This window comes from Physella acuta, unplaced genomic scaffold (assembly GCF_028476545.2).
Source record: "Physella acuta isolate Inbredline_101_S28 unplaced genomic scaffold, ASM2847654v3 ptg000658l, whole genome shotgun sequence".
Classification (NCBI taxonomy): Eukaryota; Metazoa; Mollusca; class Gastropoda; family Physidae; genus Physella; species Physella acuta.
Window position 1 is genome coordinate 1,015,080 of NW_026732177.1, and position 144,179 is coordinate 1,159,258.

Here is a 144,179-nt window from a genome sequence, read left to right on the forward strand (position 1 = left end):
TATGTTCTTTAAAAAATATATAATAATACACTCATAATAATACACTATAAAGAAAAGGGCGATTCACTTCCTAAATAATAGTAAAGGTATCTAATCTATAAAGTAGTGACCCACGCTTTTCTTTATAGTTAATTAAATAGTAGAGTATTATTATATATTTAAAGAAAAACATTTATTTTCTCTTTCTTTGTATATCTATCTATCTATATACTACTAAAACTCAAGTTTGTTTACATATTTGAATATTTATTTGTTTTTCTTTGTTTGTTTTTTGTTTGTCTGATTGACTACTGTAGAAGATCAGCGCTATGTGGAGAGCTGTAAAATAGTATGTAGGTAGAGAACAATTTTTGTTTTCAGACAGACTGTTAATCACAAATTTATTTAAAGACGTTAATTAATTTATTGATTTATTCATAGGTAGATTAACCACATTAATTTTAAAAGTTTAAAACATTGACTTCTCTTTGTGGGAATAGTGACGTCACATGCTTTGTTTACTTTTTAGTACAATAAATGGCGACTTCAATCCAAGATTTATTTGCCGATTCAGATGTTTAACGCGTTCTTAAACTAATTTTCTGTCTGCTATAACTTTAACAATGCGTCCTTTTGCTATTTTTTATTACGTTTCAACACTCTTATCAATGTTTTAACACTTCTTTTTATTTTATTATAAAATACGTTTAATTTGAAATAATTCTAGATCTAATTCTAGGGCTGATTCGCGTAGATTGTTACGCCGCTTAGAAGTAAAATATATAAGTTATTAACTTCTCGTGAGTACGAGCCTAGATAGCTAAGAGGTTAGCACATTAGGTAACCATGCTGGTGGCATGGGTTCTAGACATATCAGTGTTGTTGTTTTATTTTAAATTTTAATGTTTTTTTAGTTGTGAATGATGTTGCCTTTGCCTATTGGAACTTAGCGGGATACAGGGCAGTTGAAGTAGAGTTCATCTGTTTCTTTGTTCTCAGTATATAACGTGGATAGTGTCGTCAGAGCCATGCTCGACCGGAATAATTTTTTTAAAGATAAAACATGTTGTCTGAGGCTTGGCGGATCACTGGGCAGGTGAAGTAGTGTTGGGTAGGTGTAAAATTCACCTGTGACGACAGCATATGAAGAAATAGTGTGGTCAGACCCACGCTCAGCCAAAATCTGTGTTTTCACAGACAAAAACATGTCCAAGTTGAGAGGACACTGGGCAGGTGAAGTAGAGTTGACCTGTTTTTGTGACCTCAGTATATGAAAAGATTATGTTGTCAGACCCATGCTCAGACGAAGTCAGTGTTTTTAAAAGACAAAAAACGTCTGAGGTGTGACGCCTTTTTGAACGTAGGGTCGGGTTATTTTGTGATGATTAGTGACAGACGGAATGTCATTTATGGATGACCCCCGAAACCCACAGTTATCTAACTAGATAACGGGTAGTCTAGTATGCTACTAAAAGCGAAAAGTTTGTATAATTATTTTTTTTTTTTTAATTTCTTATTTTTATGTTTGTTCCCCTAGATTAGAGCATCTGTACTATGTGTAAAACTGTAAAATATACGTAATTATGTAGAGAATAATGTTCTTTTCCCCCAAAATGTTATACGCAGATTTATAGATTAAAATACACAATTTAAAAATCTAATGCCGAAAACAATACACAATAATAATGACGTCATCGATACTTGGTAATAAAGACTCTAACAATACCGGATGATTTATTTGTCTAATCTTAAAAGTGGTCTGCATGCAGAGTCTATTTCCAAATACTTTTTTACTTATTTTCCAAACGAATAAGGGTCCCATTCAAATGCTAAACGCATTATAAAGATAAATTTTCTGTCTTCTGTAGATGAGGTTTGACTACTTTTTAGATTTGAATGAAAAAAATTGCCTTTTGGAGCATTTGAAGGGATTTTGTGGTCAGACCCATGCTCAACCGGGTGTTTTAAAAGATATGGACATTTTGTCTGAGGTGTGACGTCTTTTTAAATGTATGATCTGGCATTTTTTGACGATGTGAGACAGTGGGGAGGGGGAGGGGAAAGAAAATGGTTAAACAAACGTGACGTCATTTATGGATAACACCCGTAACCGACAGTTATTCAAGGATAACGGGTAGTCTAGTTAGTACATCAAAGCTTGTTAAAACGTTTTTTATGTTGTTTTTATTTTAAATAAATTATGATTGGGGACAAAAGCGACGACTTATAAAACCTAACTTTATTAAAACATCGAAAGTTTCAAATTTAAATTTATCAACTTTTCAAATGTAATTCTTCTCTCGTTCCTTCAATCTCCGCCAATGTTTTTAAAAATAAAACCATTCACGGGAGGCACCAGATAGTCAATCGTCAGAGTACCTATCACGTGTTGACCTTCACCTTGGCCTTGATCCATGAAAAAGTCATGGTCTACACGAGAGTGTGTAGATCGCTGGTATCTTTGTACGGGAGCTTCTTCACGACACGGCGTTATGGCGTCCAGCCATGCAACACCCAAACCTCGAGTCGAGACAACAGTCCGGGGGACTCGAACGCTAAGGTTGGCCGACCGTTCCAGTAAATTCTGAGCCTCATGTTCAAGGTGCCTTGCTTGTGGTGATACATTTTCAAGTTCTAGGCATGAAGTTGAATGCTCTGGTTCTAGGCCTTCAGTAGAATGTTCTGGCTCTAGGCCTTCAGTAGAATTTTCTGGTTCTAGGACTCTAGCGGTATATTCTAGGCCTGTTACACGTTCCAATTCTAGGTCTTCTTGTTCTGCATTGAGCGACACAATATTTAGGCGCTCTGTGCCATCTTGATCTTGTGAGTAATGTCCAGCAAAAGTTGAGCCATGTACGACAATAGTTGAGCCATGTCCAACATCAGTTGAGCCATGTCCAACATCAGTTGAGCCATGTCCAGCATCAGTTGAGCCATGTCCAACATCAGTTGAGCCATGTCCAGCAAAAGTTGAGCCATGTCCAACATCAGTTGAGCCATGTCCAGCAAAAGTTGAGCCATGTACGACATCAGTTGAGCCATGTCCAACATCAGTTGAGCCATGTCCAGCATCAGTTGAGCCATGTCCAACATCAGTTGAGCCATGTCCAGCAAAAGTTGAGCCATGTCCAACATCAGTTGAGCCATGTCCAGCACTAGTTGAGCCATGTACGACAACAGTTGAGCCATGTCCGACATCAGTTGAGCCATGTCCGACAACAGTTGAGCCGTGTCCAGTAAAAGTTGAGCCATGTCCCGCATCAGTTGAGCCATGTCCAACAACAGTTGAGCCATGTCCAACATCAGTTGAGCCATGTCCGACAACAGTTGAGCCGTGTCCAGCAAAAGTTGAGCCATGTCCGACAACAGTTGAGCCGTGTCCAGCAAAAGTTGTGCCATGTCCCGCATCAGTTGAGCCATGTCCGACAACAGTTGAGCCGTGTCCAGCAAAAGTTGAGCCATGTCCCGCATCAGTTGAGCCATGTCCGACAACAGTTGAGCCATGTCCGACAACAGTTGAGCCGTGTCCAGCAAAAGTTGAGCCATGTCCGACAACAGTTGAGCCATGTCCAACATCAGTTGAGCCATGTCCAACATCAGTTGAGCCATGTCCAACATCAGTTGAGCCATGTCTACCATCACTTGAGCCATGTCCGACATCACTTGAGCCACTGAGGACGTGGGTGTACACAGTGTGATCGTCGTCCCTGAGGCATCTCATCAAGGTAGATTGAGGCTGGCATGTGACGTCAGTGAACACGTCGATGTCGTAGGTTGTGTCCTGTAACTGGATTGGAAATCTGCCTCGCCTGCTGGATGTGTGGGTCAGCTGTGTGGGGCTGGATGTGTGGGTTAGCTGTGTGGGGCATGTGGGGACGTCGTCCTCTGACGAGGCTAGGAGCGCCCTCTGGAACTCCTCCACCGAGTCGACCAGCGAGCCCTGCGAGAAGCCGCTACTCGGCCCAGACGAGGAGCTGACCTGCGAGCACATGTCGGGGATGGGGGCGGGCCGGTTCCAGAGAGTGGCCAGCTTGAGCTTGAGCCAGCTGCCCAGCTGGCCGGGTCTCGAGGCGGACCTGATGACCCATCGCTTCTTTTTCCGTCTCCGCTTGTAGGAGACGCTGAACGTTCGCTGTAGCAGCTTGCTCAGGATGGACGGCTTGGGCTGGGTCTTCAGGTTGATTTTACTGTCGTACCTCAACACCTCGTTGGAACGGTAGCCGGAGGGTAAAATAGTGACGGGGAACATCTGGGCTGGCGCGGATACGTGCAAGTCAGGAGATCCGTGTCTGTCGCTTGATTGCAGGGGCATATCGTAGTCTGTACTGTAGATGGTGCTCAGGAAATGCAGCTGGTCTTTTTCAGCGTGTTCTTCCAGTTTTGTGGCGAGGAAATGGAGAAACGACGAGTACTGGAAGCTTGGGCGGCTCGCTGCTGGCTTCAGCAGGGCCAACCTTCGCCTGCCATCGTGTGGCTCATTGAGCCGTGCTCCAGGCCAGGCGGAGCAGCGCCTGTCGGCCGGGGCGAGGCTGGCAGCCTGAGATGGGCCACCAGCACGGGCCAGGTTTGGTGGGCGTTTACTCTCGTGTCTGGCTCTCTGGTCAGATGGACGGTCGCTGTACGTGATGACGTTGGAATGGTCGCCAGAACCAACAGACGGACGCCCCGACCCCCATAAAGGAGACTGTGAGAAATATGGTGGCTCAACATGTACCCCCGGAGGACACACGCCTCTGTTGACAGCAGTCCTAGAGAAGTTCTCATTGGTTAACACAGACGGAGGCGTGGCCAACCCAAAAGAAGGGGTGGCTAGACTACGTGTTAGGACTTGATGTGTCCTGAGAGCTACACCTGTAGCTCCTGCACCCCCGGCTAGTCTCGTCACACCTGTACTCGGGTTTGTACAACATGTGGGACTCGCCTCGCCTTCCAGGATGATGGAGTCACTTTTCGAGCTCTCGGCATCTGGGTTATCGCCCCTGCTGGTCTGGGTGGTGTTCTCGTGTCCCTGGCTCGCGTGGTCGTCCACCCAGGTCGTGTGGCTGTTGTTACAGTCCACGTGCACGGTATCGTCTGCTGTCTGCTCGTATCCCTCACTCGCATCCGGCTGACCATCCGGCTGACCATCGGACTGCGAGTCACGTGACTTCACTGCGTTCATGTTTGCGTTCGGCAGGTGCCCAGACAAGCCAATGGGCATCTGGTTTGTGTTGTGCTGATGGGCATACAGGACGATGGGCAGCTCCAGCGTCAGGTCGCTCAGCTCGCCCATCTCTTGCTGAAGCTCATCTCTGAAGACCTGGGAGCGGCTCAGGTAGGTGTTGACCGGCAACACGGGCGTCTCCAGGGCCTCCTTCAGCCGCCGCAAGCACGCCATGTTGTGCCGGTTCCTGAACCAGTTCCGGTTGGCGATGTTGACCACGGACAGGACGGCGGAGCGCGAGTCCATGTTCAGCAGGTGCTTGCTCCGCTCAAACAGGATAGACTGGCCGGGCGGCGGCAGGTAGCTGGGGACAGACAGGGGTCATAGTCAGAGCTAACAGGGGTCATATAGCTCACAGGGGCCATAGTCAGAGCTAATAGGGATCATAGTCAGAGCTTACAGGGGTCATAGTCAGAGCTAACTGGGGTCATAGTCAGAGCTAACAGGGGCATAGTCAGAGCATACAGGGGTTTTAGTCACAAGATGTGCAGACCAATCTAAAGTGCAGACTAATCTAAAGTGTAGACTAACCTAAAGTGTAGACTAACCTAAAGTGTAGACTAACCTAAAGTGTAGACTAACCTAAAGTGCAGACCAACCTAAAGTGCAGACCAACCTAAAGTGCAGACCAATCTAAAGTGCAGACCAACCTAAAGTGCAGACCAACCTAAAGTGCAGACCAACCTAAAGTGCAGACCAACCTAAAGTGCAGACCAACCTAAAGTGCAGACCAACCTAAAGTGCAGACCAACCTAAAGTGCAGACCAACCTAAAGTGCAGACCAACCTAAAGTGCAGACCAACCTAAAGTGCAGACCAACCTAAAGTGCAGACCAACCTAAAGTGCAGACCAACCTAAAGTGCAGACCAACCTAAAGTGCAGACCAACCTAAAGTGCAGACCAACCTAAAGTGCAGACCAACCTAAAGTGCAGACCAACCTAAAGTGCAGACCCACCTAAAGTGCAGACCCACCTAAAGTGCAGACCCACCTAAAGTGCAGACCAACCTAAAGTGCAGACCCACCTAAAGTGCAGACCAACCTAAAGTGCAGACCAACCTAAAGTGCAGACCAACCTAAAGTGCAGACCAACCTAAAGTGCAGACCAACCTAAAGTGCAGACCAACCTAAAGTGCAGACCAACCTAAAGTGCAGACCAACCTAAAGTGCAGACCAACCTAAAGTGCAGACCAACCTAAAGTGCAGACCAACCTAAAGTGCAGACCCACCTAAAGTGCAGACCCACCTAAAGTGCAGACCCACCTAAAGTGCAGACCAACCTAAAGTGCAGACCCACCTAAAGTGCAGACCAACCTAAAGTGCAGACCAACCTAAAGTGCAGACCAACCTAAAGTGCAGACCAACCTAAAGTGCAGACCAACCTAAAGTGCAGACCAACCTAAAGTGCAGACCAACCTAAAGTGCAGACCAACCTAAAGTGCAGACCCACCTAAAGTGCACCATGTATTTCTTGTCCTTGTCTGTGGAGATGGTCAACCAGTCGGCCAGCGACGTGTCCGAGCCTGCAGGACACACACTGGTCAGTTCAGCGGGGTTTTTGGCCAACGTCGTGAGAGCTGGAGAGAGAGGGTTGGCACGTTAGATGGGGGAGAGAGGGTTGGCACATTAGCTGGGGGAGAGAGGGTTGGCACGTTAGCTGGGGGAGAGAGAGGGTTGGCACATTAGCTGGGGGAGAGAGTGTTGGCACATTAGCTGGGGGAGAGAGGGTTGGTACGTTAGCTGGGGGAGAGAGGGTTGGCACATTAGCTGGGGGAGGGTTGGCACGTTAGCTGGGGAGAGAGGTTTGGCACGTTAGCTGGGAGAGAGAGGGTTGGCACGTTAGCTGGGGGAGGGTTGGCACGTTAGCTGGGGAGAGAGGTTTGGCACGTTAGCTGGGAGAGAGAGGGTTGGCACGTTAGCTGGGGGAGAGAGGGTTGGCACATTAGCTGGGGAGAGAGGTTTGGCACGTTAGCTGGGAGAGAGAGGGTTGGCACGTTAGCTGGGGGAGGGTTGGCACGTTAGCTGGGGAGAGAGGTTTGGCACGTTAGCTGGGAGAGAGAGGGTTGGCACGTTAGCTGGGGGAGGGTTGGCACGTTAGCTGGGGAGAGAGGTTTGGCACGTTAGCTGGGAGAGAGAGGGTTGGCACGTTAGCTGGGGGAGGGTTGGCACGTTAGCTGGGGAGAGAGGTTTGGCACGTTAGCTGGGAGAGAGAGGGTTGGCACGTTAGCTGGGGGAGAGAGGGTTGGCACATTAGCTGGGGAGAGAGGTTTGGCACGTTAGCTGGGAGAGAGAGGGTTGGCACGTTAGCTGGGGGAGGGTTGGCACGTTAGCTGGGGAGAGAGGTTTGGCACGTTAGCTGGGAGAGAGAGGGTTGGCACGTTAGCTGGGGGAGAGAGGGTTGGTACGTTAGCTGGGGAGAGGGTTGGCACATTAGCTGGGGAGAGAGGGTTGGCACGTTAGCTGGGAGAGAGAGAGGGTTGGCACGTTAGCTAGGAGGGAGAGGGTTGACACGTTAGCTGGGAGAGAGAGAGGGTTGGCACGTTAGCTGGGAGAGAGAGAGAGGGGGTTGGCGAGTTAGTTGGGGGAGAGAGGGTTGGCACGTTAGCTATGGGAGAGAGGGTTGGCACGTTAGCTGGGAGAGAGAGAGAGAAGGTTGGCGAGTTAGTTGGGGGAGAGAGGGTTGGCACGTTAGCTAGGGGAGAGAGGGTTGGCACGTTAGCTGAGAGAGAGAGAGGGTCGGCAGGTTAGCTGGGAGAGGGTTGGTACGTTAGCAGGGGGAGAGAGAGGGTTGGCACGTTAGCTCGGAGAGAGAGAGGGTTGGCACGTTAGCTGGGAGAGAGAGGGTTGGCACGTTAGCTGGAAGAGAGAGAGAGGGTTGGCACGTTAGCTGGGAGAGAGAGAGGGTTGGCACGTTAGCTGGGAGAGGGTTGGCACGTTAGCTGGGAGAGAGAGAGAGGGTTGGCACGTTAGTTGGGGGAGAGAGGGTTGGCGCGTTCGCTGGGAGAGATAGAGGTTGGCAAAATGATTGTTGCCATGGATAAAAAAAAATTACTTTCAGTTATTAGCCGTTAAAACAAATGAACAAAACAAACTTAAGTTTGAAGAACGTTCATTTTCATCGTGAAAACATTTACACTGGCTTAAAAATACTGTGATCGTAGTTTAAAGAATTAATGTATGTTTTCTTAGATTTTTCAGTGGTCTGTATCATTTCTTAAAGATAAACATTCGTGGAAACAATAGGGAATGACATAATGAACTCCTTTCCAATGGAGAACTCATGATCAAATGTTACCATTGAAAACCTGTTGATCTATCTTAATTAATCTAAGTAGCTTAATTATGTCGGTTCCACACATACAGACGAACTTAGCTCAAGCAAGGGGTTCGAACATTCGTCGTCTGTCTAGCAAGGGGTTCGAACATTCGTCGTCTGTCTAGCAAGGGGTTCGAACATTCGTCGTCTTTCTAGCAAGGGGTTCGAACATTCGTCGTCTGTCTAGCAAGGGGTTCGAACATTCGTCGTCTGTCTATCAAGGGGTTCGAAAATTTGTCGTCTGTCTAGCAAGGGGTTCGAACATTCGTCGTCTGTCTAGCAAGGGGTTCGAACATTCGTCGTCTGTCTATCAAGGGGTTCGAAAATTCGTCGTCTGTCTAGCAAGGGGTTCGAACATTCGTCGTCTGTCTAGCAAGGGGTTCGAAAATTCGTCGTCTGTCTAGCAAAGGGTTCGAACATTCGTCGTCTGTCTAGCAAGGGGTTCGAACATTAGTCGTCTGTCTTGCATGATGGTTGTGCTTACCTTCTGGCACCATAGGCGGTACCAAGAGCTTCTGATCGATATGTGCCCAATCGATTGGTCTAAAGAATTGGTGATTGAGAACTTTCAAGCTGCCAGATTTGCCGTAGCCGAGCCTCTTGGCGGGGTTCTTGTTTAACAGCTGCCATTGAAATAATTGTAGTAGCAGTTGTATGGACCGACAACAGAGGACAGACGACAGAGGATAGGCAACAGATAAGAGACGACTGAAGATCTTTCCAATTTGTGATTGACGTTTTTTGGTGTAAAACGCTTGAAAGTTTGCAACGATGTTTGGTTAACATGATGAAACTAAGTAAAAATCCTTTTTATAACTCAGTGAACCCCCCCCCTACAATAACCAGCAACACAGTGACTCCTCTCCCCCCCCCCCACACACAATAGCCAGTTACACAGTGACCGCCCTACACAATAACCAGATACACTGTGACCCCCTTCCCCACACACAATAACCAGCTACACAGTGACCCCCAGACAATAACCAGCTACACAGTAACACCCCCCCCCCCACAACAACTAGCGAGACGGAACTCACAGCCCTACAGAAGCTGATAGCCCACATGTTGTCCCTCTGTGTCTTGTACACCCCACCCCACACACACACAACAACTAGCGAGACAGAACTCACAGCCCTACAGAAGCTGATAGCCCAAATGTTGTCCCTCTGTGTCTTGTACACCACTCCCCCCCCCCTACACAACAACTAGCGAGACAGAACTCACAGCCCTACAGAAGCTGATAGCCCACATGTTGTCCCTCTGTGTCTTGTACACCCCCCCCCCCACACACACACAACAACTAGCGAGACAGAACTCACAGCCCTACAGAAGCTGATAGCCCACATGTTGTCCCTCTGTCTCTTGTACACCACTCCCCCCCCCCCACACACACACAACAACAACTAGCGCGACAGAACACACAGCCCTACAGAAGCTGATAGCCCAAATGTTGTCCCTCTGTGTCTTGTACACCCCCCCCCCCACACACACACAACAACAACTAGCGAGACAAAACTCACAGCCCTACAGAAGCTGATAGCCCAAATGTTGTCCCTCTGTGTCTTGTACACCCCCCCCCCACACAACAACTAGCGAGACAGAACTCACAGCCCTACAGAAGCTGATAGCCCAAATGTTGTCCCTCTGTGTCTTGTACACCCCCCCCCCACACACACACAACAACAACTAGCGAGACAAAACTCACAGCCCTACAGAAGCTGATAGCCCAAATGTTGTCCCTTTGTGTCTTGTACACCCCCCCCCCCTACACAACAACTAGCGAGAGAGAACTCACTGCCATACAGAAGCTGATAGCGCACATGTTGTCCCTCTATGTCTTGTACACCCCCCCTCACACACACAACAACTAGCGAGACAGAACTCACAGCCCTACAGAAGCTGATAGCCCAAATGTTGTCCCTTTGTGTCTTGTACACCCCCCCCCCCTACACAACAACTAGCGAGAGAGAACTCACTGCCATACAGAAGCTGATAGCGCACATGTTGTCCCTCTATGTCTTGTACACCCCCCCCTCACACACACAACAATTAGCGAGACAGAACTCACAGCCCTACAGAAGCTGATAGCCCAAATGTTGTCCCTTTGTGTCTTGTACACCCCCCCCCCCCACACACACACAACAATTAGCGAGACAGAACTCACAGCCCTACAGAAACTGATAGCCCAAATGTTGTCCCTCTGTGTCTTGTACACCACTCCCCCCTACACAACAACTAGCGAGACAGAACTCACAGCTCTACAGAAGCTGATAGCCCAAATGTTGTTCCTCTGTGTCTTGTACACCACCACCCCCCCACCCCCCACACACACACAACAACAACTAGCGAGACAGAACTCACAGCCCTACAGAAGCTGATAGCCCAAATGTTGTCCCTCTGTGTCTTGTACACCACTCCCCCCCCCACACACACAACTAGCGCGACAGAACTCACAGCCCTACAGAAGCTGATAGCCCACATGTTGTCCCTCTGTGTCTTGTACACCCCCCCCCCCCCTCACACACACACAACAACTAGCGAGACAGAACTCACAGCCCTACAGAAGCTGATAGCCCAAATGTTGTCCCTCTGTGTCTTATACACCACTCCCCCCTACACAACAACTAGCGAGACAGAACTCACAGCTCTACAGAAGCTGATAGCCCAAATGTTGTCCCTCTGTGTCTTGTACACCCCCCCCCCTACACAACAATTAGCGAGACAGAACTCACAGCCCTACAGAAGCTGATAGCCCAAATGTTGTCCCTCTGTGTCTTGTACACCCCCCCCCCCACACACACACAACAACTAGCGAGACAGAACTCACAGCCCTACAGAAGCTGATAGCCCGAATGTTGCCCCTCTGTGTCTTGTACACCCCCCCCCCCCACACACAACAACTAGCGAAACAGAACACACAGCCCTACAGAAGCTGATAGCCCAAATGTTGTCCCTCTGTGTCTTGTACACCGATCCCCCCCCCCCCCACACAACAACTAGCGAGACAGAACTCACAGCCCTACAGAAGCTGATAGCCCAAATGTTGTCCCTCTGTGTCTTGTACACCCCCCCCCCACACACACACACAACAACAACTAGCGAGACAGAACTCACAGCCCTACAGAAGCTGATAGCCTAAATGTTGTCCCTCTGTGTCTTGTACACCACTCTCCCCCCCCAAACACACACACAACTAGCGCGACAGAACTCACAGCCCTACAGAAGCTGATAGCCCAAATGTTGTCCCTCTGTGTCTTGTACACCCCCCCTACACAACAACCAGCGAGAGAGAACTCACAGCCCTACAGAAGCTGATAGCCCAAATGTTGTCCCTCTGTGTCTTGTACACCCCCCCTACACAACAATTAGCGAGACAGAACTCACAGCCCTACAGAAGCTGATAGCCCAAATGTTGTCCCTCTGTGTCTTGTACACCACTCCCCCCCCCCCACACAACAACTAGCGAGACAGAACTCACAGCCCTACAGAAGCTGATAGCCCAAATGTTGTCCCTCTGTGTCTTGTACACCACTCCCCCCCACACACACACACAACTAGCGCGACAGAACTCACAGCCCTACAGAAGCTGATAGCCCACATGTTGTCCCTCTGTGTCTTGTACACCCCCCCCCCACACACAACAACAACTAGCGAGACAGAACTCACAGCCCTACAGAAGCTGATAGCCCAAATGTTGTCCCTCTGTGTCTTGTACACCACCCCCCCCCCTACACAACAATTAGCGAGACAGAACTCACAGCCCTACAGAAGCTGATAGCCCAAATGTTGTCCCTTTGTGTCTTGTACACCACTCCCCCCCCCCACACAACAACTAGCGAGACAGAACTCACAGCCCTACAGAAGCTGATAGCCCAAATGTTGTCCCTCTGTGTCTTGTACACCACTCCCCCCCCCCCCACACACACACAACTAGTGCGACAGAACTCACAGCCCTACAGAAGCTGATAGCCCAAATGTTGTCCCTCTGTGTCTTGTACACCACTCCCCCCCCCACACACACACAACTAGTGCGACAGAACTCACAGCCCTACAGAAGCTGATAGCCCAAATCTTGTCCCTCTGTGTCTTGTACACCACTCCCCCCCCACACAACAACTAGCGAGACAGAACTCACAGCTCTACAGAAGCTGATAGCCCAAATGTTGTCCATCTGTGTCTTGTACACCACCACCCCCCCCCCCCCACACACACACACAACAACAACTAGCGAGACAGAACTCACAGCCCTACAGAAGCTGATAGCCCAAATGTTGTCCCTATGTGTCTTGTACACCCCCCCCCCCCCTACACAACAACTAGCGAGAGAGAACTCATAGCCCTACAGAAGCTGATAGCCCAAATGTTGTTCCTCTGTGTCTTGTACACCACTCCCCCCCCCCACACAACAACTAGCGAGACAGAACTCACAGCCCTACAGAAGCTGATAGCCCAAATGTTGTCCCTCTGTGTCTTGTACACCCCCCCCCCCCCCACACACAACAACTAGCGAGACAGAACTCACAGCCCTACAGAAGCTGATAGCCCAAATGTTGTCCCTCTGTGTCTTGTACACCCCCCCCCCTCACACACACACAACAACTAGCGAGACAGAACTCACAGCCCTACAGAAGCTGATAGCCCAAATGTTGTCCCTCTGTGTCTTGTACACCCCCCCCCCCTACACAACAATTAGCGAGACAGAACTCACAGCCCTACAGAAGCTGATAGCCCAAATGTTGTCCCTCTGTGTCTTGTACAACCCCCCCCCCCCACACACACACAACAACTAGCGAGACAGAACTCACAGCCCTACAGAAGCTGATAGCCCAAATGTTGCCCCTCTGTGTCTTGTACACCCCCCCCCCCCCACACACAACAACTAGCGAGACAGAACTCACAGCTCTACAGAAGCTGATAGCCCAAATGTTGTCCCTCTGTGTCTTGTACACCCCCCCCCCCCACACACACAACAACTAGCGAGACAGAACTCACAGCCCTACAGAAGCTGATAGCCCAAATGTTGTCCCTCTGTGTCTTGTACACCCCCCCCCCCCACACACAACAACTAGCGAGACAGAACTCACAGCTCTACAGAAGCTGATAGCCCACATGTTGTCCCTCTGTGTCTTGTACACCCCCCCCCCTACACAACAACTAGCGAGAGAGAACTCACAGCCCTACAGAAGCTGATAGCCCACATGTTGTCCCTCTGTGTCTTGTACACCCCCCCACACACACACACACAACAACTAGCGAGACAGAACTCACAGCCCTACAGAAGCTGATAGCCCAAATGTTGTCCCTCTGTGTCTTGTACACCGGCTCGCTGGCCAGGATCGAGCTGATGACCAGCATCAGGTTGGTGCCGTCAAACGGGAGCTGAGGAGACAGGGGACATAATCGGTTGTGGAGACAGGGGACATAATCGGTTGAGGAGACAGGGCACATAATCGGTTGAGGAGACAGGGGACATAATCGGTTGAGGAGACAGGGGACATAATCGGTTGAGGAGACAGGGCACATAATCGGTTGAGGAGACAGGGGACATAATCGGTTGAGGAGACAGGGGACATAATCGGTTGTGGAGACAGGGCACATAATCGGTTGAGAAGACAGGGGACATAATCGGTTGAGGAGACAGGGGACATAATCACCTGTTATTTAAGATTCTAAACCTCAGTCAAATCTCGGTTAATCTAGGCCCACCATTCAGCTAAAACAGCGGATGACCCCCAGTAAACCAGTCAGCCCCAGTCATACAATAACCCTGACGTATACCCAGTGATCCCCGGACAGAGAGGCCCCAGTGAGAAGGACACACAGTGATCCCCGGACAGAGAGGCCCCAGTGAGAAGGACACACAGTGATCCCCGACAGAGAGGCCCCAGTGAGAAGGACACACAGTGATCCCCGGACAGAGAGGCCCCAGTGAGGCCCAGAAGGACACCAAGTGACCCCCGGACAGACACAACACCGTGAAAGTAATGGCGGCTGACCACACATAATGCCTTTAAATGTCACATCAACTCTACTTGATCTACTTTATAGACCGCTCGCCTAGCGACCCCTAGACTTACCACCCTGTACATCATGTAGTAGACTAAGACCCCCAGTGACCCCTAGACTTACCACCCTGTACATAATGTAGTAGACTAAGACCCCCAAGTGACCCCTAGACTTACCACCCTGTACATAATGTAGTAGACTAAGACCCCAATGACCCCTAGACTTACCACCCTGTACATCATGTAGTAGACTAAGACCCCCAGTGACCCCTAGACTTACCACCCTGTACATAATGTAGTAGACTAAGACCCCCAAGTGACCCCTAGACTTACCACCCTGTACATCATGTAGTAGACTAAGACCCCCAAGTGACCCCTAGACTTACCACCCTGTACATCATGTAGTAGACTAAGACCCCCAGTGACCCCTAGACCCCCAATGACCCCTAGACTTACCACCCTGTACATCATGTAGTAGACTAAGACCCCCAGTGACCCCTAGACCCCCAATGACCCCTAGACTTACCACCCTGTACATCATGTAGTAGACTAAGACCCCCAAGTGACCCCTAGACTTACCACCCTGTACATCATGTAGTAGACTAAGACCCCCAGTGACCCCTAGACCCCCAATGACCCCTAGACTTACCACCCTGTACATCATGTAGTAGACTAAGACCCCCAGTGACCCCTAGACCCCCAATGACCCCTAGACTTACCACCCTGTACATCATGTAGTAGACTAAGACCTCCAGTGACCCCTAGACCCCCAATGACCCCTAGACTTACCACCCTGTACATCATGTAGTAGACTAAGACCCCAATGACCCCTAGACTTACCACCCTGTACATCATGTAGTAGACTAAGACCCCAGTGACCCCTAGACTTACCACCCTGTACATCATGTAGTAGACTAAGACCCCAATGACCCCTAGACTTACCACCCTGTACATCATGTAGTAGACTAAGACCCCCAAGTGACCCCTAGACTTACCACCCTGTACATCATGTAGTAGACTAAGACCCCCAAGTGACCCCTAAACTTACCACCCTGTACATCATGTAGTAGACTAAGACCCCCAAGTGACCCCTAGACTTACCACCCTGTACATCATGTAGTAGACTAAGACCCCCAAGTGACCCCTAAACTTACCACCCTGTACATCATGTAGTAGACTAAGACCCCCAATGACCCCTAGACTTACCACCCTGTACATCATGTAGTAGACTAAGACCCCCAATGACCACCAGTCGATAGCTGATGTATAGATAGAGCCCAGCACAATCTGAGGAGAGTTAATACAGGTCAGATGTAGGTAACGTCACGTTACAGATGTAGGTGACGTCACGCTACAGATGTAGGTGACGTCACGCTACCGCTACAGATGTAGGTGACGTCACGCTACAGATGTAGCTGACGTCACGCTACAGGTGTAGGTGACGTCACGTTACAGATGTAGGTGACGTCACGTTACAGATGTAGGTGACGTCACGCTACAGATGTAGCTGACGTCACGTTACAGATGTAGCTGACGTCAAATGACATGTGTAGCTGGTGTCCAGTTGGGTAGCATGGGTGGTTGGGCGGAGTGAGGGGGGGTAGCCGCCCCGGGCGCTGACCCTAGGGGGGGCGCCAAAAGGGGTAGAAAAAATGTAAAGCTCATTTTAAGCTGCAGTTTTGAATTATAAACAAAGTTAAGAATGTGTAACTGTAAAACATATACCTTTCAGAAACAGTGACCGGCAAAAACCGCCGGCAAAAACCGATTTCCAGTTTTTCCTAGATAGGAAGGGGGGGGGGGGGGGGGGGGCAAGGGAGGGCACTTTTTCGCTGAATAAAGTCGGAAGGCTTCACACTGGAATGGTGAGTTAATAAACTTATAAAAGAAACCAATTGTATTAAAGCGTATTATACGATTGTATGAAAGAATAAAAGTAGTGACGTTAAAATCCTCTCTACCGACGTTGTAGCTTTACTCAAGATGGCGGGGACGCGTGGGGGGGCGTTTTTTTTTTTTTGCCAATAAAAATTGCAAGGATTTTAACTTATTTGTTGAGAAGATAACTCTTTTAAAAAACTTAGAAAATAAACCAATTTTATTAAAGCATATTGTGTAGCAGTAAAATAAGAAAAAGGTGGTTGGTGGGGGGGGGCGCTTTTTTGCCAAGGCAAATTGGAAGGATTTATACTGGAACGGTGAGTAGATAAAGCGCTTAATACTTAGAATAGAAACCAATTGTATTAACGTGTAATGTACTATTTTACTAGCCAGTTTAGTTAAGAAATGACGCGACTAATTCTTTATACGATTCTTATGATTCTCTTACCTGCTTAATGATGTTATTTACTGTCTTTCTGATATTGTGCCCTAATTACCACCTTTTCGATTATCTTAAAAACGTATTATCCAACTATGTAACATATCATCAACAAAGTTTATTCCGAATATAGAACATAAAAGACTGGCCTAAACGAATTCGCGTCTGCTACAAACTTCGCTCTAAACTCTGATGAGAATATTTTTTCTTACAATACTAATCTGTAATTGAAAGAATGGCGCATGTTAAAGAGAATTTATTGGCGTTGAGCAAAGTTTCAGGGAACGAAAATGTAAATCAAAAGCGTAATTATAAAATCTTTTCCGGACTGTCGTATACACACACATATATATATATATATATATATATATATATATATATATATATATATATATATATATATATATATATATATATATATATATATATATATATATATGCTGGTAGTGTGTCAGTCATTCCGTCATCGCTATAGATTTTAAGAACTTTAAAGCAAACACATATCATGTCGTGCTTTTTACTTGCATTGCAGTGTCTTATTTTACGTGGTAAGGTAGGGTTTATTTATATGAGGACTAAAAAATTGTGTATATTTGGCACTGTTTTTACTCTTTAGCATAACGTGAATAAAATATTAAATAAACGCACATTGCTAAAACATACTAAATGGATCAATGTCAAATAATATTTTCGCTTTGATTACCAGAGCAATCGGATACATTTTAATAACAGTAGGGTAAAAAAACTAATTAATTAAAATCTTTTAAAATTTTGCCAGGGGAGGTAATTTAAAAAGAAATTCAACCCACGCTAATAAATAAATGTGAATGTAAATTCTGCGGACGTGGAAGAGGACATTATTTTTAGAATATTATATTTAGGATGGATTGAAAAAAAAAGGCACTGTGGTAGGTAAAACATGGATATTTTAAATATTGCCTTTTGTTTATTTTATGAATAAGTTGGGGTATTATAGTAGTTAACAAAGTTCAATCAGGCGGTTCCGCCGGCGTCCCGGCCGGTTCCGATTTAGCGCCCCGGGCTAGACGGTGAGCACAAGTGTTTAGGTTTGCATTTAAGTTGTGTTTGTGTTATGCCTTTGCGTTTTCGTTTTCGTTTGTTTTTTGCGTTTGCATTTGTGTTTGCATTGCGTTTGTTTTTTTTCTATTGTGTTTGCGAGTTGCGTTTGTGTTTATGTTTTTTTTTTTTTTGCGTTGGCATTTTCATTGGGTTTGTGTTTTCTTTTGTGTTTGTGTTTAGTTTCGACCTGTTCCCAAGTTGGTACATTTGAAAAAGATTCACCGTGGTGGAGCACGGGTATGCAGCTAGTATATATATATATATATATATATATATATATATATATATATATATATATATATATATATATATATATGGGGGGAGCCAAATTGAAAGTTCGAGGCCGGGAGGGGTCACTACGCCTCTGCTAGCGTCACGTGAAACGTGGTGTTGACAACTCTGTTACCTCTGGAGCGAAGTAGGTCAGTGAGGTTGTATCAGGGATTTTCTCTTTGGAGTTACATTCGAAGATGACCAGTCCTAGATCAGCTATAAATAGATGACCTTCCTTGTCGATCATGATGTTTCTAGCGTTGATGGCTCTGACAAGATTTACAAAGATGGCACGTATTAAAATTTTAAAAGTTCTGAACATGTTAATCATACACAACCTTAACTAAATAGACATTAACAGATCAGGCTGCCTGTAGCTTTTACACCAACCTACCTAGGGACGAACACACCAACCTACCTGAGGACGAACACACCAACCTACCTGTGGATTAAGACACCAACCTACCAGAAGATCACAGCAACCTACGTGAGGACGCACACATCAACTTAGAAGACACCAACCTACCTAGGGACGAACACACCAACCTACCTGTAGATTAAGACACCAACCTACCAGAAGATCACAGCAACCTACGTGAGGACGCACACATCAACTTAGAAGACACCAACCTACCTGTGAATTAAGACACCAACCTACCTGTAGATTAAGACACCAACCTACCAGAAGATCACAGCAACCTACCTGTGGATGATCGTCATTCGATGTAGATAAACTATAGCATGAGACAGCTCTGCTGCGTAGAACCTGTGGAAAATATGTTTGTATAACACCATTTTGTCCCTTAAGCTGGGTATTTGATTAAACTGAGTGAATGTGTGTTTGTATAACATCATCTTGTCCCTTATGCTGGGTATTTGATTAAGCTGAGTGAATGTGTGTTTGTATTTGATTCAGCTGAGTGAATGTGTGTTTGTATAACATCATCTTGTCCCTTATGCTGGGTATTTGATTCAGCTGAGTGAATGTGTGTTTGTATAACATCATCTTGTCCCTTATGCTGGGTATTTGATTCAGCTGAGTGAATGTGTGTTTGTATAACACCATCTTGTCCCTTATGCTGGGTATTTGATTCAGCTGAGTGAATGTGTGTTTGTATTTGATTCAGCTGAGTGAATGTATGTTTGTATAACATCATCTTGTCCCGTATGCTGGGTATTTGATTCAGCTGAGTGAATGTGTCAAATCAAATACCCAGCATAAGGGACAAGATGATGTTATACAAACACACATTATGTTATACATAACACCATCTTGTCCCTTATGCTGGGTATTTGATTCAGCTGAGTGAATGTGTGTTTGTATAACATCATCTTGTCCCTTATGCTGATAAATAACAATGGTCATAGTGCTGTCTTCTTCGTTCTTAATTTTTTAGTGTTGGAAGGTATCGAGCCTTATCTGCCAGAAGGTTTGAACTCGAGACTTTTTTCGAATTTATCAGCCATGAGCTATTGCCGACTCGACCACGCCTCCATCACAATTAAGGATACGTGTCAACTGGTTATGCGCCATTGAGGCCATTGACTCTGATTTCAGCCTGCTTTTCTTTTTGGATTTGCTTCCATAGCCTTTGTCCAAACAAGAACAAACTACAAGGCAGCAGATGTTTGATTTTGGAGTTGTCTCTCCTAGAAGAGTGGCTGTCCCCAGCTAACGAGCCTCATCTGCCCGAGGGTTCGAACTCGAGACTTTTCGGTTTAGCAACCATAAGCTTTACCGACTCGACCACGCCGAACCCTAATAGTGCTGTCAACGTTCGTTGTTTCTTGAGTACTTGGTTTTGTTGGCTTGCCTAATGTGCTGCCGAGAAAAGATTGTACTAATGGTTGTCAAAACAGCAAGCTACTTGTGACAACTTCGAAATTACCTGACGTCATCAGTAGAAAATTCCCTGCTTTGAATCAGATCCTCCATGGTACAGCTGGCCTGGTATGGCGAGACTAGGTAGTAGCCAGTCTGTGAACATTTAACCCTATACAGTTTGTGAACATTTAACCCTCTACAGTCTGTGAACATTTAACCCTCTACAGTCTGTGAACATTTAACCCTATACAGTCTGTGAACATTTAACCCTCTACAGTCTGTGAACATTTAACCCTCTACAGTCTGTGAACATTTAACCCTATACAGTTTGTGAACATTTAACCCTCTACAGTCTGTGAACATTTAACCCTCTACAGTCTGTGAACATTTAACCCTCTACAGTCTGTGAACATTTAACCCTATACAGTTTGTGAACATTTAACCCTCTACAGTCTGTGAACATTTAACCCTATACAGTTTGTGAACATTTAACCCTCTACAGTCTGTGAACATTTAACCCTCTACAGTCTGTGAACATTTAACCCTATACAGTTTGTGAACATTTAACCCTCTACAGTCTGTGAACATTTAACCCTCTACAGTCTGTGAACATTTAACATTAATTTCATAGATTGTGAGAAGGCCTTTGATAGTCTGGATAGACAGTCAATGTGAAAATTGTCGAGACACTAAGGGGTGCCACAGAAAATAGTCAACATTATTATGTCTTCATATGAAGGTCTGAAATGTAGAGTAGTGCATGGCCAACAGAGGCCTTCCCAGTACAGACCGGAGTAAGGCAGGGTTGCCTAGTTTCACCATTCCTGTTCCTGCTGGCCATAGACTGGATTATGAAGGTGACAACAGAGAAAATGCGAAACGGTATACAGTGGACACTGTGGAGCCAGCTGGATGACCTGGACTTTGCTGACGACCTGACCCTTCTTTCTCACACACAACAGCAAATGCAAGATAAAACCGACAAACTAGTAAAACCTGTTTTACTCTATGGAGCTGAGACATGGAGAATAACTGCTATAAATAAAAAGAAAATACAATCATTTATAAATGCATGCCTCAGAAAGATCCTGTGAATTTGCTGGCCTAAGACCATCAGAAATGATGTTCTATGGCAACGGACAAATCAACTGCCAGCTGAAGTAGAGATCCTTCAAAGAAAATGGAAATGGTTTGGCCACACACTCAGGAAGCCTGTATCCAGCATAACAAGACAGGCCCTAACCTGGAATCCACAGGGCAGGAGGAGAAGAGGCAGACCAAGAAAGACCTCGAGACGTGACCTGGAAGAAGACACCAAGAAGATTGGATACACTTGGGGACAGTTGGAGAGACTAGCCCAGGACGGAGGCGCCTGAAAAGCTCTTGTAAGCGGCCTATGTCCCAAGAGGGGCGACAGGCAAACCTAACCTAACCTAACCTCAGTAAAGTTCTGTCAAATGTCGCAGATTGAAAAGCTGACAAGTTTAATGGTTTATGTTACATTAGGCTAGTTTACGTTTGTCTGAAAGGCCGATAGCATGGTAAGAAAAAACGGTTGATCCTTAAGTAGTGTCAAACATTTCACTTCATTTGTGATTCGCTTAGGGCCAGCAGACTCGGCGCTTTTCTTCACAACTTTGATCCACAGCCACTCCTTCGTGTTGCGGCGGCAAGCTGCATACACCTATATATATATATATATATATATATATATATATATATATATATATATATATATATATATATATATATATATATATATATATATATATATATATATATATATACAATGTATATGCAATGTTAAATAATATGTAGATCAGGGGTTCCCAACCCTGTGCCCGCGGGCGCCATGGCGCCCGCCGAACGATTCGTATGTGCCCGCCTCTCACTATTCGACAGAGACAGAATTTTTTTTCATAAACATTATTGAAAGGTTGAAGGAGATGGAAATCGAAAGTTTGAGGGGGGGGGTGCAAATCGAAAGTTTTGTCCCTGGGTGACGGGAAGGGTCGCTACGCCTCTGGAAGGAGTTTGTCGATTTAAAATAGGTGGTGCCCGCCACCCTACCGATATTTTAGAATGTGCTCTAGAGTAAAAAAAAAAAGGTTGGGAACCCCTGATGTATATGATCGCCAATAATATTAAAACCTATTTTGAAGTCTTACAAATTTCGTACAACACAAAGTTCAACCTAAATTTTAATTGAATTATATATAATCCACTTACCACGGCCTAATCCACTTACCACGGCCTAATCCACTTACCACGGCCTAATCCACTTACCACGGCCTAATCCACTTACCACGTCCTAATCCACTTACCACGGCCTAATCCACTTACCACGGCCTAATCCACTTACCACGTCCTAATCCACTTACCACGGCCTAATTCACTTACCACGGCGTAGTCCAGCTCCCTGAAAACGTAGACGAAGTGGAAGACATCTCGAACGTGCAGCATCTTGCCTGTCGTGATCTTTTCACTCTGGGGGAGGGGTCTCGAGATCTGGGGGTGGGGCCTCGGCTCCGGCTGGACGAACTTTGTTTTCTGGGCAAGATGGAACTGATTTATCATCACGTGACCGTGAAGACGTCATGATGTGCCATAATGTGACACTTCTAGTCGTCCTTTACGTGACAATTTTTGTAACCATTTTTTAGCGCAATTTCCATACTGACAATTGCGATTATTAATTCGTTATTTCTGGGGATGGATGGATGTGTGTCCGCAGCTTTAAGTCGTATCTCCTCCTCAACGAAGCAATATTGAGGACTAGATTCAAAAGCAAATATGTTAAGCAAGTTTCGAGGATGATTGTGGGCCAAAAAAATTCCCGGAATCCCTTCCTGGATTTCCCGGAAAAGCCAAAAAACCTCGAAAAATGCAGTTTTTGGCCCATGTCTCGGCAACCAGACCACTTAGCGACTTGAAACATTTACCAATCGATTCCTGCCATAATTTAAAACAATATTGCCGAAGAAAGTTTTCAAAAATATCCTTTCGTTCGGTCATAAAAAATTAATTAAGGAAATTGCGCTTAAATTGTCACTAGTTTAAGGTAATGTGACGATTTTCGTGAGGAGTCTTTAAGGAAATTTTTACATTGATCAAATAGGTTATTGCGTAAGGAATCAATTTTTTTAAGAACTTTTGGCACGTCGTTCGTTGTAAAGATGTGTAACAGTGTGTGACAGTGTATGACAGTGTGTGACAGTGTTTCACAATGTCTGAAGGAGTAACGACGACAACAAACTGTCAACACTAAACTCACAAAAAATTTCTCCGTAAAGAACGGGAAGTCTTCGAATGTCATGGATAAAACAGTTCCATCAAATGAAAACCTGTGGATATATATATATATATATATATATATATATATATATATATATATATATATATATATATATATATATATATATATATATATATATATATATATAAATAGAGAGAGCTGATTTATGTGAAGATATATAGAGAAAGATAGGTAGATAACTATGAAAAAGAGGAAACGAAATTAATTATTTTTATAGTCGTGGTACTTGACAAAATAACAAATTCTGACAAAATAACAAATGCTGAAAAAATAACAAAAAAAAAAACAACAACATTCACCACTTTAACACACACACAAAACTTACCCAAGGTCAGTGAGAGCTTTTGTCTCGCGACAAAGCTCAAATTCCAGTGACGTCATCGATACATTGGACATGATACGTGCTGATCGCTGAAAATTCATTTTAATTTTTTAAGGCCCTATACAAAACTTTTTTTTTCAATTTTAATGTTTTATACAAAACAATTTTGTTTTTCAATTTTAATGTTTTATACAAAAAAAAATTTCAATTTTAATGTTTTATACAAAACTATTTTTTTTCAATTTTAATGTTTTATATAAGACTATTTTTTCCAATTTTTTAAATTTGAATGTTTTATACAAAACTATTTTTTTTTCAATTATAATGTTTTATACAAAACTATTGTTTTTCATTTTTTTTTCAATTTTAATGTTTTATACAAAAAAAAATGTTCAAGTTTTTCAATTTTAATGTTTTATGCTAAACTTTTTTTTTCAATTTTAATGTTTTATGCAAAACTTTTTTTTTCAATTTTAATGTTTTTATAATAAAAAAAATTAGACATTAATAGAGAATTGAAGTTTTTATATTGTTCTTAGTCATTTTGAGATGAGTCATTCGGAACACACCAAAAAGATATAGAGTTCTTTCGTCGACATGAAGCTAGTTGCAAACGTCAGAGACTTGGTCGAACAGGAAGTTTTCACCAAGGAAACACAGCATTAGTGCAATCATTATATGAAGTCGCATTAGAGAAAATCTCATCAAACCCTGCATATTGAACATGCAACAAATACCTATTTCCAATAATACTATTTAGCGGCGTATAGCACACATCTCCGTCTTCTCCGTAGATGTTAAAGAACAAATATTGAATGAAATCAAGCTTTCGCCAAGTGTTTGCCTTTCAAGTTGATGAGTCAACTGACGTGAGTTCGTGTTCGCACTTGCTTGTCTTAAAATAAAAATTATTCATTCTGATAATAGCAAAGAGGAGTTTCTATTTTGCAAGCAAGATTCTCCCGACTCTTTTGCTAGACGCACTTAATTTGATAGTAAAAGTCGTAAATTATATTAAACTAGCCGTCCCGGCCAGGCCTTGCTCTGGCTTCTGTGAAAAACCTTTCTGTTAAAGACCATTACCTGTGTGTTTAGTAATCATCATAAACCCGGCATTGCCCACCCAAACCACAACCAACCAAAACCAAAACAACAAAACGCAAACATAACGCTATCACAATTACAAATACAAACGAAAACAAAAACCTAACAACAAACCCAACCACAGCCACAAACACCAATACAAACACAAAGAAAAAACAAACAAAAAAGCAAACGAAAACAAAAACCTAACAACAAACCCAACCACAACCACAAACACCAATACGAACACAAAGAAAAAAAACAAACGAAAAAGCAAACGAAAACAAACCAAATCCAAACGCAAAACCAACCACAAACACAAATACAAACCCAAAGAAAAAAACACAAACGAAAAAAGAAAGAACAAAAACGAACCAAATCAAAACGCAACCACTAACGCGAACATAAACGCAAAGAGCTCACAGTCTAGCCCGGGGCAGAATCGCCTGTTTCAGCTTAATAAACTACTATAGTACCCCAACTTATTCATAGTCTTTTGCCCTCACTTAAACGAACGTAGGTGCCAAACCAAACCAAATGAACAATTATAATACTCCAAGCTTATCCGTAAAATGCCTACAACATTTGCACTTGATCAATCCCCGCTAATTATGTAATTATTTTTTTCCCAACACCAAAACAAAGTAATAAAAGTAAATTCTTTTCCACTAATGCAATGTTTTATAAAGGGCAGTAATTGTGTTTTCCTAATTTATCAAAGGGAAGTAAGTGCTAAAGGACTAAATATAAATAATTTTCAGACATAATTAGAATTTATGTAAAAGATTATATTTCTTTTAAAATTGTGTTTAATGAACATGCCGACAATTATTACTATCAGTATGAAAAATGAAAATTATTTCCCACACATACAGTAGTAATTTTTTAACTCAGATTAAATTTAGACCTTGAGCACGATAATAATCTAACACTTAAATCCATCGAAGTATCCACGACAAACACATTTATTTTTACATACAGAATTGAGCTTTATATATTAGATCTGCAGCCCTATTCACCCGTCTGTTTAAAGACCTGTGCAAAGAGACGAATTCTCCTTTTCCTCAGTACAGTACGCTGGCTGTCAAAAGGAAATGTTGTGAATCGCGTTTTTAATTGAAAGATTAAAGGTTGTTCTTGGAAGTGCAAGGGAAATAAGACCTTTTGATATACTTTAACGAAGAATAGTGGTTGGAGAGACCAGCATACCTAGCAGATATATTGGAACAGCAGAATAGGCTTAAGCTGAGGAGTCGGGGAAAAGAAAACGAATATTAGAATCTCTTTTCGTAATAATCTCGGGGTATTTTCATCACGTACCGTGTTTAATGAAAACCTGCTCACACAATTTTCGTGTAGTTCATAACCAAACGTGAAATTGATTGTCTTTCAAGTTTTAGTTCCTTTTGTGTCTACATATTTAAGAACTCAACCGCGAATTTTGAGGCTAGTTAAGTTAAAGCATAAAATTTCACCATTCGCATTAAAAACAGTTATCAAAAGTAATTTAAATTAAAATTATACTAGAAAATCATATTAATCCTTAATAATTTCAACTTTTTAATTCTATAGAGTCGTGGGTGACTTACTTTGTATAAAAGGGGGTCGCCACTCGCAAAAATTTGGGAACCTATGGTTTAGTGCCTTAGGAAATTTTAAAATTAAAAGTAGGCATTTGAAATGCTTATTTTGAAAGAAATCCCCAAAAGAAATCTCCAAAAGAAATCCCCAAAAGAAATCTCCAAAAGAAATCCTCAAAAGAAATCCACAAAAGAAATCCTCAAAAGAAATCCCCAAAAGAAATCCACAAAAGAAATCCTCAAAAGAAATCCCCAAAAGAAATCCCTGAAAGAAATCCCCAAAAGAAATCCCCAAAAGAAATCCCCAAAAGAATTCCTCAAAAGAAATCCTCAAAAAATAAATCCTCAAAAGAAATCCCCAAAAGAAATCCCCAAAAGAAATCTAGAAAAAACCAACCTGTTTTTGTTCCACGTCATTCTTGGCGCAGCACATAATGTAGCTGGCCCAGTTTCTTTTCTCTCCAGGTTCCTGTGTTAGAGGTCAAGGTAAGAGGTCTAGGTTAGAGGTCAAGGTTAGAGGTCAGGTCTAGTGTTCAGGGTTAATGTCTTGGGTTAGTTCAGGGCTAGAGATTATTCCAAACAACATTCGCCACTTCAACAAACAACAACATTCACCACTTCAACAAACAAACAACAACATTCACCACCTCAACAAACAAACAACAACATTCACCACTTCAACAAACAAACAACAACATTCACCACTTCATTAAACAAACAACAACATTCACCACTTCAACAAACAAACAACAACATTCACCACTTCATCAAACAAACAACAACATTCACCATATCATCAAACAAACAACAACATTCACCACTTCAACAAACAAACAACAACATTCACCACTTCAACAAACAACAACATTCACCACTTCATCAAACAAACAACAACATTCACCACTTTAACAAACAACAACAACATTCACCACCTCAACAAACAACAACATTCACCACTTCATCAAACAAACAACAACATTCACCACTTCAACAAACAAACAACAACATTCACCACTTCAACAAACAACAACATTCACCACTTCATCAAACAAACAACAACATTCACCACTTTAACAAACAACAACAACATTCACCACCTCAACAAACAACAACATTCACCACTTCATCAAACAAACAACAACATTCACCACTTTAACAAACAACAACAACATTCACCACTTCAACAAACAAACAACAACATTCACCACTTCATCAAACAAACAACAACATTCACCACCTCAACAAACAAACAACAGCATTCACCACTTTAACAAACAAACAACAACATTCACCACTTCAACAAACAAACAACAACATTCACCACTTCAACAAACAACAACATTCACCACTTCAACAAACAAACAACAACATTCACCACTTTAACAAACAAACAACAACATTCTAACGTCAAATGCTGAACGTAGCTACAACAACAACAAAAACAGTAGAGGAGGCTATACATGTTTCGCGATATATTTGTTTTCTTGCTCTGTTACATATATATGTCGATGTCAAATATATTATGTTAGTTACCTTTAAGGATTTTTTTGAGCTTCTCCCAGTTAGCCGTCTGAAATTTTTGTTGAAAATGTTTTTAGAATTTTACATTAACATTTTTCTTTAGTCTCTTGTAAAAGTTGTTGATCATTGTGGACATGAAATTTAAAGTTTGTTGATCATAACCCTACCAGTGTAGACAGATGAAATGTTGTTGATCATAACCCTACCTGTGTAGACAGATGAAATGTTGTTGATCATAACCCTACCAGTGTAGACAGATGAAATGTTGTTGATCATAACCCTACCAGTGTAGACAGATGAAATGTTGTTGATCATAACCCTACCCGTGTAGACAGATGAAATTTTGTTGATCATAACCCTACCAGTGTAGACAGATGAAATTTAAAGGATCCTAGGATTGCTGTAGCTAAGTGGTTGTGGCATTTGTTTTAGCTGTGGCTTTTGTGGTGGCTGTGATGCTATGGTGGTTGTGATTTTGTGGTGGTTGTGATGTTGTGGTCGAGTGTGGTGGTTGTGATGTTGTGGTGGTTGTGATGTTGTGGTCGAGGGTGGTGGTTGTGATGTTGTGGTCGAGTGTGGTGGTTGTGATGTTGTGATGTTGTGGTCATGTGTACTGGTTGTGATGTTGTGGTGGTTGTGATGTTGTGGTCGAGGGTGGTGGTTGTGGTGTTGTGGTCGAGGGTGGTGGTTGTGATGTTGTGGTCGAGTGTTGTTGTTATGTTGTGGTTTGACTCACATGATCCTGTGCTTGTTCTTGGGGTCAGACTGCAGTGGTCTGTGATGTCGTTGGGTGAATCGTGCCCTCATCTTCACAGGGCACGGCTCTCCTTAATTCATATATATTCATATATATATATATATATATATATGTTTGTGTGAGGTGTCTGTGTGTGGTGTTTGTGTGAGGTGAGGTGTTTGTGTGAGGTGGGGTTTTTGTGTGAGGTGAGGTGTTTATGTGAGGTGTTTGTGTGAGGTGTTTGGTCTTTGTGTGAGGTGTCTATGTGTTCGCCGTAGCCTCCAACGTTATCTACCCCGTTCAGTTGTACCTTGTGTGTGAAATAACAGGCGGGAAGTTTTTGTAAACAAACAACTTGCTGGTCAACTTAAATCGCTGAACTTGTGCTGCACTTCCGCTCGGTGCGGCTGTGTGCAAACTTCACGCGTGCCCCGTGTTTTTCTTTTGGAAATTTGCGCAATGTTTTCTCTGGATGTAGGCCCTTACATTACTTAAAATGTTTTCTCTGGATGTAGGCCCTTACATTACTTACAATGTTTTCTCTGGATGTAGGCCCTTACATTACTGACGTTTTCTCTGGATGTAGGCCCTTACAATACTTACAATGTTTTCTCTGGATGTAGGCCCTTACATTACTTACAATGTTTTCTCTGGATGTAGGCCCTTACATTACTTACAATGTTTTCTCTGGATGTAGGCCCTTACATTACTTACAATGTTTTCTCTGGATGTATGCCCTTACAATGTTTTCTCTGGATGTAGGCCCTTACAATGTTTTCTCTGGATGTAGGCCCTTACAATGTAGTTCCCGTCCCGGCGCCACCAGCCCATGACATGGAGGAAGTTTTTAAAAAAAAATTTTATTGGCTCAAGTTCTGAGTACACTTATAAATTTGGGTTGGCAGAAGTTCGATCAGAGTTCCTATACAACATAACAATGTATATCGTACTAAAATCAAAAATTCAGTTTATAACTTGGGCTTGATGAAAACATAAAGTGTTGCATCTGCAATTTCACATTGTAATGTAAGTAAAAGATCTAATTCTCTGCCTTCTGTCAAATTCTGAGTAATTTCCCTTGACTGGAAGTAGTAATTTATGCTATTTCCGATTTCTCAAAAAACGCATGTGAATTTATAAAGTACCAATAATTTTCTGCACTATTAATTATACACATATTGTTTGCCATTTACTTGGTGCGCAATACTTTTTTTTCTACGAGATTCTATTCTATTTTTAAAAGTTTAAGTAATTAAAAATGGATTAAAAATCATATCAATTTTATCATGTCTATTTCCAGAGTTGACATCTCCCTCAGTGTAATATAAGAATACGAGCCGGCCCGCGGCATAACATACGCCGCTATTTAGTTGTTTCTAATTTTCAATAATTCATAATTTGTGAATTCGACAGTACCAACGCTGACACTGAAAATATTTCTTTAAAACACTATAAGTAGCTCGTTAAGGACCATAACCCCCCCCCCTCCGCTTCCTTCCCCCCCCCCCTACGTTTAAAATCGTTGGCTCTGCTTGTAAACATTTAGAGTGAACACAGCTCACTAAAACCATGTAGGGGTGGGGAGGTAGGGAGAGCGTTTGCAGCTTGTTTTCTAACGGCTCGAAGAGGAGAATTATATATATAGATAGATTAGTTGTTTCTAATTTTCAATAATTCATAATTTGTGAATTCGACAGTACCAACGCTGACACTGAAAATATTTCTTTAAAACACTATAAGTAGCTCGTTAAGGACCATAACCCCCCCCCCTTCCTTCCCCCCCCCTCCCCCCCCCCTACGTTTAAAATCGTTGGCTCTGCTTGTAAACATTTAGAGTGAACACAGCTCACTAAAACCATGTAGGGGTGGGGAGGTAGGGAGAACGTTTGCAGCTTGTTTTCTAACGGCTCGAAGAAGAGAATTATATATATAGATTCGAGAAAGTTTAGGGGAGATCACTCCCGGTTTATTTTATTTCAGAACTGCTATTAGGTACGTGAATCAATCAATGAACATACATACACTATGTCCAACTAATGCATGACATTCCTACAGTACTAGAGAGAAATGTGTGATAATCATAGCAATAGTCATACAAAACCAGGGTAACCACACTATCATACATCAGCAAGACAATATCAAACAGCAACACACTATCATACATCAGCAAGACAATATCAAACAGCAACACACTATCATACATCAGCAAGACAATATCAAACAGCAACACACTATCATACATCAGCACCAGCTATCCCATCTCCTATAGTCAGATCTGTGGCCAGTGTTTGAAGAACAAGTTTCAGTCGCTGCCCCAGCAGGGCGAGGTGGACTCAATGACGTCACATTAAGAAAACCAACTCGTCTTGTTGCACCTCGGCCACAGCCAGTGGTTTGCACATCATGTAGAATAGACTCCCCCCCCCCAACCAAAGCCAGACTGGTGGAACAGTGGGGACAATACTCTGTGAATGGATGCATCAATCTTCTGCTCACACTTCCTCCATGTCATCACCCTCTGTGACCTCAGAAAGGTCAACACTGTCATGCAACACAACATACTCGCGTGTGCTGAATCCAAATTTAAGGACGTCTTTTTCTCGCAGCTCATAGTAGCGTCTAGCGTCAATTTTTTCATTGTTTAAGAATGTCCCATTGGCTGAGTCCAGGTCGATGATGTAGGGTCTGACCCTCCGGCCTGGGGTGCCGTCTGGCCTTGTGTAGGGCATGGCTCGGAACTGTAAGACAGCCTGTTGTTTGGAGCAAGACGGATGGTCAACTGGGATGTCTGCAATTTTACGATCCCGCCCCAGCAGGTATGCGCTCTGTCTGTGAATGTGTAGAACAGGTAGAGCAGTCTCCCCCTTGAAGGGATAGAGTCGCCACCTGCGCTTGGGTTTCATGGCTTCGTGGGGCTCGTTATATTTGATAACAACTCCACGGAATGTATTGGTGTCCTCAGTCAACTTCCCTGACAGCTGAAAATTGGGCTTTTGCTTCTCCGCTGGTTGCCCCTCCTCACCCTCCCCTTTCACCTGCACTGTGTTGAGACCAAAGTCCCCACCATTCTGCTCCCTCTCTCTGCGCTGATCTCGTCTCTGAGCATTGTTACGTGATCTGTCTCTCTGTTGATCTTCAAAGTTTTCCTCGTCTCTTTCCTCTTTGATCCGCAGATGTGGGTCATACTCAGAGTCTCTGTGTCTCCTCCGATGACGTGAATGTTTTTCACCATCGTCCCCTGTACGCTCATTACGTGAATGTCTTTCACCATTGCCCCCTGTACGCTCATTACGTGAAGGTCTTTCACCATCGTCCCCTGTACGCTCATTACGTGAAGGTCTTTCACCATCGTCCCCTGTACGCTCATTACGTGAAGGTCTTTCACCATCGTCCCCTGTACGCTCATTACGAGATTTGTGTGCTTTCTTTCTTTGCTCTCCATCATCCGAAGAGCTATCACTATTGTGTCTCTTCTTTTTAAAACTTATTCCAGGGGAACTGTGACCACCATGCTTTTTGTGGTGTTTCTGAAAATAGGTTTCAAATACATGATTAAGTACAGTACAACAAAATAAGATGTCAGGAATGACAGATCTTAGTGCAATTAAAATCATTTTTATCCAACTTCTATTAAATTATCTTGTAACTCACCAACCATGTTGGTCCAAAAAAAAAGAAAACTCTAACTCTAAAGAAAATTCCAATCCAATCCACAGAAATAACCCAACATTTTAGTTTAAAACCAATTAATTCTTTTTTTAAAACTAATAGAACTTTTAAAATATCAACCTGAGGAGTAAAAAATGAGCAGACAAGTGTAGCCTTATTAGGCTAATCAGTCTATAGAAAAAAAGAAATAAAATATTGTGAGCCACGAAAGTGATAACCAATTTGTTTTTTAAACCACATGACCGCTATTTGGTGTTCAATAGTGAGGAACTCTGGTGCATAGCCAGTTAGAAAGTCACACCCAATAGTGGCTTTCTGTGGCTTCAACCATAAGAGTGAAATAAAATGGTTGTACTGGAAAGGTGTGCAGTTCCATGGCATTGAGTTTTAATAAAGTACTTAAATTTAGTCTTAAACGAGCTACAACCCTCAAAATGAGTGCCTGATCTGCTGGATTAAAATTAAATATGGATGTCTATTACTCAGTAATCATGTTTAAAATTGAAATTTTAGATAATCTAAGTAGTAAAAAGTAAGGGTAATCTATCGTTTTAGTTACGTAAAATCGCCCGCGACTAATAATGTGAAAAACAGGTGACTCCTTAAATGTTAATAATTATTTCACATTTTGAGGAGGATTTATATTTCGAAGTGATTACTCGGAAGAAGATTTTTCTCCCCAACGTCTCCACTTAGTCAGCAAAAGATAGCTCTGCGCATGCGCAGTGACCTATGGCTAGGGTTAGGATTAGGATTAGGGCTAGGGTTAGGATTAGGGATAGGATTGGTATTAGTATTAGGGTTCTGCGGTTGTAAACACACGCATGCGCAGTACCATCGAAAACATCGCCGCAAAGGCAAGTCGTAATTTCTCTCCATTGCGCATGCGTAACACATGCGTATCTTATTCCAGCTAGCATCGGCCTTTATATTTTGAAAAATACAAAAATGATTCCTTGTTTCATTTATGTACCTGTTTTTAAACAATTGAATTAAAACTTTTCAGTAATAAACGAAGACTAGCAAAGTTTTCAACAGATGCAACCATGCTCATTTACTATAGCAGCCATCTTGTTTATGTTCTTTTATTGTAAACTTAGAGCGAGGTTCAGGGAAAGGCAACTCTATTTTACAAATGGCTGTAAGAAATCTTGCTCTCAAACACTGCTGTTTATTGTTTAAAGTTAATTTCTGGCCTATAATATATTGATATATTTAGCCATTGATTTAGGTTTATTATTCATTTTTCTATAATATTTGACACAAATATATCACAATGTACTTCTATTAATAAAGCCTTGACAATGAGGTAACTTTTTCGTACATTGTTAATTATTAATAGTCGCGGACGATGATTTATATCTGATATATTCACCGTTTTTACTTACGCTACTCATCTGTCTGTGTGAGTTAATCAATGGCGATAAATATAGGATTTAACTAATAATAATAAATATTTTTTAATCAATAGAGAATAAGCCTTAATCTAAAATCCAAGCCTAAATCATTCCACTCTGATCACTCTGTAAGTCGAAAACACTTCGTAGAGATTCAGGGATATCCGGAAGTAGAGCTAGATCTATTTATAGATTCTAGCGATGCAAACATAAAAACTCAAAACTCTATCTAATATTTATATTAAAATATAAATAAGTAGGCAAAGCTAGATCCAGATCTATTATTTTTTTAATCATACCTGTAAAGTTAATTTTATTTACATTAAACTGTTATTATAATGTGAGCAGTGTTTTATACTTTTGTGTAGTCTAGAAAATTTTAAAACAATGACAATGACAATGCTATTCGCAACTTTTGTAAAAACCACTTTGGCCAATCAAGTCTAATGTCACATGACTTTGTTTACATTTGTTTTCATTGTATTAAACTTTTTCTACAGTTTACAACAAAATAGTGAAAATAAGATTATTAATAATATTATCTGGATAATCTATATCAGGGAGAATGGATAGGGATTATAAAACGGTCGTGCAAGGTGAAGCATCAGAATCTGAAGATGATTCAGAAGAAGCTAAGTTGGTAATTCAAAATTAAAATTTCAATGCTAAGCCAAGAAGTTCAAGAAGATGTGAAGATTAGCTCTGCATTTCAAGCTGCTGATTACTGATTTGTAATTGTTGACTAACTTATTGCCAAAAATTTTTAAATTCTAAGGATAAGTAAAGTATTTAAAGTAATCTATCGTTTTAGGTGCTTACCGTATTTAATTATGAAACTAAACTAAAAACTAGGGTGGTTCTTGTGTTGTTAATATAGTTAATAATATAAATATTAAATAATAAACTATTAACTAGTATTAACTATTAATATTAGCCATTAGCCTACTATAGGACTATTTGAATAACTCAGTTTTAGAAAACATGGTCATATTTTCTAAATATTAGTAAATATACACGGTAACACATTGTTAAAATCCTCTAAAATATTGTGTAAGCCTTTCTTCTAACACGGCAGCACTGTGCTGTACTGGTCTCTAAAGTCTAGTTATTAGTTAAATATAATGTTTAATGTAGAGTAATGTATAGTATTAAGTAGAGTTATAATTTTAAGTAAGCTATTAAGGCCAACTTAAGTAATAAAATAAGTATCTATCACAATATTTAAATTGTTTTCGTTTAAACTAAAATGCTCCAAATTTTCAGGAACAGAATGAACCTAATGCCATTGTGATTGAAGGGGAAGCTTCAGAATCTGATGAAGAAGAACTTGACACAAGTCTGCAAAGTCCCAATAGAGAATTACCTCCCCTTAAACGTAGGGGAAATATTTTATTGTTAATAGAATTTAATAAGAAACATGCAGAGTCATCATCTTAATCATTATCCTGGGTCTAAGAACATTACCACCCCTCTCTTCCCCCCCCCCCCAACCCCAGCAACTATCCCTACCTTTCTTTAGGATACACAACATATCCTTTCTCCATATGTAGCTTCCTATCCTTAACCCAATCCATATCTTCATCCTTCACATCCTGCACCTCCCCTGGTGTGGGGAGGAATGCCCTACTCCCTATTATCCTACACAATCAGGGTTTTGTTCTCATCTGTGTTGTAGATAAGTGAGGTGAACTTTGACACTGCTAGAGAGGTGAACTTTGACACTGCTAGAGAGGTCAACTTTGACACTGCTAGAGAGGTCAACTTTGACACTCCTAGAGAGGTGAACTTTGACACTGCTAGAGAGGTGAACTTTGACACTGCTAGAGAGGTCAACTTTGACACTGCTAGAGAGGTGAACTTTGACACTGCTAGAGAGGTCAACTTTGACACTGCTAGAGAGGTCAACTTTGACACTGCTAGAGAGGTCAACTTTGACACTGCTAGAGAGGTCAACTTTGACACTGCTAGAGAGGTCAACTTTGACACTGCTAGAGAGGTCAACTTTGACACTGCTAGAGAGGTCAACTTTGACACTGCTAAGAGAGGTCAAGTTTGACACTGCTAAGAGAGGTCAAGTTTGACACTGCTAAGAGAGGTCAAGTTTGACACTGGAGACTTGTCTATTTTCATAGGATTTTTTTTATCTTCAATTGTTTCTTTGCCATCATATATGAGACAAATTTACTTTGAAGTTTAACAGTTTTCTTGAAACTGTCAAGTTAATTTATTTTAAGTTTTTTAGCTTCAATGAAATGAGTTTTGGACAATTTTCAGTGGAGCACTCTGTGTCATTTGATTCTAATGATGACATTTCCAATGTACCAACACTGTCATTAAAACAAGCAGGAAAGCCCAAGTTTGAGAAGTAAGTTGCCAAATATGTAAGTTACCAAATATGTAAGTTGCCAAATATGTAAGTTATCAAATATGTAAGTTGCCAAATATGACCCCAGCAGTTTTAACAAACAGCATAACCTATACAGCTGAGCTCGGTTGAGCAGTTCATATTGTTGACACACAAAACACCACATATTGTAAAGATTATCAACCAAATCACTATCCCCACTAGTTGTAAAGACTATCAACCAAATCACTATCCCACTAGTTGTAAAGATTATCAACCAAATCACTATCCCCACTAGTTGTAAAGACTATCAACCAAATCACTATCCCCACTAGTTGTAAAGATTATCAACCAAATCACTATACCACTAGTTGTAAAGATTATCAACCTAATGACAACCACTCAGTTTTTGAAGGTTGATAACCAAAAAGGTCTCAAGTTTGATTTAAGATCTCACATCTAAGGCTCCACTTGGCTCACGTTTGATTTAAGATCTCACATCTAAGGCTCCATTTGGCTCAAGTTTGATTTAAGATCTCACATCTAAGACTCCACTTGGCTCAAGTTTGATTTAAGATCTCACATCTAAGACTCCACTTGGCTCAAGTTTGATTTAAGATCTCACATCTAAGACTCCACTTGGCTCAAGTTTGATTTAAGATCTCACATCTAAGACTCCACTTGGCTCAAGTTAGATTTAAGATCTCACATCTAAGGCTCCACTTGGCTCAAGTTTGATTTAAGATCTCACATCTAAGACTCCACTTGGCTCAAGTTAGATTTAAGATCTCACATCTAAGACTCCACTTGGCTCAAGTTTGATTTAAGATCTCACATCTAAGGCTCCACTTGGCTCAAGTTTGATTTAAGATCTCACATCTAAGACTCCACTTGGCTCAAGTTTGATTTAAGATCTCACATCTAAGACTCCACTTGGCTCAAGTTAGATTTAAGATCTCACATCTAAGGCTCCACTTGGCTCACGTTTGATTTAAGATCTCACATCTAAGACTCCACTTGGCTCAAGTTTGATTTAAGATCTCACATCTAAGACTCCACTTGGCTCAAGTTAGATTTAAGATCTCACATCTAAGGCTCCACTTGGCTCACGTTTGATTTAAGATCTCACATCTAAGACTCCACTTGGCTCAAGTTTGATTTAAGATCTCACATCTAAGACTCCACTTGGCTCAAGTTTGATTTAAGATCTCACATCTAAGACTCCACTTGGCTCAAGTTTGTTTTAAGATCTCACATCTAAGACTCCACTTGGCTCAAGTTTGATTTAAGATCTCACATCTAAGACTCCACTTGGCTCAAGTTAGATTTAAGATCTCACATCTAAGACTCCACTTGGCTCAAGTTAGATTTAAGATATCACATCTAAGACTCCACTTGGCTCACCTAGCTGAAAAAATTCAACGCACCCGGCATGGTGTTGTCAGCTCCACCCCTTGATAGGGCAATAGATACATAGCTGAGCTGAGTTTATGTTGCTACAAGAGTGATTTCAATCAATATCATATACGATGAATTATTTTGTAACTATTAAAATATGTTAACATTTGTTAGAAAAATATTTGAAGGGTGAGAGTGGAAGTGTGATCATTTTGGTGGGTCAGTAAAAGTAAGCCATCTATCTGCTGCATTTTGTTTCTCACATTGACAATATCTGCCCTCCACAGTGTGCTCAACAGAAAACTATGTAAGTAATATAACAATTTGTTCTAGTCATTTCTTTTATTTTAACAAATAGCTATGTAAGTAATATAACAATTTGTTCTAGTCATTTCTTTTATTTTAACAAATAGCTATGGGGTCATCCATAAATGACGTCACCCTTTTTTGGATGATTTCCCCCCCCCCCTTTCCCTTCCATCACACATTGTCACAAAAAGCCAGACCCCCCCCCCCCCCCCTAATATGACGTCACACCCCAGCCTACAATCCCTCTCAAAATTTCAGTTGAATTTTTCTTAAAACATCCATATTTTCCCAAAATCTTGTCTGGAATCAATTCCTATTGCAATTTATTAAAACAGTTTACTAAATCGTGAAATAACGTCTAATATTCGTTTTCTAACATTTCTTTTTTATAATGCAAAAGTGTGACGTCGCACCATCTCTAAGCCCCCCCCTCCCCTCGTCACACACCGTCACAAAATTATGGACCCCCCACCCTCTCCCTGTCAGTGTGACGTCATTTATGGACGACCCCTATGTAAGTAATATAACATATTGGTAGAGTTGATTGTTTATTTTAACAAAAGACTATGTAATCTAACAATATTGGTAGAGTTGATTGTTTATTTTAACAAAAGACTATGTAATCTAACAATATTGGTAGAGTTGATTGTTTATTTTAACAAAAGACTATGTAATCTAACAATATTGGTAGAGTTGATTGTTTATTTTAACAAAAGACTATGTAATCTAACAATATTGGTAGAGTTGATTGTTTATTTTAACAAAAGACTGTAATCTAACAATATTGGTAGAGTTGATTGTTTATTTTAACAAAAGACTATGTAATCTAACAATATTGGTAGAGTTGATTGTTTATTTTAACAAAAGACTATGTAATCTAACAATATTGGTAGAGTTGATTGTTTATTTTAACAAAAAACTATGTAATCTAACAATAAGTTTAGTCATATCTTTAACATAATAAAAAGCTTTTATTACGGCAATTAGAATTTTAGAAAATATTTATTTCATCCATAATCTGTCTAGGGGAGAGCAATTTGTCACTGTGCAATAATTTGAATGGTATTGCGAGTCAGGCATTTTTATCTGCTGCTAAGGACCTGAACAACTGTGGTCAGCAGCTGTCTAGATCACATGCATCCATTCAGGTAGATTCTCTTTGATTCTTTCTTTGTAGTTTAGGACAAAAGTTTTGTTTTTTAGGAGAAAAGTTGTTTTTTTTTTTGTATTTTAGGAGAAAAGATGTTTTTTGTATTTTAGGAGAAAAGTTTTGTATTTTAGGAGAAAAGTTTTCTGATTAGTTTTAGTGCCAAAAATGTATTTTGATTTTCCAGGATGTGTCCCATCATATGCGACTGATGACAAATGATTTATTTAATCTTCAAGACAAGATTGACATCATTGCTACTTGCAAAATTTTACCACATATTAACATACCAATATAGCCCAACTTGTCTGTACCTATGTAATTTCTATTGAAATTTTAAAAATGTATTTGTATTAAATGTCTTGTGAATAAAAAGAGCCTTCCTTTGATGCTATAATTGCTACTGAATATTTTGTTTTGTATTTATCAATTACTAAAATTAACAAATAAGTCAATCTAACTACATTCTTCTCCTTTCACTTCTATTATACTACCATAACTAAATGTTACTGTTACATTCTTTTTGCAATTATCAATTACTAAAGCAAAACTGATTAGGGGTCATCCTTGTGGGTGTGTGTGTGATCTATTTTGTGAAGATCTAAAAAAAAATGTAGAGGACATCATAAATGGATGACTTTTTAAAGACATGAAAAAAAAATCATGTTAGGATTTTTACATAACTTAAGTAGTCTCCCTTTTATTTACATTACCTTTTAAACTATAGTCTGTTTTACTTGAGATTAAAGAAAGTAAACAAATAGTACACACAATTCTGTAGCAAAGTAACATTGGGGGGGGGGGGGGGGGGGGGCAGGGGAATGACAAATGTAGCATTGAGAATTTGTAGTTTAGTTAGGGTATAAAAGGTGGGGGTTAGGAAAGTTTAGTGGTCCATTCTCTCATAGGTAAGGCATAAAAGGTGGGGGTTAGGTTTAGTGGTCCATTTTATCATAGGCAGCCATATTTTATTGATGTCTGTTCTACAAAAAATAAAAGAAGATATAATGCACACGTTGTTTAATTGTAAACATAGGCCTAATCAAGTGTCAACTCACTTCACCACAGGGTGGACCAATACATTCTAATTTCTGTTGAAAGGTGGACAAATACATTCTAAAGTCTGTTGATGTGTGGACAAATACATTCTAAAGTCTGTTGATGGGTGGACAAATACATTCTAAAGTCTGTTGATGTGTGGACAAATACATGCTAAAGTCTGTTGATGTGTGGACAAATACATTCTAAAGTCTGTTGAAAGTGGACAAATACATTCTAAAGTCTGTTGATGGGTGGACAAATACATTCTAAAGTCTGTTGATGTGTGGACAAATACATTCTAAAGTCTGTTGATGTGTGGACAAATACATTCTAAAGTCTGTTGATGTGTGGACAAATACATTCTAAAGTCTGTTGAAAGGTGGACAAATACATTCTAAAGTCTGTTGATGGGTGGACAAATACATTCTAAAGTCTGTTGATGTGTGGACAAATACATTCTAAAGTCTGTTGATGTGTGGACAAATACATTCTAAACACTGTTGATGTGTGGACAAATACATTCTAAAGTCTGTTGATGTGTGGACAAATACATTCTAAAGTCTGTTGAAAGGTGGACAAATACATTCTAAAGTCTGTTGATGGGTGGACAAATACATTCTAAACACTGTTGATGTGTGGACAAATACATTCTAAAGTCTGTTGATGTGTGGACAAATACATTCTAAAGTCTGTTGATGTGTGGACAAATACATTCTAAAGTCTGTTGATGGGTGGACAAATACATTTTGTAATTGTTTCCTACATTTACAATTAAATAAAAGAACAGATATAATGATGGGATGGTTGAATGGTAGAGCATTTGGCTGCTAGCCTGAAGGTTTCAGGTCACAGACTTTGGCCTGTTGGACATCCCTGAGTCCACCCAGCTCTAATGGGTACCTGACTTATGTTGGGGAAAGTAAAGGCATAGTGCTGACCACACTATCTCTTCATATGCATAGATCAAGAAACATGAACTGTACTTCATCTGCCCAATGAATTACTAGGTCTAAAGAGAAACTTTACTTACTCATGCATGTAATTGATATTATATACTAATTTAATCTTAACATATTATAAATCTTGCTTGTGCATACAACTTGATGCTTTGAGTTGAATGATGATACACCCCAAAGTTCAGTTAAGTGTTCAACTGCCAGTCTTCAAGATTAAACTCATCAAATTAACTTTTACACATGTAGTTGAACAAATACTTTTATTAAGAACTTTTTATTGAAAAGCTTGAAATTTTAGAACTACAATGTAATACCTGCTAACATAATCAACCTGACTGACACACCCCTTAAAATAGTCATCATAACAATTACAAAGTACTAGCACAAGTATTTCTTGTTGAATCTTCACTGAATTGGTCAGCTTTATTTCTTGGGCTGATTGAATAGCTTTATGAGGTCAGACTTTTTAATGCGATGTTTCAGAAGATCATCGTCTGGCTCTGGCTCCTTAGCAACCAACAACTGCTCCAGAAAATCACGGCCCAGCCCATACTTTCCAAGATCCGCTTCCATCTTACTCAGGATTACTTTCTTCTCTTCAAAGAATGCCTTCTTTTCTTCTTCAAATTTAGCCTGGAAAATTTTGAAACATTGATCACATAAATGACAGACAGCGGAAACAACAAATCACCGGGAATGAGTCACAAGATTTTAAACTCGTATTCAAGATTTTTAGTTGCTTGTTTGTATTTACCCGAAGCTCTTTTAACTTTTCTCGCTGTTTTTCATTTGCTATCTTCTTTATGGATTCTCTTAGATTGTGCTTCCAACCTTTATATTCTTCCTTATCTCTGGGTATAACATACTGAATTTTTAACTCTCTAAGCAGCCATTCAAAGCGCTCGTGATCCAACTCTCTAAGCCGTGTTAGCAATCTTTTTCGTTTAAAGATGCACTTCACGAGATGGACTTTCTTTACTTTGTCCTGAGGAGAAAGTTTTCATTTGCAACAAAATTCATCGGTACAAAATTTATCGTTTACAAACAATCAGAAATCTTCCAGCCGAACCATAGAATAGAAATACTAAAAAAAATTCAATCGGTATAACTTAAATACACCTGTGTGAGGGATACATGGACTAGTTCAATTTTTTAAAATCTGTATAACTTACACTCCTGTAAGTGATACAGCGAGGAACCATCTGTCGTATCTCTAAGGTAAGTGATGCAACTGCAAGACAGGAAACAACATGGCATTAAAATATTAGCACCACAAAGATTTCCTACCACATAAAATATTAGCACCACAAAGATTTCCTGCCACATAAAATATTAGCACCACAAAGATTTCCTACCACATAAAATATTAGCACCACAAAGATTTCCTACCACATAAAATATTAGCACCACAAAGATTTCCTGCCACATAAAATATGTCAAATCATGAGCACATTTGTTGTGTACTTGATACTTACTTGACTGCTCCAGTTCAGAGTTAGGGCCAAATAACTCAATTATTCTGTCACGTATCAATTCCTTTTTATGATGTGAAACATCTCTCTAGAAAAAACATGTTCGTTCAAGTATCAACACAATGAATACAGTTTACAGCCCATTTCAATTTTAAATGAGATATTCAGAAGTTGCCGTAAAGACAATAGCATCTAGAAAAAGTTCTAGCGTAAAACATAAGCAACTGTGACCAGATACGTAAAACATAAGCAACTGTGACCAGATACGTAAAACATAAGCAACTGTGACCAGATACGTAAAACATAAGCAACTGTGACCAGATACGTAAAACATAATCAACTGTGACCAGATACGTAAAACATAAGCAACTGTGAACAGATACGTAAAACATAAGCAACTGTGAACAGATACGTAAAACATAAGCAACTGTGAACAGATACGTAAAACATAAGCAACTGTGACCAGATACGTAAAACATAAGCAACTGAGACCAGATACGTAAAACATAAGCAACTGTGACCAGATACGTAAAACATAAGCAACTGAGACCAGATACGTAAAACATAAGCAACTGAGACCAGATACGTAAAAATAAGCAACTGTGACAAGATACGTAAAACATAAGCAACTGTGACCAGATACGTAAAACATAAGCAACTGTGACCAGATACGTAAAACATAAGCAACTGTGACCAGATACGTAAAACATAAGCAACTGTGACCAGATACGTAAAACATAAGTAACTGTGACCAGATACGTAAAACATAAGCAACTGTGACCAGATACGTAAAACATAAGCAACTGTGACCAGATACGTAAAACATAAGCAACTGTGACCAGATACGTAAAACATAAGCAACTGTGACCAGATACGTAAAACATAAGCAACTGTGACCAGATACGTAAAACATAAGCAACTGTGACCAGATACGTAAAACATAAGCAACTGTGAACAGATACCATCTACACTCACCGCTTTGGCTAAGTCTGCACTAACTAATCTTTTTAGAACTCCGTCACTAGAAACAAAAATGATGTGTTATATCAGAATAATAGAATGTTCAATGTAAGACGACAAAGTTTTCAACTAAAGGTCTTAAGAGCGAGATACCCTGACGACAAAGTTTTCAACTAAAGGTCTTAAGAGCGAGATACCCTTGAAGAAGTTGATCACAAGTTTGGTACTGGTAGAGCGTTGTATCTTTGTCTAGGGCTGGCAGTTGTCTCAAGTCCCCTGTAACACACACAAACATTGCTAACCAATAAACAGATGGTTTAATTAGAGAAAACACAAACATTGCTAACCAATAAACAGATGGTTTAATTAGAGAAAACACAAACATTGCTAACCAATAAACTGATGGTTTAATTAGAGAAAACACACACAAACATTGCTAACCAATAAACTGATGGTTTAATTAGAGAAAACACAAACATTGCTAACCAATAAACTGATGGTTTACAAACATTGCTAACCAATAAACTGATGGTTTAATTAGAGAAAACACAAACATTGCTAACCAATAAACTGATGGTTTACAAACATTGCTAACCAATAAACTGATGGTTTAATTAGAGAAAACACAAACATTGCTAACCAATAAACTGATGGTTTACAAACATTGCTAACCAATAAACTGATGGTTTAATTAGAGAAAACACAAACATTGCTAACCAATAAACTGATGGTTTAATTAGAGAAAACACACATAAACATTGCTAACCAATAAACTGATGGTTTAATTAGAGAAAACACACACAAACATTGCTAACCAATAAACTGATGGTTTAATTAGAGAAAACACACACAAACATTGCTAACCAATAAACTGATGGTTTAATTAGAGAAAACACACATAAACATTGCTAATCAATAAACTGATGGTTTAATTAGAGAAAACACACACAAACATTGCTAACCAATAAACTGATGGTTTAATTAGAGAAAACACACACAAACATTGCTAACCAATAAACTGATGGTTTAATTAGAGAAAACACAAACATTGCTAACCAATAAACTGATGGTTTAATTAGAGAAAACACAAACATTGCTAACCAATAAACAGATGGTTTAATTAGAGAAAACACACACAAACATTGCTAACCAATAAACTGATGGTTTAATTAGAGAAAACACACACAAACATTGCTAACCAATAAACTGATGGTTTAATTAGAGAAAACACACACAAACATTGCTAACCAATAAACAGATGGTTTAATTAGAGAAAACACAAACATTGCTAACCAATAAACTGATGGTTTAATTAGAGAAAACACACACAAACATTGCTAACCAATAAACTGATGGTTTAATTAGAGAAAACACAAACATTGCTAATCAATAAACAGATGGTTTAATTAGAGAAAACACACACAAACATTGCTAACCAATAAACTGATGGTTTAATTAGAGAAAACACACACAAACATTGCTAACCAATAAACTGATGGTTTAATTAGAGAAAACACACACAAACATTGCTAACCAATAAACTGATGGTTTAATTAGAGAAAACACACACAAACATTGCTAACCAATAAACTGATGGTTTAATTAGAGAAAACACAAACATTGCTAACCAATAAACTGATGGTTTAATTAGAGAAAACACACACAAACATTGCTAACCAATAAACTTATGGTTTAATTAGAGAAAACACACACAAACATTGCTAACCAATAAACTGATGGTTTAATTAGAGAAAACACAAACATTGCTAACCAATAAACTGATGGTTTAATTAGAGAAAACACAAACATTGCTAACCAATAAACTGATGGTTTAATTAGAGAAAACACACACAAACATTGCTAACCAATAAACTGATGGTTTAATTAGAGAAAACACACACAAACATTGCTAACCAATAAACAGATGGTTTAATTAGAGAAAACACAAACATTGCTAACCAATAAACTGATGGTTTACAAACATTGCTAACCAATAAACTGATGGTTTAATTAGAGAAAACACACACAAACATTGCTAACCAATAAACAGATGGTTTAATTAGAGAAAACACACACACAAACATTGCTAACCAATAAACTGATGGTTTAATTAGAGAAAACACACACAAACATTGCTAACCAATAAACTGATGGTTTAATTAGAGAAAACACACACAAACATTGCTAACCAATAAACTGATGGTTTAATTAGAGAAAACACAAACATTGCTAACCAATAAACTGATGGTTTAATTAGAGAAAACACACACAAACATTGCTAACCAATAAACTGATGGTTTAATTAGAGAAAACACACACAAACATTGCTAACCAATAAACAGATGGTTTGATTAGAGAAAACACACACAAACATTGCTAACCAATAAACAGATGGTTTACAAACATTGCTAACCAATAAACTGATGGTTTAATTAGAGAAAACACACACAAACATTGCTAACCAATAAACTGATGGTTTAATTAGAGAAAACACAAACATTGCTAATCAATAAACAGATGGTTTAATTAGAGAAAACACACACAAACATTGCTAACCAATAAACTGATGGTTTAATTAGAGAAAACACACACAAACATTGCTAACCAATAAACTGATGGTTTAATTAGAGAAAACACACACAAACATTGCTAACCAATAAACTGATGGTTTAATTAGAGAAAACACACACAAACATTGCTAACCAATAAACTGATGGTTTAATTAGAGAAAACACACACAAACATTGCTAACCAATAAACTGATGGTTTAATTAGAGAAAACACAAACATTGCTAACCAATAAACTGATGGTTTAATTAGAGAAAACACACACAAACATTGCTAACCAATAAACTGATGGTTTAATTAGAGAAAACACACACAAACATTGCTAACCAATAAACAGATGGTTTGATTAGAGAAAACACACACAAACATTGCTAACCAATAAACAGATGGTTTACAAACATTGCTAACCAATAAACTGATGGTTTAATTAGAGAAAACACACACAAACATTGCTAACCAATAAACTGATGGTTTGATTAGAGAAAACACAAACATTGCTAACCAATAAACTGATGGTTTAATTAGAGAAAACACAAACATTGCTAACCAATAAACTGATGGTTTAATTAGAGAAAACACAAACATTGCTAACCAATAAACTGATGGTTTAATTAGAGAAAACACACACAAACATTGCTAACCAATAAACTGATGGTTTAATTAGAGAAAACACACACAAACATTGCTAACCAATAAACTGATGGTTTAATTAGAGAAAACACACACAAACATTGCTAACCAATAAACTGATGGTTTAATTAGAGAAAACACACACAAACATTGCTAACCAATAAACTGATGGTTTAATTAGAGAAAACACATACAAACATTGCTAACCAATAAACTGATGGTTTAATTAGAGAAAACACACACAAACATTGCTAACCAATAAACTGATGGTTTAATTAGAGAAAACACACACAAACATTGCTAACCAATAAACTGATGGTTTAATTAGAGAAAACACACAAACATTGCTAACCAATAAACTGATGGTTTAATTAGAGAAAACACACACAAACATTGCTAACCAATAAACTGATGGTTTAATTAGAGAAAACACATACAAACATTGCTAACCAATAAACTGATGGTTTAATTAGAGAAAACACACACAAACATTGCTAACCAATAAACTGATGGTTTAATTAGAGAAAACACACACAAACATTGCTAACCAATAAACTGATGGTTTAATTAGAGAAAACACACACAAACATTGCTAACCAATAAACTGATGGTTTAATTAGAGAAAACACACACAAACATTGCTAACCAATAAACTGATGGTTTAATTAGAGAAAACACACACAAACATTGCTAACCAATAAACTGATGGTTTAATTAGAGAAAACACACACAAACATTGCTAACCAATAAACTGATGGTTTAATTAGAGAAAACACATACAAACATTGCTAACCAATAAACTGATGGTTTAATTAGAGAAAACACACACAAACATTGCTAACCAATAAACTGATGGTTTAATTAGAGAAAACACACACAAACATTGCTAACCAATAAACTGATGGTTTAATTAAACAGATTGATTAGAGAAATTACTACAAAATTCTTGACCTGTTAGTCCTACCTTACCTACATTGTGATACATGTTTGTCTTACCTGCATATTTAAAGGTGGGATATCTTGGAGGTTTTATAATTGTTTTTCTGCCATAATGCCTTGAAGGAACATCTCTTTGTGTCTGACCTAAAACCAAAACAAAACTATAAAACTGTACACATCAACTCTAAAACTGTACACATCAACTCTAAAACTAACTGTACACATCAACTCTAAAACTGTACACATCAACTCTAAAACTGTACACATCAACTCTAAAAATGTACACATCAACTCTAAAAATGTACACATCAACTCTAAAAATGTACACATCAACTCTAAAAATGTACACATCAACTCTAAAAATGTACACATCAACTCTAAAACTGTACACAGCAACTCTAAAACTACACACATCAACTCTGTACACATCAACTCTAAAACTGTACACATCAACTCTAAAAATGTACACATCAACTCTGTACACATCAACTCTAAAACTGTACACATCAACTCTGTACACATCAACTCTAAAACTGTACACATTAACTCTGTACACATCAACTCTAAAACTGTACACATCAACTCTGTACATATCAACTCTAAAACTGTACATATCAACTCTAAAACTGTACACATCAACTCTAAAAATGTACACATCAACTCTAAAAATGTACACATCAACTCTAAAAATGTACACATCAACTCTAAAAATGTACACATCAACTCTAAAAATGTACACATCAACTCTAAAACTGTACACATCAACTCTAAACTGTACACATCAACTCTAAAACTGTACACATCAACTCTATACACACATCAACTCTAAAACTGTACACATCAACTCTAAAACTGTACACATCAACTCTAAAAATGTACACATCAACTCTAAAACTGTACACATCAACTCTAAAACTGTACACATCAACTCTAAAACTGTACACATCAACTCTAAAAATGTACACATCAACTGTGTACACATCAACTCTAAAACATGACAACCAGAGACAAGAGCAGGAAAATTCTGGAATCATTATTTCTGTCAAACCAAATCAAATTCTGGAATCATTATTTCTGTCAAACCAAATCAAATTCTGGAATCATTATTTCTGTCAAACCAAATCAAATTCTGGAATCATTATTTCTGTCAAACCAAATCAAATTCTTGTAGGATTTTCTTAAAATAAAATCTCTTTTCCCAATCATGTGTTTTAGAAATAAGAAATTATTGAATTTTCGAAGAGATGCCTCTAAGAAAATCTGATACATGAAACTCTGATAAAGAGAGCTATATATGTATGCATGTAGTTTATAGTATTTCAAAGTGAAGTTTTTGGGAAAAAGATTCATAAAAAAGTTTTGTGGAGGTGAGAAATTTTTAGGAGGAGCAATGGGATTGATTCCTAATTTAGGGTGTCGCCTAAGATTTTAAACTTCATTATTGTTCATGATGACATTAAAAATTAAAATCTACATTTATTTACCTTTAATTTGATACCAATTTTATTTATCCGATTTAATCGGTAGCCTAGAAAATGATTTGTGAAAAAAAGCGTTTGTTTTTAAATGGCTAAGATGATAAATTTCCAAAATTGTCACTCATGTGATTGCTTCTTATGTTTTCTATCCAAAAATCCCACCACAGTCGGCGGGTCACTGTGAGTTCAGCAGGCCTATAGCATATGTCATAGAATGAACACAAGTTCTAATTGAGATCATCTGTGTCTTCACTTCTCCCCCCTCCCCTTCAAGCAAATTGAAAAACAGATCTACTTCAAGTTCACATAGGCTTATAGACTTAGAATATTAATAGATATTATTAGATCAAATGCTGCCATTTTTTTAGACCTTTCTCATATTACTGACATTACTTATTAATTTCTAAGTGACTAAGCGTATCGCAGGGGATCTGCCATCTTATGATTAAAAATGCTTACTTTTTCCTATTCTAGCACATCTGGTGTGGCAGCTGAAGCTCCTAGACCTGGAGCTCAGAGTTCAAACCCGGGGTTAGCAGGACTGGTATTTTTCATATAGAAAACATGACGTGTGATTTTTTTTTTATATATATAAAATTTTCCGAACATCGTCACTTGCGTGATTGCTTGCTTATGTTTACTGTACAGTGGGTGAAAAATCCCACCACGATCAGGCCTATAGCATACGCCATAGAATGAACACAAGTTCACGAGATCGTCAGTGTCTTCGCTTATCTCTCCCCCCCCCCCCTCTCAAGCAAATTGAAACAGACCTACTTCTGGTCATTTTTTAAAGTTCACATAGGCTTAATAATATAGACTTAGATCTACTGCTAGATAGCTGTAAAAACAATTTACTAAAGAGCAGTTTGATTTAGCTAGATCTAAGACCATTGTCTGACCTACTACTGACACAGGTGTTGGGAAATTGCGAGGCGCGAAAAGCTAAATGGCAAGGCGGTAAACTGTGAGAAGGGCGCAAAAACGGTCAGTCACGTGACATTTTTGTCTTGCATCTTACCACCACCCGATACTAACGCTGGATGGTGTTAAAATGCGAAGATATCTGCGAAAAATTTATCCGCACCCGATTTACAGTTGTATTTGATGCAGACTTCAAAGACGTTTCATTTACTATAAATTACATAACTAAAACTTCAGATTTTTCCGTCGCTAGACATACTGATGATTTATCAACTTCCACATCTTTAGTTTCGACTTAGAGTACCACCTTGTTCAAAACCGCCCAAAATACCGCTGACGATAGATCAATTTCTTTCTTTTGTGTGGAACACCGAGACTGCTTGATTTACCGTCTTTGAAGATCATCGTGCCCGAAACCACTGCCACTGCAAACATATTTTGTATTGCTGCATAGAAATTTTATACCAAGATTATACCAATTCACAATGACCCCGCTGACGTTTGTAAAAACATGAGCGGGTTAAATTTTAAAAATTAATGTCGACTGCGATGGGATTTTCCTCTTGCTAACGAGAGCGGGCCATGACAGTAGCACAACAAGGATGTTAGGACTTTTTAATAGATAGATCTATATCTATCTATCTTCTTAGTAACTATCTATATATATAATGAAAACTAGATAAAAAATAACAATATACAACACTCGTGTTAAAGGGTATGGCTATATGCTTGTTTAGTTGTTTCTTTTTAAATTAAATAAATTTGCATGAAAAAAGCATGAAAAAACTTTTTTTCACAAAAGGTGTCTCGCTATTTACCCGTGATTACACAGGTATGTCTTGCATTATCTTCTTGCAGTTAACCGCCTCACCATTTCGCTATTTCCCTACACCCTACTGACACTGTTCTGTCTTTTTGCAAGTACTAATAACTAGAATCTAGATACTTAGGTGTTTAAATAAAACACTCAAACTAGATCTAGATTATTCTAGATCTATGCCAACATTAAACTGCTAAAATGAAAAAAAATTGGGCAGTCATGATATTTATTTTTTTAGATTGCGTGCGACAGTAAAATCGTCTGAAGCTAGGTCTAGTAAAGAACTTAATAGGCCGCATTTGCGTGGTTCGCTCCGTATTACGCTAAATCTTTACCCTAGGTCCTAAAACGATAAAAGTACCTGCCATTCAAAACTAGGTAATCCCTTAGTTTAGCGTCGGAAATTATCGGGTAATGTTTGTTGAGTTTCGGTAACTAGAGTTACAGTAAACCATGGTTTATTTGACCATTAAAATATAAATAAATTGAAAGTCGATTGTAGTAAATTAATATTTTAATTTTTTAAGTTTAATCGACAAAACAAGAATAAATATAATAGTAGATTTAAATTAGTAGATCTAAAAATGAAAACATATAGGCCTATAAATATAAATAGGCCTAATGTATCAAATGTAATAAATAATTTAATGCTTTTGGCTTGCAGCGGATTTGCAACCATTAGGCAGAGGCGTAGCGACCCTTCCCGGCGCCCGGGCGAATTTTCAGTTTGGCGCCCCCCCCCCTCCCAATATATATATATATATATATATATATGTATATATATATATATACATATACATACATATATATATATATATATATATATATATATATACATATATATATATATATATATATATATATATATATATATATATATATATATATATATATATATATATATATATATATATATATATATGGTGTATGTGTGTGTGACAGTCCGGAAAAAAAATTAATAATTAAGCTGTATGATTGTTGTTCCCTAAAACTTTACTCGACGTTAATTAAATTCCCCATTAGATGCATTATCCTTTTAAAAATTGTAGCAGGTGCTAATTCGTTTATGACAGTCTTTTTATGTTTTTTTTCTTTGGAACAGTCTCTGTTACTGTTATGATATAGTACACACTTGGATTATAAGTTTGTTAGATTAAAGTCATACAATTAACATAATTAACATACAATAGCAAATTATTGTTCACATCGGAATACGATATGGGTATTTTGTTGACTGGTTGATTGTATAATGAAACAAGCTAGAGGAAATAAATTAGAATCCAAAGGACACAAGAGCTCGAAGTCTTGGATTTATCAGATGTGTGCTGCCTTCTCACACACAGTCAACAAAAAATTCAGAACTAATTGTACTGGTTGAAGAAGCTGTAGTAACCGGTTTAATGATAGTAGCTGACGTCCATGACGTTCAGATTAGTATCAGCAGCGATAAAATGCGTATTAACATTCTAAGTTGACGTGGAATTCAAATGCATTGTCAAAAATATTCAATCAGGATCTATAGCTAAATATGATGTATCTTTCACTGTATGGCTTGGAGATATGCTAAAAAACAGTGGAGAATGAAAAGGTGGTGGTAAGGACACAATATGAGAAAGACAAAAAATAACATCACTATGAGGGTGCTTGTGTGAAGACAGACCATGGGGAAAGAGGAAGAGAAAAAGACGAAATAAGTTCTGAAGAAAATCGTTTGAAATGGAGAAGGAGGAGGCTGGATTATTAGAGTTCGATCTTCATAAAAATGAGTTGACGAAGTATTGCCTACGCCTCTGTTCCTTATAAAGCCGAAACGAATAAAAAGAAGAAAATCAAAAGAGTTTAGAACAGTGGGTTCCATCGAACCCGAGAGGTTCGGTAATTCAGTCTCAGGGCTTCCGCGGAGAGGTGAAGACACACACCCGACTCATATGATTCACGATCGGATTTTATCAGTGTGGACGATACAACTATTAAGAAGGGTTCGGTGATTGCGCATATGAAACTGGCGGGGTTCGGTACCTCCAAAAAGTTAAGAACCACTGCTTTAGAGTGTATTTTGTGGAAGGTGCAAGCTTATTTGGTCTACGTTTGGTAACACTTTTAAGTGTTAAAAGACTTATCTAGTCACCGATCCAGTACAAATCCTGCGGTTTTTGTTGGTGAAAACTCTTTTTTTTTTTAATGTTAAACAGTCGTAAAATAGCATCTGAGTGATATCGGTTATTTATTCCTTAATCCGGTGTGATATTTTTCCGATTCTAGTCTTCGATAAAGCGCCCCCTCCCTCATCTAGGAAAGCTGGAAAGCGGTTTTTCCGGTCACTGTTTCTGAAGGATATACGGTTTACAGTTACACAATCAAGGTAGAAGACAGTTAAATCAGTATGCAAAGGCTCTCAGCCTTAAATGTGTTTACTTTGACTGTTTATAATTCAAAACTGCAGCTTAAAATGAGCTTTTAAAATTATGTTCTACCCCTTTTGGCGCCCCCCTAGGGTCGGCGCCCGGGGCGGCCGCCCTCCCCGCCCTCCCCTAGCTACGCCTCTGCCATTAGGCCTAATTAATTAATTAGATCTAGCTAGATATCTAGCTGCTAGGCCAAGTAAAAAAATCTAGATTACGAAAATAGTAAAAATGATTACAAAATGTAAAAATGATTACAAAAATAAATCTATCCAAATTTTAAACATTCTGTATAAAAATAAAAAAAAGACGCCAAATAAAGTATGGTTTACGGTACTTCCGGTGAATTCCGGAAGTGTGTGACAGACTTTGGCATTGTTTTACTGTTTTTTACTGCTATACGATTCCGGAATAATAACCGACGCTAAACTAAGGGATTACCCAAAACTAAGATAGGCAAATGTCACCAATTTGTTTTCAATCGAATTAAAATTTCAACTTTCAGGATCTACCTGCAATGACAGCTGGCATCAAAAGTTTCACTTTGTTTGGTGGATTCACAGAAATTGTTGACATCCAATTCGACAATGCTCTTATAGAATTACTGTGTTTCATAAGTATAGAATTCGCCATATTACTATGCAGTAAACTGAAAATGGGATTCTTGACAGATCTACCATTCATTACCATTAGCATTTTTGGTAAAAACCCTTGCGACAAGGGCGCAGCCATTTTCAATTACATTAAAATAATCTTTTTAGTAAGTGAGTTCCAATTCCGGTATGTTGCTAAGGTAGAGTTTACAAATAGCAATTGTCTATTTGCAAATCCATGTATTTGTTTTTTACGATTTTACACCCACCTCCTCCTTGCTCCCCCCCCCAACCCATTCACACATTATCGCAAAAGCCAGACGCCCCTCCTTAATATAACGAAACGCATAAACCTATAACCACCAACAACCTCAAAATTACAGGTTTTTTTTTATTAACATCAAATTATTTCTAAAATATTTACTAAACTGGTCTAAACTCAGTCTACGTGTCGTATATTATTAATTTAATTAATTTCTATTAGGTCTAGCAATTATAAACAAAAATAACAGTTAAAATCAGTTTCTAGCATTTACCTTTTTAAAATGACAAACTGTGACTTTACTCTATCTGAACACCCCCCCCCCCCCCCCATTTTTCCCTAATACATTGTCGCAAAATTACGATCCCTCCCTTTAGGAGTGGGACGAATCTTGGAGTTAAAATTAGATAACAGTAAAACTTTGTTCCCAAATACCTATTCGTTACACGTTATAATGTAAGACGGCTGCGGCTAGCAGCCTCACTCTAACAATAAAACAGGTAATTGGACTAATAAATACAGTTTTAATTTTTTTTAAATATAGTAGCCCCCTACCCAATAATATTTTATAAATATTAAATATTGTTATGTAAATGTCGTTTTATTTAACCAGTCTGCTAAAATACAATTAGAATAATCTAACCATGAAAGAAAGTTTAAATATCCGCTTTTAATTGTATTCAATGTAACACTTGGACTTGGGCTTGGGAGCAGATAGGGCAAATAGAAAGCTATGTTTATTTTGAGCAGCCTTGCCAAATGAAGTATTATAAATATTCGACGTTAAGATATAGATTAAAAATGTCGCTCAATAGACTTAATTAATAATTTCTTACTTTAGATGGTATAGCAGCAAAGTAAACCTTTTTGCTCAGTCTTAACTCATTAGTAGCAATTAACCAGACAAAAATGACACTCCAAATTGAGGGTATCGACGTAAATCCAAATGATTTTTACAATGATTGCTGTTCAGAGAAATCCATTTACATACTGAAAAGAAAGAATTTGTACAAATACAAAATATGTTAACAAATAATCTTAAAAATGATATAGAAGGGTGCAGATTTGTAGCCCCCCCCCTACCCCGTGTAGCTCTCTTCCTAGAGTGATATTAATTTAGGCACAATAAAATAAAACGAACGCAGTTTTTTTCGGTGTTTTGAGGGTGTTTAATCTAATTATAATCTAATAGAATTTATTATTTGGTTAGGCCTACATTCTATTCATACATTTTCTTCAAAATAATATTTTTTCGAAAAAGTATATATTATCTGCTTTTGTTTTTCATTCAAACTTAGGCTTATTTTGATATGAAATGGTAAGTTACAAAGGATTAATAGCATAACGTACCCATACTTCGTAAGGAAAACATACAGATAGCCAACGAAATCTCTAAATGAACATACGGGTCCTTTGGGAGTCGCATGGCAACCGATGCTTTACGGAGCTCCATCTTTGAGTGTAACAGGACGCAAAGTTACTTGTTTTACAAGTCCTGTTAGAAATTTTGACGGTTTTGCAAAATGATGAAAACAAGGCAACAGCAGCCGTGTTTGAATAAGGTAAAACAACCAGGAAAAGTAGTCTGTCTGAGAGAAAGAGTACCTTTCTCTCATGAAGTAGAAATATTTCAAAAAAACAACCTAACGGTAAGTTAGAATTGAAAGTTAAAGTTCCTGTTGATACTGTTGACGTTGAGTTGAGTATTGACGTAATAAATAATTTCATGATTCTGCTCATCTCTGTTAACAATTTAATTCATTGGATTATCACTGTAAATTTTTTAAAACTCGTTTTTGCTTTCATTTCTTAAAAAAAACTGTTTTAAGTTTTTCAACAAGCATTTGATAAATAGGCCCATGCCATGGGCGCAGCAATAATAAAAAATAAAATATTAATACAGTAATACTAATTTAGTAATTAAATATATGGGTAATCTATCGTTTTAGGTACGTAAAATCGCCCGCGACTAGTAATGTGTAAAACAGGTAACTCCTTAAATTTTAATAATTATTTCACATTTTGAGGAGGATTTATGTTTTGAAAAATACAAAAATGCGTCCTTGTTTCATTTATCATTCATTATGTAGTCTACCTGTTTTTAAACAATTGAATTAAAACTTTTCAGTAATAAATGAAGACTAGTGATGTTTCCAACAGATGCAACCATGCTCCTTTACTATAGCAGCCATCTTGTTTAAGTTGTTTGTTTTTTTGTAAACTTATAGTGCGAGATTCATGGGAAGCCACTGCTGTTTAAAGTTAATTTCTGGCCTATATTGATATATTTAGCCATTGATTTAGGTTTATTATTCATTTATCTATAATATTTGATACAAATATATCACAATATATATACTTCTATTAAAGCCTTGACATTGAGGTAACTTTTTCGTACATTACTAGCTGCTGGCGATTTTACGTACTTAAAATGATAGATTACCAATATTTGTATTATTAATATTATTTACTATGATAATTATGCCTAGGCCTACCTAATAAAATTAATTAACTGATTAATCAGGCCTACTAGAATTTACTAGATCTATTTACTATTTGATTTCAGCATTTTCTAGACCTAGATTTCTTAGAAATTTTCTAGCCCTTTAGAGATTCTAGAAGTAGGCCAAGCTCAAGTCTAGATCTAGATAAATAAAATATTACATTAGGCTAGGTTTGCCTGCCGCCCCTCCACTGACAAGCGCTCTCCAGGCGCTTCTGTCCTGGGCTAGTCTCTCCAACTGTCCCCAGGTGTATCCAATCTTCTTGGTGTCTTCTTCCAGGTCACGTCTCCAGGTCTTTCTTGGTCTACCTCTCCTCCTCCTGCCCTGTGGATTCCAGGTGAGGGCCTTTCTGGATACAGGCTTCCTGAGTGTGTGGCCAATCTATTTCCATTTTCTCTGGAGGATTTCTACTACAGCTGGCTGTTGATTTGTCCGTTGCCATAGAACATCATTTCTGATGGTTTTAGGCCAGCAAAGTCACAGGATCTTTCTGAAGCATGCGTTTATAAATGATTGTATTTTCTTCTTGTTTATAAAAGTTATTTTCCATGACTCTTTGTCTGCATTTCTGTAGCGAGTTGTTTTTTGCAATATAAGGTTGCTGACCTTATGCTCAACCCCCAACCTGGATGACCAGGGTGTTAGCTTTCGTCTGACCCCTACCCGCGCAGCTTGGTTGAACCTGTCAGGAGTTAACACTCCCGTTGGTATAGCTCTGGGGGTCATCGGGGTACACAAGCTTTCAAGCCACGGCAATGCCCTAGCACCAGATGACAGAAAATTTTACATTACCAAACTTAATATAGAAAATAGATGTAGATCTTAGTACTAAGATGTAGGGCCTAAAATCTAAATGTAAATAATTGTAACTGATTTTAAAGTTTATTAAAATTTTAAAGTTTATTAATCTTAATTAATTAAATAGCTAGACTAAACTCTAAACTAAACATTTATAAATAGATTTGTTTAAAACTAACCTGCTAACTTGAATTCAACTAAATTTAATTTAATTTATAATGTAAACAAATGAACTAATTAGATCTAGTAATTACTAAGCCATATGCATTATTCATTTTTAGAATAGAATTTAATTAATTGGGGACTACTTAGCATAAGTAATTAAGTTATTAATTTGTTAAATTGTATAACCCTAAACACTTGTGTCAATAAAAATGTTTTCAATGATTAAAATTGGATTTATCTACTAACAGAAACCTGAACCCCCTTGTGCTGGGGCTTTTAAAGAACGAAACACAGGTGGCACTTCTTTTAAGAAATTCTATGAGCGAGGGGACTTCCCCATAGCTTTAGAGCATGATACCAAAGGAAACAAAATTGCATGGAAGGTAAGCACATTTTTTAAAATTACAAATTTGTTGAGATTAGCTAAAGTTAGTTGCCAAATGCTTTTTATTTTAATGTATGCTAGCTGTAGTGAATAGCTGTAGTGGCATTGAATTCTGGAGATCATACTAGATCTATTACTTAAACTTTTTTGTTGAAAAAAATGTGTAATTTTCACTTATGTTAGAAAAAAAATGTGGGCACTTTCTTGTAAAAAAAGCATTATGTTACTAATTTAATTAATTATTGTATTGTTTATGAAAATTAGTTCTCTGATCACAATTATCACTTTTTAAAATCACAAGTTGCAGTCTTTTAGCAATTATACTTAAACTTAGTGCAATCTTGATTTATTTATTTTTGTTTGTTAACTAACCAGAAGGGTTTTGGAATTTATGTGAGAATAACATTTTTTTTTCTAACCTGTATTTTTACAGGTGGAAATAGAAAAACTTGACTACCACCACTATCTTCCTCTGTTTTTTGATGGTCTGTGTGAAACCACTCACCCTTATGAGTTCTTTGCCAGACAAGGTGTTCATGACATGTTGGAGCATGGAGGCACAAAAATACTGCCTGTCATTCCACAGCTTATTATCCCCATTAAAAGTATGCTCCCATGATTTAGATTTTATTTTACTTGTGTGCATGTGTGCTAAGAAAACACCATATTTAATAATACTTCCATGATAGGCTATGATTATGTTAAATTTATTTTTGATTAGATGCTTTGAACACACGCAACCACAAAGTGTTGTGCACAACACTGAAAGTACTTCAACATTTAGTTGTTTCTGCTGACATGGTTGGTGAAGCCTTGGTACCTTATTATAGACAGATTCTTCCTGTGATGAACATCTTCAAAAACAAAAACTGTAAGTTTTCTTAGAACACGTATTTTGTTTTTAAATGCTCTGTTAGAAAATAAGTATGAACAGCTCTGCCATCAAACTTGTGTTCCTGACCAGGTAATTTAGTTGGAAATTTAATTTTAACAACGCTCTTGCCTAAGCTACAAAAAAGTATCACACAGAGAGAGGTCCACCATAAACTGAACTAATTTATATTAGGCTTTAAAGTATTGCTTTTAATTTTGGGTTCTTCTGAGTGTTTCTATTTTTTCTTTCCAGTGAATTCAGGGGATGGCATTGACTACAGTCAGCAAAAGCGAGAAAATGTTGGCGATCTAATTCAAGAGACTTTGGAAGCTTTTGAAAAGTTTGGTGGCGAGGATGCTTTTATTAATATCAAATACATGGTTCCCACATATGAATCATGCATGCTCAATTAAATATTTAAGCTCAACAGATATTGATAAGAAATTTTTAAGATTCATCAAAATGGACACTGAAAGAAAAATATTAAGGTTGTGCTTGATTGATCTAAGTATTAATGTTTTTCAGTATTGTGGAAAAAGATAAGCATTGTAATCTGTTTGAGTATTTAGTTCTTGTTTTGAAAAGCAATCTATTCAATATAAATATTCAGTTTTTTCTTAGAAAAGCAATCTATTGAATGCGAATATTTAGTTTCCCCAAAAAAGCTATCTATTCAGTATGAATATTTAGTTGTTTAAGAAAAGCAATCTATTTTGTATGAGCTGTTTATCAAGCATTGTGATACACTTTTAATTTTGTCCCTGTAATAACTATCTGTTGGCTATGCAATCAATATAAGTTCCATTCTCCATCTAGCTGGGTTAACATGCACCACATGTCAAGTCAGCTGATTGTATAAAATGTTGTACTTAACCTGTTGCCTGTTTGATACATTAGGATTTACTGCTGATAATTATGCAACTAATTTTTTTTTATTTGGGCCAGCAATGAAATTGTATCAACACTAAGAAACTGGCTGTACAGTTTGTATTTTTTTATAGTTGGTCAGTGTTGAAACTGGATATTTGTAACATCACTTCCAAGTTAAATAGAGCAGCCGTTGTTTCCCTACATTGTAATGACAATTTTCAGCAAGTGCTATAACATCAGTCTCACATTTTTATTTCAAACTTTGGACCTTAACTGCTGATTGATTTATTGCATTCACTTTTATTGGCTTGTGTGGATGGAAAAAAATTCAGTTTATAAAAGTATAACAATAAAGTGTATATAATACATGCATGTGTTCTTTCATGTATTAAAGCCAAGCAAATGTTGAATAACACTATTTATTGTCAGTCTCACACATGTAACAAATCAATATTATGACACTCAGTTCTCAACTATCTGAACCAGGAACATCACATTGAAATGCTCACTGATTCAAATACAAACAATATTTGTGTAAGAAATATCTAAAAATGTTACAACACATTGTATCAAACAATTTTATTATTTGATGTCTTCATTTTAACACAATAGGTAGCTTTAGAACTAGTTGTATTGATGTCAAAACATTTTTGTATTGTCTCAGCTGCATAAATCTTAGCCCACTGAAGGCACAGAGACGTAGCAATAAAAAACTTGATGAAAAAGCAGGGCTTGTGACTTGAAATAAAAAAATACCCTTAAACCACACAAAAAAAAGCACGCAGATCTTTCTTTTTTGAAACATTGAGTGCCATAGGCTGGAGATTATATTATTAGAACAAGGCATGGAAAATGTGATAAATGTAAATTATATACACACAGTTTGTAAAACTACTTGTTGGTGCCAAAGGCACTCCACACAAAAGCTATTCTGAATTGTTTGTATTCAGAATACTTAAATATAATCACAATAATTTTGATGTAAAACATTTTTATGAGCATATAAACAGATCTCTTTGCTGTAAAGAAGAAAATGACATTATTTTTTTAAAAATTGATATTTTTAAGCTGATAAAAACGGATTTAATTTTCTTGGTACATTTTTATTTTAGAGAATTTTAAAAAAGTTATTTTCAAGCATGTCAGTAAGCAGCAGACTATTCTAAAAAGTTGCACAAAATAGAACCTGACTTCAGCTGAATCTTGATTTCAAAACACAGAGCAGATAGAAATAATGATATGATCAAACATTTCTACCATGAGAAGAAATATTGTACTCATCAATATAATCAAACACTTGTACCAAGAGAAGAAATATTGTACTCATCAATATAATCAAACACTTGTACCATGGAATGTTTAAACAACAGGGAAGCTGGCAGCTGTAGCTATACCACACTGGTTATCTTTATTTCTGGCCATCAGGATGTAGCCTTTATCTCCCCAGCTTGTACCCCAGCTGTGGACAGAAACAATGGCGTGGTCAGTGTGGGCATGGTATCTTAGGTACTGCTGGCATGCTCAGTGTGGGCATGGTAGCTTAGGTACTGCTGGGGTGTGAGAGGATGGGTGGTATCTTAGGTACTGCTGGCATGCTCAATGTGTGCATGGTATCTTAGGTACTGCTGGGGTGTGAGAGGTTGGGTAGTATCTTAGGTACTGCTGGGGTGTGAGAGGATGGGTAGTATCTTAGGTACTGCTGGGGGTGTGAGAGGATGGGTAGTATCTTAGGTACTGCTGGCATGCTCAGTGTGGGCATGGTATCTTAGGTACTGCTGGGGTGTGAGAGGTTGGGTAGTATCTTAGGTACTGCTGGGGGTGTGAGAGGATGGGTGGTATCTTAGGTACTGCTGGCATGCTCAGTGTGGGCATGGTATCTTAGGTACTGCTGGGGTGTGAGAGGATGGGTAGTATCTTAGGTACTGCTGGGGTGTGAGAGGATGGGTAGTATCTTAGGTACTGCTGGGGGTGTGAGAGGATGGGTGGTATCTTAGGTACTGCTGGGGGTGTGAGAGGATGGGTGGTATCTTAGGTACTGCTGGCATGCTCAGTGTGGGCATGGTATCTTAGGTACTGCTGGGGTGTGAGAGGATGGGTGGTATCTTAGGTACTGCAGGGGGTGTGAGAGGATGGGTGTTGTTCAATGATTTATATTAAAAAAGATTGTGACAAGGTACATAGAGATGTGAGGTTTGACTTGTTGGTGGGGAAATAGTGCAATAAACCATGGATTGAAACTGTCCAGTCCTGTTGAGTGATTGTATCAGTAGTAGCCAAAGTCTTGTTGGTGGGGAAATAGTGCAATAAACCATGGATTGAAACTGTCCAGTCCTGTTGAGTCATTGTATCAGTAGTAGCCAAAGTCTTGTTGGTAACGAGATTTTGAAGATACCAGCACAAGTTTTATTAATGTTGTCTCTTGTTGCTCTATTACTAGTGGTCCATTATCTACCATTTTTCTAAAGTTGAGAATTATTTGATTCAACTCCCTTTCTGTATTTTTAGCCATGGCTCATTAGACAATTTTTGAATGATATTTTCAACAAAATCCTAACCTGTTTTTACATTGATATTTTCAACAAAATCCTAACCTGTTTTTGACAATCCAGAAGTCCTGACCATTCTTGCTGCCATAGCCTACAGCCAAAACTCCATGGTCCAACTGTGTCTGGCTACAGTCTGGGTTGTTGTAGACACCTGCAGCGGAGCACCACACAATAGTCACACGAGGAACATACAATAGTCACATGGGTAACACAATAGTCACACGAGGAACATACAATAGTCACATGGGTAACACAATAGTCACACGAGGAACATACAGTAGTCACAAGAGGAACATACAATAGTTACAATTGTTAGCCACCATAAAAACCTTAAACTCCCAATAAAATCCAAGCAGCCACCCCTCCCTCTGTCAAAAAAAAAACTCACCCCCTCTGTAAGACTGGAATGATGAGCCACTGGCATCAATAGCAATAGACACAGGTCCAATGTTTCCTACTGCAATTTTTAAAGCGTCTTCACTCTCTTGTGGGACTACATCGGAGCAAGCACTGATGGTGGCCACAACTTTATCTTTCTCAAAGCGACAGGTGTCGTCCTGGCAGAGGTGTTCAGTTAATGTTACAACACATCAAACTATTTTATAATCCAGCACTCTACACATTTTTACTTTAATCCAGCACTCTACACATCTGACTTTAATCAGTCATTCAGCGCTCTACACATTTGACTTTAATCAGTCTTTCAGCGCTCTACACATTTGACTTTAATCAGTCTTTCAGCGCTCTACACATTTGACTTAAATCAGTCATTCAGCGCTCTACACATTTGACTTTAATCAGTCATTCAGCGCTCTACACATTTGACTTTAATCAGTCTTTCAGCGCTCTACACATTTGACTTTAATCAGTCTTTCAGCGCTCTACACATTTGACTTTAATCAGTCTTTCAGCGCTCTACACATTTGACTTTAATCAGTCATTCAGCGCTCTACACATTTGACTTTAATCAGTCTTTCAGCGCTCTACACATTTGACTTTAATCAGTCATTCAGCGCTCTACACATTTGACTTTAATCAGTCTTTCAGCGCTCTACACATTTGACTTTAATCAGTCTTTCAGCGCTCTACACATTTGACTTTAATCAGTCATTCAGCGCTCTACACATTTGACTTTAATCAGTCTTTCAGCGCTCTACACATTTGACTTTAATCAGTCATCCAGTGCTCTACACATTGGACTTTAATCAGTCATCCAGTGCTCTACACATTGGACTTTAATCAGTCATCCAGTGCTCTACACATTGGACTTTAATCAGTCATCCAGCGCTCTACACATTGGACTTTAATCAGTCATCCAGTGCTCTACACATTTGACTTTAATCAGTCACCCAGCATTCTACACACCTGACTTTAATCAGTCATCCAGTACTCTACATATCATGATACCAAATGCTTCCCTTACCACAGCCTCATATGGGTAGGTATCTTCAGCCTCCAGGCCACCAGCGTTAATGATGTACTCAAAGGCGTAGTCCATGAGTCCCCCGTTACAGCCCTGGTCACCAAACTGGCTGGAGCAGTCCACCAGCTGTTGCTCAGACAGGACCGCCAGGCTCCCACTCTTCTTGAACCACTGGCCCTCCACTGACCCCGTCTGCCAGGACCACACAAACATGGCAGCATTAGGCCACGAACCAGCATTTGGTTCAATAGGTTAGACCAAACATGGCAGCATTAGGCCATGAACCAGCATTTGGTTCAATAAGTTAGACCAAACATGGCAGCATTAGGCCATGAACCAGCATTTGGTTCAATAGGTTAGACCAAACATGGCAGCATTAGGCCATGAACCAGCATTTGGTTCAATAGGTTAGACCAAACATGGTAGCATTAGGCCATGAACCAGCATTTGGTTCAATAGGTTAGACCAAACATGGCAGCATTAGGCCACGAACCAGCATTTGGTTCAATGGGTTAGACCAAACATGGCAGCATTAGGCCACGAACCAGCATTTGGTTCAATGGGTTAGACCAAACATGGCAGCATTAGGCCATGAACCAGCAATGGCTCAGACCAAACATGGCAGCATTAGGCCACGAACCAGCATTTGGTTCAATAGGTTAGACCAAACATGGTAGCATTAGGCCACGAACCAGCATTTGGTTCAATAGGTTAGACCAAACATGGTAGCATTAGGCCATGAACCAGCATTTGGTTCAATAGGTTAGACCAAACATGGTAGCATTAGGCCATGAACCAGCATTTGGTTCAATAGGTTAGACCAAACATGGTAGCATTAGGCCATGAACCAGCATTTGGTTCAATAGGTTAGACCAAACATGGTAGCATTAGGCCATGAACCAGCATTTGGTTCAATAGGTTAGACCAAACATGGCAGCATTAGGCCACGAACCAGCAATGGGTTATATAAAACATGGCAGCATTAGGCCATGGACCAGCAATGGCTCAGACCAAACATGGTAGCATTAGGCCATGAACCAGCATTTGGTTCAATAGGTTAGACCAAACATGGTAGCATTAGGCCACGAACCAGCATTTGGTTCAATGGGTTAGACCAAACATGGCAGCATTAGGCCACGAACCAGCATTTGGTTCAATGGGTTAGACCAAACATGGCAGCATTAGGCCATGAACCAGCAATGGCTCAGACCAAACATGGCAGCATTAGGCCACGAACCAGCATTTGGTTCAATAGGTTAGACCAAACATGGTAGCATTAGGCCACGAACCAGCATTTGGTTCAATAGGTTAGACCAAACATGGTAGCATTAGGCCATGAACCAGCATTTGGTTCAATAGGTTAGACCAAACATGGTAGCATTAGGCCATGAACCAGCATTTGGTTCAATAGGTTAGACCAAACATGGTAGCATTAGGCCATGAACCAGCATTTGGTTCAATAGGTTAGACCAAACATGGTAGCATTAGGCCATGAACCAGCATTTGGTTCAATAGGTTAGACCAAACATGGCAGCATTAGGCCACGAACCAGCAATGGGTTATATAAAACATGGCAGCATTAGGCCATGGACCAGCAATGGCTCAGACCAAACATGGTAGCATTAGGCCATGAACCAGCAATGGGTTATATAAAACATGGCAGCATTAGGCCATGGACCAGCAATGGCTCAGACCAAACATGGTAGCATTAGGCCATGAACCAGCATTTGGTTCAATGGGTTAGACCAAACATGGCAGCATTAGGCCACGAACCAGCAATGGGTTATATAAAACATGGCAGCATTAGGCCATGGACCAGCAATGGCTCAGACCAAACATGGTAGCATTAGGCCATGAACCAACATTTGGTTCAATGGGTTAGACCAAACATGGCAGCATTAGGCCATGAACCAGCATCTGGTTCAATGGGTTAGACCAAATCACAAGAAACTAATTTACTAAGATATATCACTTAAGTACTTGCATTTGTTTCAATCAAATAAAGAGTAATATAGTCAATTATATTTTGTAGAATTTATCAAAAGATGCACAAATTGCAAAAGAAACAAAATGTATTGGGGTTTGTGATACTTGGTTGCTATCTTGTCCATTGTTAATAAATAAACCAGGAGTGATCTCCCCTAAATTTTCTCGAATATTCTTATATAACACTACCCGGGATGGCAACTCGGGATATAAACAATATTTTTAATCCATTTTTAATTACTTAAACTTTTTATAATAGAATAGAATCTTGTAGAAAAAAATTGCACACCAAGTGAACGACAAACAAAATGTGCATAATAGTGCGGGATACTATCAGTACTTTATAAATTCACATAGTACTCAAGTTATAGGCTTTTGAAAAAATTGAAAGTAAAAAAGTTTCACTTCCAGTTATCAGAAATCTCTCAAAAGTCGAGGCGGATCTACGATTTTGATATAATACTTGTATATGAAATTTCATCAACCTAGCTATAACGGTACTCAAGTTATCGTGTTTACAGACATACATACATACACACACACATACAGACATACGGACAAGACTTTCTCTATACTCTGTAATTAGATTTCTACCATAAAGTAAAAAAGTGGCAAGAGGAAACTTACAGTGCTAAAGGACCAGCAGGAGCCACATTGTCCCTGTAAAAACAAATTATTGAAACATGTCAATACAAAATTCTAAAAGGTCATTCAGGGAAACATGCCAATACAAAATTCTAAAAGGTCATTCAAGGAAACATGTCAATACAAAATTCTAAAAGGTCATTCAGGGAAACATGCCAATACAAAATTCTAAAAGGTCATTCAAGGAAACATGTCAATACAAAATTCTAAAAGGTCATTCAAGGAGTTTGAAACATGTCAATACAAAATTCTAAAAAGGTCATTCAAGGAGTTTGAAACATGTCAATACAAAATTCTAAAAGGTCATTCAAGGAAACATGTCAATACAAAATTCTAAAAGGTCATTCAAGGAGTTTGAAACTTGTCAATACAAAGTTCTAAAAGGTGATTCAAGGAAACATGTCAATACAAAATTCTTTTTGGTCATTCAAGGAGTTTGAAACTTGTCAATACAAAATTCTAATTGGTCATTCAAGGAGTTTGAAACTTGTCAATACAAAATTCTAAAAAGGTCATTCAAGGAGTTTGAAACTGGTGTGACATATCGCTAAAATACCTGGTTTTTAATTGGTGTGACATATCCCTAAAATACCTGATTTTTAATTGGTGTGACATATCCCTAAAATACCTGGTTTTTAATTGGTGTGACATATCCCTAAAATACCTGGTTTTTAATTGGTGTGACATATCCCTCACTTCTCCAGTCAATGCTGTCTGCCACTGTCTTGGAGGAGGGGTGATATTCATTGCAGTTGCGATTGGGCTTGGTGCGGTTGCTGAAAAATCCATTCAGCTGCCTGTATTCTTCATTGGTCTGAAGTTGGTCAAAACAAATGACAGTCATGTGTTGACATTTGTATTTAAGAGTGAATATTATGTGTTGACATTTGTATTTAAGAGAGAATATTATTTATGTGTTGACATTTGTATTAAAGAGTGAATATTATGTGACGACATTTGTATTTTAGAGTGAATATTATGTGTTGACATTTGTATTTTAGAGTGAATATTATGTGTTGACATTTGTATTTAAGAGTGAATATTATGTGTTGACATTTGTATTAAAGAGTGAATATTATGTGTTGACATTTGTATTTAAGAGTGAATATTATGTGTTGACATTTGTATTAAAGAGTGAATATTATGTGTTGACATTTGTATTTAAGAGTGAATATTATGTGTTGACATTTGTATTTAAGAGTGAATATTATGTGTTGACATTTGTATTTAAGAGTGACAGTTGACACATACCAGGTCAGTGAACTGGTTGACATCCATGTAGAAGGTGGAATGGCCGTTGTGATACTTCCAGTTGTGGGACTCAATGAAGTTGATGTTCTCCATAAAGATGCCATATCTCTTCCTCTCTTCCTCCTCACTGCTGTACTTCTTGTCTGGGGGGACAGGCAACTAGTGTTACAGTACCTTCTCTAAATAATACGGATATGGGGGGGGGGGGGGGGGGGAGACAGGCAACTACACCTACAGTACCTTGTCTAAATAATACAGCTATGTGGGGGGGGGGGGACAGGCAACTAGTGCTACAGCACAATGTCTTGTCGAAATAATGGCGGGGGGGGGGGGGGGGGGGGGTCAGTAAGTAAGCAGTGAGTATCATCTTGTCTATAGCTACACAGCTATGACTTGAAGCAAAGTAGAAACTACAATAGAAAAAAATCTGCCGTATCTAATCTAGATGATATGACTTATAAAGTCAAGAAACTACAGCACCTTCAAGCTGCCTTGTATCTTACCATGAGTGGCCTTAAAACTGAGCCATGTGTCCTGGTAGTCAGCATAGGAAAGTTTGAGATCTTACCATGAGTGGCCTTAAAACTGAGCCATGTGTCCTGGTAGTCAGCATAGGAAAGTTTGAGATCTTACCATGAGTGGCCTTAAAACTGAGCCATGTGTCCTGGTAGTCAGCATAGGAAAGTTTGAGATCTTACCATGAGTGGCCTTAAAACTGAGCCATGTGTCCTGGTAGTCAGCATAGGAAAGTTTGAGATCTTACCATGAGTGGCCTTAAAACTGAGCCATGTGTCCTGGTAGTCAGCATAGGAAAGTTTGAGATCTTACCATGAGTGGCCTTAAAACTGAGCCATGTGTCCTGGTAGTCAGCATAGGAAAGTTTGAGATCTTACCATGAGTGGCCTTAAAACTGAGCCATGTGTCCTGGTAGTCAGCATAGGAAAGTTTGAGATCTTACCATGAGTGGCCTTAAAACTGAGCCATGTGTCCTGGTAGTCAGCATAGGAAAGTTTGAGATCTTACCATGAGTGGCCTTAAAACTGAGCCATGTGTCCTGGTAGTCAGCATAGGAAAGTTTGTACACGGCCCCAGCAGCGTCCCCAAGCTTGTTGACCCCATGGTCAGGGTAGGCAGGAGCTTTCAAGTCTGCCACCTTCATGGAGGGTTCTATCTTAAAATACTTCATGTACGTTGGCCCAGCTATGGCATAGCCCACACACAACAAGACAAGGGCTGACTTCAGCATGGTGGCAAGTCTCTGAGGAAATAATTTTACTTTAAAATCTCACACGAAGATATCAGGTTTGAGGCACCAAGGAGAATGTGTAGTGTGTAGGTTTGCACTAAGGTAATGTTAGACTTCCAGGAAGTAAAAACGCCTGATATTTCTCTCACAGACAATGTGGTGACTCATTGTGGTAACGTTGGGTAACAAGAACAAAATAGATTCTAGCTTGGTTAGAAAGGTAGCCAGGATCTTAGTTGCCTTGTTATTTACGATCTGATGTAAGGCCCATTCAAATCTATGCGTAAAATAGCCGTGACCTTTACAACAGACTAGATCTTTTTCCGATGTACTAACATACTTGGCTACACACTTAACAAAACACAGCAGACCGTAGTTAGGCCTACCATAACTCTCCGTCTGACTGCCCATAACAGACTACATAACTACATAAAGTTGTTCAGTAAAGTAGGCTAAAAATGCCTTTAGGCCATACTATACTATAGGTCTACTGTTACTATTTATAAAATTATTCATACCTATAAATAAATTGTTATTATACTATACAATACACTGATACAGTGTCAGTAAGTAATAAGTAAGTATGCATGCTACATACACTGTTGCTATGATGTTATACTAGGCCTACGTAGAAAAAAAAACAAAGGATCTAGGCTCTAGACATCTACTTTCAAAATACTTAAGCTTCGAATATACCAGGATAAAAATTACCAACTTACTTTTACCAGCGAGGATCTAGACTAGAGATGTTAAGATCTAGATCTAGTTGATTCTATATCTATTATCTATAGTGCGTCGAATTCGTCCGCGACACTTTATAAACCTGGTGTCACATGCTCATAGATCACATGACCCAAACAACAATAGTGTCACGTGGTACGACTACACACGGTACCACCTTAGGCTGACCCACTTTTTGTCGTTTGGACTTTCGGTGTGTTCTGCTACAAGAAATTAGTAGGCGTTCACACAATGACGCAGTTGACCGGTCACACGACTAATTAGGGTTGTTTCATTAGCTAAAGGAAGTTGAAGAGTCCGATGCATGCTACTTTGGTCGTATACTTTTAGAGAAGTACGAAGGGGGGAGTGACATTTCTATCCTGTTAGACCCTTGAAGTTGTTGACACTATGGTGTGTTAATAATGCGTATGTGCAGCAGTTATCAATAATGTATAAATCAGGTGTGTGTCAATGTAGCGGATGTTGTAGCATGTATGTAGCTGGTGCTGTAGTGTGTATGTAGCTTTTGTAGCACGTTTAGGAACAGTGTGTCAACTGTGGGCGATAATTTGAGAAAACCAACGATCTAGCAACATATTTGAATTGATAAAAAATGTTGGACAAGTTGTGCTGTACTTCCACTCTAGGAAGTAAAAAAACCTGTCAAAGTTCCACACTTCGGTCAGTGACTCATGGTGGAAACTTCAGGGTAACCCGTTACTGAGAGTCATCTTCCTTCAGGCCGACCTTGAGTCAGATCAGTTGTTTTGTCACAACAACTCATCGCTGTCCTCGTGACTAGAGGTCACGTGAGAGAGGCCGCCTCAATATCTCAACACAGTGAACGGCCTGCTCGATGTCTAGAGTCACGTGACTAGATGGCATCAAAATGGGTTAAATGGCTCAGTATATCAAATACTTTCCGCCGCGCATTCAATGGCACTCAATGACTTAAGGATGTTTTTTTAATCACACACCAACACAATGGGATGTGTACATCACACAAGATCATGGGATGTGTACATCACACAAGATCATGGGATGTGTACATCACACACCAACACAATGGGATGTGTACATCACACACATGGGATGTGTACATCAAACACCAACACAATGGGATGTGTACATCACACACCAACACCATGGGATGTGTACATCACACACCAACACAATGGGATGTGTACATCACACACCAACACAATGGGATGTGTACATCACACCAACACCTTGGGATGTGTACATCACACACATGGGATGTGTACATCACACACCAACACAATGGGATGTGTACATCACACACCAACACCATGGGATGTGTACATCACACACCAACACCATGGGATGTGTACATCACACACCAACACAATGGGATGTGTACATCACACACCAACACAATGGGATGTGTACATCACACACATGGGATGTGTACATCAAACACCAACACAATGGGATGTGTACATCACACACCAACACCATGGGATGTGTACATCACACACCAACACAATGGGATGTGTACATCACACACCAACACAATGGGATGTGTACATCACACACCAACACCATGGGATGCATGGGATGTGTACATCACACACCAACACAATGGGATGTGTACATCACACACCAACACAATGGGATGTGTACATCACACACCAACACAATGGGATGTGTACATCACACACCAACACAATAGGATGTGTACATCACACACATGGGATGTGTACATCACACACCAACACAATGGGATGTGTACATCACACAAGATCATGGGATGTGTACATCACACACATGGGATGTGTACATCACACACCAACACCATGGGATGTGTACATCACACACCAACACAATGGGATGTGTACATCACACACCAACACAATGGGATGTGTACATCACACACCAACACAATGGGAAATTGGGATGTGTACATCACACACCAACACAATGGGATGTGTACATCACACACCAACACCATGGGATGTGTACATCACACACCAACACAATGGGATGTGTACATCACACACCAACACAATGGGATGTGTACATCACACACCAACACAATGGGATGTGTACATCACACACATGGGATGTGTACATCAAACACCAACACAATGGGATGTGTACATCACACACCAACACCATGGGATGTGTACATCACACACCAACACAATGGGATGTGTACATCACACACCAACACAATGGGATGTGTACATCACACACCAACACCATGGGATGCATGGGATGTGTACATCACACACCAACACAATGGGATGTGTACATCACACACCAACACAATGGGATGTGTACATCACACACCAACACAATGGGATGTGTACATCACACACCAACACAATAGGATGTGTACATCACACACATGGGATGTGTACATCACACACCAACACAATGGGATGTGTACATCACACAAGATCATGGGATGTGTACATCACACACATGGGATGTGTACATCACACACCAACACCATGGGATGTGTACATCACACACCAACACAATGGGATGTGTACATCACACACCAACACAATGGGATGTGTACATCACACACCAACACAATGGGAAATTGGGATGTGTACATCACACACCAACACAATGGGATGTGTACATCACACACCAACACCATGGGATGTGTACATCACACACCAACACAATGGGATGTGTACATCACACACCAACACAATGGGATGTGTACATCACACACCAACACAATGGGATGTGTACATCACACACCAACACAAAGTGTCAGAATAGTAATGCTATTATACCAAATGGTAAAAAGTTTTTAACACTTTTAATACTTGGTAAATCAGAATTAGATACAGTTTACTTAATTATCAATAAAAAAAATTTATATATCCCAGCAAATATCCTTTTAAAACATGTAGGATGGTATACATGACAAGAATTCTTAGCTTTTGTTGGGTAGAAAAATGTATATGTATAAACATAAAAATGATACATAAGAATTTTTATCATTCTATTTTGTTCTGTAAAGAAAAATGTATGAATATTTTTAAAAAATGTCTTCAAGCCAGGGCAGATTGAGATCAGCTAGAATCTAAGTCTCACATTCAAATAAGAATGAGATGCGGCCAAGTTTTTGTTCATCTAAAAGTAAGGATCCTCTGGTTAACATGACACAAACTAGGTAACAGCCCTAAGCCATCATTTGGGGGTCAGAGGCAGTGGCGTAGCTAGGGAAGGGCGGGTGGGGCGGCCGCCCCGGGCGCTGACCATAAAAGGCCGCCAAAAGGGGTTGAAACATTACTTTAAAAGCTCGTTTTAAGCTGAAGTATTGAATTATACACAGTCGGAATTACAAAAATAAATGACTACAAGGTTTTACACACTGAGTTAACTGTTTTCTACATCCATTTGGAGACACCGAAATAGAAAATATTACAGGGTAGTAACTGGTAAGAAGGGCCACAAACCTTTCCAACTGTGGTAGGGGCGCTTTTTCACAGACAGGAATAACGATATATAGAAATGGGAGGGAAGGGGTGCAAAATTGATGGTCTGCCCCGGGCACTTGAATTAATAGATACGCCTCTGGTCAGAGGCCACCTGATAACAGGCTTGGAATAGTTTAGTTAGGAAACAGTACAATTTTAAACTGTCAGAAAGGTTACTGGATCTACTTACTAAGCTGTTGAAAGCGCAGAAGAGTGTTGAACTTAGTTGAAGGGTGAGAATAAAATGCAAGACGCAACATGGTAGAGTGGTAAAATGCTAGATCTAGAAAGTTTTCTACGTTTCCTATTTTACTCTTGTTTTGGTTGCTTTTGTGAGAATAGTGTCTATCCACCATCAACTAAAGTTTTTGAAAATCTAAATTGAAACATCATTATAATATTACAAATTGAGGCCTATTAAATAATTAATAAAAGACCTTGATCCAGAATAGATCTACACTCGAGAGCTAGACCTCGCTAGGTATTTAGAAGTAATACTATAGTAATACTATCTAGATGTTATCTAGATCAGGTCTATAGAATTTGATCAAGACTTTAGATTTAACTAGATTGTCCTACTATTGTAGATCTAGAATGTGGATTAGAATTAGATCGAGTGGTTCTTAACCTGCGTTTGATCGACCCCCGAGGTGTTCAGTGAGTCTCAGTCAGCCCAAGGGGTTTGGTGGAGGTAAAGACACACATCCGACTTAAATGGTTGACAATTAGCTTTGGTCAGTGCAGATATTAGAACTATTAATATTAGGAAGGGGGGGGGGCATTGAATTCACATAAAAAACTGGTGGGGTTCAGGTTACAAGAGTTAAGGCTAAGGGTGAAGAACCACTTATCACCTCGGAGTGATCTAGAATTAGAATCTAGCTAGGTTTAGATCTAAATATTAGCTATTCACTAACAATTTAAAATTTTAGGCCTAGTTATTTTTTTTAACTAACTGTCTATTCCCAGTCAACTAGGAATAGCAGTATTTAATTTAGGCTATTCACTGTTGTGACTGTGGCATATTTAATGGTAAAAACCCCAAATTAAGCACCAAGTCGTGACTGTGGCATATTTAATGGTAAAAACCCCAAATTAAGCATCAAGTTGTGACTGTGGCATATTTAATGGTAAAAACACCAAATTAAGCATCAAGTTGTGACTGCTGTGCCGGAAGGTGCGTGTTCGAGCCCCCAGAAGGTGTGGGTTTGAACCCATCACATGCCTTGTCTTTTGACACTTAATTTATGCCTCTATTATCTAAATGTGTTTTCCCTGTTGTTCATGAAAGGGTTATGTTTGATTATTTTTTAATCGTTTTTGACGTGATTAATGGCATATCTGAAAAAAAAAAAAAAAAAAAAAAAAAAAAAAAAAAAAAAAAAGACTTGTCCCTTAGATTTTTGCTGAGAGAAAAAACACTTTAAAAAAGTGTGATGGAAACTGAATTATAGCTGATGAAAAAGGGCATCCTATTTCACCTGATATTTGTTATATATAATATGCGAATTTTAAATGGTAATTGACAGTTGAATTGCAATGTGAACTACTAACTAAACTGATGCATAATTAATATTATTTATTTAAAAATTACTATATCTATTAATCAGCCTAGTATAGATTTAGAGAGCATATGATAATTGATAAGTTCATCTACGACTGACGTAGCAGATATGAGCCTAAAGGCTAAACTTAAACCATATTTTTTTTAATGAAAATATAACAGAATAAAAATAGCACTGCTCTCTACACCTCACTCCCCAGTCATAATAAATGCTTTTATTATTCTAAGATATTTTTCCCAGTCATATTCAGCATGAAATGACAGCTGACTGGGAATAGCTGTATTGGGGCTATTCACAGTCGACTGGGAATAGCCTTGGCCTTTTTTAAATTTAAAAATAGTATGAAAACTACTAGATCTAGATCTAGTCTAGATTCTAGATCTAGATAATGAGGATAATGGAGATATTGGGGCTAAAATATGATATGGTACTTTAATTTTAATTGGTAATTTAATTTTAATTGGTACTTTAATTTTAATTGGTAATTTAATTTTTGCAGACTCTCAGGGCTCAGCCTAGCTGGGAGTTATTTTTTCATGAGATGAGCATGGGGATATATTGATTATATTCAAATATTCATATTAAAGACTAGTCTAGATCTAGTCTAGATCTAGCAGATGACACAAAGACTCAAAGGCGAGCATGGAGATTCAAAGACTTTTTTAAAGAGGTAAAGTAAAGTGGGGGTGGGCGAAGTGGAGGTGTGCACTATTATTAATTTATTATGCAGCAATAATCATCTAGTTGATCTAGAATCTAGATCTAGATCTAGATTAGATTCTAAGTCCTAGATGTAGATCTAGATCTAAGTCTTAAAAGTCCTAAAGACCTGCTAAAAGGCTTTAGGCTAAAGCCAACTAAAGGCTAAAAAAAAAAGACTAAGACTTGCAATGTCTATCTAAAAGTAAAATAAAATCTAATGAGAAAATATACAAAATTTAATCTCAAACAAATGATGGGCTAGACGGCTAGACTTTACTTTTTACTTTTGTTAAACTACTTACATTTTGTTTCTGGCTTAGTTGAAGAATCTAGGTTTGACTGGCTGAGCGTGATGTTATACTGTAATTCTAATTCAATGTCTTAAACTTCTTCGAAAATAGAAATCTACTGCACCTGTCCTAAAACCGAATCAGTCATATGATTGCTGTCATGTGACTCTACGTCACTTGTTTTTGAGAAGAAAGATAACCTGTACAATAAAAACGCGACAATAGTTGGAAGTTATTATCTTCCTTTAATGTAACAAAACACTTTTTCTCCCTGCTCTGTTCTGGGGAGGGGGATTTTTGTGACAATATTTGATGAGGGAGGGTGATGTTCCGAGAGTGTGACGACACACTGTCGCATTTTTTATAAAAAAAATAATGCTATCTAGATCCAGAAACTGAATTTAAATTCAAGCCCTTATTTAGTTGTTTTAACGACTTTGGGGTCATCCATAAATGATGTTAGCCTCTCCTCCGTCACACATCGTCACAAAAAGCCAGATCCCCCTCCCTAAAATGACGTCACACCTCAGCTTACACCCCCCCCCCCCTCAAAATTGCAGTTGAATTTTTATAAAAACATCGATATTTTTCCAAAATCTTGTCTGAACTCTGTCAACATTTTATTTTAATCAATTTCTAATACAATTTACAAAAAAAAAAACTTTTTTTAAAACACAAAATAACGACTAAAACTCATTTTTCTAACATTGCTTTTTTTATAATGCAAAAGTGTGACGTCACACCATCTGAACCCCCCCCCCCCCCCCCTCATCACACACCGTCACAAAATTACGGTCCCCCTCCTACGAGTGTGACGTCATTTATGGACGACCCCTTTTTAAAAGAAAATTGTAATGAAAATAAATTTTGTTGTGACATACTCAATGCTAACCGAGCCTTAAAATATTCTAGGGGAAAAAGTATGCTGAGATGTGATGTCATTTTAGGTGGAGGACCAGGGATTTTGTCATGTGGGGAAGGAAGGAACTTTTTTGTTAATGCGTGACGCTTTTACTAGATTATTATGAATTTAATTGTTCCTGATTTTTAGCGCAATTTCCATTCTGGAGAATTGCGTTTATTAACTCGTCATTTCTGGGAATGGATGGATGAATGTATGGATGTGTCCGCAGCTTTAAGTCGTATCTCCTCCTCAACGAAGCAATATCGATGACTAGTTACAAAAACAATTATGTTAAGCAAGTTACGAGGATGAACATAGGCCATAAAAATTCCGGGTTTCTTTCATGGATTTCCCGGAAAAGCCAAAAAACCTCGGAAAAATTCAGTTTTTTGCCCATATCTCGGCAACAAGACCACTTAGCGACTTGAAACATGCATCAATCGATTCCTGCTATAATTTAGAACAATATTGCCGAAGAAAGTTTTCAAAAATATCCTTTCGTTTGGTCACAAAAAAATTTTTGAATTAATTAAAATTTGGACCGAATTAGTAGGCATTTTATGCAACCACACCACACGCGTCATCACGTTTTATAGCTGCGCCATCACGTTCAATATCTGCGACATCACGCTCGGTAGCTAGGCGCGCAATGGTTTTTAGTCATGTTACTCTATTGTAAATAAAACATGTAAAATACTGAAAAAAAATTAATAAAAAACGTTTTAATAACTAACCAATGGTTTTACTAACCCTGCTGTTGATTTACGCTACGACAGAGCTATTTTTAGATAACGTAAGGAAATTGCGCTAAAATTGTCACTAGACTTTTTAATTACTTGTTTTTTCAGGGGATCCAAAATCCGATCAAAATAACATTTTTTTTTGTTTTGCACTTTGAACGTAAATTTTAAAAATATAAATAAATTAAAAAAAAACCCGATCAACTAGCTCAGAGATTGTTCTCCAGTAACGAACAAAGGCTGTTGTGTGGAAGAAAACAAACAACTTTCATGTTCTCCAGTAACGAACACATGCTGTTGTGTGGAAGAAAACAACTTTCATGTTCTCCAGTAACGAACACAGGCTGTTGTGTGGAAGAAAACAAACAACTTTCATGTTCTCCAGTAACGAACACATGCTGTTGTGTGGAAGAAAACAACTTTCATGTTCTCCAGTAACGAACACAGGCTGTTGTGTGGAAGAAAACAAACAACTTTCATGTTCTCCAGTAACGAACACAGGCTGTTGTGTGGAAGAAAACAAACAACTTTCATGTTCTCCAGTAACGAACACATGCTGTTGCGTGGAAGAAAACAAACAACTTTCATGTTCTCCAGTAACGAACACATGCTGTTGTGTGGAAGAAAACAAACAACTTTCATGTTCTCCAGTAACTAACACAGGCTGTGGAAGAAAACAAACAACTTTCATGTTCTCCAGTAACGAACACAGGCTGTTGTGTGGAAGAAAACAAACAACTTTCATGTTCTCCAGTAACGAACACATGCTGTTGTGTGGAAGAAAACAAACAACTTTCATGTTCTCCAGTAACGAACACATGCTGTTGTGTGGAAGAAAACAAACAACTTTCATGTTCTCCAGTAACTAACACAGGCTGTGGAAGAAAACAAACAACTTTCATGTTCTCCAGTAACGAACACAGGCTGTTGTGTGGAAGAAAACAACTTTCATGTTCTCCAGTAACGAACACATGCTGTTGTGTGGAAGAAAACAAACAACTTTCATGTTCTCCAGTAACGAACACATGCTGTTGTGTGGAAGAAAACAAACAACTTTCATGTTCTCCAGTAACGAACACATGCTGTTGCGTGGAAGAAAACAAACAACTTTCATGTTCTCCAGTAACGAACACATGCTGTTGTGTGGAAGAAAACAAACATCTTTCATGTTCTCCAGTAACTAACACAGGCTGTGGAAGAAAACAAACAACGTTCATGTTCTCCAGTAACGAACACAGGCTGTTATGTGGAAGAAAACAACTTTCATGTTCTCCAGTAACTAACACAGGCTGTGGAAGAAAACAAACAACTTTCATGTTCTCCAGTAACGAACACAGGCTGTTGTGTGGAAGAAAACAAACAACTTTCATGTTCTCCAGTAACGAACACAGGCTGTTGTGTGGAAGAAAACAACCAACTTTCATGTTCTCCAGTAACGAACACATGCTGTTGTGTGGAAAAAAAACAACCAACTTTCATGTTCTCCAGTAACGAACACAGGCTGTTGTGTGGAAGAAAACAACTTTCATGTTCTCCAGTAACGAACACAGGCTGTTGTGTGGAAGAAAACAACTTTCATGTTCTCCAGTAACGAACACAGGCTGTGGAAGAAAACAAACAACTTTCATGTTCTCCAGTAACGAACACAGGCTGTGGAAGAAAACAAACAACTTTCATGTTCTCCAGTAACGAACACATGCTGTTGTGTGAAAGAAAACAAACAACTTTCATGTTCTCCAGTAACGAACACAGGCTGTGGAAGAAAACAAACAACTTTCATGTTCTCCAGTAACGAACACATGCTGTTGTGTGGAAGAAAACAAACAACTTTCATGTTCTCCAGTAACGAACACATGCTGTTGTGTGGAAGAAAACAAACAACTTTCATGTTCTCCAGTAACGAACACATGCTGTTGCGTGGAAGAAAACAAACAACTTTCATGTTCTCCAGTAACGAACACATGCTGTTGTGTGGAAGAAAACAAACATCTTTCATGTTCTCCAGTAACTAACACAGGCTGTGGAAGAAAACAAACAACGTTCATGTTCTCCAGTAACGAACACAGGCTGTTATGTGGAAGAAAACAACTTTCATGTTCTCCAGTAACTAACACAGGCTGTGGAAGAAAACAAACAACTTTCATGTTCTCCAGTAACGAACACAGGCTGTTGTGTGGAAGAAAACAAACAACTTTCATGTTCTCCAGTAACGAACACAGGCTGTTGTGTGGAAGAAAACAACCAACTTTCATGTTCTCCAGTAACGAACACATGCTGTTGTGTGGAAAAAAAACAACCAACTTTCATGTTCTCCAGTAACGAACACAGGCTGTTGTGTGGAAGAAAACAACTTTCATGTTCTCCAGTAACGAACACAGGCTGTTGTGTGGAAGAAAACAACTTTCATGTTCTCCAGTAACGAACACAGGCTGTGGAAGAAAACAAACAACTTTCATGTTCTCCAGTAACGAACACATGCTGTTGTGTGGAAGAAAACAACTTTCATGTTCTCCAGTAACGAACACATGCTGTTGATTGGAAGAAAACAACTTTCATGTTCTCCAGTAACGAACACAGGCTGTGGAAGAAAACAAACAACTTTCATGTTCTCCAGTAACGAACACAGGCTGTGGAAGAAAACAAACAACTTTCATGTTCTCCAGTAACGAACACATGCTGTTGTGTGGAAGAAAACAACTTTCATGTTCTCCAGTAACGAACACATGCTGTTGATTGGAAGAAAACAACTTTCATGTTCTCCAGTAACGAACACAGGCTGTGGAAGAAAACAAACAACTTTCATGTGCTCCAGTAACGAACACAGGCTGTTGTGTGGAAGAAAACAACTTTCATGTTCTCCAGTAACGAACACAGGCTGTTGTGTGGAAGAAAACAAACAACTTTCATGTTGTCCAGTAACGAACACAGGCTGTTGTGTGGAAGAAAACAAATAACTTTCATGTTTTCCAGTAACGAACACAGGCTGTGGAAGAAAACGAACAACTTTCATGTTCTCCAGTAACGAACACAGGCTGTTGTGTGCAAGAAAACAACTTTCATGTTCTCCAGTAACGAACACAGGCTGTTGTGTGGAAGAAAACTAACAACTTTCATGTTCTCCAGTAACGAACACAGGCTGTTGTGTGGAAGAAAACAAACAACTTTCATGTTCTCCAGTAACGAACACATGCTGTTGTGTGGAAGAAAACAACTTTCATGTTCTCCAGTAACGAACACAGGCTGTTGTGTGGAAGAAAACAAACAACTTTCATGTTCTCCAGTAACGAACACAGGCTGTTGTGTGGAAGAAAACAACTTTCATGTTCTCCAGTAACGAACACATGCTGTTGCGTGGAAGAAAACAAACAACTTTCATGTTCTCCAGTAACGAACACAAGCTGTGGAAGAAAACAAACAACTTTCATGTTCTCCAGTAACGAACACAGGCTGTTGTGTGGAAGAAAACAACCAACTTTCATGTTCTCCAGTAACGAACACATGCTGTTGTGTGGAAGAAAACAAACAACTTTCATGTTCTCCAGTAACGAACACATGCTGTTGTGTGGAAGAAAACAATAAAACTTTCATGTTCTCCAGTAACGAACACATGCTGTTGTGTGGAAGAAAACAAACAACTTTCATGTTCTCCAGTAACGAACACAGGCTGTGGAAGAAAACAAACAACTTTCATGTTCTCCAGTAACGAACACAGGCTGTTGTGTGGAAGAAAACAACTTTCATGTTCTCCAGTAACTAACACAGGCTGTGGAAGAAAACAAACAACTTTCATGTTCTCCAGTAACGAACACAGGCTGTTGTGTGGAAGAAAACAAACAACTTTCATGTTCTCCAGTAACGAACACATGCTGTTGTGTGGAAGAAAACAAACATCTTTCATGTTCTCCAGTAACTAACACAGGCTGTGGAAGAAAACAAACAACGTTCATGTTCTCCAGTAACGAACACAGGCTGTTATGTGGAAGAAAACAACTTTCATGTTCTCCAGTAACTAACACAGGCTGTGGAAGAAAACAAACAACTTTCATGTTCTCCAGTAACGAACACAGGCTGTTGTGTGGAAGAAAACAAACAACTTTCATGTTCTCCAGTAACGAACACAGGCTGTTGTGTGGAAGAAAACAACCAACTTTCATGTTCTCCAGTAACGAACACATGCTGTTGTGTGGAAAAAAAACAACCAACTTTCATGTTCTCCAGTAACGAACACAGGCTGTTGTGTGGAAGAAAACAACTTTCATGTTCTCCAGTAACGAACACAGGCTGTGGAAAAAAAACAACCAACTTTCATGTTCTCCAGTAACGAACACAGGCTGTTGTGTGGAAGAAAACAACCAACTTTCATGTTCTCCAGTAACGAACACATGCTGTTGTGTGGAAAAAAAACAACCAACTTTCATGTTCTCCAGTAACGAACACATGCTGTTGTGTGGAAGAAAACAACTTTCATGTTCTCCAGTAACGAACACATGCTGTTGTGTGGAAGAAAACAACTTTCATGTTCTCCAGTAACGAACACAGGCTGTGGAAGAAAACAAACAACTTTCATGTTCTCCAGTAACGAACACAGGCTGTGGAAGAAAACAAACAACTTTCATGTTGTCCAGTAACGAACACAGGCTGTTGTGTGGAAGAAAACAAATAACTTTCATGTTCTCCAGTAACGAACACAGGCTGTGGAAGAAAACGAACAACTTTCATGTTCTCCAGTAACGAACACAGGCTGTTGTGTGGAAGAAAACAAACAACTTTCATGTTCTCCAGTAACGAACACAGGCTGTGAAAGAAAACAAACAACTTTCAAGTTCTCCAGTAACGAACACAGGCTGTGAAAGAAAACAAACTACAAGAACTGTTGTAATGTGACAGACAGGCAAACGTTCAAACAACTTTCATGTTTCTTTGTTCTTCTTTAAACAGCATATGAAGCTCATTTTAATAATTTTGTACTAAGCAAATTAAAAAGAAATGGCTTCTATTAATTATTATTTTTAAAAAGATATACAAAAGAATTACATAAGTATAAAAAGGAATTTATTAAAAATTAGTAATATGTAAAAACCAAAAATATGAGAATTAATAAAAAAAAACAACACAAAAACTATTTCACATTTTAAATTTCCGTGTTTCAACCGTTTCATATACTTTTGACCGAATTGCCATATTAAAACAGACAGGCCCGGAATGAGTTTGGAGCTATTATTGTGTGATTTGTTGTCTCACAACGCACGATGGATATTTTGCAATGATATTGGCTAATTTACACTATATATACATATATATATATATATATATATATATATATATATATATATATATATATATATATATGTGTGTGTGTGTGTGTGTGTGTGTGTGTGAGAGAGAGTGTGTGTGTGTGTGTATAGTTAAACTACCAGGCAGTCACATTGTACGCTTATCAGTAAACAACGTTACAATTTTATCACAAAACTCTCAAAGAAACAAAGATGTTCAACGTGTGCAGGTCAGACTATCAAGACAAAAACATGCTTGTTCTTATCAATCATTTTTTATACCTCAGTTATATACACATCTCTCTCTGCACACATTTTCTCTCTCTCTGTACACATTTTGTCTCTCTCTCTCTCTCTCTCTGTAAACATTTTGTCTCTCTCTCTGTACACATTTTGTCTCTCTCTGTACACATTTTGTCTCTCTCTCTGTACACATTTTGTCTCTCTCTGTACACATTTTGTCTCTCTCTGTACACATTTTGTCTCTCTCTGTACACATTTTGTCTCTCTCTCTCTCTGTACACATTTTCTCTCTATATATATAAACATTTTGTCTTTCTCTCTCTCTCTCTCTCTATGTACACATTTCGTCTCTCTCTCTGTACACATTTTCTCTCTCTCATCCATGTTACCAGCTAGACCCGTGGGTTACCACATTTCTCTCACCCATGTTACCAGCTAGACCCGTGGGTCCCATGTTACCAGCTAGACCCGTGGGCCACCACATTTCTCTCACCCATGTTAACAGCTAGACCCGTGGGTCCCATGCTACCAGCTAGACCCGTGGGTTACCACATTTCTCTCAGCTGCTGTACTATAAACCTTCGAAGACCCAGATCTATCTCCTTGTTTTATAAGTTTACATACCAAGAATGAAACAAGAGGACTGGCGATTTTTTTAAAACAACAGGCATTTATTAGCAATCCTAAAATATTTATCGCTGTAATAAATATGTTTTTTTTACTGTTTTATGGCTTAGTTCTAGTCTACATTCAACTTCTTGTGTTTATCTAATTTATGACCGTGACCCCACACCAAGGGGCTCATTTACATACATTGTCCTTAAAAGGCCAACATTGAAATTTTCGGGGGGGGGGGGGGGGGCGGTAGACTTTCTTCGAGGCGGGGGGGGGGGGGGCGGACACTGTTAAAAGTAAAGTATATATTTTCTATATAAATTACATAGATTTCATTTCGTTCGGGGGGAGGGGGGGGGGCGCTAGAATTTTTTCGGGGGGGGGGGGGGCCAAGACCCCCCCCCCCCCCCCGAAGACATGCCTGGAAGAAACTCTGTATAACACTAAGGGTGATGGCAACTCGGGATACAGACATGATTTTTAATTGCGTAAACTTTTTAAAAATAGAATAGAATCTCGTAGAAAAAAATAATTGCGCACCAAGTGAACGCCAAACAATATGTGTATAATAGTGCGGAATTTTATTAGTACTTTATGAATTCATACGTATGTGTTTGTGTTTGCGTATAAGCATATACAGATATTGGCTTATATGTATACTAGCCGTCCCGGCCAGGCCCTGCTCTGGCTTCTGTGAAAAACCTTTCTGTTAAAGACCATTACCTGTGTGTTTAGTAATCATCATAAACCCGGCATTGCCCACCCAAACCACAACCAACCAAAACAACAAAACGCAAACATAACGCTAACACAATTACAAATACAAACGAAAACAAAAACCTAACAACAAACCCAACCACAACCACAAACACCAATACAAACACAAAGAAAAAACAAACAAAAAAGCAAACGAAAACAAAAACCTAACAACAAACCCAACCACAAACACCAATACAAACACAAAGAAAAAACAAACAAAAAAGCAAACGAAAACAAAAACCTAACAACAAACCCAACCACAAACACCAATTGTGATAGATTGTAATCACTGACGAGGAGCCACATCGGTTGTTAACAGTCTTTATTTACAGCCATGATGGAAAGAGAAGGAAGTACAATGCACAAGGGACATCACTCAAGATAACAATATAAATATAATACTAATACAGAAGAGTGAGTTCCCTTGACCTCACAATTATCTCAATCTATTACATCCCTTTACCCTTAGAACACAATAACACATCTCTCAATAGAACAATTGATAGTATCCTAAAATCACCAATTATATTGTAACATGAACACTATGGTAGATTACATCCTTACAAACAATGCACAATATGCCACAACATAATCAAGATACAAAACAATGATGTCAAAGTCCTTTTGACCTTTAAAATCATAGGTCTAACTTATTTGGGACTTTGATTGTCCTGCTTGACCTTCTCAGTGGCTTTTGATTTGGTGACTCAAGATTCTGACCATCTGGATTCTCTATCTCAGAAGGTCTAGGATTTAAATCATTAACTCCAGAATTTACATTTTCTGACTCCAGACAACTTGGTTCACTCATATCAACAGAACTTGGTTGTGGAACAAACTGAGTTGGTGTGAACTGTTCAGATTTGGTGGGATTGATAGATTCACACTTATTATCTGCACAAGTTATTTTTAACTTTATAAGACACAGGTCCTGTACATTGAACAATTTGACCTGGTATCCATTTTTCCTTTCTCCCATAGTTTCTTAGATACACATTCTCATTAACACCAAATTCTCTTTCAATGAATGTTTTGTCATGATTTAATGGAACTATTTTTGAATTGGCATCTGGAAGTATTATGCTGTTATTCAGATCCTTAACTGACATAGATTTCTTTGATTGATCAATTTTCTCAGGTAATCTGATAGTGCTTTCCTGGTAACCAAAAATACTGTTTATGAGTAATATTCTGGACCATATCACTTTGCAACTGTGATCCAGTATTTGAAGTGGGTGTATTAAATGGCAAAAATCTTTTTTTTCTTTTCTTTTGATGTTACCCTTTTAGTTTCTGTAAGTGCTAATGATGTTAGCAAAGTTGTTTGATGATCACATTCCTTCTTACTAATGTATTCTCTTTAAAACATTTGAAATTGCCATAACACCATAATCATTTATGAAGTTACAAATACTTTGTTTAGGCAACTCTGACTGATAATGGACTGCATTTTCTCCATCTTTTATATTATCTTCACAAAGGTTTTTATTTCTTATTTTATATGGCTTTAAGTCATCATTCACTGACTCTTCAGGCCAACCATTCTTACAGTACTCATATACTTTTATTAAGCACTCATCTTTTTGTGTTTCTCTTTTAATATCATTCACATTTATATTGGAGTTATCCATGATAGTGAAGAGAACAAATACATCTTCTGGTACATAGCTCAGGCTTTGGTTTTTTAAAGGTAATCTACTAAGGCTATCTGCACTATTCTCAGATCCAGGTTTTTATTTCAATTCATAACTGTATGCAGTTAATGTGATAGCCCATCTTTGAATTCTTGGTGAGGCATGCTCAGGTAGGGTTTTGTTTTCTCCAAATAAACCTAGCAATGGTTTATGATCTGTAAAGATGGTGAACTTCCTACCAAACAGAAACTTATGAAATTTCTTAACACCAAAAATGATGCCTAAGCCTTCCCTATCTAACTGAGAATAATTTGTCTCAGCCTGGTTCAAAGATCTACTGGCAAAAGCAATGGGTCTGTCACCCTTCTCATCCATGTGGGACAAGACTGCTCCTACACCATCTGGTGAAGCATCACATGTTAATATAAGTCTTTTCCCTGGGTCATAGTGAGTTAGTAAGGTGTCAGAAGACAAAGCCTCTTTTGCTGTATTAAAAGCAGTATCTTGTTGTTTACCCCAGTGCCAAGTTGCATTTTTCTGTAGCAGCTTGTACAGTGGTGATAGTTTACCAGACAGATTCCCTATGAACTTTGCATAGTAATTTATCAAGCCCAAAAAAGCTCTTAGTTGTTGGGTATTTTCAGGTTTGGGTGCTTCTTTATTGGCTTTTGTTTTCTCAGGTTGAGGTCTGATGCCTTGTTTGCTCAATATATAACCAAGAAAACTAATTTCTGTCAGCATGAATTGACATTTATCTTTGTTTATCTTTAAACCCTTTTCACCAACAATTTTCAATACTTTATCAAGTGTTTTAAGATGTTCAGTGTCATTCTTACCAGTTATGTACACATTGTCAAAGTACACACAAACATTTGGAATATCCTTAAAAATACTGTCCATGACAGCCTGGAAAATTCCAGGGCTAGATGATATGCCAAAACATAGTCTTTCATATTGGTAGAGTCCTTTATGTGTGTTTATTGTCGTATAGACTTTTGAATCTGGATGCAGTTCTAGTTGAGTGTAAGCATGACTAAAGTCTAATTCAGTGAATTTGTCTCCTCCTGCCAAATTCAAAGAAATGTCCTCAATGTTAGGTATAGGGTACCTATTTAGCTCTATTTGCTTATTCAGTGTAGTTTTATAATCTCCACAAATTCTTATAGAACCATCCTTCTTTAACACTGGCACAATGGGCGTTGCCCAATCGGAATAGTCTACCTTCTTTATAATGCCATTAGATTCCAATCTACTTAGCTCATTTTCAATTTTATTCCTCATTGCATAAGGTGGAACTCTAGCTTTGCAGTATCTTGGATTTGTATCTTTAATGCTTAACTTCACTGTTCTATCATTTAGTAATCCTGAATTGCCAAAAACACTTTTATTTTCAGATATAACTTTATCTAGTGAAGTAAGACTAGATTCTCTTACATTCTTCAATGAACAAATACTCTCCCAATTTAACTTAAGATCACTTAACCAGTTCCTACCTAGTAATGGTGGTCCATTTCCTTCAACCACAAGAAGAGGAAGTTTAACACTTTGACCATTATAACTTACATGAACCATACACTCTCCTATTACCGGAACATTGTCACCAGTGTATGTTGTTAGACACTTGTGACATGGTTGTAGAGGCACTGATCCTCCTGTGACAGCGTCAAAATCTTTCTTTGTTATGACTGTTAGAGATGCTCCAGTGTCAAGTTGGAAGCTGATGCTCTTACCGTTGATATAAACTAGTACATTGATGGGAGCATGACTTATTGATTTCACAGAGAACAGGTTGAAATCCGGCTGCGAATCAGTTTGAGCATTTTCACAGGTAGAGTGGTTCATTGGTTGGGTTAGGTAGTCTTGGTGAGAGTTAACATAGTGCTGCCTTTGGTTGCGGTACTGTCTTGACTGGCTAGATTTAGCAACAGACGAAGACTTTGCAAAGCAGGCCTTGGCAATGTGACCTTGCTTACTGCACTTATAACAAGTTGCAGACTTGAACTTGCACCGATGAGATGCATGGGGACCTTTGCATCGATGACATTTTTGATAATTATTACTAGATTTAGGTCTAGGATTTGAACGAGCAGGCTGTTTAGCATAAGTTGGAATGCTCTGATGGGGTTGATGTTTATTGACTAACCTGCTGTTTACTGCATGGATCTCTGAAGGCGTTAGAGATTTCGCCGCCTCGGATGACTGCTGGAATGAAGTTGCTAGTTGTATTGCTTTTTCCAATGTTAGATCTGACTCGAGCAGCAACTTTCTTTAAAATCAGGGCTGTTTACACCTGTCACAAACTTTTCACATAGTCTGTCAGACAGCGTATCGCCGAATTCACAAAATCTACTTAAATGACGTAAAGCAGCAACATATTCTGATATTGACTCGTTTGGTTGACGAGTCCTACTGTCAAATCTAGCTCGACATAGAAACTTTGATGGTACAGGCGCATGGTGGTCTGTTAGCAATTTGCTCAGCTCGTTAAAGCTCTTGGTAGTTAGACTAGCTGGTGCGCATAAGTCCTTTAGTAGCCTAAATTGTTGAGGCCCTATGACTGTTAACAAAATAGCTCTCTTTTTGGCTTCTATCGTCACGTCGTTAGCTTCAAGGTAAAAGCTTAACCTATCTAGGTAATCTTGAATGATTTCATCATCCGAATCAAATTCTTTTATTTGGCCATACAGCGCCATTATTCTAGAAATACTTAGCTAATAAGCTCTAGCAAACCTCTTTTTGCGTAATTAGGTGCTCTTTCTAGTGGATTATTTATCCTTCGTCGCCAATGTGATAGATTGTAATCACTGACGAGGAGCCACATCGGTTGTTAACAGTCTTTATTTACAGCCATGATGGAAAGAGAAGGAAGGAAGTACAATGCACAAGGGACATCACTCAAGATAACAATATAAATATAATACTAATACAGAAGAGTGAGTTCCCTTGACCTCACAATTATCTCAATCTATTACACCAATACCAACAAAAAAAAAAAAAAAACAACGAAAAAGCAAACGAAAACAAACCAAATCGAAACGCAAAACCAACCAAAAACACAAATACAATCCCAAACAAAAAAAAACGAAAAAAGAAAGAACAAAAACGAACCAAATCAAAACGCAACCACTAACGCAAACCCACCTAAACACAAAGAAAACACTAACGCGAACATAAACGCCCGGGCGGAATCACCTGTTTTAGCTTAATGAACGACTATAGTACCCCAACTTATTCATAGTCTTTTGCACTCACTTAAACGAACGCGCCTGTTTCAATTTGATGAACAATTATAATACTCCAAGCTTATCCGTAAAATACCTACAACATTTGCACTTGATCAATCCCCGCTAATTATGTAATTATTTTTTTTTCCCAACACCAAAACAAAGTAATTAAAAAGTAAATTCTTTTCCACAAAATGCCATTGTTTTATAAAGGGAAGTAATTGTGTTTTCCTAATTTATCAAAGGGAAAGTGCTATAGGACTAAATAAAGACATAATTAGAATTTTTGTAAAAGATGATATATTTTTTAAAACTTTTGTTTAATGAACATGCCGAAAATTATTACTATAATTTGAAAAATGAAAACTATTACCCAACACTTTCAAGAGTAATGTTTTAACTCATAAATTTAGAGAAATGCGCACGATAATATTATAACACTTAAATCCACCCAAGACCAACGACAAACATATGCGTTACATACAGAACTGAGCTTTATATATGTATATATATATATATATATATATATATATATATATATATATATATGTATGTTGAGCCGCAACCGACTTTTATTTTGTTATATAACGTATATAGAGAAAAATCGCAGAACCTTTCCCTTGAGTGTTCTAATCAACCTATATATATATATATATATATATATATATATATATATATATATATATATATATATATATATATATATATATATATATGTATATGTATATATATATATATGTATATATATATATATATATATATATATATATATATATATATATATATATATGTATATGTATATATATATATATATGTATATATATATATATATATATATATATATATATATATATATATATATATATATATATATATATATATATATATATATATATATATACATAAATATATATATATAAACAGAATAAGACATAATGAGATAACATGAAAGAGTCAGTGGGGGGGGGGGGGGTAAAGAAATGGCATGTGATAATCCACATGACAGACTGGAGTATGTACGCCTCTGCCGGTAGCACAGCAGGCTTGAGGCCTAAAAATCTGGCCACCCACCCCTGACAATCGGTTTGCCAAGTAGAATGAGACGGTTGGTTTTCCTTGCGCTGTGGCTGCTCTCAGGTGAGACCATGCAGTTATTTCCCTTTCTACTTTCGTAATGTTGAGCTCAAACAGAGCATAATATGTGTGGTTTAGAAACTAATCGTCGACTAGATATTTCGGTTACTGATAGTCCCAGTAAGCCTGCATGTATCGAGTAGTGCAACAGTCTAGAATACGTTTGAGACAGGATATAGGGCTTGTTGACATGGGGATTGACTGGGACGATGTTTTCCTTTTCTCGTGTTACAGTGGTGGTGGTGGTGGGGAGGGGGGGGGGAACAAATATCGGTAGGTTAAAATAAGTGAATTGTTAGGCTAACGGGGGGGGGGGGGGATTTTGTAAAGTGGTCAGGTGACCGACTTAACGTATGTTTTCAAAAGAATCAAAAATACCAGATGAACAAAAATCTTTCATTTTTACTTTCTCGTATATACGAAGTATAGAGAAAGTCTTGTAATCGTGCACAAAAAAAAAATCGAGATTTTTACAAATCTCGACGTTTTACACCTCACTGATGCGGAAAAACATAATTTTGCAATCTTGTCCGTATGTTTGTGTGTCTGTGTGTCTGTCTGTCTGTGTGTCTGTGTGTAAGCACGATAACTTGAGTACCGTTACAGCTAGGTTGATGAAATTTCATATATAAGTATTTTATCAAAATCATAGATCCGTATCAACTTTTGAGCGATTTCCGATAACCGGAAGTGGTACTTTTTCTACTTTGAATTTTTCAAAAGCCTATAAGTTGCGTACTATTTTAGATAGATGCATGACATTTCACACGTAAGTAAAAGATCTAATTCTCTACCTTCTGTCAAATTTTGAGTAATTTCCGTTGAATGGAAGTACTAATTTACGCTATTTCCGATTTCTCAAAAAACGCATGTAAATTTATAAAGTACTAATAATATCCCGCACTTTTATACACATTTTAGTAGGTGTTCACTTGGTGTGGGACGGAGTGGTCTAGCGGTAGAGAGCTGGACTGCTAACCCGTTAGTCTCGAGTTCGAATCCGAGTTCAAGTCAGTAGACCGTCCCTGAGTCCACCTAACTCTGATGGGTACCTAACTCCTGTTAGGGAAAGTAAAGGCGGCTGGGCATAGTGCTGACCACACTGTCTCTTCATATGCCGAGGTCACAGAAACAAGTGAACGTGCCCCATAGACCGTCAGGTTTGAAAGGGAAACTTTTCACTTGGTGTGCAATTCTTTTTTTTTTACGAGATTCTATTCTATTATAAAAAGTTTAAGTAATTAAAAATGGATAACAAATATTGTCTATGTCCTGAGTTGCCATCCCTCGTAATTTTATATTAGAATATTCGAGAAAGTTTAGGGGAGATCACTCCCGGTTTATTTTTTAAAAAGGTCTAAATACTAAAGACATGATGGGTAACAATAATTGTTGACCATACCGAATCAGGCGCGTCTCTAGCGCTCTTCTGTGAGAAATATTGTTAAGAGCGCGATTGGCTATGGATACAATGGGTTACTCTCACTAAATCGAATCAGGTGCGTCCTCTGGCGCCCCACAGTGGGCTATTTGGCTCCCCGGGCTTTCCCTGTGCGTTATGGCGCATAAGTTCGTTTTAAAGAGTGCGATAGAATATGGATAAGATGTATTATTATAGTCGTTCACTAAATTTAAATAGACACGTCCGCCGGCGCCCCCACAAATTGAGAACTGACCCCCAGGGCTATACCGTGAGCATTGTGGCGTTTACATTAGTATTAAAGAACACCCTATAATATTGACTCGGTGGCACACGACATTCGTTTATTAAACCTAGCCAGGGGAACATACGCATGGCCCTACGGTAGTGTAACAGGGGGCTCCCACGAGCGCCCCTGTACGTCACTGACACCCGAACGGTAGCCGAAGTGCGTTCTTCCTCACTATTACTGAGAGTGATTAATGTACACACAAGGCTTTCATACAGAATGCCCTGAGGTGTGCTGTGCGGTAGTGTAGGCAAATCCCTGCGCCGACAAATATGATCCAAGAATGTAGTGCAGGCATTGTTTACATTAAAATAACTCACTTTTAGAAAACAAGTCTCACGTCTAAGAATATTTGAATGGTAGCGCATTGATGAAACCCTCTTAAAAATTTTCGTCTGACTTCCTTCTAACCCCGCGACAACGCGCGGGGACTGGCACGCTACTCTGTTATAAGACGATATCCGCGTTTATTTTTGTCGCGATTCATGTATGTCGTTGTCGTGATCTAGTATGTCATTGTAATCATCTATGTATGTGGTTAGCTACGGCATTAGAGAGTTAACTGGGCCACAAAATATTGTCACAATTAGAGTTGACTGGGCTACAAAATATTGTCACAATTAGAGTTGACTGGGCTACAAAATATTGTCACAATTAGAGTTGACTGGGCTACAAAATATTCTCACGATTAGAGTTGACTGGGCTACAAAATATTCTCACAATTAGAGTTGACTGGGCTACAAAATATTCTCACAATTAGAGTTGACTGGGCTACAAAATATTCTCACAATTAGAGTTGACTGGGCTACAAAATATTCTCACAATTAGAGTTGACTGGGCTACAAAATATTCTCACAATTAGAGTTGACTGGGCTACAAAATATTCTCACAATTAGAGTTGACTGGGCTACAAAATATTCACTTTATTTGTCTCACTATGTGAACCAGTGAAAAAAGAAATAAACGAGAGGTTGATGGATGACTTGATGTTACAGTTTATTGTCCTAAAAGAATCTTTTTGTACCTTCTACTCCCACCCCCCCCCCCCCTCCCTATTTTAACTTCTTGTGAAGTCGTGGCTGTACAGAACTTACGTGGAGCAAGAGAACAGTTCTTCCCTTGCTAATTTAGGGTCTGGCTGTAACCTTCAATTTTAGCCTCATTACATATGTGTACACCTGGTCTCACCTGTCAGGTGGCTGTGACGACGATTACACTCTGCTCTGTGTAGCGTGCACACAAGACAGTCACCTACTACATACAAGAGTTATCGTTATTTTTAAAGTCGTGCTACACAGATATCAGTCACCTACTACATCCAAGAGTTATCGTTATTTGAAAGTAGCACTAATTGTTGATGTAGCACTAATTGTTGATGTAGCACTAACTGTTGATATAGCACTAACTGTTGATGTAGCACTAACTGTTGAGGCAACATTAAATTCGATAAAGTTAAGCAACCTGTCCCCTCCCCCCCCCCCCTTACCTCCTGCTAACTACACACTTTCATTCCTAGCCCACTGCCAGACACCGAAGGCCCAGACACTACAGACTAGAACAAACTGCAGACCAGGGGATGTGAGTTGTTTTTTTTTTAATTTGTAAACAAAATACAACGTAAATTTGTCGTCAAATGTGTCTCTGTTATTGTTTTTTTTTTTACACAAAATATAAACTCAGGTCCACCTACAAAATCGATACCACTAGAGTGGTTTTCAGGCATCTCCTCTACCCTCCCCCCTCCGAAAATGTATATATATATATATATATATATATATATATATATATATATATATATATATATATATATATATATATATATATATATATATATATATATATGCTAGCGTCCGCCATCCCACCCCCACCCCCCGGAAAATTTGTCCCACCATCACCGAAGAAAGATCTCTAAAAGAAAAACTGCACACCGCCCAGACCTTGAAAGGTAGAAAGGTAAAGACCATGTGATGATGCAGTGCCGACTTATCGTTTAAGTGTGTAGACTTCATGATCCTTCAAGCTATAACGTTGTTTGACCTCATTAACTTCTCATATCTGGCTCTGGGCATCTATGTTTTGTTTTTCTTTTGGTCATAATGATTGAATATTTTATAAATTTATATTCTTTTTTACATCCAACTTAAGGTGTTGGCAATTTGAGCTTTAGAAAAGAACACAAAATACGACGAGTTAATTGTTTCCTTTTTTCACCAGCCGCCTCCTAGTACAAGAGTCAACACAACTTCCCGACTCGCTTCATTCAGGGCAGCTCTTGCGGGAATTGACGGCTCTTTCCAAGCGTTCATTGTTGGATCAGAAGATGCTCATGACGTGAGAATGGCCAGATTTTTTTTTCCTTTTGCAATAAATTCTAGGGGGAAAAAATGATTTTAAAAATTAAAGTACAAGATTACCTCACTTAGATTTCAACATCCGTATTACAATTAGATCTACTCATCTAGTATCCACTTTTTAGTGGCTTACATCACCAGCAGCCTGTATTTCTGGTGGAGGCCTCTGCATACTCTTTAGTCTTTATTTGACTGTAGTATAGGCCTATTAACAGTCGTCAGAGATAGCCTGTATATATGGCTTAGTGCTATAAATAAGTTTCTAACAAGTTTGTTTACAACCAGAGCGAGTACCCAACAGAATATGATCAGAGACGGGCATACATATCAGGCTTCAGTGGTTCGGCTGGTAAGATTCAAATTTATTCAAATTTATTCAAATTTATTCAAATTTATTCAAACAACGGTTACAATTGTAGGCACAAAGGCCTTTTTTCACTGTTTTTTTTTCGGCTGCTTTGTGCTTGAGGTTGATGGGATATTTTAATCCTAATATCAATGTATTCATATGCAATAAGATTATAGTATAGGCAGCAGAATAAAGGCCTTATTTAAAGTTAAAATAGCAGTGATTCGGGTTGTCAGTGAGGGAGGTTGTCAGTGATGCAGGTTGTCATTGAGACAGTTTGTCAGTGATTCGGATGGTCAGTGTTGCAAGTTGTCAGTGTTGCAGGTTGTCAGTGTTGCAGGTTGTCATTGTTTCAGGTTGTCAGTGTTGCAGGTTGTCAGTGTTGCAGGTTGTCAGTGTTGCATGTTGTCAGTGTGGGAGGTTGTCAGTGTTGCATGTTGTCAGTGTTGCAGGTTGTCAGTGTTGCAGGTTGTCAGTGTGGGAGGTTGTCAGTGTGAGAGGTTGTCAGTGTTGCAGGTTGTCAGTGTTGCAGGTTGTCAGTGTTGCAGGTTGTCAGTGATGTTTCACTTGTATGACAACCTTGACCTCCCCAGGGACCGCTGTGGTCACCATGAGCAGCGCCGCCTTATGGACAGATGGCAGATATTTTCTGGAGGCTGAGCAAAGTCTGGACTGTAACTGGATACTTATGAGATCAGGTAAAGCTTGACCATTAGAACTGGCTGGTCGGCTGGTCAGTACGGTAAGGCAGGTAAGGGGAAAGAAAAGTTCACTAAATTGGGCTAAATATTGAAATGTAATTTATAGAAATAAGGTGGCTGAGATCAGATGGTTTCAAAAACAAATTATGAAACATCAGCTTTAATAAATGTGTGATTTACACTTGAACTTTGTAATACTTTTAGACAGTACCTATTACTATTATTGTTCTGTAATGCCCCAGAAAAATTAAATAACAATAATACCTGCAACTATACTTTCAAATTGAATGTTTAACTGTGAGTGTCAGTTAATTCACCATACGGAATTTAAAATCATCTGTGTTTATTTTTTTTATATCAGGGGAGGCTGGTACTCCTACGATAGAAGAATGGCTAAACACTATCCTACCCAATGCAAGCAGCCACATCGGTGTTGACAAGAGTTTGATCAGCCAAGGTCGAAACTTTTTGACAAATTCTAACTCATTCTTATTATAAATTGTTTTTAGGCCTAAATAAAGAAACACTATTTATAATTTAATTTCGAATTATAGACCAAATAATTGTACGTCTAAACCATTTCTGCCATACAATAATTGATTTCAGTTTACATTTAAGGGTACAAACTTTATAAGTTTTAAGTTTGTCATTTTTTTTAAATTGCTACAATTAAAATTTTAAAATTAAAAAAAAAAAAAAAAATTCTAGATCTATGCATATTTTAATTTTGTAGTTCTAAACTGTAAAAAAGAAAGATTTAATGAAATAAAAGACTTTTTGTACTACCCTAGCATCCTTCCTAAGCCTGCAGAAAAAATTGTCTGCTTTGTCTCAACACCATTCACTGCTGCCTGTTGATAGCATCAATAACCCAGTGGACAGATCCTGGACAGTTGGTCGACCTCCACAAGCCAAAAATCCTATTCATGCTTTGGATTTAAAATTTGCTGGTACTTTCTAAACCTCTCCAAACACTTCTATCTAGACATAAAATAACACATTTAAATATTTGAAAAGTAAACCAGTTATACCACTAATTGTTCTTCACATGGTTTCTTTAGGTAATTTTTCTTTAATTTAAAAATATTAGGTGTGCATTTGCATGTGTATGTGTAGGTGGGGTGATGGGTTTATCCCAAAATTGGCATTTCCTATATGTAACCATTTTTTAATATTTATCTTCATGACCTGTTGAAAATAAAGTAAGTTTGGGACATAAAAACAGATAATTGAACAAATATCTTATCAGATTCTTTTGTCCTACTTCACTAGGAGTGAGCTGGGTAGACAAAATAAAAGCACTAAGAGAAAATATAACTTCCAAAGGTGCAGGAGCATTTGTTGTCAATGTCCTTGATGAAACTGCTTGTAAGATATCTATCTACTCACAATTTTTCATACACTTATTTATTTTTATTTATTTAATATACAAATAAAAGAGTGAATACCTACACAATTTTTAATACTTAGGTTTAATTGTTACAATTGATTAATTTTTTTATAAATGTCTGTTTAGGGCTCTTCAATTTAAGAGGTTCTGATGTTCACTACACACCATTTTTTCTGAGCTATGCCATTGTTGAACTTGAAAGAACCAGGTGAGAACAAAATAATTCAGAAAAGTTGAGCTGTACATTGAAGATATTAAAACTGATATTCAAGTTTTGCATAAAAATATGCAGAGTAAATATAAAATAAAAACATGTACAATAAACATGTATTAAAAATATGTAGAATAAATATGTAATAAAAAAAAAGTAGAATAAATATGTATTAAAAATATGTAGAATAAATATGTAGTAAAAATATGTAGAATAAATTTATAATAATAATAAAATGAAGAAAACACTTTTGAACAAATATAACATAATATAATAAGTTTTTTTTTTAAATTTAAAACTAATTTTCAGACTGTACATTCTTGATAAAGACACCAGACTCACAGCAAACCCCATAGATCCTGAAACTAAAGTGAAGCTCGCAGAACATTTACAAACATCTGCCTCTGGCACCTGTGAGCAATCCAAAGCTAAAGAAGGAACATGTGTAGAGGTCTACAGTTTATTTCTACCGCTAACTCACACTGTTACTAAAAAAAAAAAGCTTGTATTGACTAAAGAATAGACATGAATATAATCTTTCAGCTTCACTTAATTAATAATGGATGGGTATATTTATGTATATTCATTGAAAAATCCAGTTTTGAATTGATATTTTTTCTATTCACCACACAGCATTAAGTTTTGTCATCATTCAGATAGACTTCAAGCTCATTTCTGTGTCAATGAAAATGTCTCTTTATAGAATCTCCTATACTTTTCTTTCCCAAATATGTTATGGTTATATTCCCAATACTATTAGTTTATTTATTTATTTTATTGCATAAGAATTAACAACCAAATAATACTAGAACAATTTTTAGTTATAATGTACAGGACTTTAAACCAATTAAAGAATTTCCATATTCAACCTGTAATCAATATATTATTTTATAAGGTCTTCTTCTTCATTCTAAATTTTTTAGTATTGGAACAGATCGAGGCTTTTCTGCCAGAGGGTTTGAACTCGAGACTTTTTCAAATTTATCAACCATGAGCTTTTTGCTGACTCGACCACGTCTCCAACACAAATTAACGATATGTGTCAACTTGTTATGCGCCATTGAGGCCATTGAATCCGATTTCAGCCTGCTTTTCTTTTTGGATTTGCTTCCATAGCCTTTGTCCGACCAAGAACAAACTACAAGGCAGCAGTTTTTTGATTTTGGAGTTGTCTCTCCTAGAAGAGTGGCTATCCCTAGCTAACGAGCCTCATCTGCCCGAGGGTTCGAACTCAAGACATTTCGGTTTAACAACCATGAGCTTTATCGACTCGACCACGCCGAACCCTTTATAATAATATTGTATTAATCAATTATTTGTCTAATGAAATTAGGTTGTTGAGTACAATCAAGCAACATTTGAAGAAGATTTGAAATCAATAGCACAAGAAAAAAAAGTTTGGATAAGTTCCAGTGCAAGTTATGCTGTGTACAGTGCAGTACAGGTCAGATTTTAACATGAATGGTATTTAGAAAACAAGAGGTATCAAATCTATAAAACACCTGTTTTCTAATCAACGAGTTGGCACATATTTTGTCTAAACATCAATGCTTTGTTACACCTTCATCTTTATTTTGGTATAATGTTTTATTATTTAAAAAATTTATTTTTCCAAATATGTTTAGTCTGTTTAAAAAATTAACCCCAAAAAATTGTTGCAAACAGTAGTAGCTGCTGAGAAATAAGCAAAATGTAGGAAAAGGGAAAGTATTTTTAAAAAGTAACTTTGACTATCAATTTACTAGTGGAAAAAAGTTTGATATGTTCATATAATAGTATAGTCTTTAAGTTATTTTACAAATAGAAAAAAAGATGCCTTTATGTGACTGAAGGGTGGGTTGAAAATAAGTAATAAAACCATTCTTACCTTAACAGAATTCAAGTCTCATTGATAAGTCTCCACTCGCAATTGATAAATCTGTAAAAAATAAAATAGAAAGAGAAGGCATGCAGAGAGCTTACGTATGTTCATAATTTAATGTTTTGTTATCTAACATATTAAAATGTAAATTTTGAACTCTATTTATATATTATGCATTACTGTTAACTATACATTAAACTTAATTAAAGTGTATTCTATTGACTTTTGCATAAGAAAAATATAGCTTGCCATTTAACTTTTAAGTTATTGTTTTTTTATAGAACAGAGATTCTGCAGCACTTATAAAGTTTCTGGCATTCTTGGAAAAGGAGGTACAAAAAATTCCAAATTAACTATCTTATCATAGAAAGCTATAATATTCTTTCATTCTCTCATAACTTTCATGACTTTTTGCCTTTACCCAAATTGTATGTAGGCCTATGTATTGCATGAGATTCTGGAATGTACAAAGATTTCAAATTGACAAGTTAATTTTTGAATTTACTCTTGTTAAACAAGTGACAAAATTTTAAAAGACTGCTAAATTCTGTTTTAGATTAAAGAAGGCAGACATTGGACTGAAGTTACTGCAGGTGCTAAATTAGATGAGCAAAGAAAGTAAGAATATCAAGCTCATTTGATTATTTCTGTTTTAAGCTCCTGTCTTACCAGATATGATATTAATTAAAATTGTTAAATGATTTTCTATAATTACTCTGAATTTGATGTAAAGAAAAGTGGTTCTATTTTTTAATGCAACTGGTTGTTTTACTTTTCCTCCTTGTTACAGGAAACTTGAATACAACAGAGGTCTGAGCTTTGAAACTATCTCTGGGTATTCATCAAATGGAGCAATCATCCACTATCGACCACTGAACCACACAGACAAAAAAATTTCAACTGACAGTCTCTATCTCCTAGACTCAGGGGGACAATACTTGTAACTTTTCCATAGCACTTAAATGTCATCAAAGAAAATAAAAATTCCATTTATTTTTCCCATTTTATCATTGATAATTAGATGTTGAATTTTTATTTATCTTTAATTCAATAGTATTTTTACTCATTATGGAATAGTTTGATTAAGAAAAAGTTGTTTTCAGTTATTTTTCATGGCATTAATTTGAAAGTAATAGACCTAGTGGTAAATGATTTTTCTTCTTTATTTGACATTTGTGTGAAACATGTGCTTTAATTTAATTAAACAATAACAGACTTACTAATTATTTTACAGAGATGGCACAACTGATGTTACAAGAACAATGCATTATGGGAATCCAACCAATTATGAAAAAGTAAATTTTGTGCCATAATTTTTGAATTACTTTGGAATGTTGGTATTTTAGTTTTATCTATCTGATGTCATCAATCATTTTATTTCAGGAGTGCTATACTCGTGTTCTGATGTCATCAATCATTTTATTTCAGGAGTGCTATACTTGTGTTCTGATGTCATCAATCATTTTATTTCAGGAGTGCTATACTCGTGTTCTGATGTCATCAATCATTTTATTTCAGGAGTGCTATACTCATGTTCTGATGTCATCAATCATTTTATTTCAGGAGTGCTATACTCGTGTTCTGATGTCATCAATCATTTTATTTCAGGAGTGCTATACTGGTGTTCTGATGTCATCAATCATTTTATTTCAGGAGTGCTATACTCGTGTTCTGATGTCATCAATCATTTTATTTCAGGAGTGCTATACTCGTGTTCTGATGTCATCAATCATTTTATTTCAGGAGTGCTATACTCGTGTTCTGATGTCATCAATCATTTTATTTCAGGAGTGCTATACTCGTGTTCTGATGTCATCAATAATTTTATTTCAGGAGTGCTATACTCGTGTTCTGATGTCATCAATCAACTTAGCTATGCTCAAATGGCCTGAGGGATTATATGGTTAGAAGTGTTTTAATTTTCTTTTAAATTTCAAAAACTTAATTGCTCAATTTTTTAATTTTCTTATTCCAAGAGCATTTGATTTCACTAACTATATACAAGTCTCAATTAACCATCCCAATTTTTCTATACAAATGCTATTCTATGTTAGGGCGTCACACAATTTTTCTATACAAATGCTATTCTATGTTAGGGCGTCAGATTGATGCTGTTGCTAGATACCAACTCTGGGATGTGGGGCTTGTGTATCGTCATGGGACTGGGCATGGCATAGGAGCCTATCTCAGTGTTCATGAAGGTATTTTTTCTTTTGAAACGTATCAGAATTTAAAATTAAAAGAAATAATGTATTTTGTGTTAGTTTATCATGTTACAGAGTTGCAAGGTATTTTAAAATGAAGTTTGATTAAATTTATGAAAGAAATATTTCGCTGCAGGCCCTGGACGTATAGCTATTGTTTCAAGTCCATCTGTTAGTGATGAGCCACTTAAAAGCTACCAGTTTTATTCAGATGGTGAGAGTTTGTTTCATACAATTTTTCATTTAACAATTTAAACTTTTCACATATCTTAAGTGTGATATTATTTACTTTAAAAGGTGGGCTTGTGAGTGTATTAAAAAAGCATTTTTTTCAGACTTTAGTTCCCCCCAGCTGAGACATATTTTCTTATTTGCAGAGCCAGGATACTATGAGGATGAAAACTTTGGCATCCGATTGGAAACAATAGTCATGACTTCTCCTTTCAAGCCTAAAGTACTTTGCTACAATTTTTCTATCAAAACTGAAACAAAATTCATAAGGGATCATACAGATTTAACATAGCACACATGAGTGATATTTGATACCCACCTCTTGTAACACAATATAACAAAGTTACAAGGCCACCAAACCTCAGAATTTAAAAAAAATATGTGATATATACATGGTCTTTCTGTTTATATGTTGTACATAATGTGATGTACAGTACCAGCCTACCACACGTAACCCACTCTTCCACACGTAACCAATACTACCACATGTTACCAAATCTTCATTACCACACTACCAATTGAAACCCACTCTACCACATGTTATCCACTCTACTACACTACCAGATGTTACCTACACTACCACATTACCAGATGTAACCAACTCTACCACACTACCAAATGTAACCAGAGGCGTAGTGACGCTTCCCGGCGCCCAGGGACAAACTTTCAATTTGGCGCCCCCTCGGGAACAACCTTTCAATTTGCACCCCCCTCAAATTTTCAATTAGTTTTTCAAACCCATTTTGGCACCCCCTAAGGTCGGCGCCCAGGAACATATGTACCCCCCCTCCCCCCCCCCCCGCCCTCCCCTCTGAATGTAACCCACTCTACAGAACCACTCTACCACATGTAACCCACTCTACCACATGTTACCCAGTCTAAAGTACCACACTACCACATGTTACCCACTCTAAAGTACCACACTACCACATGTTACCCACACTACCACATGTTACCCACTCTAAAGTACCACACTACCACATGTTACCCACACTACCACATGTTACCCACTCTAAAGTACCACACTACCACATGTTACCCACACTACCACATGTTACCCACACTACCACATGTTACCCACACTACCACATGTTACCCACACTACCACATGTTACCCACACTGCCACGTGTTACCCACACTGCCACGTGTTACCCACACTACCACATGTTACCCACACTACCACATGTTACCCACACTACCACATGTTACCCACACTACCACATGTTACCCACACTACCACATGTTACCCACACTACCACATGTTACCCACACTGCCACGTGTTACCCACACTGCCACGTGTTACCCACACTACCACATGTTACCCACACTACCACATGTTACCCACTCTACCACATGAAACCCACTCTACAGAACCACTCTACCACATGTTACCCACACTACCAAATGTTATCCACTCTGCATCCTTGAAAAAATTACTTCCCCTTATTTCAAACTGGGTTCAGTTATTGATCTACCTGCTTCTATCAGTTGAATTATTTATTTAACTGCTTCTATCAGTTGAATTATTGAATTATTGATCTAACTGCTTCTATCAGTTGAATTATTTATCTACCTTGTTCTATCAGTTGAATTATTGATCTAACTGCTTCTATCAGTTGAATTATTGATCTAACTGCTTCTATCAGTTGAATTATTTACCTAACTGCTTCTATCAGTTGAATTATTGATCTAACTGCTTCTATCAGTTGAATTATTGATCTAACTGCTTCTATCAGTTGAATTATTGATCTAACTGCTTCTATCAGTTGAATTATTTATCTACCTGCTTCTATCAGTTGAATTATTTATCTAACTTGTTCTATCAGTTGAATTATTGAATTATTGATCTGGTTCTATCACTGACAGTACGACACAGCCAACCAGACCTTTCTTGAGTTTGTCCCGGTCACGCTGGTGCCGTTTGAAACCAACCTAATTGAGCTGAGCTTGATGAACCAGAACCAGGTGAGATCCTTTGCTAAAAACAGCTGTAAAATTAGTTTGTTCTACTCCAGACATTAATAGATTTCGTTTTTTGTAACATTACAATTAATTGTGGATTGATTTTAGTAGAACGATTCAGATAGTGTATCCTGTTTTCTGATTTATTTACAACTTAGAAATCACCTATTGTTAAAATAATTTTAAATACATTTTATGTAGGCTAGCATACAAACTGGTACCCTGAAATGGAGAAGTATATAGATCTACGTTCATATTGCAGGTGAAATGGTTGAATGAATACAATGCCAAGATCAGAGAAACTCTACTTCCTCTATTGACTGATGATGTGTTGGCTACCAATTGGGTGAATGCTCGGATAAAACAAATCAGCATTGAGCCATCTGCTAGCAGTACACCCACTCTCACAATTTCTACAGTTCTGGCTATAGTCACAGTCCTCCTAGCATTACATTAGCTGGACAACATCTTAGCAGTAGCTGGACAGTCATTGTAGCATTAGCTGGACAGTCAACCTAGCATTAGCTGGACAGTCAACCTAGCATTAGCTGGACAGTCATCCTAGCATTACATTAGCTGGACAGTCATCGTAGCATTAGCTGGACAGTCATTGTAGCATTAGCTGGACAGTCAACCTAGCATTAGCTGGACAGTCAACCTAGCATTAGCTGGACAGTCATTGTAGCATTAGCTGGACAGTCATCCTAGCATTACATTAGCTGGACAACATCTTAGCAGTAGCTGGACAGTCATCGTAGCATTAGCTGGACAGTCATTGTAGCATTAGCTGGACAGTCAACCTAGCATTAGCTGGACAGTCAACCTAGCATTAGCTGGACAGTCATTGTAGCATTAGCTGGACAGTCATTGTAGCATTAGCTGGACAGTCATCCTAGCATTACATTAGCTGGACAACATCTTAGCAGTAGCTGGACAGTCATCGTAGCATTAGCTGGACAGTCATTGTAGCATTAGCTGGACAGTCAACCTAGCATTACATTAGCTGGACAGTCATCGTAGCATTAGCTGGACAGTCATCCAAGCATTAGCTGGACAGTCATTGTAACAATCGCTGGACAGTCATTGTAGCATTAGCTGGACAGTCATTGTAGCATTAGCTGGACAGTCATCCTAGCATTAGCTGGACAGTCATCCTAGCATTAGCTGGACGGTCATCCTAGCATTACATTAGCTGGACAGTCATTGTAGCATTAGCTGGACAGTCATCCTAGCATTAGATGGACAATCATCCTAGCATTACATTAGCTGGACAGTCATCCTAGCAGTACATTAGCTGGACAGTCATATATATATATATATATATATATATATATATATATATATATATATATATATATATATATATATACATACATGTATATATATATATATATACATACATATATATATATATATATATATATATATACATATGTATACATATGTATATATCCTACATATATATATATATATATATATATATATATATATATATATATATATATATATATATATCCTGTATACATTATGTATATATCATATATATATATATGTTATATATATATATATATATATATATACATATATATATATATATATATATATATATATATATATATATATATATATATATATATCATATATATATATATATATGCTTTTTCAAAACAAATATATATATATGTGTGTGTTGAATATGTCTGTTGTGTATGTGTTAGTGTGTATGCATGGTTGTGTGTGGTAACTTTCCTTTTACTTTAGATTTTTAAACTTATAACGGTATATTTTACATTACTTATAGTTTTATTTTACAATGAGTTATTCCTTTCCACCAATCTGCTACACAGACATGAACCAGATTAACATGTGGTCGGTCATTTACAGCCAGTTGTCCACATCTCCACTTCCATTGTATCACCTGATCAATCTTTTGATCAATCTTTTGTTCCCCATCTGGAATGTTTGTATACTGTGTTTTTACATTTGTACAACTTTTCAAAGTTATGCATTAAAGAAATCCACATGCACACACTAATAACGATTAGCAAATGAACATGAGAGAATTGTAAAAGTTTGAAATGTAAACTTTGCTAAACATTGGGCTTGTGTTCACAGAATCTCACTAATGCTTGCCTACCTGACTCATGTTAGGAAATGTACCCAGCTCTTTGAAAATGGTTTTTAATTTTGAGATAACCATTAGATGAGTTGTTTATTTTAAACAGGATAATGTATATTTCTCAAATTAATTTAAACAGGATAATGTATATTTCTCAAATTAATTTAAACATGATAATGTATATTTCTCAAATTAATTTGTCGTCTGTGGTTAAGGAAGGGAAGCAATAGACTATTCAAGGGAGAAGATTGAGAAGTAGATCACAAGTTGTATTATTTACACAATCAGAATTTGTACTTAACATTCTTTTTATTCCTTACATATTTAGTGATTGTTCACAATACTATTTATTATAATAAAATACCCGAATTTTAACAAATAGAATCTTGCTTGAAATGTATTTTCCGTGGCATTAAGTGGGCACATATAGGATCTCATGTTGTTGTTTATTAATTTGTTTCATTATCTATAACCCGAACAAACGAAATACCGCCAAATAATGACGTCAGTGTTCTACCCCCTCCCCCCTAATTAATCAAAAGAATTCACCAAAACAATTGCTACGTCATCGCGTTCTTAATGCAGTAGCGTAGCGAGGGGGGGGGGGGGGCGGGGGGCATATGTCCCCGGGCGCCGACCTTAGGGGGCGCCAAAATGGGTTGGAAAAAATAAATTGAAAGGTTGAGGGGGGTGCAAATCGAAAGTTTGAGGGGGTGGGGGTGCAAATGGAAATCTCGAGGGGGGGGGGGTGCAAATTGAAAGTTTGAAGGGGGTATGCAAATCGAAATCTTGAGGGGGGGGGTGCAAATCGAAAAGTTTGTCCCCGGGCGCCGGGAAGGGTCGCTACGCCTCTGTCTTAATGCAAGTCCAATCCATACATCCAAAAGAAACCCGCACCCCAGGAGAAACCCGCACCCCAGACCTTAGGAGAAACCCACGCCCCAGACCTTAGGAGAAACCCACGCCCCAGACCTTAGGAGAAACCCAGACCCTAGGAGAAACCCACGCCCCAGACCATAGGAGAAACCCAGACCCTAGGAGAAACCCACGCCCCAGACCATAGGAGAAACCCACGCCCCAGACCATAGGAGAAACCCACGCCCCAGACCATAGGAGAAACCCACGCCCCAGACCATAGGAGAAACAGCTTGGTAGAACCAAGCGGGTCTTTGCCTGGCATTGTTTGAACCTAACAAATCTAAAATATCATGACCAGCACTATCAAACGTCAGCCCTATCAAATCTAAAATATAATTATTATAATCGGTTTCTTACTCTGTATCATGAGTCGTTGGACGTTCGGGTAAGAATAATGGAATCGCTTGAAACATCTTTGTCTTGCAAGTGTTTTAGCACTTTTTTTTTATACACGTGTGGGTCAGAAAGTAAACACCCACACCGTACACACACACACACACTTCCAGCTGTATAAATAAGGCTCCACGCTCCCAGTACCGCAAAGACGAATGTTAAACAGAATGCGTTGCTCCATGGCTCTCGTGTGGCTGCTCTGGCTTGTAACAGGTGAATCCAACTTTCTAAATTATTTTTCATAATCTAGCAAGCCTAGGCGTTGACTAGGATAATTAAAATAGTGTTGGGCTCTGAAATATCTAGCATATGTTAATATCGCATTTAGTTTCATTTGACGACATTTGTCTAGAGGAGATGTGATGTTTAATGGGTGTGATGTGATGTCTACTGGGTGTGATGTGATGTCTACTGGGTGTGATGTGATGTCTACTGGGTGTGATGTGATGTCTACTGGGTGTGATGTGATGTCTACTGGGTGTGATGTGATGTCTACTGGGTGTGATGTGATGTCTACTGGGTGTGATGTGATGTCTACTGGGTGTGATGTCTACTGGGTGTGATGTGATGTCTACTGAGTGTGATGTCTACTGGGTGTGATGTGATGTCTACTGGGTGTGATGTGATGTCTACTTGGTGTGATGTGATGTCTACTGGGTGTGATGTGATGTCTACTGGGTGTGATGTGATGTCTACTGGGTGTGATGTGATGTCTACTGGGTGTGATGTGATGTCTACTGGGTGTGATGTCTACTGGGTGTGATGTGATGTCTACTGGGTGTGATGTCTACTGGGTGTGATGTGATGTCTACTGGGTGTGATGTCTACAGGGTGTGATGTGATGTCTACTGGGTGTGGTGTGATGTCTGCTGGGTGTGATGTCTACTGGGTGTGATGTGATGTCTACTGGGTGTGATGTGATGTATACTGGGTGTGATGTCTACTGGGTGTGATGTGATGTCTACTGGGTCTGATGTCTACTGGGTGTGATGTCTACTGGGTGTGATGTGATGTCTACTGGGTGTGATGTGATGTCTACTGGGTGTGATGTGATCCCTACTGGGTGTGATGTGATCCCTACTGGGTGTGATGTGATGTCTACAGGGTGTGATGTGATGTCTACTGGGTGTGATGTGATGTCTACTGGGTGTGATGTCTACTGGGTGTGATGTGATGTCTACTGGGTGTGATGTCTACTGGGTGTAGATGTGATGTCTACTGGGTGTGATGTGATGTCTACTGGGTGTGATGTGATGTCTACTGGGTGTGATATGATGTCTACTGGGTGTGATGTGATGTCTACTGGGTGTGATGTGATGTCTACTGGGTGTGATGTCTACTGGGTGTAGATGTGATGTCTACTGGGTGTGATGTGATGTCTACTGGGTGTGATGTGATGTCTACTGGGTTTGATGTGATGTCTACTGGGTGTGATGTCTACTGGGTGTAGATGTGATGTCTACTGGGTGTGATGTGATGTCTACTGGGTTTGATGTGATGTCTACTGGGTGTGATGTCTACTGGGTGTGATGTCTACTAGATGTGATGTCTACAGGGTGTGATGTGATGTCTACTGGGTGTGATGTGATGTCTACTGGGTGTGATGTGATGTCTACTGGGTGTAGATGTGATGTCTACTGGGTGTGATGTGATGTCTACTGGGTGTGATGTGATGTCTACTGGGTGTGATGTGATGTCTACTGGGTGTGATATGATGTCTACTGGGTGTGATGTGATGTCTACTGGGTGTGATGTGATGTCTACTGGGTGTGATGTGATGTCTACTGGGTGTGATGTGATGTCTACTGGGTGTGATGTGATGTCTACTGGGTGTGATGTCTACTGGGTGTGATGTCTACTAGATGTGATGTCTACAGGGTGTGATGTGATGTCTACTGGGTGTGATGTCTACTGGGTGTAGATGTGATGTCTACTAGATGTGATGTCTACTGGGTGTGATGTGATGTCTACTGGGTGTGATGTCTACTGGGTGTGATATGATGTCTACTGGGTGTGATGTGATGTCTACTGGGTGTGATGTGATGTCTACTGGGTGTGATGTGATGTCTACTGGGTGTGATGTGATGTCTGCTGGGTGTGATGTCTACTGGGTGTGATGTGATCCCTACTGGGTGTGATGTGATGTCTACTGGGTGTGATGTGATGTCTACTGGGTGTGATGTGATGTCTACTGGGTGTGATGTGATGTCTACTGGGTGTGATGTGATGTATACTGGGTGTGATGTGATGTCTGCTGGGTGTGATGTCTACTGGGTGTGATGTGATGTCTACTGGGTGTGATGTGATGTCTACTGGGTGTGATATGATGTCTACTGGGTGTGATGTGATGTCTACTGGGTGTGATGTCTACTGGGTGTGATGTGATGTCTACTGGGTGTGATGTGATGTCTACTGGGTGTGATGTGATGTCTACTGGGTGTGATGTGATCCCTACTGGGTGTGATGTGATGTCTACTGGGTGTGATGTGATGTCTACTGGGTGTGATGTGATGTCTACTGGGTGTGATGTGATGTCTACTGGGTGTGATGTGATGTCTACTGGGTGTGATGTGATGTCTACTTGATGTGATGTCTACTGGGTGTGATGTGATGTCTACTGGGTGTGATGTGATGTCTACTGGGTGTGATGTGATGTCTACTGGGTGTGATGTGATGTCTACTGGGTGTGATGTGATCCCTACTGGGTGTGATGTGATGTCTACTGGGTGTGATGTGATGTCTACTGGGTGTGATGTGATGTCTACTGGGTGTGATGTCTACTGGGTGTGATGTCTACTGGGTGTGATGTGATGTCTACTGGGTGTGATGTGATGTCTACTGGGTGTGATGTGATGTCTACTGGGTGTGATGTGATGTCTACTGGGTGTGATGTCTACTGGGTGTGATGTGATGTCTACTGGGTGTGATGTCTACTGGGTGGGTGTGATGTCTACTGTGTGTGATGTGATGTCTACTGGGTGTGATGTGATGTCTACTGGGTGTGATGTGATGTCTACTGGGTGTGATGTGATGTCTACTGGGTGTGATGTCTACTGGGTGTGATGTGATGTCTACTGGGTGTGATGTGATGTCTACTGGGTGTGATGTGATCCCTACTGGGTGTGATGTGATGTCTACTGGGTGTGATGTGATGTCTACTGGGTGTGATGTGATGTCTACTGGGTGTGATGTGATGTCTACTGGGTGTGATGTGATGTCTACTGGGTGTGATGTCTACTGAGTGTGATGTGATGTCTACTGGGTGTGATGTGATGTCTACTGGGTGTGATGTGATGTCTACTGGGTGTGATGTGATGTCTACTGTGTGTGATGTGATGTCTACTGGGTGTGATGTGATGTCTACTGGGTGTGATGTCTACTGGGTGTGATGTGATGTCTACTGGGTGTGATGTCTACTGGGTGTGATGTCTACTGGGTGTGATGTGATGTCTACTGGGTGTGATGTGATGTCTACTGGGTGTGATGTGATGTCTACTGGGTGTGATGTGATGTCTACTGGGTGTGATGTGATGTCTACTGGGTGTGATGTGATGTCTACTGGGTGTGATGTGATGTCTACTGGGTGTGATGTCTACTGGGTGTGATGTGATGTCTACTGGGTGTGATGTGATGTCTACTGGGTGTGATGTGATGTCTACTGGGTGTGATGTCTACTAGATGTGATGTCTACAGGGTGTGATGTGATGTCTACTGGGTGTGATGTCTACTGGGTGTGATGTGATGTCTACTGGGTGTGATGTGATGTCTACTGGGTGTGATGTGATGTCTACTGGGTGTGATGTCTACAGGGTGTGATGTGATGTCTACTGGGTGTGATGTGATGTCTACTGGGTGTAGATGTGATGTCTACTGGGTGTGATATGATGTCTACTGGGTGTGATGTCTACTGGGTGTGATGTGATGTCTACTGGGTCTGATGTCTACTGGGTGTGATGTCTACTGGGTGTGATGTGATGTCTACTGGGTGTGATATGATGTCTACTGGGTGTGATGTCTACTGGGTGTGATGTGATGTCTACTGGGTGTGATGTGATGTCTACTGGGTGTGATGTGATGTCTACTGGGTGTGATGTGATGTCTACTGGGTGTGATGTGATGTCTGCTGGGTGTGATGTCTACTGGGTGTGATGTGATGTCTACTGGGTGTGATGTGATGTCTACTGGGTGTGATGTCTACTGGGTGTGATGTGATGTCTACTGGGTGTGGTGTGATGTCTACTGGGTGTGATGTGATGTCTACTGGGTGTGATGTCTACTGGGTGTGATGTGATGTCTACTGGGTGTGATGTGATGTCTACTGGGTGTGATGTCTACTGGGTGTGATGTGATGTCTACTGGGTGTGATGTGATGTCTACTGGGTGTGGTGTGATGTCTACTGGGTGTGATGTCTACTGGGTGTGATGTCTACTGGGTGTGATGTGATGTCTACTGGGTGTGATATGATGTCTACTGGGTGTGATGTCTACTGGGTGTGATGTGATGTCTACTGGGTGTGATGTGATGTCTACTGGGTGTGATGTGATGTCTACTGGGTGTGATGTGATGTCTACTGGGTGTGATGTGATGTCTGCTGGGTGTGATGTCTACTGGGTGTGATGTGATGTCTACTGGGTGTGATGTGATGTCTACTGGGTGTGATGTCTACTGGGTGTGATGTGATGTCTACTGGGTGTGGTGTGATGTCTACTGGGTGTGATGTGATGTCTACTGGGTGTGATGTCTACTGGGTGTGATGTGATGTCTACTGGGTGTGATGTGATGTCTACTGGGTGTGATGTCTACTGGGTGTGATGTGATGTCTACTGGGTGTGATGTGATGTCTACTGGGTGTGGTGTGATGTCTACTGGGTGTGATGTCTACTGGGTGTGATGTGATGTCTACTGGGTGTGATGTGATGTCTACTGGGTGTGATGTGATGTCTACTGGGTGTGATGTGATGTCTACTGGGTGTGATGTGATGTCTACTGGGTGTAGATGTGATGTCTACTGGGTGTGATGTGATGTCTACTGGGTGTGATGTGATGTCTACTGGGTGTGATGTGATGTCTACTGGGTGTGATGTCTACTGGGTGTGATGTGATGTCTACTGGGTGTGGTGTGATGTCTACTGGGTGTGATGTCTACTGGGTGTGATGTGATGTCTACTGGGTGTGATGTGATGTCTACTGGGTGTGATGTGATGTCTACTGGGTGTGATGTGATGTCTACTGGGTGTGATGTGATGTCTACTGGGTGTGATGTGATGTCTACTGGGTGTGATGTGATGTCTACTGGGTGTAGATGTGATGTCTACTGGGTGTGATGTGATGTCTACTGGGTGTGATGTGATGTCTACTGGGTGTGATGTGATGTCTACTGGGTGTAGATGTGATGTCTACTGGGTGTGATGTGATGTCTACTGGGTGTGATGTGATGTCTACTGGGTGTGATGTGATGTCTACTGGGTGTGATGTGATGTCTACTGGGTGTGATGTGATGTCTATTGGGTGTGATGTCTACTGGGTGTGATGTGATGTCTACTGGGTGTGATGTGATGTCTACTGGGTGTAGATGTGATGTCTACTGGGTGTGATATGATGTCTACTGGGTGTGATGTGATGTCTACTGGGTGTGATGTGATGTCTACTGGGTGTGATGTGATGTCTACTGGGTGTGATGTGATGTCTACTGGGTGTGATGTGATGTCTACTGGGTGTGATGTGATGTCTATTGGGTGTGATGTCTACTGGGTGTGATGTGATGTCTACTGGGTGTGATGTGATGTCTACTGGGTGTGATGTCTACTGGGTGTGATGTGATGTCTACTGGGTGTGATGTCTACTCGGTGTGATGTGATGTCTATTGGGTGTGATGTCTACTGGGTGTGATGTGATGTCTACTGGGTGTGATGTGATGTCTACTGAGTGTGATGTGATGTCTACTGGGTGTGATGTGATGTCTACTGGGTGTGATGTCTACTGGGTGTGATGTGATGTCTACTGGGTGTGATGTGATGTCTACTGGGTGTGATGTGATGTCTACTGGGTGTGATGTGATGTCTACAGGGTGTGATGTGATGTCTACTGGGTGTGATGTGATGTCTACTGGGTGTGATGTGATGTCTACTGGGTGTGATGTGATGTCTACTGGGTGTGATGTGATGTCTACTGGGTGTGATGTGATGTCTACTGGGTGTGATATGATGTCTACTGGGTGTGATGTCTACTGGGTGTGATGTGATGTCTACTGGGTGTGATGTGATGTCTACTGGGTGTGATGTCTACTGGGTGTGATGTGATGTCTACTGGATGTGATGTGATGTCTACTGGGTGTGATGTGATGTCTACTGGGTGTGATGTCTACTGGGTGTGATGTCTACTGGGTGTGATGTGATGTCTACTGGGTGTGATGTGATGTCTACTGGGTGTGATATGATGTCTACTGGGTGTGATGTCTACTGGGTGTGATGTGATGTCTACTGGGTGTGATGTCTACTGGGTGTGATGTGATGTCTACTGGGTGTGATGTCTACTGGGTGTGATGTCTACTGGGTGTGATGTCTACTGGGTGTGATGTGATGTCTACTGGGTGTGATGTCTACTGGGTGTGATGTCTACTGGGTGTGATGTGATGTCTACTGGGTGTGATGTCTACTGGGTGTGATGTGATGTCTACTGGGTGGGATGTCTACTGGGTGTGATGTCTACTGGGTGTGATGTGATGTCTACTGGGTGTGATGTCTACTGGGTGTGATGTGATGTCTACTGGGTGTGATGTGATGTCTACTGGGTGTGATGTGATGTCTACTGGGTGTGATGTCTACTGGGTGTGATGTCTACTGGGTGTGATGTGATGTCTACTGGGTGTGATGTGATGTCTACTGGGTGTGATGTGATGTCTACTGGGTGTGATGTCTACTGGGTGTGATGTGATGTCTACTGGGTGTGGTGTGATGTCTACTGGGTGTGATGTGATGTCTACTGGGTGTGATGTCTACTGGGTGTGATGTCTACTGGGTGCGATGTGATGTCTACTGGGTGCGATGTGATGTCTACTGGGTGCGATGTGATGTCTACTGGGTGTGATGTGATGTCTACTGGGTGTGATGTCTACTGGGTGTGATGTGATGTCTACTGGGTGTGATGTCTACTGGGTGTGATGTCTACTGGGTGTGATGTGATGTCTACTGGGTGTGATGTGATGTCTACTGGGTGTGATGTGATGTCTACTGGGTGTGATGTGATGTCTACTGGGTGTGATGTGATGTCTACTGGGTGTGATGTGATGTCTACTGGGTGTGATGTGATGTCTACTGGGTGTGATGTGATGTCTACTGGGTGTGATGTCTACTGGGTGCGATGTGATGTCTACTGGGTGTGATATGATGTCTACTGGGTGTGATGTCCACTGGGTGTGATGTCTACTGGGTGTGATGTGATGTCTACTGGGTGTGATGTGATGTCTACTGGGTGTGATGTGATGTCTACTGGGTGCGATGTGATGTCTACTGGGTGTGATGTCTACTGGGTGTGATGTCTACTGGGTGTGATGTCTACTGGGTGCGATGTGATGTCTACTGGGTGCGAAGTGATGTCTACTGGATGTGATGTGATGACTACTGGGTGTGATGTGATGTCTACTGGGTGTGATGTCTACTGGGTGTGATGTCTACTGGGTGCGATGTGATGTCTACTGGGTGTGATGTGATGTCTACTGGGTGTGATGTCTACTGGGTGCGATGTGATGTCTACTGGGTGTGATGTGATGTCTACTGGGTGTGATGTCTACTGGGTGTGATGTCTACTGGGTGTGATGTGATGTCTACTGGGTGTGATGTCTACTGGGTGTGATGTCTACTGGGTGCGATGTGATGTCTACTGGGTGTGATGTGATGTCTACTGGGTGTGATGTCTACTGGGTGTGATGTGATGTCTACTGGGTGTGATGTGATGTCTATTGGGTGTGATGTCTACTGGGTGTGATGTGATGTCTACTGGGTGTGATGTCTACTGGGGGTGATGTCTACTGGGTGTGATGTGATGTCTACTGGGTGTGATGTGACGTCTACTGGGTGTGATGTTATATCTACTGGGTGTGATGTGATGTCTACTGTGTGTGATGTCTACTGGGTGTGATGTGATGTCTACTGGGTGTGATGTGATGTCTACTGGGTGTGATGTGATGTCTACTGGGTGTGATGTGATGTCTACTTGGTGTGATGTGATGTCTACTGGGTGTGATGTGATGTCTACTGGGTGTGATGTGATCCCTACTGGGTGTGATGTGATGTCTACTGGGTGTGATCTGATGTCTACTGGGTGTGATGTGATGTCTACTGGGTGTGATGTGATATCTACTGGGTTTGATGTGATGTCTACTGGGTGTGATGTGATGTCTACTGGGTGTGATGTGATGTCTACTGGGTGTGATGTCTACTGGGTGTGATGTTATGTCTACTGGGTGTGATGTGATGTCTACTGGGTGTGATGTGATGTCTACTGGGTGTGATGTGATGTCTACTGTGTGTGATGTCTACTGGGTGTGATGTCTACTGGGTGTGATGTGATGTCTACTGGGTGGGTGTGATGTCTACTGGGTGTGATGTCTACTGGGTGTGATGTGATGTCTACTGGGTGTGATGTGATGTCTACTGGGTGTGATGTATACTGGGTGTGATGTGATGTCTACTGGGTGTGATGTGATGTATACTGGGTGTGATGTGAAGTCTACCGGGTGTGATGTGATGTCTACTGGGTGTTGTGATGTCTACTGGGTGTGATGTGATGTCTACTGGGTGTGATGTGATGTCTACTGGGTGTGATGTGATGTCTACTGGGTGTGATGTGATGTCTACTGGGTGTTGTGATGTCTACTGGGTGTGATGTGATGTATACTGGGTGTGATGTGAAGTCTACCGGGTGTGATGTGATGTCTACTGGGTGTGATGTGATGTCTACTGGGTGTGATGTGATGTCTACTGGGTGTGATGTGATGTCTACTGGGTGTGATGTCTACTGAGTGTGATGTGATGTCTACTGGGTGTGATGTCTACTGGGTGTGATGTCTACTGGGTGTGATGTGATGTATACTGGGTGCGATGTGATGTCTACTGGGTCTGATGTGATGTCTACTGGGTGCGATGTGATGTCTACTGGGTCTGATGTGATGTCTACTGGGTGCGATGTGATGTCTACTGGGTGTGATTTCCACTGGGTGTGATGTCTACTGGGTGCGATGCGATGTCTACTGGGTGCGATGTGATGTCTACTGGGTGTGATGTCTACTTGGTGTGATGTCTACTGGGTGTGATGTGATGTCTACTGGGTGTGATGTGATGTCTACTGGGTGTGATGTCTACTGGGTGTGATGTGATGTCTACTGGGTGTGATGTGTTGTCTACTGGGTGTGATGTGATGTCTACTGGGTGTGATGTGATGTCTACTGGGTGTGATGTCTACTGGGTGTGATGTGATGTCTACTGGGTGTGATGTGATGTCTACTGGGTGTGATGTCTACTGGGTGTGATGTGATGTCTACTGGGTGTGATGTGATGTCTTCTGGGTGTGATGTGATGTCTACTGGGTGTGATGTGATGTCTACTGGGTGTGATGTGATGTCTACTGGGTGTGATGTGATGTCTACTTGGTGTGATGTGATGTCTACTGGGTCTGATGTGATGTCTACTGGGTGTGATGGGATCCCTACTGGGTGTGATGTGATGTCTACTGGGTGTGATGTGATACTACTGGGTGTGATGTGATGTCTACAGGGTGTGATGTGATGTCTACTGGGTGTGATGTGATGTCTACTGGGTGTGATGTGATGTCTACTGGGTGTGATGTGATGTCTACTGTGTGTGATGTCTACTTGGTGTGATATGACGTCTACTGAGTGTGATGTGATGTCTACTGGGTGTGATGTGATGTCTACTGTGTGTGATGTCTACTGGGTGTGATGTCTACTGGGTGTGATGTGATGTCTACTGGGTGGGTGTGATGTCTACTGGGTGTGGTGTGATGTCTACTGGGTGTGATGTGATGTCTACTGGGTGTGATATGATGTCTACTGGGTGTGATGTCTACTGGGTGTGATGTGATGTCTACTGGGTGTGATGTCTACTGGGTGTGATGTGATGTATACTGGGTGTGATGTGAAGTCTACTGTGTGTGATGTCTAGTGGGTGTGATGTCTACTGGGTGTGATGTGATGTCTACTGGGTGTGATGTGATGTCTACTGGGTGTGATGTCTACTGGGTGTGATGTGATCCCTACTGGGTGTGATGTGATGTCTACTGGGTGTGATGTGATGTCTACTGGGTGTGATGTGATGTCTACTGGGTGGGTGTGATGTCTACTGGGTGTGGTGTGATGTCTACTGGGTGTGATGTGATGTCTACTGGGTGTGATATGATGTCTACTGGGTGTGATGTGATGTCTACTGGATGTGATGTCTACTGGGTGTGATGTGATGTCTACTGGGTGTGATGTGATGTCTACTGGGTGTGATGTGATGTCTACTGGGTGTGATGTGATGTCTACTGGGTGTGATGTGATGTCTACTGGGTGTGATATGATGTCTACTGGGTGTGATGTCTACTGGGTGTGATGTGATCCCTACTGGGTGTGATGTGATGTCTACTGGGTGTGATGTGATGTCTACTGGGTGTGATGTGATGTCTACTGGGTGGGTGTGATGTCTACTGGGTGTGATGTGATGTCTACTGGCTGTGATGTCTACTGGGTGTGGTGTGATGTCTACTGGGTGTGATATGATGTCTACTGGGTGTGATGTCTACTGGGTGTGATGTGATGTCTACTGGGTGTGATGTGATGTCTACTGGGTGTGATGTGATGTCTACTGGGTGTGATGTGATGTCTACTGGGTGTGATGTGATGTCTACTGGGTGTGATGTGATGTCTACTGAGTGTGATGTGATGTCTACTGGGTGTGATGTGATGTCTACTGGGTGTGATGTGATGTCTACTGGGTGTGATGTCTACTGGGTGTGGTGTGATGTCTACTGGGTGTGATGTCTACTGGGTGTGATGTCTACTGGGTGCGATGTGATGTCTACTGGGTGTGATGTGATGTCTACTGGGTGTGATGTGATGTCTACTGGGTGTGATGTGATGTCTACTGGGTGTGATGTGATGTCTACTGGGTGTGATGTGATGTCTACTGGGTGTGATGTGATGTCTACTGGGTGCGATGTGATGTCTACTGGATGTGATGTCTACCGGGTGTGATGTGATGTCTACTGGGTGGGTGTGATGTCTACTGGGTGTGATGTGATGTCTACTGGGTGTGATGTCTACTGGGTGTGATGTGATGTCTACTGGGTGTGATGTGATGTCTACTGGATGTGATGTCTACTGGGTGTGATGTGATGTCTACTGGGTGTGATGTGATGTCTACTGGGTGTGATGTGATGTCTACTGGGTGTGATGTGATGTCTACTGGGTGTGATGTGATGTCTACTGGGTGTGATGTGATGTCTACTGGGTGTGATGTGATGTCTACTGGGTGTGATGTCTACTGGGTGTGATGTGATGTCTACTGGGTGTGATGTGATGTATACTGGGTGTGATGTGAAGTCTACTGTGTGTGATGTCTACTGGGTGTGATGTCTACTGGGTGTGATGTGATGTCTACTGGGTGGGTGTGATGTCTACTGGGTGTGGTGTGATGTCTACTGGGTGTGATGTGATGTCTACTGGGTGTGATGTCTGTTGGGTGTGATGTGATGTCTACTGGGTGTGATGTGATGTCTACTGGGTGTGATGTATACTGAGTGTGATGTGATGTCTACTGGGTGTGATGTGATGTCTGCTGGGTGTGATGTGATCCCTACTGGGTGTGATGTGATCCCTACTGGGTGTGATGTGATCCCTACTGGGTGTGATGTGATCCCTACTGGGTGTGATGTGATGTCTACTGGGTGTGATGTGATGTCTACTGGGTGTGATGTGATGTCTACTGGGTGTGATGTGATGTCTATTGGGTGTGATGTGATCCCTACTGGGTGTGATGTGATGTCTACTGGGTGTGATGTGATGTCTACTGGGTGTGATGTGATGTCTACTGGGTGTGATGTGATGTCTACTGGGTGTGATGTGATGTCTATTGGGTGTGATGTGATGTCTACTGGGTGTGATGTGATGTCTACTGGGTGTGATGTGATGTCTACTGGGTGTGATGTGATGTCTACTGGGTGTGATGTGATGTCTACTGGGTGTGATGTCTACTGGGTGTGATGTGATGTCTACTGGGTGTGATGTGATGTCTACTGGGTGTGATGTGATGTCTACTGGGTGTGATGTGATGTCTACTGGGTGTGATGTGATGTCTACTGGGTGTGATGTGATGTCTATTGGGTGTGATGTGATCCCTACTGGGTGTGATGTGATGTCTACTGGGTGTGATGTGATGTCTACTGGGTGTGATGTGATGTCTACTGGGTGTGATGTGATGTCTACTGGGTGTGATGTGATCCCTACTGGGTGTGATGTGATGTCTACTGGGTGTGATGTGATGTCTACTGGGTGTGATGTGATCCCTACTGGGTGTGATGTGATGTCTACTGGGTGTGATGTGATGTCTACTGGGTGTGATGTGATGTCTACTGGGTGTGATGTGATGTCTACTGGGTGTGATGTGATCCCTACTGGGTGTGATGTGATGTCTACTGGGTGTGATGTGATGTCTACAGGGTGTGATGTGATGTCTACTGGGTGTGATGTGATGTCTACTGGGTGTGATGTGATGTCTACTGGGTGTGATGTGATCCCTACTGGGTGTGATGTGATGTCTACAGGGTGTGATGTGATGTCTACAGGGTGTGATGTGATGTCTACTGGGTCTGATGTCTACTGGGTGTGATGTCTACTGGGTGTGATGTGATGTCTACTGGGTGTGATGTCTACTGGGTGTGATGTCTACTGGGTGCGATGTGATGTCTACTGGGTGTGATGTGATGTCTACTGGGTGTGATGTGATGTCTACTGGGTGTGATGTGATGTCTACTGGGTGTGATGTCTACTGGGTGCGATGTGATGTCTACTGGGTGTGATGTGATGTCTACTGGGTGTGATGTCTACTGGGTGTTATGTCTACTGGGTGTGATGTGATGTCTACTGGGTGTGATGTCTACTGGGTGTGATGTCTACTGGGTGCGATGTGATGTCTACTGGGTGTGATGTGATGTCTACTGGGTGTGATGTCTACTGGGTGTGATGTGATGTCTACTGGGTGTGATGTGATGTCTATTGGGTGTGATGTCTACTGGGTGTGATGTGATGTCTACTGGGTGTGATGTCTACTGGGGGTGATGTCTACTGGGTGTGATGTCTACTGGGTGTGATGTGATGTCTACTGGGTGTGATGTGACGTCTACTGGGTGTGATGTGATGTCTACTGGGTGTGATGTGATGTCTACTGTGTGTGATGTCTACTGGGTGTGATGTCTACTGGGTGTGATGTGATCCCTACTGGGTGTGATGTGATGTCTACTGGGTGTGATGTGATGTCTACTGGGTGTGATGTGATGTCTACTGGGTGTGATGTGATGTCTACTTGGTGTGATGTGATGTCTACTGGGTGTGATGTGATGTCTACTGGGTGTGATGTGATCCCTACTGGGTGTGATGTGATGTCTACTGGGTGTGATGTGATGTCTACAGGGTGTGATGTGATGTCTACTGGGTGTGATGTGATGTCTACTGGGTGTGATGTGATGTCTACTGGGTGTGATGTGATGTCTACTGGGTGTGATGTGATGTCTACTGGGTGTGATGTGATGTCTACTGGGTGTGATGTGATGTCTACTGGGTGTGATGTGATGTCTACTGGGTGTGATGTGATGTGATGTCTACTGGGTGGGTGTGATGTCTACTGTGTGTGGTGTGATGTCTACTGGGTGTGATGTGATGTCTACTGGATGTGATGTCTACTGGGTGTGATGTGATGTCTACTGGGTGTGATGTGATGTCTACTGGGTGTGATGTATACTGGGTGTGATGTGATGTCTACTGGGTGTGATGTGATGTATACTGGGTGTGATGTGAAGTCTACTGGGTGTGATGTGATGTCTACTGGGTGTGATGTGATGTCTACTGGGTGTGATGTGATCCCTACTGGGTGTGATGTGATGTCTACAGGGTGTGTTGTGATGTCTACTGGGTGTGATGTGATGTCTACTGGGTGTGATGTGATGTCTACTGGGTGTGATGTGATGTCTACTGGGTGTGATGTCTACTGGGTGTGATGTCTACTGGGTGTGATGTCTACTGGGTGTGATGTGATGTCTACTGGGTGTGATGTCTACTGGGTGTGATGTGATGTCTACTGGGTGTGATGTGATGTCTACTGGGTGTGATGTCTACTGGGTGTGATGTGATGTCTACTGGGTGTGATGTGATGTCTGCTGGGTGTGATGTCTACTGGGTGTGATGTCTACTGGGTGTGATGTGATGTCTACTGGGTGTGATGTGATGTCTACTGGGTGTGATGTGATGTCTACTGGGTGTGATGTCTACTGGGTGTGATGTCTACTGGGTGGGATGTGATGTCTACTGGGTGTGATGTGATGTCTACTGGATGTGATGTGATGTCTACTGGATGTGATGTGATGTCTACTGGATGTGATGTCTACTGGGTGTGATGTGATGTCTACTGGGTGTGATGTGATGTCTACTGGGTGTGATGTGATGTATACTGGGTGTGATGTGAAGTCTACTGTGTGTGATGTCTACTGGGTGTGATGTCTACTGGTTGTGATGTGATGTCTACTGGGTGGGTGTGATGTCTACTGGGTGTGATGTGATGTCTACTGGGTGTGATGTGATGTCTACTGGCTTTGATGTCTACTGGGTGTGATGTGATGTCTACTGGGTGTGATGTGATGTCTACTGGGTGTGATGTATACTGAGTGTGATGTGATGTCTACTGGGTGTGATGTGATGTCTACTGGGTGTGATGTGATCCCTACTGGGTGTGATGTGATGTCTACTGGGTGTGATGTGATGTCTACTGGGTGTGATGTGATGTCTACTGGGTGTGATGTGATGTCTACTGGGTGTGATGTGATGTCTACTGGGTGTGGTGTGATGTCTACTGGATGTGATGTCTACTGGGTGTGATGTGATGTCTACTGGGTGTGATGTGATGTCTACTGGGTGTGATGTATACTGGGTGTGATGTGATGTCTACTGGGTGTGATGTGATGTATACTGGGTATGATGTGAAGTCTACTGGGTGTGATGTGATGTCTACTGGGTGTGATGTGATGTCTACTGGGTGTGATGTGATCCCTACTGGGTGTGATGTGATGTCTACAGGGTGTGATGTGATGTCTACTGGGTGTGATGTGATGTCTACTGTGTGTGATGTGATGTCTACTGGGTGTGATGTGATGTCTACTGGGTGTGATGTGATGTCTACTGGGTGTGATGTCTACTGGGTGTGATGTGATGTCTACTGGGTGTGATGTGATGTCTACTGGGTGTGATGTGATGTCTACTGGGTGTGATGTGATGTCTACTGGGTGTGATGTGATGTCTACTGGGTGTGATGTGATGTCTACTGGGTGTGATGTGATGTCTACTGGGTGTGATGTGATGTCTACTGGGTGTGATGTGATGTCTACTGGGTGTGATGTGATGTCTACTGGGTGTGATGTATACTGAGTGTGATGTGATGTCTACTGGGTGTGATGTCTACTGGGTGTGATGTCTGCTGGGTGTGATGTGATGTCTACTGGGTGTGATGTGATGTCTACTGGGTGTGATGTGATGTCTACTGGGTGTGATGTATACTGAGTGTGATGTGATGTCTACTGGGTGTGATGTGATGTCTGCTGGGTGTGATGTGATCCCTACTGGGTGTGATGTGATGTCTACTGGGTGTGATGTGATGTCTACTGGGTGTGATGTGATGTCTACTGGGTGTGATGTGATGTCTACTGGGTGTGATGTCTACTGGGTGTGATGTGATGTCTACTGGGTGTGATGTGATGTCTACTGGGTGTGATGTCTACTGGGTGTGATGTCTACTGGGTGTGATGTCTACTGGGTGTGATGTGATGTCTATTGGGTGTGATGTCTACTGGGTGTGATGTGATGTCTACTGGGTGTGATGTGATGTCTACTGGGTGTGATGTCTACTGGGTGTGATTTGATGTCTACTGGGTGTGATGTGATGTCTACTGGGTGTGATGTGATGTCTACTTGGTGTGATGTGATGTCTACTGGGTGTGATGTGATGTCTACTGGGTGTGATGTGATCCCTACTGGGTGTGATGTGATGTCTACTGGGTGTGATGTGATGTCTACTGGGTGTGATGGGATGTCTACTGGGTGTGATGTGATGTCTACTGGGTGTCCCATGTATGTGCATGAGATTTCAGTCACAAACTATTTACGTACATCAGTTCGTAGATGGCTGTAACATTATCTGTGTGACTTTTGAGTTATCCACAGCTCAGTTTGTGACTAGTTTTCCTGTTCTGAATTAGTTACAGACCTTGACTAATTAGTTCACAACTTGTCGTAGTGGAGTAATCACTCATATAACCAATGACATCTCTTAATCTCCAGAGTAGCTTGACCCATTTAACGAATGACATCTCTAAATCTTCAGAGTAACTTGACCCATTTAACCAATGACATCTCTAAATCTTCAGAGTAACTTGACCCATTTAACGAATGACATCTCTTAATCTTCAGAGTAACTTGACCCATTTAACCAATGACATCTCTAAATCTTCAGAGTAACTTGACCCATTTAACCAATGACATCTCTAAATCTTCAGAATAACTTGACCCATTTAACCCAATGACATATCTAAATCTTCAGAGAAACTTGACCCATTTAAACAATGACATCTCTAAATCTTCAGAGTAACTTGACCCGTTTAACCCAATGACATATCTAAATCTTCAGAGTAACTTGACCCATTTAACCAATGACATCTCTTAATCTTCAGAGTAACTTGACCCATTTAACCAATGACATCTCTAAATCTTCAGAGTAACTTGACCCATTTAACCAATGACATCTCTAAATCTTCAGAATAACTTGACCCATTTAACCCAATGACATATCTAAATCTTCAGAGAAACTTGACCCATTTAACCAATGACATCTCTAAATCTTCAGAGTAACTTGACCCGTTTAACCCAATGACATATCTAAATCTTCAGAGTAACTTGACCCATTTAACCAATGACATCTCTAAATTTTCAGAGTAACTTGACCCGTTTAACCCAATGACATATCTAAATCTTCAGAGTAACTTGACCCATTTAACCAATGACATATCTAAATCTTCAGAGTAACTTCACCCATTTAACCCAATGACATATCTAAATCTTCAGAGTAGCTTGACCCATTTAACCAATGACATCTCTAAATCCACTTACCCCACCCTACCCACCCAGTTACCCCACCCAGTTACCCTACCCTACCCACCCAGTTACCCCACCCTACCCACCCAGTTACCCCACCCTACCCACTCAGTTACCCCACCCTACCCACTCAGTTACCCCACCCTATCCACTCAGTTACCCCACCCTACCCACCCAGTTACCCCACCCTACCCACCCAGTTACCCCACCCTACCCACCCAGTTACCCCACCCTACCCACTCAGTTACCCCACCCTACCCACTCAGTTACCCCACCCTACCCACTCAGTTACCCCACCCTACCCACTCAGTTACCCCACCCTACCCACTCAGTTACCCCACCCTACCCACTCAGTTACCCCACCCTACCCACTCAGTTACCCCACCCTATCCACTCAGTTACCCCACCCTACCCACCCAGTTACCCCACCCTACCCACCCAGTTACCCCACCCCACCCACTCAGTTACCCCACCCTACCCACCCAGTTACCCCACTTTACCCACCCAGTTACCCCACCCTATCTACTGTTACCCCACCCTACCCACTCAGTTACCCCACCCTACCCACTCACTTACCCCACCCTACCCACTCAGTTACCCCACCCTACCCACTCAGTTACCCCACCCTACCCACCCAGTTACCCCACCCTACCCACCCGGTTACCCCACCCTACCCACCCAGTTACCCCACCCTATCTACTGTTACCCCCACCCTACCCACCCGGTTACCCCACCCTACCCACCCAGTTACCCCACCCTATCTACTGTTACCCCACCCAGTTACCCCACCCTACCCACTCAGTTACCCCACCCTATCCACTCACTTACCCCACCCTACCCACTCAGTTACCCCACCCTACCCACTCAGTTACCCCACCCCACCCACTCAGTTACCCCACCCTACCCACCCAGTTACCCCACTTTACCCACCCAGTTACCCCACCCTATCTACTGTTACCCCACCCTACCCACTCAGTTACCCCACCCTACCCACTCAGTTACCCCACCCTACCCACTCAGTTACCCCACCCTACCCACCCAGTTACCCCACCCTACCCACTCACTTACCCCACCCTACCCACCCGGTTACCCCACCCTACCCACCCGGTTACCCCACCCTACCCACTCGGTTACCCCACCCTACCCACTCAGTTACCCCTTCTTCCAAGTAATTTTTCTCCAATATATTTTCTTCTTCTAACTAAGCTGCACACTTTTGTTTCCAGTCCAGTTCGAGATCCTAGAGGCTCTGACGTCACACACTCGACCCGGATGTGAACAGGGGGATGTGAGTCTATTACTTGTTTGTAGTCTAAACTAATTACGTTCTAAATTCGTCGAGATTTCTTTCCTTATAACAATGCTGTGTTGAATAGAATTATTGAGTTTTAATATCACTTAGAAATATTAAAATTCATATTAGCGGGTCGTCCATAAATGACGTCACGCCCCAAGGAGGAGGAGGGATCGTATTTTTGTGACGATGTATGATGAAAACGAGGGGGGGGGGGGGGGGGGGGGGGGGCAGAAAGCGTCATGTCATACTTTTAAATTTAAAAAAAAAAGATTGATAGAATCTGAATTTTACTCATTATTTCGCGTTTTAGAAATATTTTAATAAATTGTAATATAAATTAAGTGACTGGGCGCGGTTATTTATTTTTTTAAAGAAATCGTTGTTTAAAAATAATTGGAGGGTGGTTATAGGCTGAGGTGTGACGTCATTTTAGAAAGTTCTGCATTTTTTGTGATGATGTGTGACGGAAGGAAAGGGGGGGGGGGGTAAGAATCGTCAAAAAAGCGTGACGTTATTGATGGAAGACTCCTTAGTGATTTTTGAGTTGCTTAAGCAGATGACAGCCTTAATTTCAACATCAGATGTTGCTTTTTATCATTTGATGTAGCATTGAAAAATATATCGTGTATGTCTACTAGAATTTACCTGCAGAAAAAAATTCACCGATGAAATACGTAATCGTTTTTAACTCACCAGCCGCCTCCTAGTACAAGAGTCAACACAACTTCCCGCCTCGCTTCATTCAGGGCAGCTCTTGCGGAAATTGACGGCTCTTTCCAAGCGTTCATTGTTGGATCTGAAGATGCTCATGACGTGAGAATGGCCAGATTTTTTTACCTTTTGCAATAAATTCAAGGGGGAAAAATGATTTTAAAAATTAAAGTACAAGATTACCTCACTTAGATTTCAACATCCGTATTACAATTAGATCTAGTATCCAATTTTATTGGCTTACATCACAAGTAGCCTGTATTTCTGGTGGAGGCCTCTGCATACTCTTTAGTCTTTATTTGACTGTAGTATAGGCCTATTAACGGTCGTCAGAGATAGCCTGTATATCTGGCTTAGTGCTATAAATAAGTTTCTAACAAGTTTGTTTACAAACAGAGCGAGTATCCAACAGAATATGATCAGAGACGGGCATACATATCAGGCTTCAGTGGTTCGTCTGGTAAGATCACGTGATGTTTTTTTTCGGCTGCTTTGTGCTTAAGGTTGATTGGATATTTTAATTATAATATCAATAAATTTCAATGCAATAAGATTATAGTATAGGCAGCAGAATAAAGGCTTTATTTAAAGTTAAAATAGCAGTTATTCAAGTTGTCAGTGAGGGAGGTTGTCAGTGATGCAGGTCGTCATTGAGACACTTTGTCAGTGTTGCAGGTTGTCAGTGTTGCAGGTTGTCAGTGTTGCAGGTTGTCAGTGTTGCAGGTTGTCATTGAGACAGTTTGTCAGTGTTGCAGGTTGTCAATGTTGCAGGTTGTCAGTGTTGCAGGTTGTCATTGAGACACTTTGTCAGTGTTGCAGGTTGTCAGTGTTGCAGGTTGTCAGTGTTGCAGGTTGTCAGTGTTGCAGGTTGTCATTGAGACAGTTTGTCAGTGTTGCAGGTTGTCAATGTTGCAGGTTGTCAGTGTTGCAGGTTGTCATTGAGACAGTTTGTCAGTGTTGCAGGTTGTCAATGTTGCAGGTTGTCAGTGTTGCAGGTTGTCATTGAGACAGTTTGTCAGTGTTGCAGGTTGTCAGTGTTGCAGGTTGTCAGTGTTGCAGGTTGTCATTGAGACAGTTTGTCAGTGTTGCAGGTTGTCAGTGTTGCAGGTTGTCAGTGTTGCAGGTTGTCAGTGTTGCAGGTTGTCAGTGTGGGAGGTTGTCAGTGTGGGAGGTTGTCAGTGTTGCAGGTTGTCAGTGTTGCAGGTTGTCAGTGTGGCAGGTTGTCAGTGTTGCAGGTTGTCAGTGTTGCAGGTTGTCAGTGTGGCAGGTTGTCAGTGTTGCAGTTTGTCAGTGTTGCAGGTTGTCAGTGTTGCAGGTTGTCAGTGTTGCAGGTTGTCAGTGTTGCAAGTTGTCAGTGTTGCAGGTTGACAGTGTTGCAGGTTGTCAGTGTTGCAGGTTGTCAGTGTAGCAGGTTGTCAGTGTTGCAGGTTGTCAGTGTTGCAGGTTGTCAGTGTTGCAGGTTGTCAGTAATGTTTCACTTGTATGACAACCTTGACCTCCCCAGGGACCGCTGTGGTCACCATGAGCAGCGCCGCCTTATGGACAGATGGCAGATATTTTCTGGAGGCTGAGCAAAGTCTGGACTGTAACTGGATACTTATGAGATCAGGTAAAGCTTGACCATTATAACTGGCTGGTCAGTGCGGTAAGGCAGGTCCAATGCAATGTTTTGCTGCCAAACGTCATCTTATTTAAAAATACTTATCTTGGTAATCTTTTCTCTGATTTAGGCTTGACTGACACTCCAGCCATAGAACAATGGCTAAATTCACAACTATTGAATGAGAGAAGCAACGTCGGAATTGACAAAAGTCTTATCAGCCATTGTAAGAAACTATTCTGCTACTAAAATTTTTATTGAATGCTTCTTGTTGATGAGAGGATGAAGGAAAAGCAATGGCTACAATGATTACATGGGCTGCTGGGCTTACATGGGCTGCTGGGCTTACAACAGCTGCCTGGCTTGCGTGGGCTCAAATAAAGTGTGGCCACAGCCCTTTGCTCCCAGGGTCTCCACAGGAATAAAGGAAGGCGTCCTTGATTTACTTTAAAAATATAACCTGAGACATGTATAAGTTGTTTAGTAACAAAGAAAGATTTAATGAAATAAATTATTTTTTGTACTATCTCAGTAAAAAAAAGTAACAAAGAAAGATTTAATGAGCTAATTGATTTTCTGTACTACCTCAGTAAAAAAGAAAGATTTAATGAAATAAATATTTGTTTTACTCAGTAAAAAAGAAAGATTTAATGAAATAAATTATTTTTGTACAACCTCAGTAAAAAAGAAAGATTTTATGAAATAAATATTTTTTTTACTCAGTAAGAAAGAAAGATTTAATGAAATAAATGATTTTTTGTACTCAGTAAAAAAGAAAGATTTAATGAAATAAAAGATTTTTTTGTACTCAGTAAAAAAGAAAGATTTAATGAAATAAATGATTTTTTGTACTCAGTAAAAAAGAAAGATTTAATGAAATAAAAGACTTTTTGTACTACCCCAGCATCCTTCCTAAGCCTGCAGAAAAAATTGGCTGCTTTGTCTCAACACCATTCACTGCTGCCTGTTGATAGCATCAATAACCCAGTGGACAGATCCTGGACAGTTGGTCGACCTCCACAAGCCAAAAATCCTATTCATGCTTTGGATTTAAAATTTGCTGGTACTTTCTAAACCTCTCCAAACACTTCTATCTAGACATAAAATAACACATTTAAATATTTGAAAAGTAAACCAGTTATACCACTAATTGTTCTTCACATGGTTTCTTTATGTAATTTTTCTTTAATTTAAAAATATTAGGTGTGCATTTGCATGTGTATGTGTATGTGGGGTTTATGGGTTTATCCCAAAATTGGCATTTCCTATATGTAACCATTTTTAAATGTTTATCTTCATGACCTGTTGAAAATAAAGTAAGTTTGGGACATAAAAACAGATAATTGAACAAATATCTTATCAGATTCTTTTGTCCTACTTCATTAGGAGTGAGCTGGGCAGACAAAATAAAAGCACTAAGAGAAAATATAACTTCCAAAGGTGCAGGGGCATTTGTTGTCAATGTCCTTGATGAAACTGCTTGTAAGATATCTATCTACTCACAATTTTTCATACACTTATTTATTTTTTGTTTATTTAATATACAAATAAAAGAGTGAATACCTACACAATTTTTAATACTTAGGTTTGTCACAATTGATTAAAAATATTAAAATTTTTATAAATGTCTGTTTAGGGCTCTTCAATTTAAGAGGTTCTGATGTTCGATTCAATCCATTTTTTCTGAGCTATGCCATTGTTGAACTTGATAGAACCAGGTGACAACAAAATAAATTTAGAAAAGTTTCATCATACACAGTCATTATTTCATATTTTAAACCCTATCCATCATACAGTCATTACTTCATATTTTAAAACCTACTAAATAGAACGTGGGATAAATTTAAGAGGAAAATATTTTTAACTAACATAAAAAAATACATTGTATTCTAAAATTTAAAACTAATTTTCAGACTGTACATTCTTGATAAAGACACCAGACTCACAGCAAACCCCACAGATCCTGAAACTAAAGTGAAGCTCGCAGAACATTTACAAACATCTGCCTCTGGCACCTGTGAGCCATCCAAAGCTAGAGAAGGAACTTGTGTAGAGGTCTACAGTTTTATTTCTACAGTTAACTCTGGCTGCTACTTAAATAACTAATGAACAAAGCATTCATTTTCAATGTTATTGCCCTTGTGTTTCATTAATTATTTGAGTTTTGTTTGCTTCTTTGAAAGATAGATAGTAATTAAACTTCTTTGACAGACATTTTGTGCTTTTGTTTTGAAAAACAAAAAATAAAATACCAACAATTCAACTTTGTAAATGTAAAAAAAAAAGTATTACAAAGACAAAATATTAACAAATGAGCACTGTAATATTTTTGTTTTAAATATTTTTTATGTAACTAGGTTGTTGAATATAATCCAATTAAAGTAGAAGAAGATTTGCAATTAATAGCACAAAGCAAACAAGTCTGGATTACCTTCAGTGCAAGTTTTGCTGTATATAGTGCTGTACAAGTAAGTCTGTGGCTGTCCTTCTATCATTTTGAAATCTTTTTCCAATGTCTGTGGTTTTAGTCAATTAATTGTCCTGGAAAGAAGTGGGTTCAATAGTATTATAGAAGAAAGGGAGAGTCTTTGTTGTTCAACAAGACAGCCATAATTTCTTTAAGAAGTGGCTTGAAATTTTTTTGTGCTCGCTAAGATAAAACTAAAGAAAAAGAAATACAAAATTAAAATGAACAACACTTTAAAAACAAAATATTTTTCAATATAAAGTTGCTGAGTGACATATTTGTGTTAGTACTAAAATAAAGACAGGACTCAGATTTTAACACTCGATAAATTTATAAAATATAGAGGCCTACTTCAGCGATCATGTTGCTAATGAAAAACATTCTTACCTTTACAGAATTCAAGTCTGATTGCTAAATCTCCACTAGCTATTGACAAATCTGTAAAAAATAAAATAGAAAGAGAAGGCATGCAGAGAGCTTATGTATGTTCATAATTTAATGTTTTGTTATCTAGCATGTTAACATGTAAATTTTGAACTCTATTTATATATTATGCATTACTGTTAACTTTACATTAAAATGGTATTGTATTGGTTTTTGCATAAGAAAAATATGCTTGGCATTTAACTTTTAAGTTTTTGTTTTTTTATAGAACAGAGATTCTGCAGCACTTATAAAGTTTCTGGCATTCTTGGAAAAGGAGGTACAAAAAATTCCAAATTAACTTATCTTATCATAGAAAGCTGATATTCTTTCATTCTCTCATAACTTTCATGACTTTTTGCCTTTACCCAAATTGTATGCATGTATTGCATGAGATTCTGGAATTTACAAAGATTTCAAATTGACAAGTTAATCTTTGAAGTTACTCTTGTTAAACAAGTGACAAAATTTTAAAAGACTGCTAAATTCTGTTTTAGATTAAAGAAGGCAGACATTGGACTGAAGTTACTGCAGGTGCTAAGTTAGATGAGCAAAGAAAGTAAGAATTTCAAGCTCATTTGGTTATTTCTGTTTTAAGCTCCTGTCTTACCAGATATGATATTAATTAAAATTGTTAAATGATTTTCTATAATTACTCTGAATTTGATGTAAAGAAGAGTGGTTCTATTTTTTAATGCAACTGGTTGTTTCACTTTTCCTCCTTGTTATAGGAAACTTGAATACAACAGAGGTCTGAGCTTTGAAACTATCTCTGGGTATTCATCAAATGGAGCAATCATCCACTATCGACCACTGAACCACACAGATAAAAAAATTTCAACTGACAGTCTCTATCTCCTAGACTCAGGGGGACAATACTTGTAACTTTTCCATAGCACTTAAATGTCATCAAAGAAAAAAAAATGTCCACTAATTTTTCCCATTTTATCATTGATAATTAGATGTTGAATTTTTATTTATCTTTAATTCAATAGTATTTTTACTCATTATGGAATAGTTTAATTAAGAAAAAAGTTGTTTTCAGTTATTTTTCATGGCATTAATTTGAAAGTAATAGACCTAGTGGTAAATGATTTTTCTTCTTTATTTGAAATTTGTGTGAAACATGTGCTTTAATTTAATTAAACAATAACAGACTTACTAATTATTTTACAGAGATGGCACAACTGATGTTACAAGAACAATGCATTATGGGAATCCAACCAATTATGAAAAAGTAAATTTTGTGCCATAATTTTTTAATTACTTTGGAATGTTGGTATTTTAGTTTTATCAATCTGATGTCATCAATCATTTTATTTCAGGAGTGCTATACTCGTGTTCTGATGTCATCAATCATTTTATTTCAGGAGTGCTATACTCGTGTTCTGATGTCATCAATCATTTTATTTCAGGAGTGCTATACTCGTGTTCTGATGTCATCAATCATTTTATTTCAGGAGTGCTATACTCGTGTTCTGATGTCATCAATCAACTTAGCTATGCTCAAATGGCCTGAGGGATTATATGGTTAGAAGTGTTTTAATTTTCTTTTAAATTTTAAAAACTTAATTGCTCAATTTTTTTATTTTTGTTATTCCACCGCAGTTGATATCACTAACTGTGTACAAGTCTCAATAAATCATCCCAATTTTTCTATACAAATGCTATTCTATGTTAGGGCGTCACACAATGTTTCTATACAAATGCTATTCTATGTTAGGGCGTCAGATTGATGCTGTTGTTCTATACAAATGCTATTCTATGTTAGGGCGTCACACAATGTTTCTATACAAATGCTATTCTATGTTAGGGCGTCAGATTGATGCTGTTGTTCTATACAAATGCTATTCTATGTTAGGGCGTCAGATTGATGCTGTTGCGAGATACCAACTGTGGGATGTGGGGCTTGTGTATCGTCATGGGACTGGGCATGGCATAGGAGCCTATCTTAGTGTTCATGAAGGTATTTTTTAAGAATTCATTTCATGTAGAAAGATTTTATATTGTGTTATCATTCCTAAAGGTATTTATTCAAGAGAAAGATGCTCATTCTGAGGTGAAAATTGAAAGGCCAATGAGTTCTAAATTTGTTTTATGATGTCCCCTGGACTGGTAATTGTTTAACCATCTTTCTATTCATGTGAAGTTGACAGCAAAAATTATTTGAAAATTGTTTTCTTAGGTGTAAGTTATGCATAGCAAGAGAACTAGGTGAAAATGACTCCTGAAAAAATGTACCACAGAACAGAGGTATTAGAATGTATACATTCTAAAATATGAAGATGTTGAATGTTTGTGTGTTAAAATAACATTCTTACAAACCGTTTCCCTCCCCCTCCCACAGGGGTGTCTGAACCACATGTTGTCAGCCCAACTTCCTCCTGTAGTCTACCATGAATGGACAGATTCTCTAAAAGTTTACAAAAGTTCCAAAAGATAGGCCTATGTCTTATTTAAATGAGGCTTCATTCAACTAATGCAATATTTTTACACCAGGTCCAGGGCGCATAAGAATTGTACAGACCCCATCTGCTAGTGATGAGCCACTTAGGAGCTACCAGTTCTTTTCTGATGGTCAGATTTTCTTTTTATAAAATATGTGCTTCAACATTTGGAAGAATTTAAGTTCACTATGAACTGAGTGTTAAGATGGAATGACCTGATTAAAAAATTGTCTATCAACAGAGCCAGGTTACTATGAGGATGGGGAGTTTGGCATCAGACTGGAAACAGTTGTCATGACTTCCCATTTCCAACCAAAAGTATTTTGCAGTGTTTGTTCTATCACAACCAAATGAAATTTTTTTTTCAACTTTGATATTTTATAAATTAATTATCATGTGTATTAGCAAATATAGTAGTCGGCTAGTTTTATTCTAACCAGAAAATAATTATAATTATTTATAGTAAAACAAAATAAGTATGTATTTATTTATTGTTTTATGTAATATATTCGATCCCTTTATTTGTAAGCTACATTTGTAGGAAATAAGGTCTGTTTGGAAGCAATAGTTTCACCACAACCTTTTGAGTTATCGAAATGACCCACTGTTTTTATTTAATAATACATCAACATGCATAGTCAAATGTGGAAGAGCGTTTGGATGCGAGTCTAAAGGTCTTGAGTTTGGATATCGGACTTTTTACTGTAGGGCATTCCTGGGTTCCCCCATCTCTAATGGGTGCCTGACGTAGAATGTAAAGGTGGCTGGGCATAGTGCTGACCACACTATCCCTTCATATGCTGAGGTATACAAACATATGAACTCTACTTCATCTGCCCAATGGATCGCTAGGTCTAAAGAGGAATTTTACTTTGTCAATATAATCAGACATCATACTAAATAAAGTAGATCTAATAGTAATTTGACATTTTTTAAAACATTTTAAAATAATCATTTCATTAAGGCCCCCAAACAGTGCCCTGCAAATATTCTGGCTTAATTATTAAGAAAAGAACAGGCTTGTGTAAATATGTACCTCTTTGTTGTCTTTTGATAGTATGACACAGCCAAGCAGCTGTTTCTTGAATTTCTTCCAGTCCAGCTGGTGCCATTTGAAACAAACCTCATTGAGCTGAGCTTGATGAACCATAACCAGGTTGGTATCATGTGACTCATCTAGTTACCTGTAGAAATACCTGATCTAGTTACCTGTAGAAATACCTGATGTAGTTACCTGTAGAAATACCTGATGTAGTTACCTGTAGAAATACCTGATCTAGTTACCTGTAGAAATACCTGATGTAGTTATCAGTAGAAATACCTGATGTAGTTACCTGTAGAAATACCTGATATAGTTACCTGTAGAAATACCTGATATAGGTACCTGTAGAAATACCTGATGTAGTTACCTGTAGAAATACCTGATCTAGTTACCTGTAGAAATACCTGATCTAGTTACCTGTAGAAATACCTGATGTAGTTACCTGTAGAAATACCTGATGTAGTTACCTGTAGAAATACCTCACTGTTGATGTACCTATGTAGTTTACCTATGTTTATATATATATATATATATATATATATATATATATATATATATATATATATATATATATATATATATATATATATATATATATCTGATACACTTTACCTGTTATTTGTTATGAAGGAAGTTAATTAATTTAATTCTAAGAAAACTCTGAAAATATTGTGCTGTAGATCTTACTTAACATTGAGTACAATAAGTTTGCTTGTGGTTTGTGCTGTAGATCTTACTTTACATAGAGTACTATATGTTTGGTTGTACACGCCCAGAAAATTGTATCTTGCAGGTGAAATGGTTGAATGAATACAATGCCAAGATCAGAGAAACTCTACTTCCTCTATTGACTGATGATGTGTTGGCTACCAATTGGGTGAATGCTCGGATAAAACAAATCAGCATTGAGCCATCTGCTAGCAGTACACCCACTCTCACAATTTCTACAGTTCTGGCTATAGTCACAGTCCTCCTAGCATTACATTAGCTGGACAACATCTTAGCAGTAGCTGGACAGTCATTGTAGCATTAGCTGGACAGTCAACCTAGCATTAGCTGGACAGTCAACCTAGCATTAGCTGGACAGTCATCCTAGCATTACATTAGCTGGACAGTCATCGTAGCATTAGCTGGACAGTCATTGTAGCATTAGCTGGACAGTCATCCTAGCATTACATTAGCTGGACAGTCATCCTAGCATTAGCTGGACAGTCATTGTAGCATTAGCTGGACAGTCAACCTAGCATTAGCTGGACAGTCAACCTAGCATTAGCTGGACAGTCATTGTAGCATTAGCTGGACAGTCATTGTAGCATTAGCTGGACAGTCAACCTAGCATTAGCTGGACAGTCATTGTAGCATTAGCTGGACAACATCTTAGCAGTAGCTGGACAGTCATCGTAGCATTAGCTGGACAGTCATTGTAGCATTAGCTGGACAGTCAACCTAGCATTACATTAGCTGGACAGTCATCGTAGCATTAGCTGGACAGTCATCCAAGCATTAGCTGGACAGTCATTGTAGCATTAGCTGGACAGTCATCCTAGCATTACATTAGCTGGACAGTCATTGTAGCATTACATTAGCTGGACAGTCATTGTAGCATTACATTAGCTGGACAGTCATCCTAGCATTAGCTGGACAGTCATTGTAGCATTAGCTGGAATAAGTAGCCCTACTTTAGTGACTGAGCTTCTCTGTCCCAACTATCCCAGTTCAGAGATTTTATTTTTACTTCTATGTATATTTAATTATATCTGATAGAAATTGTAAGCTAGAGAAGGAAAACCAAAAATTTGTGAAAGTAGATCCAAACATGTCCTAATATTTTGCAGTTGATGTCCTTCCTTCAATTATAAACTGTCCAGATTTTACTCAATCAAACCAAATTTATATCTCTACTTATTCAGTTATTGCACAAAAAGTTTTTAAATCAAGATTTATTTTTTATCTGATATTTCTTAAGTAAAAATTTGAATTGTATTTAAAATTAGTAATTAAACAAAATTAATGTCCTTTTTTCATTTAATCAATGTAATCAACACGATTAATTAATGTAATCAACATGAAAAATTAATGTAATCAACATGATTAATTAATGTAATCACACAATGGATTTGTTGCTTTAATTTTGTGGTATATTTTTTTTAGTTGGGAGAATGTATTGCAAGTGCAGTGTCACCACCCCCCCCCCCCCCCCCCCAAGATACAAAGTGTGTCTATATAACTTAAATATATGCCATTATGCATACATGGAGGCATATGTGTATAAGCTTGAATCACTGCAGACTTAATAGTAACAAGCTATAGTCTGTTAATAATATAATTGGATGCAGCATTGTTTGCACTATTGTTAGCGTCTTTACGTCATGGTGTCACCCCCACCCTCTTGTAATAATTGTTGATTTGTACTTGAAAAGCTATTTAACTTTAATAAATCATTAACGAAAATGGCAAAAAAACATTTTTTTTCCTGCTGCAGACTTAAGTTAATAGTAACAATCTTTATCTATAGTCTGTTAATAATAGTTATATGTAGTATTGTTTTCTCTATAGTAAGCACATTTATGTCATGGTGTCATCCCCCCCCCTCCCAACCCATTTTTTGCCTTGGTGTCACCCTCCTAAATGGTGTTATCAGGTGCAGTTTGCACCCCCCTCGCTATGCCTCAGAGTCATGATAAACTAGAATTAGCCTTATATAATTATATCAATAATAACAGGAAGCCCATGGCAATTTTGATTTATATTAGACTTTTTATGACAATATTTCCTATTCACAATCATAAAATTTTGATGTTGATGAAAGAAAGTATTTATAGATGAAACCAAACCTTGACAGATCATGAAAAGATAAGACAGTAGATGAAGCAAGGTTTGATAGTGGCATACAGCCACAGACAATGTGTAATGAAACAACTTTCAAACATTTTTAGTTTCTCTCAATACAGCAGTCAAAGATTGCAATCCTCTTGGTTTATTGTATACACACAAGTGTACAAATGATCATAGCAGCATTTTATTACAAGACAAATCATGGCAACATACAAATTAAAACAACACATCAGAAATTATTCTAGATTGATGAAAAATACATCTTTCTCATTGTAAAAGCTCTAAAAACAAAATGAACCCTAAAACAATGAATACAATACACACCATTTTCGTACCTCACTTACCATAGCGAATTCATTGATTATACAAGAAACCACATGGAACAGTGGATGATCAAAACTTAACAGATGGTTGCTTTAAAAATAAATAATGTGATGAAAAAAACAAAATGCTGTGTGTGACCACCAATGCTAAGGTCTGTGTAGCAGCTAGGTAAGCTACACAACTTCCACATGACAGCATCACAGAGTTTTGTTTGTAAACAAGTACTGAGATGGGGCTTGAAAAACTGTTGACAAAAAACTCATTCAGAAAATCAATGTATAGAACAGTTAGGATGTAGTATCCATGTATAGAACAGTTAGGATGTAGTATCCATGTATAGAACATTTAGAAGATATCAACAATGTCTAGAACTAATGGTTCAGGCAAACATGAGTTCTGCACCAAAAGAGAAGTTTTTCAATGTGTTAAGGCATCTATGGATAAGTATTCTTTAGCCCTTCTGTAGTTCCTAAAAAATCAGGACATTGGAAATTATCTTCCAACTACAACGTAATTTTCTATCATTGACAGTTGAAGGGATATCTGAAAATTGGCCAGCTACAAGATTAGGTGCTATCATGGAAAGCTGAAGGGATATCAGAAAATTGGCCAGCTACAAGGTTAGGACCTAATTCTCTAGCTACCTGTGTCTTTGAGGGCAGTGAGTTGAGTAATGAGGATACCCTAGTGCCCTGGACAGAGTCTGAATGTCAGTGTTATAACAGCCTGGTGAATTAAGTCAGTTCCTCAACAAACTCTACACCTCATACCAATCATTACTTTTCCAACAATGATGTATCACAATAAAAAAAAAAACATGAGCATTAACATATACTTAAATATCTATTTACACAATATATACAGCTAACAATTACTCTCTAAACATTATATATACATATGCCCATAAACTGAAGGTGACTGGTATGAGCTTGTGTTCACATCTTGCTTAAAAAGCAATTGGTACTTTAATTTATATTTTTAAAATTTTAATTAAAACAAAATGTGGCTGTTATACCCATCCAAACTGCTAGATATCACTAAGCTGATATTTATCTTGTAAAATATTCAGCACAATGACTAGGCACAATAAATCCTAAACCCTCCAATCAAATACTAAACATTTTTCAACACACAATGTAGAAGCAAATCATTCTTAAATAAAACTCATCAATAATCTCTTTAACTTGCATAAGATAAATTAAGAAAAAGTGAAGATGGCAGTTATCCTTCTGCAAGCTACCAGACACAGTGTGAGTCATTGAATTGGTCACACTACAGTGGTCAATTGGTCACACTACAGAGGTCAATTGGTCACACTACAGTGGTCAGTTGGTCACACTACAGTGGTCAATTGGTCATACTACAGTGGTCAGTTGGTCACACTACAGTGGTCAATTGGTCACACTACAGTGGTCAGTTGGTCACACTACAGTGGTCAGTTGGTCACACTACAGTGGTCAGACTGTTGGGATGTAGTCAGGTACACAAAAGTCACAAGTTTATGAGACAATGTGCTCCAAAAACTTAAAATCAACAGCAACTAAAAAATTTTTTAAAGTTTCCATTGTTCTTTGCTTAAACAATTATTTTCATGCCAATGAGATTTGGTATTTTTTTTTTTTTTTTACAAAAACAGCCGCAAGTCAAGGCCTATAGAGTACAACAGCGCAAGTCAAGGCCTATAGAGTACAACAGCGCAAGTCAAGGCCTATAGAGTACATGCTAATTGCTACCACCCTGCCTGGAGATTTTATAAGACAACTTTAACACTGCACTTATCATACATATTTACAAACAAAAGTCAGACACTCAGTTTCCTATTACAACCATTAATACTGAGTTGTCTATGAGAATAGCAGCGTAACTCTACTGTCATCTGTCACTTGACAGCCACCAATGTCATGTGTCTCAGAAGCCCACATGATTGCTCACTGATCTAAAAAGAAATTGGATCATCTTTAAAGTTGTATACTACACCAGGTGCCTGATACTCCATGTCACAAAAAAATCACTCCACAGCAAGGGATAAACCTGAATACTGTTCCAATTGTAAGAAAACTATCTAACAAAGCATACCATATTTTTTTTAAATTCATAAATTTTTATTTGACCCACTTCTAAAATACTTTAGTAAACAATTTCTTCTGAAGAGGCTAAGTAAGCCTGAAATTGCTTGATGTGTTTTATGAATTACATATCTAGAGTATCAAACTGTCTTGCACTGGTCTAATATTTGAACACAAGTTCCATCTTAATGGTGCTTTCTTGTAATAACTCAAAGATACAGAGAAACTTGCTCAAATTTTACATAGGCTAGAGCTAACATGGTTTTTAGCTGATCTTTTTTGTGAGGCAACACAAGATATACAGACATTTATCAAATGTAGCTAGTGCACATTTGAGTTATTGGTGTTGTATTACAGTGGACAAAAAAAATTTCTTTATAAATTGCCAGTCATGTGGAACTGGAATTTATTAGTGAGGACAAAAATTTGAAGTTACATATTTGTACCGATTGCTTAAAAAAAATACACATTGATAAAAATTTGGGAATGACACCTCATTACACCCAATGCTTAGTTGGAGATAGTTTATTACAAGTCTTAAGAAAGAAATGAACCAAAAGAGAGATTCAATTCTCAAATTAAAACCCTGAAGATTTAAATGATTTAAAGATAACATTACCACAGTTTTTGAAATTAGTTTTAAAAGTGTCCACTCAGAAGTAACAAGAGAATTCAACATATACCTCTACTTTACTAAAACTAATTTAGTAATAAACACTACACAAATAGTCATTCAAATGAACAATTCGTACGCTTGTGGTTCAATGAACCGTTCATCATATAAATAATTATCCTAATTAAGCATGGATTGCACAAGGCTCTCAATCAATAACAAAAGGATCAGTTTCAGTGCCCACAAGATCCTCACTATCTTCCATACTTTGATCCCCCATACTGGCAGCGCTGGTGCTTGCAGGTTCTGACGTCAGAGTTCTGCACATTGTTTCTGAATGCTTTTTTATGCTCGTATAGTATTCTTCTTTTTTAATTAACAGCTCTTTGAGTTTATCTAGCCTCTCACCCTTAAGTCCTAAGGATATTTGTGTCTTTATAAATTTCCTCATATTTTCTACACCCATTCTTAATTCATCTATCATAGCTGCATCTGAACAAGTTTCTAATGGAATAGTTGATATGGTAGAAGAGACAGGCAGCGCCCCGCCCTCATCACTCAGTGAAGTATCAGAGGTCCGTGGGTTTGACGAGTTATCAGGAGTCACTGGTTCTAGGGCTAGATCAGTGTCAGAAGCTGAGGAAGCTTCTGCAGGTGGAGCTACAGAAAGGGTAGAAGAGGAAGTGGTAGAAGTGATGGTGGTTGTTGCTACTGAAGTGCTGACAGTTGTGCTGGTGACAGCTGATGAGACAGTGACCGAGGGTGTGGCCAAAAATGTTAAGGTTTTGGTTGAGAGCTGACCAAAAGATGAGGGCACAAGGATACCCTGCCGCCCACCTGTGGCTGCCTTGTAAATGATGTTAGAGCCAGCAGGCCTGGTGGACAAGGCATTGGCTAAAGAGGGGGCTATAATCCTGATGCCCTGCATGCCTGGCCTGACTGAAGAGACCAGAATGTTTTGAGGTAGTAAGGACCTGCCACCAGAAGGTAGGGAGGGACTAGGTACACTGTCCACTGGCTCAGTTTTTATCACAACACCGGGAGGAAGGGGATACTTCTTCTCCAGCTTTCTGCGCTTTGCTGCTCGCTGCTCAGCTGTTAAATCCTGATCTGCACTGTGTTTTCTTTGAGGTAATAAATCACTACTGGCGGTCAGCCTGGTCAGTGGGCTGGAATTGGCCACACTACCCAGGGTGGCAAAGCGTCCAGGGGTGCCTGTTGTTGTACAGCCTGGCACAAATATCCTGATGGACCTAAGGGATGAAGATGCTTGATTAGGTACTATTGCCCGCAGGTTTGGCCGTATGGGCACACTGCGTACTACAGTGGTTGAGTTTGGTGCTGCCATGGGCGTTATGGTGGAGGATAATGCTGTGGTTAGAGAGCTTGTCAGTCTTACGGCTGAGGTAGTCCCTGGGGCTGAAGCCGTGTACCCTGGGCCTGTGGCCATCAAACCTGAGGTAGTGAAGACTACAGGCCTGATACCAGTCGTGCTGGTCAGTCCAGCCAACTGGGAGACGGAGATGACGGGTAAGCTGGACAAAGAGATGTTCTGTTGACCAGTGGCCAGAGATAGGCTCTGGGGGGTGGCATTCCTGCTGACAAGTGGCAGCCCAAACAAAGGCTGGAAGGCAGCAGAGGTCACATTGCAGTGAGCAGCTGGAGCCATGACAGGCCCTGACAGCGACTGTAGAGGGGCACTACACCTGGCAGTTTGAGAAACTATAGAGCTCAGTGGGATAGGATTTTGCATGAGCAGTTTCTTTGTACCTGGAAGTAGCACTGGATTTCCAGAGTGAGCTGGAATGGTGTTAACAGCTCTAGAGGGGACCAGCTGCAGCAGGACATCTTTGCCATCCACTTTCATCACACAGTACTGGGGCTTTTGTAGGCCAGGGGATGGGACTGTGATGGGCTGAGAGGTTCCAGCGGGCACAGGATGGCTACCCACTGGTGGCAGAGCACCAGGGAAAGGTGGGAAGAGAGGTGTTGCTGGCATGGGTGCTTGCCGTGTTAAACTAGGAAGGATAGAGATGTGAGATGAGCTTGTCGCAGGAGGGGTGTGGCTGTTGGGATCTGATCGTCTACTCTTGCTTTTAGCACTTTTCTTCTCTACACCAGCACTCTGGGCTACATTTTCTGGAGCCTTTTTATTGGGGATCGGAGCTTTGGGATAAACAATCACCTCAATAACCTTTTTACCATCTTGACGAAAAGATTTATCCACAACGCTTTCTAGATCTGGGTATTTCTTTGGAGCTGAGGTATCCAGAGATGGAAAAGCCAATGAGGTAGCATTGGTTTCTTGGCCGGGAGCTGATTTGTTTTCACACTGGTCGGTCTTCTTTTTCTTTTTGTGCTCTGGTACATCATCACCACTGAGGGCTAAGTCTTTATTTTTTGAGCGAGATCGTTTTCTAGAAAATTCATCTAATATATCATCTTCAGAGGGCTCAACATAGCTTATATGTTTATCTCTTTTCCTTAAACTGCGCTTGACTTGAAAACTCTCCAGATCTGCCTCATCAAGCAGTACAGTTTCCTCAAATATATTTTTGTACATGGGCTCTTCCACAATGATTACCCCTTTCCTCTTGCTTTTCTTACAAATAATGGATCCAGATGTGCACATATCAAGTAGATGGTTGACTCGAGTTGACAAGGGAAGAACACTGTCAATGAGCTGACAAGGAGCAGAACCCCGACACTCTGTCAGATCTTTATCAACTTTTGTCAGGACTATATAGCATGGCAGGAATGTGTTTTTTATTTTGTTTTTTTGGCTCACCACATTGTAGTGGGACCTTTTTGTTGGGGGTAATTTTTGACCCGATGGTTTACGTTTGGTTAACTCATTTTCTTTTGAAGAAGAGGTTGAAATATTTGAGAAATCTTCAAAAGCTATTGCACTGTCCCCATTAAAACCAATCTTTGGTAAAGGTCCATTCTCTTTTAGGTTACTGGGGACATCCAGTACATGAAGATTCTTATCTGATCCATTTTCTTTTTGGTTACTGGGGATATCCAGTCCATGAAGATTATTATCCGATCCATTCTCCATTTGTTTACTGGGGATATCCAGTAGATGCAGATTCTTGTCAAACCCAGGATTAGCTTGAGGTGTCAAGCTACTTGACTGCTGAGAATCACCTGGAGCTAGATGTTTTATCGAGGCATCCTGCATGAGCTGATGAAAAACTTCTTGATAATCCAGTAGGTTGGACTGGGAACCTCCTTTAGAGCTTAGAATTATGTCTTTTTGAGAATTCTTAGATTCAACAAATTCATCCTCTGAATTCACATTTTGAAATAAATAATCATTCTTTCTTTCAGAGCTGGACTTTTTCTTTTTCTTTTTGTGTTTTTTCTTATCTTTGGAGAATGTTACACCATCAGAAATAAAATAGTCTTTACATGGAAAGTCAAACGAACTTATTTTTTTTGAAATTCGTGCCTCCTCTTGTATAGTTTCACCTGAGCTGATGATCTCAAGATCAGCTTTAGAAATCCTTAACTTGCCCACCCTTTTACTCTCCTCTGATTTGCGATGAAGATCATTATCAGCTGTATCACTTTGATGAGAAGGGGTTATAGGTGGGGAGTCTGTTGATTCTGGTAAAGTAAACAAGTGCCTAGGTGACTTGTTAGAATCTGCAGGAATGGGCTCCACTGTTGCTGGTATATTTTCAATCAACATGCTGACACCAGTTGCTGAGCTTGTGCTGCTATCTGAAGGTAAAGCAGTCACTTTTTTAAGTAAATCAGGTTCTATCAAGGGATCCTCCCCAAAAGTATGCTCCTCATGATGATGTCTAGTCACTGGATCAGGATCTTCCATTCCTTCTTTGACCCCTGGGGATAACAAATCAGATTCAGGAGACTCAGGTGGAAGAATATGTCTCAAGTTTTTTGAGGCGCTCAATGTGTCCAATCCATTTGCCACTTCTGCCATCATTGCAGAGTTTGACAAGCCCAGGCCCAATGGGCCATTACCAAAATCTGCTTTCTATGCTGCAACCACTGATGGTTTCCCACAGCTCAAGATTGTGATAATAATTTTCTGTGGGTTGAAACAATAAAAATATTAGAAACTAATAACAAAAACTGTGTTATACTGGTGTTTAATAATGGAATTGATGAAACAAAAAATGAGCTATGTTACTGGTGTTGGTAGGTATACACTATGTATATTCTAACAATCGCTAGAAAAGGCCATTAATGAATACTTTCTTTCTTTTTTTATTGTTAGGGCCTATAAAAAAGCCAGCTTAAGTTTTAAAAGTTTCAACTTAAGATTACTTGCATTCATTATCAAAGCATCAATTTGACATCTAGTTTTATGAACTTCCTTAAGGAATAAATTTGAATTGTAGACTGCAATTTAGATTTATCTGTTACTGATTCAGTGTTTAGGCCTTTCTATTAGAAGGGTAAGTGTTATACCAGGTTGAGTGTATGATGCCACAATAGTGGAATCTTCTAAAAAAAAAAAGGAATCTAGTTAGTAAAAGAATGGACTTCATTAGGCCAAAAATTTTAGTTTTTAGACTGATTGTAATCTAACATTTAACATTAGGTCCTAATGACCAATACGAATTCTATCGTTCTTGATATAAAAAAGAATTAGGCCATAATATGTAAATTGAGATAGGCCGATAGCTTATTCCAGATCTATTATAATTTATAACTTAGGCCGGGGGAATGTTTATACCAGTGTC

At 39.3% G+C, this 144,179-nt stretch overlaps 9 protein-coding genes across 12 annotated transcripts in view; 4 read left to right on the forward strand and 5 right to left on the reverse strand.

The window, feature by feature from the left end:
* Positions 1–2,287: 2,287 nt before the first annotated feature.
* On the reverse strand, positions 2,288–28,939 carry LOC131948754 (uncharacterized). The gene is made up of 16 exons (XM_059310434.1): positions 28,869–28,939; positions 28,559–28,649; positions 27,835–27,871; positions 26,699–26,770; positions 23,642–23,727; positions 23,275–23,344; positions 22,401–22,550; positions 21,517–21,684; positions 20,065–20,153; positions 18,879–18,941; positions 18,309–18,444; positions 15,709–15,789; positions 13,766–13,876; positions 8,982–9,120; positions 6,632–6,758; positions 2,288–5,486 (listed from the first exon to the last, which is right to left on the reverse strand). The coding sequence occupies exons 2-16, from the start codon at positions 28,627–28,629 to the stop codon at positions 2,288–2,290; spliced, it is 4,599 nt and encodes a 1,532-aa protein (XP_059166417.1). The 5' UTR covers positions 28,630–28,649; positions 28,869–28,939.
* Positions 28,940–30,500: 1,561 nt separating this feature from the next.
* On the reverse strand, positions 30,501–33,779 carry LOC131948707 (smad nuclear-interacting protein 1). The gene is made up of 2 exons (XM_059310375.1): positions 33,616–33,779; positions 30,501–32,085 (listed from the first exon to the last, which is right to left on the reverse strand). The coding sequence occupies exons 1-2, from the start codon at positions 33,622–33,624 to the stop codon at positions 31,051–31,053; spliced, it is 1,044 nt and encodes a 347-aa protein (XP_059166358.1). The 5' UTR covers positions 33,625–33,779; the 3' UTR covers positions 30,501–31,050.
* Positions 33,780–34,048: 269 nt separating this feature from the next.
* Positions 34,049–39,242, forward strand: LOC131948708 (biogenesis of lysosome-related organelles complex 1 subunit 3). Its single transcript, XM_059310376.1, has 6 exons — positions 34,049–34,264; positions 34,888–34,999; positions 35,899–35,989; positions 37,654–37,673; positions 38,702–38,823; positions 39,010–39,242. The coding sequence occupies exons 1-6, from the start codon at positions 34,190–34,192 to the stop codon at positions 39,118–39,120; spliced, it is 531 nt and encodes a 176-aa protein (XP_059166359.1). The 5' UTR covers positions 34,049–34,189; the 3' UTR covers positions 39,121–39,242.
* A 1,423-nt stretch (positions 39,243–40,665) lies between these two features.
* Positions 40,666–53,759, reverse strand: LOC131948738 (small ribosomal subunit protein uS15m). Its single transcript, XM_059310415.1, has 8 exons — positions 53,525–53,759; positions 47,446–47,532; positions 43,449–43,527; positions 43,267–43,312; positions 42,295–42,379; positions 41,992–42,050; positions 41,574–41,804; positions 40,666–41,452 (listed from the first exon to the last, which is right to left on the reverse strand). Exons 1-8 carry the CDS (start codon positions 53,742–53,744, stop codon positions 41,243–41,245), a joined length of 1,017 nt encoding a protein of 338 aa, XP_059166398.1. The 5' UTR covers positions 53,745–53,759; the 3' UTR covers positions 40,666–41,242.
* Positions 53,760–55,289: 1,530 nt separating this feature from the next.
* LOC131948736 (parkin coregulated gene protein) lies at positions 55,290–59,831 on the forward strand. Of its 2 annotated transcripts, none has more exons than XM_059310412.1 (5): positions 55,290–55,516; positions 57,583–57,717; positions 58,153–58,324; positions 58,441–58,590; positions 58,846–59,831. In XM_059310412.1, the coding sequence occupies exons 1-5, from the start codon at positions 55,391–55,393 to the stop codon at positions 59,004–59,006; spliced, it is 744 nt and encodes a 247-aa protein (XP_059166395.1). In that variant the 5' UTR covers positions 55,290–55,390; the 3' UTR covers positions 59,007–59,831. The 2 variants fall into 2 exon arrangements, with proteins under 2 accessions (XP_059166395.1, XP_059166396.1); XM_059310413.1 differs by having other exon boundaries at positions 55,290–55,429.
* A 37-nt stretch (positions 59,832–59,868) lies between these two features.
* LOC131948735 (procathepsin L) lies at positions 59,869–75,474 on the reverse strand. 2 transcript variants are annotated; one of them, XM_059310410.1, is made up of 9 exons: positions 75,317–75,474; positions 68,338–68,572; positions 67,315–67,457; positions 66,728–66,877; positions 66,046–66,078; positions 63,433–63,624; positions 62,398–62,566; positions 62,055–62,160; positions 59,869–60,922 (listed from the first exon to the last, which is right to left on the reverse strand). In XM_059310410.1, exons 2-9 carry the CDS (start codon positions 68,558–68,560, stop codon positions 60,823–60,825), a joined length of 1,116 nt encoding a protein of 371 aa, XP_059166393.1. In that variant the 5' UTR covers positions 68,561–68,572; positions 75,317–75,474; the 3' UTR covers positions 59,869–60,822. The 2 variants fall into 2 exon arrangements, with proteins under 2 accessions (XP_059166393.1, XP_059166394.1); XM_059310411.1 differs by lacking the exon at positions 75,317–75,474 and adding an exon at positions 69,280–69,426.
* A 14,256-nt stretch (positions 75,475–89,730) lies between these two features.
* LOC131948699 (xaa-Pro aminopeptidase 1) lies at positions 89,731–104,114 on the forward strand. Its single transcript, XM_059310366.1, has 22 exons — positions 89,731–89,833; positions 93,056–93,117; positions 93,754–93,870; positions 94,176–94,239; positions 94,833–94,937; positions 95,302–95,397; positions 95,732–95,890; positions 96,213–96,308; positions 96,457–96,538; positions 96,851–96,992; positions 97,875–97,985; positions 98,417–98,503; positions 98,684–98,734; positions 98,959–99,020; positions 99,193–99,342; positions 99,637–99,697; positions 100,236–100,305; positions 100,499–100,603; positions 100,743–100,820; positions 100,984–101,060; positions 102,706–102,804; positions 103,064–104,114. Exons 1-22 carry the CDS (start codon positions 89,794–89,796, stop codon positions 103,256–103,258), a joined length of 2,109 nt encoding a protein of 702 aa, XP_059166349.1. The 5' UTR covers positions 89,731–89,793; the 3' UTR covers positions 103,259–104,114.
* A 2,271-nt stretch (positions 104,115–106,385) lies between these two features.
* LOC131948698 (xaa-Pro aminopeptidase 1) lies at positions 106,386–135,800 on the forward strand. 2 transcript variants are annotated; one of them, XM_059310364.1, is made up of 22 exons: positions 106,386–106,444; positions 124,863–124,924; positions 125,627–125,746; positions 126,041–126,104; positions 127,149–127,253; positions 127,375–127,470; positions 128,149–128,307; positions 128,631–128,726; positions 128,881–128,962; positions 129,158–129,299; positions 129,602–129,712; positions 130,107–130,193; positions 130,364–130,414; positions 130,632–130,693; positions 130,866–131,015; positions 131,311–131,371; positions 131,595–131,664; positions 131,996–132,100; positions 132,634–132,711; positions 132,823–132,899; positions 133,639–133,737; positions 134,417–135,800. In XM_059310364.1, the coding sequence occupies exons 1-22, from the start codon at positions 106,387–106,389 to the stop codon at positions 134,609–134,611; spliced, it is 2,130 nt and encodes a 709-aa protein (XP_059166347.1). In that variant the 5' UTR covers position 106,386; the 3' UTR covers positions 134,612–135,800. The 2 variants fall into 2 exon arrangements, with proteins under 2 accessions (XP_059166347.1, XP_059166348.1); XM_059310365.1 differs by having other exon boundaries at positions 125,630–125,746.
* Positions 135,801–136,620: 820 nt separating this feature from the next.
* LOC131948700 (uncharacterized) overlaps positions 136,621–144,179 on the reverse strand; it is a 9,062-nt gene continuing 1,503 nt past the window's right edge. The window contains exon 2 of the mRNA XM_059310367.1: positions 136,621–143,521. Within this exon, the coding sequence (XP_059166350.1) occupies positions 139,670–143,416 (3,747 nt within the window). The 5' untranslated portion in view covers positions 143,417–143,521 and the 3' untranslated portion in view covers positions 136,621–139,669. The remainder of the gene's footprint in view (positions 143,522–144,179) is intronic.

Excerpts from the sequence above, each read along its gene's own strand:
- LOC131948738 (XM_059310415.1), bottom strand. The coding sequence starts at position 53,744 with ATGGCTGCGCCCTTGTCGCAAGGGTTTTTACCAAAAATGCTAATGGTA. Across the intron at positions 43,313-43,448 it reads TGTGATCAACTTCTTCAAGG|TGACGGAGTTCTAAAAAGAT; the intron begins GTATCTCGCTCT and ends TTTTGTTTCTAG. Across the intron at positions 42,051-42,294 it reads CTCTGAACTGGAGCAGTCAA|TTGCATCACTTACCTTAGAG; the intron begins GTAAGTATCAAG and ends CCTGTCTTGCAG.
- LOC131948698 (XM_059310364.1), top strand. The coding sequence starts at position 106,387 with ATGTTAAACAGAATGCGTTGCTCCATGGCTCTCGTGTGGCTGCTCTGG. Across the intron at positions 106,445-124,862 it reads GCTGCTCTGGCTTGTAACAG|TCCAGTTCGAGATCCTAGAG; the intron begins GTGAATCCAACT and ends TTTTGTTTCCAG. Across the intron at positions 127,254-127,374 it reads CTGGATACTTATGAGATCAG|GCTTGACTGACACTCCAGCC; the intron begins GTAAAGCTTGAC and ends TCTCTGATTTAG.
- LOC131948699 (XM_059310366.1), top strand. The coding sequence starts at position 89,794 with ATGAGACGGTTGGTTTTCCTTGCGCTGTGGCTGCTCTCAG. Across the intron at positions 95,891-96,212 it reads TTTGGATTTAAAATTTGCTG|GAGTGAGCTGGGTAGACAAA; the intron begins GTACTTTCTAAA and ends CTACTTCACTAG. Across the intron at positions 96,309-96,456 it reads TGTCCTTGATGAAACTGCTT|GGCTCTTCAATTTAAGAGGT; the intron begins GTAAGATATCTA and ends ATGTCTGTTTAG.
- LOC131948735 (XM_059310410.1), bottom strand. The coding sequence starts at position 68,560 with ATGCTGAAGTCAGCCCTTGTCTTGTTGTGTGTGGGCTATGCCATAGCT. Across the intron at positions 66,878-67,314 it reads TCAACCAGTTCACTGACCTG|ACCAATGAAGAATACAGGCA; the intron begins GTATGTGTCAAC and ends GACCAACTTCAG. Across the intron at positions 63,625-66,045 it reads CCTGCTGGTCCTTTAGCACT|ACGGGGTCAGTGGAGGGCCA; the intron begins GTAAGTTTCCTC and ends TGGTCCTGGCAG.
- LOC131948736 (XM_059310412.1), top strand. The coding sequence starts at position 55,391 with ATGATGAAAACAAGGCAACAGCAGCCGTGTTTGAATAAGGTAAAACAA. Across the intron at positions 57,718-58,152 it reads GAAACAAAATTGCATGGAAG|GTGGAAATAGAAAAACTTGA; the intron begins GTAAGCACATTT and ends GTATTTTTACAG. Across the intron at positions 58,325-58,440 it reads GCTTATTATCCCCATTAAAA|ATGCTTTGAACACACGCAAC; the intron begins GTATGCTCCCAT and ends ATTTTTGATTAG.
- LOC131948754 (XM_059310434.1), bottom strand. The coding sequence starts at position 28,629 with ATGAGGGCACGATTCACCCAACGACATCACAGACCACTGCAGTCTGAC. Across the intron at positions 23,728-26,698 it reads ATGACGTGGAACAAAAACAG|CGATCAGCACGTATCATGTC; the intron begins GTTGGTTTTTTC and ends ATGAATTTTCAG. Across the intron at positions 9,121-13,765 it reads CTATCAGCTTCTGTAGGGCT|CTGTTAAACAAGAACCCCGC; the intron begins GTGAGTTCTGTC and ends TTTCAATGGCAG.
- LOC131948708 (XM_059310376.1), top strand. The coding sequence starts at position 34,190 with ATGGATAGGGATTATAAAACGGTCGTGCAAGGTGAAGCATCAGAATCT. Across the intron at positions 37,674-38,701 it reads TGTGCTCAACAGAAAACTAT|GGGAGAGCAATTTGTCACTG; the intron begins GTAAGTAATATA and ends TAATCTGTCTAG. Across the intron at positions 38,824-39,009 it reads GATCACATGCATCCATTCAG|GATGTGTCCCATCATATGCG; the intron begins GTAGATTCTCTT and ends TTGATTTTCCAG.